We start from the raw sequence: 132167 nt of genomic DNA, 5'->3' as shown, positions 1-132167 counted from the left end.
TGGCAACACATTGTTATAATTTACAGAATATGTTTTTATATATTGTTCATACATTGTATTTTATATATTGTATTTTTAAAAGGTGTAACCATAAAATAGATATCCTATACTGTTGTTACATGTTTGATAAAAGGTGCAAATGTGGTATGTTGAGATTGTTGATGCTATGCATAAATCTCATGCTGCAACTCTATTGTAGAAAATTAGCAAAATAAAGACAGCACTATATGTGGTATCTCACTGACAATGATATTGTAGTAATTTTTTGACATTAAACTGTTAAGTGCAGAATGAAATAATTGAAATTTTGGGGGGACAAAAAAAACATTCAAAATTTCAAAGAATAATTTCTGTTGCAGTATCAAATTCATGTTTAGCCTTATTCCAGGAAACTGGCACAACAGTAATTATTCCTTGCATTGTTTTGCTCATTGTACACTAAGAAAACATTTTCTATTTCAAAGATTATATAAAGGATGGCTTTAAATGTAGCCTACACTGGCCTGTTGTATGAATTGGTATTGCAATAAAGTTACAGCATGGTCAAACTGCAGCAGCTGTAAAGTACAGGTGATATGCAGAATGATGGGTAAAGCAGCAATAGTAGATATGTACGTAGGTGTCCTCCACCTGCTACATCACATGCACCATCAAAATTTAAAACAGCCATGTTTGTTGACACATCTTTAATGGTTTGGTGCTAGTTTTGGTCATGACTTGCTTTGTATCAGCCATTACTAAGTGATTTTCCTGAATACATTTCATTTTTATTATGTTTATTACTAAGTTTCTGTGTCTTGTTCTTCGCAGTGCAGTGCAGGGTCAGACCAGGCAGCATGGGGTATAATGCTACTGCCACATTTAGGCATAGTGTGCAATTCTGACCACATCAATGTCAAAACATCAAACCTTGTCAGATTGATTTTATACTGACAGAATGACATCTCCTTTTTTTTTTCTTTTTTTACTAATCTGGCATTCAGGTGTGAGGCGCATTTTACTATTTGAGGCTTTTGAAGTTACTAAAGAGAGGTGCATGTTTATCAGTGGTTACCCAGTTTTGTGAAATATGTCTAAGAGTCTACAGCAGCAGACATTAAAGGATATTACATTTGTAATGTAATATTAATGTACCATTTAGATTATTTTTAGAGTAGTCATGAGAACAACATGAAACTGCGATCCATGGCTCAGTTCTCCCAGGACATAATAACGTCTCTTAAATTTTTTTTCTGCTTAATGGGTCACAGAGAAAACTTGCAAAATCATCCTTGTTTAGCACTACAGTTGTTGAGTTAATCATCCAAACAATAAACTTTCAATAAAATCATACGTAATTCTTCACAACTTTGCCCAAAATTACAAAAAAAAACATATCCACAGATGTAAACATCTTCACATGCTCCCTAAACTGACAGATGTCAGCCAATAGAAAACCACCAAGCCATGTATTCCAGTTTCATCTGTTACTTGATACTCTTTAGCTGCACAACTATCTGGATGTCACATAAAAATACAGGAATTATCATTTAACAGGCTTGTGGATCCAGATTTCAAAGTTGAGAATTTCATTCTTTGTTTATGCGATCTCTTACTGACTCATTGTTGTTGAGAGGTGGCGATTGCTTGCTCCGCATGCTCCTGCCGTCCGTGGCGGCCCGCGAAGTCTCTGTCACAAAAAGCCGAGTCACCCAAACAGAGGTGACAATGCGTTTGTACTCGTTCCTAAAATTCCTGTTGAGTAAGCCATAGATGATGGCGTTCAGACAACTGTTGAAATAGGCCATGAAGTAGCTGACCACAAAAAGCCACTCGGGGATACGGGGAGCCACGCGGGACGGATCTATGGCTACCGCCAAGCCAATCAGGTTAAGAGGAGCCCAGCAGATGGCAAACAGCACAAAGACCACAAACATGGTGATAAAATTCCGCAAGTCGCTGGGTCTGAGGCGAGGGCTCTCCTCAGTCTTCACTTTACGACGCACCTAGACATGACGAAACCACATAAGATAGAAAATTAGACTTTTTGTCCCTTTCCGCCTCTCTATTTCACAAACAGACAGAAACCCACACATGCATTGACACCCACACATTACACAGAAACACACCCATATATTCACATGCACAACTATTCCAGGGATCTGGTCCATCTACCTGCCTGTCAAACATGGTGTCTCAGCTGAAATCACAGGCACTGACTTTGCCAAATCTTTGCAGTTTTTAAAAAAAAAAAAAAATCCACACTTACTAGTAGTTAAAGATCAAAATGCTCAACTCAAATGTTGTATGTCAGGAAGTATTTAAATTGTTTGATGATGTATTTTGTCAGTATTCTGACATTTAAAGAAATTACACTGACTCTTCCAGTAAAGGGCCAATAATTAAAGGTCAAAACTTCTAAAGTCAGAGAGACCATATTTTCTGCATTACAGGTCCATTTTGGATGGCTCCTGGAGGACTGATGAATCTTGTTATTGTTTGGCCCATTGGGTGCCTGCATTATTTACAGCTAATGGCATATTTATAGGTTTATTTGCTTTGGCCTTTTTATACCTTTTGTGTGCCAGTAAAGACATAAATAACCACGTAGAGAATTAGAAGCCTGACCTGAATCACAAGTACCCAAATCCGTAGATAACAGAAGGTAACCACTGCGATGGGAACCAGGAAGTGAACCACCACTACAGCCACCGTGTAGGAACTACTGACATTCTGGGCGAAGGTACAGGAGTAGACCCGTGGGTCGTAGCGCAGGGAACCGACGAAGAAATTCGGAACAATGGCAACTACTGTGAGCAGCCAAATTAAGGCAACAAAGATCAGAGTGTTGCGATAGCTGTACAGCCGACTGTAGGAGAACGAATGACAGATGTAGCAGTATCTGTTTACTGCAATCCCAGTGATGTTGAAAATGGAGCCGATGACACTCAGCCCCATGAGGAAACCACTGACCTGAACAGATAAAAAAAGAGAATGCAAGTGTTTGTGTCAGACTGTGTTGGGTGTGAGGTTACTGGTAGTACACTGGTAGTAAACTGAAACATACTGTAGCTGATGTCGTCTTACCATGCATTGTGTGTTTCCTAGTGCCCATCCATCATGGAAAAGAGCATACAGAACCAGCGGGTAGGGGTAGAACGCTACCACAAGGTCAGCAAATGCCAAACTCACCACAAACACATTACCTGGAGAAGGAGACAAAAAGAGACAGCCTTAGTTTTCTTAAATGTATTTACATTAACTTGCTCTCTCTATAATGTGAGATGTTGTATTATGCCAATACCCTTATTATGCCGTTCCATTTAGATTCATCCTGTAATGTGGCTCTGATGGTTTGACCCATCATTTTCTCACCTCGGCATAATGCAATTTGCCTGCGTGAGCCCAGCCAATCAGAATAAACACATCCAACCCTGATGGCTCACGAGTAGTGTACATCCACTTTTGATGATGTTACATTTAAAGTGCTCATGTGTTTTGATCAATGCTTTCATTTTCCATTGTATGTGCTCTTTGAGGCTGACATTATGTTACAACGTCAGAGCTTGTCATCTTGCTACAGTACAGTGTTATAGTTGTGCACATTTTTGTAAATTGCATCAACAATTGCCACTAAAATTGGATTGCTACACATCTCTTACTTGGAAAATGACCTTATGTGAGTAAAGAAAATGCAGTTTACATTACATTATGTCTTATAATCACTTTAATTGAGTAAAATACTGGATTACTGCAATTTCTAATATGCTGGGATTCTATTTCAGCAATTCCAGTTTAGCAAGACTGTTGACAGAGAGGGCTGAAATTACATACCAAAGGTTTCTAGCCTCTGCCCCACAGTAGGTTGCCTCATTCCCGATAAAGTTTTATCAGAAATGACAGATTCGCTGTGTTTTGACAGAGTAGCAGGACAAGCGTGTGGACAGCTTCAGTGACACTGGGGCATGCAGGTGCTTTTTCATCTAGCAGACCCCCAGCCACATCTAAAGAGTGGTCTGTGGTTCACACTATCCAGTTGGTGCGTTGCATGGATCAGCTGCCTCACATTGGTTTGGACACCAGCTAATATCCAATTGTATTCATATAGGTGTACAGAGTAGCCATTATATACTGACACTTCTCACTCTGCTGATACACTCAATGCCAAACCCTGAACTGTCTATGTATATTTGTTGGGGGGGATTAGTTCTCCCAGCAGAACCCTTATTCCTCCTCAGATTTTTTGAATGCTCCCTAAAAGAGCAGAGCACTTTCCCCCAAATCTAACAATATAACTATTTGCTAAAAATAATCCGTTCCACCACATTTCAGGTCCAGGTTTCCAGATATAATAGTGCAGAGCATTGGCAGTGTCTAGCACCGTCTATTCATAAGGAAGGACATGAAGTACTGTAGGGGCCCCAGGTCTTGGTGGAGGAAAAGGTTGAGGAGGGAAAATTGCCTGTGTGTCATATTTCCAGCCATCTCTTAAAGGGATTGGGGGTACTTGTCATGTCTTGTATAATCCATCTGCTCAAACCATGTCAAAAATGCGTGGTGCAAAGTGCACCTGAGCTTTATAGTTATACCAAGCATGAGCAGCTTACTCACATTTCTTTTTGTAACTACAGTATGTGCAAATGTGGCTTTGGTGTGTGGCTGTCAACCTAGAACTGTCACTGTGCACCATGATGCATAAAGCCAGCAATTCTTCACCTCCTGTACAAGGACAACAGTTTTCTCTTGGTTTGGTGGTTTGGTGGGGAAATCACTTTCTTGACTCTTCCATCATTTAAGTGTCAGAGTGCTATGACACAAATGGTCTGCTTATGATAGCAAGGAATAGAGTAGATCTGACTGGTCATGACTGAACTCAGTATATCATTGTATCAGTCACAACCAACAAACATATATGCTGATAAGAAGAAAAAGGCTGGACAATTACTTAATGTGCAGGTTAAAGCAAATTCAGTATGGCAACTTCAATTATAGACTGATAAGACTTCATACTCCAATGCTGTTCATTCTTTCTGGAGTATTTGAATATAAATTGGATCTGTGCCGCGAAGAAAAAGACCATACTGTTCACTGACAAGAGGGATGACGTTCTGTATCTTTTTAAAAACCTAAGCGTGGGTCTTTTCATTAAAGGGCTCTTCAAAAATGATAAAGCAGAAATTATCTTTTCAGACTGGATAGATTAATGGTCATTACTAACTGCTTTGAGTGTGTGTGGGCATGCATGTTCCACCTCAATAAATAAATTAGGCAGTGAAGAAAGACATGTAAAGCATGGAACAAACACAGAGGTACACATAAACCTGAGCACACAGAAGTGTACAATAAACAGACAGAAGGCAAAAAAGAAAAAAAAAACAAAAAAACATCAGCCTGCTTGTCATATGATCTCACCTTGAGGCTACAGCAGTCTTCACAGGGACGACTTTTCAGACTCAAACTCAAACTTTAACTCACTTTAATTCTGTTCTGTAATACTGTTATTTTCATGTTAATGATCATCCAAAACATAGTGTTTCTTGTAATTGTCTTACTTATCTTCGAGCAGCATAAATTTTTGCTTGCTTTCACAAGCTTTTTTCCATGCAAATATGCCTTCATGCACTGTTAAGGCAATGTCAGTTTGAGCAAGCACCTGGGCAATAGAGCTTGTTAATAATTACTGCTCAAATTTTGGATCCTTAACCATTACATTTTTATATGAGCTTCCTAAAATGAATGCTCCAACAACTGTGCTTGCTAATATATGGCTTTTTTGAATAATGCTGTGCAATGAGCAGCCTGCTCATTGCACAGAGAATGAGATCAATTTTATTTGTGGTCATTGCGGCATTTAGTTGAAATTAGACAGTAAAACTTTTAAAACGGTTCTCTTAAGTTTATGAGTCGACAAGAAAGAATCTGCAATTATGTAGTCAAAATTAATGTACAAAGGCAGGCACAGAACAAAAAAAATTCTAGAAATGTTGGTGAAAGTTTCTTTTGTGTTGATTTCTGATCAGTTCACAGCTCATAACTTGAAACATTTTTCTCCACAAAACAAAAAAGATTTCTGCACATTCACAAAGTACTGTGAACAAAGGTTTTCTGATAATTATGGGAATTTCACTTTCCATTTAAATTTTGAACCGGGTCACCTCCAACACAACAAAGAGTGCCGCATATTTGGAAATGTGATAGTGTACTAAAGTTTTTAAGTATTCACACAATTATCATACAGCTGTCAAAGTCATGTTTTCTTTTAAAAAGGTCACCACCACAACATCTAAACTGTGTAATGTCTGAAATAAAATGACCATAAAATGACCCACTGTTCCATTGCACTAGGATGGCATCACACTACGTGTGAAATAACAAGCATTACATAAACCCCTGTATAGCTGTACAGCTGTTATGAAGCTCTTGCTCAGGCATAAGTGTGCATTAAACCAGATTTGATGCAGTTATGCCAGTTAAAATGTTTGTTACATTGTGTATGTTGAGTATTGTTTCACCGAGAAATATACTGAAGTGTGTTAATGTTTATTCATGAATGTGTGAGTAAAGTGGTTTAGTTTGTTTGAGAGGTAATGAGCAGAAAAGTAGTTATACATGATGTTACATTTGTACAACTGAGGGAATATTATGAGATGTGATGGTGTAACAGACTGTTAAATAGGAAAAGAAATGATATATGATTTTTTTTTTCTTTTATTCAAACAAAGAACTAATGGACACATTATCGTTCTGCTATAAAGTAGAAAAAACAAAGCAGATGGTGATGCAATTATCAACAAAAATGAGAAGGGGAATCCTTTTTTGTGATAGATTCTGTAGCTGTTTATGACTTCTCTAACCAATCAATGTTGTTAATGCATGAGGACTGCATAAACCTGCCACCGCTACACATGCGCTGCTTTGGCGTGGACCCAGGAAATCTGGGTCTGTACGTGAGAGCAGTGTAGCCGGCTGCTTCATTTTTAAGCCACCAGCCTGACAGGGAGCGTTCGGCAAAGCAGCAAACAAGTGCCTCACATGTGGTGGAGCAAACACAGATGCACAGTGACACACCTGTGAGATTTTTTTTTGAACCATCTGTTCACTAAGCTGTGGATTATGATGATGACCACATTTCATAATTATTCATAAATGAGAGTCTAAGCTTAAATGTGGTAATCTTGTTTCAGGGTTTTGACCTACACGGAGCAATGTAAACTACACTGCAACTTTATTTACCTGCAAACCCCTGGGAATGGGGTGTAATTTGAACAACCAACTGCTCGGAGACCTTGAATTTTTTTGACTTTCGAGATGAAAGCATACACAAATTTTGAAGTGTTGCAACCTATTTAGCTGCAGCAATCGAAGGGGAAATGAACAAACAAAATGCACAGTATTTTTAGTAGTAGTTTAGTAGTATTTTTTGCACTGCTGCTTGTTTTTTTATTTTTTCCTTTTATGTCTAATGGGCGGATTGGATGTTCTCAAGACTGCAGTTTGGACAGCTCTTCACGGGGGTATTCACATATACATAATTGCATAATGGAAATGTTGACTGAGACATAATCTTCTTTGTCAAAGCAATGCGTGAATGATTACCGTAATATACAATATTAGAACCAAAAGTGATTTTGTGCATTTTCCCTCCACGTTTGTAAGCGATGCCCAAGGGGAAGAGATTGCAATGATTTTCCTCTCATTTGCTTTTTTTTAATGTCTTTCCTGTGGGAGGACATGCTAGGCAGATTTTCCTTGTTTGCATTTAAATGTGTTTTTTTAGTGAGGGAACAAGGGCAAAAAGTAGACGGTAAGGGAATGATGACAGGAATGGGGACAGAATCCAGAAGGGAATGATGTGGAGGGAAAAGTGGTCAGGAGTGATAAAAGCTGCACTTTCATGTGGAAACGCTACATTAAAAGAGGGCAGCCAATCTCTTTTAAGGAGGGTAAGTAATACAATCCCCAAAGGATTTTGTAATTATGTTGTCACCTCTGGTCACTGCTTCAATCCGTTAAATATATGAACATGACACAAAGACAAAAAGAAGGCAATGCCTGACTCAATCTGCAGAGGTGAATGAACAAAGCTGTCAACAGGAAATGGAAAATTAGGAAGATGGCGGAAAAATAAAAGGAGATTAAAGGTCAGCAGAAGATGGGATTGTTAGCGACGGAGGAAGAGGAGAGAGAATAAGCCGATGACAGAACACAAGATAAAAGAGTAATCATTTTCTCATAGTTTTGTGGGCAAGGCAATAGACACTCTTGTCATCACCGCTATACATCAGAGCCCTCTCCATGGCACACAGAGAAATGTCTGTCTGTGTTTGAGGTTCTCATGCCAGCAGCTTCCTCACTCCACTGCCCTGCCAACTGCTTGGTCATATATGTCAATCTCAGTTTGGCCCTGCTGACAGCACAAGGGAAAGAAAAGATCTTTTAGTCTACCACTTCTTCCACCATCCATCTATTCTTCATTTTGTCTATTCATTTAGCTGCCCTTCATAATTCTCAACCAAGGAAGTCTGTTTTGAAAGATGACCCTCCCTCCTCCCCTCCCACCATCTCACCCCTCCCTCCCTCCTAATAATCCTGCTTTTGTAACATCTGCCGCCTTATTTACAGAGGCTGAATGTGTTTCTCTGAGAAGAAAAGAGACAAAGCACACGCAGAGACTGATCAGGCCATATTGCCAATCTGAAATGGATTGAATGGACAAAATGAAGAAGATAACACTTAAACTGAACTGTATAAATTGCTGACTCTCCATATTAAAAAAAAAAGCATTCACAGAAGAAGCAAAAAAACGGCATCTAAACTTTAAGTCTGTTCTTATACAGAGTTCAGAATATGTACGCCATAACTAAATAACAGCTATAACCTCAGGCAAATACTGTAAGTTAAACTGTACACTCTTATAAGCTTTTACAGGAGCAAGGACAAACATAATCTACAGTGCATCCAGATCTGCTTCTGGTGTCAGTGTCACTAAAGCTGTAGCAGGCAACGTTGGGATTTGGCATGCTTAGATGACAGCTACAGGTAAGTATTAAAAAAGTGTGACTTCAAAAGCCAGACATGCCTTGTTTGTAAGGTTAATCAGTTTGGCAGGGGCCCTATCTTTGCCAGAAATGTAGAAGTCTGGGAGATGAAAGTGAAAAAAAAAAAAAAAAATCAGAATTAATGATGGTAAATGTCAAGACAATTCCTATCTGCAAACACTTTATCCACGTTTTACCAAGTATTCTGTTACAACATATTTGGCTTGATGAACAATTTATCTGACCCTCCAGTAAATTCTGTCTGAAGTGCAGGGAGGAAAAGTCATTCAGGTTGATTTAATTAGTATAAAAAAACCCCCCAAGGTTACATTTTAATTAGGGATGAGTAGCAATGTGTCCACTGAAATATGTGAGAAGTCCATTCGATCTGCCCGTCTTAATTTACCTGCAAGTTAGTGCTTGCCTCTAACCAGCTCAAATACATCAAATGAAGATATGAGCAGACATTTTCAGAAGCAGATCAATAAAAAAAAGGTCAATGCAGATTCTCTTTAGATTATAAAACTAGATTACAAAAAAAACAATAGGCTATAGTTTGAAATGTGTAAGTACCACAAAGAACTTTAATTAAAAATTTAGAGTTGTTGTATTTTTCATATCCGCCCTAACTGTCTTGTTTAATGTTTCTTACCGTCAAAAAGTCTCCATGGAATGCCCTCCCCCAGAAGACTGTCTTATAGTCAAAGTCATCTTATATTAGGACCAATATAGCATTTTCTGATTTGTAACCTCTGTTTATGTCAAGTTTAGGCTATTAAAACTACTTGGCTAAGGTTAGGAAATGATAGTGGTCATGGTAACAGGAAACCAATATTGACTGTCAATGAAAACAGGATGCAAAGCACAGTCACCGGCGTCAAAGTCAGACACAGCCAGCTTCCCACCCAAGAAGTTATGTGGTGCTATTAAAGTGTCATTCTACCTCCACTGTCTGAGCTTCTGAGTAAGAACAGTCATTATTCGCATGAGGTTGCTTGTATTGAATTTGTAAACAGGTCATGTTAAACATTTGAGCAAATGACTGATGCTTTCATTTTTCTGCTGAGGACAAATCACATGCTTACCTCCAACTCTAAAGGGCAACTTAGAGGGGATATATTATGCACATTAATAGGTCTATATTTTTAATCTGGGGCTCTACTGGAGTATTGTTGCATGATTTACAATTCAAAACACTTCTTATTTATTTCATACCCTTTACAAAGCCCCTCAGTCCAGCCTCTGTCTAAAACAGGCCATTTTATTTCCTGTCTTTTTAAGCCCCCCCTACTGATAAGCCCACTCTGTTCTGAATGGCCAGCTCTTTGAAGCTGCCCCTTGGCAGATATCCGCCAGCTGCAGAGGCTATCTCAACAAACCATAAAACAAACTATAGTAGTAGGATTTCACTACTTTTTCTCGTTCTTAACTTCTCAAATACATCTGTACATGTTCAAGCCAAAATCTGATCCAAAATATGAGAGTGGACAATGCAAACAACACATAGAAAACCCTTGGCAACAACCTTAGCAACCAAGGCCATGCAACGGCCGGCTGTTCATGTGCATGTGCTACGAGTCGACGCCAGCTTGTTGGTAAGATAGAAATAAATGTCTCAAACGAAGCATTCAGGGTAGGCTGTTTAACAAATTGCCTTTATGTAAAACAAACAGAGGGAAGTTTGATTTTATTCCAGAGGCCATTAGACTTGTGGACAGCCACAGTAAAAGGACTGGTCACTTTTATGCATTAGCACTTAGACTCTTTTGTGCCTTGTGGTGTTAGACACTGCTGGCCAGCTATAGATTGGTAACGACCATCAATCCCAAGTGTGTTTAAACTCTTTCTGACATTGTCATATTTGTATTTTTTAGATTTCTTTTAAATGTGTGTCAATGAATAGCATATGTGTTCTTGTTTGCAAACGTGCTTGCCTCAAATTGCCCTTTAAGAGACAAGTATTTTGAATTCAATTGAAGATATCCAACATCATAACAGTATATAAATAACCAGAAAAAAGCATTATGTGTCCCTTTAAACACCAAGTTGGAAGGCAGTTTCACTGACATCTTCTGGTTGAAAGTGTCAACTCTTATCCACCTTTGATCACCTCTATATTACTGCAACACTCCAACAACTGGAGAACAGAAAGATTTTTTAAACTGGTGTTAAGTTACTCTTACACAACAGCTACAGAGTCAAAAACACTTTGATTGGAGCAAAGAGAGTAAGAACCAGCTGCTGAATATTTCAGCGAGGTGATTCAGCTGTTGGTTGGCTGCTACTTTGAAAACAGGTTTGCAAAGAGGCTCTTCTTTTAGCTGCCCCCCTCAGGTCACCCTCTTTCTCTGCCTCTGTTGCCTCCCTTTAAAAGGTCACAGATTGTTTACAGTGTTAACAATGTGCAACACCCAATACAAAGCTTCATTTATAAATTACATTAATCTTCAGTAAGCACAATCAATGATTATTGTGCTACAGTGCTAAGCAACTAGCCCGAAGATATCTAATGCAACACAATGAAATCACTAATAGAGTTTTCACAGTGGGAGCATTAATAATTAATTTTCAATAAATTACATTAAAAACACTAAAAATAGCAAAATCTTAATATACATCACAAGAATAATAAGAGTATAAGTATTTTTGCTTATATAGTGTTTTAAATCTTTAATCCCATATTTTTCTACACAGTACATTTTAAGCATTTTTTATTCCTGGAAAAAGCCATTTGATGTGCTGTCATATCACGTTACTATTAAGGAGTTCAAGTCTAACACAAAACCCTGACCACAAAAATAAACATAACCCTCATGCTGTGTGCTCTACACGCTAATTAACAGAGAATCAATTACGGAGCTGCCATGAAGTATAACCTTAGTTTCAGGCAAATGTGCAAACCTACCGTAACTGCTGAGTAAATCACGTCCATTATGATAAGGAACAACTTAAATAATGTTCTGTCAGGCACAAAGAAAGAAGGTGTGGAAGGAAAAAGTGGAGCTCTCTCATCATTACTGTATAAACAGCAGGAACAACAATGGGACTGGTAATGTTACTGAGTTTACTAATGTTAATTTATCAGGTTAAAAAATTTGTTCAGCTAAAGTTGAGACACTTAGGTAAAGAGACGCTTGTTTTAATGCTGTTCACATAGTGATCTAATCTGTACACATTATGTTTCATGTAAATAAATCATCTGTTTGGCCTCTGTGTACAGACAATTTGCATATTAAATTACAGTCAATTGTTGTGTTCGGTGGATGGGACAAAGGGTCACTTTTCTGCCCTTTATGCTGCTATGCACAGAGAGATTGGCCATACTGAAACAAATTTATCAAAGTCATTCATCTTCTGGTTTGTGTAAGCATCAGCATGTGCCGCTTGTGTTCATTCATGTTCATCTGAATACCAGTTTATGCTAAACATGCTGTGGCAGCATATGCATGCATGTGTGCATTTGTGCAGCTGGGATAAATTGCTTGTGTATGCGCAAATTATTCTTCTAAAATGTGGCTCCACATATATTAAATTATTCAAAATGTTATCTGTTATGTGTGAGATGGGAAAAGAATACTTTTTTTCATTTGTCATTTATTTTAGATGACAATCCTCTGGGATATTTCTTGACATAAGTCTGCACAAAATTGATTTTCACCATGCAGCCACTTCATTAAAAATGGGAATAACTGACTTTTTAACTGACTAATTATTATGCCACATTACAAAAATATATCATAGTATGGTACAAAATACTTACACAACTTATGAACAAGAGAGATGACATCAGGAAAGAAAAAAAGCATGGGCAGTACATGATGTGAACATCAAACTAGGAGACACACTGAGCAGACAGATGGTTCTGTATCATGTGATGACCGGAAAAGTGACTTCATTACCATATACATGAGGGCAAGCAGAGTTGGAGTTACATCAGAGAAAAGGTCCAAAAGTAAAATCTTTCCAATACTGAGGTCTGCACTTTATCACCTTTATCAAAACAAAATATCTCTTTTTGTTACCGCAGTTAGGGTAGATTGCTCCCTTGTCTGAAAGCTGCTTGGTTTCAAAACATAATGCGGAGAGACAATGATTGTCTTCCAAATAGTGTCTGACAATTGCATAATAAATGCTGCCAGTATGTATGGCTGTTTTGTCTTCAGGCATGTGCTTTGGGGCTTGTCTTGGTTTGGCTAACACAGACCTCCCGCTGAAAGAGAAAGCATATTGACAACATTGGTGGAATCACAATACAGCAATGTGATAAAAAGCTTGCCAGGTGAAGGGATGGAGTGAAGGATTTACAGCTGGTGGTTTTAATCCACACACAGAAACCCCAAACCCTCAGGAACTGTCTTGCAAAGTGTTTATCTGTGTCATGGCCATGCTCCATGATACTGAATAGGTTTCTAGCACACAAACCATTTAACTCAGTCTGTTTTTATCCTTTTTTAAAATATATATATATTACTGGAGATAGAGGAACATAAATTCACAAATGTATGCAGAGTAAGCCCTTTTCCCCCTTTTTTCATAAGCACCATACAGTATGTGTGTAAATCTGAAATCAAAGGATTGTGGCAAAGCAGCAGCACTGACACAGCCACAAATAAGCAAAGTATAACTAGACTGAGAGAGAGAACCATGTTTTTAAAAACAGATAGGTTGCTACACAGCAAAAACAATCAGGCTGCAATCAGGATAGAAACATAATGTATTTAACTTCAGGCAAAAGTGTCACATGCAATTTAGTGTATATCTTAACATCTCCGCTCAGTAAAATGATAGACTGCTGTGTCACAAATGACATAAAAAGGAGAGCTGGAATAATAACATTTCAGTGTTCCTGAATGTGCACTGCGGGTGCGCTATGAGCCAGAATCCATGTGAAAATCTCTCAGAAACAGGTACTGCCAAAGGCTTTCTTATGATTTGACAAATTGGAAGAAATTGGCTTGATAAGAAAGCACCATCTTACAAGTGCAGCATCTTGCATAACAGCACTGTAACTAAACCAGTGACAATAAATGCCAGAATAAATCATTAGAATTTAACAGAGCTTAAAGCCAAATAATTTTAGAAAACAGAGATTGGAGAGAAAAGCAGCACTGGACAGGTGTCTCTCTCTACAGGCTCACTAATGGAGGTGCAACGCATTAAATGCAGTTCATTTAAAAAATGGAAATAATTTTTAAAAATGAGGTATGCTCATTTCTGTACAGTAACTACTTAGGGATCAGGTTTTTTGGAAACACATTACAAAAAAAACATTATCCACATTGGACCAGTTATGCAAAAAGTGCAGTACATACTTTGTTAAGGTGTCAGTTTAACAAAGTTACAAAAACATCTCACATCGCTGTGAACCATTTTTATTGAAAAACTCAGTTTTACTAAAGAAATAGTCTTTGTGAAAACTGTTGACAGTGTGTTCTGTGGGTTATCCAGAGAAACCGGGACACTGTTTGTGGAACGAGATGTAGCTGTTGAATTTTTTAAAATGTTATTTTTCAATACCACGACGACCACAACAACAAAAAAATCTTTTACATCCATTGTATTTGGGGTTGCAGCAGACATTGTGGAGGTGGATATTTAAAAAATAAGGGGAAATAAAACAAAGTTACATCACACCACAAAAACTGAGAACTCATCCTGCTTTGTGGTAATACTACTGTGCACCAGGTCCCTGGTATACTGATGACAAGCTGAGGATAAACATCTGTGTGCTTGCAGATGCATATTGTTGAACTGACTGGGGAGACTATTAAAGCAGGAGTGAAAAATCCAGAGAGAACTCAAGATAACTAGAAAGAATCCAGCAAATGTGAAATCCAGCAGTTAAGAGGATGCAGTGAAGTTAAAGTGTGGTATCGATCAGAGCAATCGCTGAAGAAACATCAAAAGTTTCAAGGACTTGGCATTGGAAAATTCAAGTTCATCCAACACACGAGTCACGCACACCAACTTGCACAGGCCAGACAGGAAGCTTCAGCTTTTCTCTTAACATCTCTGCACCGCTCCTACCTCAGTGATGGAGGATTGTGCTGAGATATTAACAAAGAACCAGAGATTACAACAGGTCTTTGGGGATCAGCAGTCAGATGAAATGAGCAGCCGGTGATACAATGACTGCATCATATTTAATGTTAATAGGTAGAGTGAAAAAGTTATTCTCATCAGCATATGGGTAATCTGACAAAAAATTTAGGTAATGAAAACTACTTTGTTAAGGTTGCAGGAAGATCTGGTGATGCATAAGGTTAGGAGAACAATGATGAACAAGGGTCTCCCATGTCAAAGTCACTTGCCAACCACTCCAACCCCTTCTGTGAGATGTTTAATGATAGCATAACAATGTCATGCTACAGTACTTTCCAGACTTCACGACTGTAAGAGGTCTCTGGATTCTAGAGGGTGCAGACCTATCCAGTCGCCCCTCTGTTAGCTCTGCAAAATCTATGCAAATTTATCCTCTTTGCATTTATTTTTGCAATATTAGTTGTACTTTCTGTGAATGATATTGGACAATGATAACATGTGACTACGTGTCACTCATCAGGATAGGAAAATGGTCAACTCATAACTTTGTAACTTCTCCTACTGACTCTGCTTCCTGACTTGACAAGGATTTAAAAGGGGAAACATAGAGCAAAAGGTAGAGGGATAAACATCAAACAACCACAAAGACAAGCAAGACCATCTCTGCATCCATCTCAACACTGGAGGAAACACTGAGGTAAACGTCGAGGGATTGAACACCGGCTGCAATCCCAACTGCATGGATGTTCTCTGCCAATCATCCTGCTAGCCAATGTACAGGTGTTGGATAATAAACTGGATGACCTCTGTGCCCACATCAGTTTACAATGAGATATCGGGAAGTGTAATGTCCTTTGTTTCCCCGAAACTTGGCTAAATCCTGGAATACCTGACAGCGCCATTCGACCAGATGACTCTTTTTCTGTGTACCGATCTGACAGAACAGAGGACTCTGGCAAGAAAAAAGGAGGAGTCGTCTGCTTTATGGTGAATAAGAATTAATGTGACGGTGGAAATATAAAAATTAAATAAAATGCAAACAGGGACTACAGGAAGAAAGTGGAACTATAATTCCAGGAGGGCAATCACAGAAGCATGTGGCAAGGTCTAAGAACTATGACAGATTACAAGCACCACCCCCCTGTCAAGTGCTGATGCATCTCTAGCATGTGAGCTAAACAACTTTTATGCTCGTTTTTAGGCCATCAGCAACCAGCAAGCAAAAACAGCTGAAGCAGAGGTTATGGGTGGGTGCACCTTTCACACCAAACAACCTTTCTGAGCATGATGTCAGGAGGGCATTCAAGTGTGTGAACACCAAAGCAGCAAGACCAGATGGTATCAGTGGGCAGGTCCTCAAACTATGTGCTGACCAACTAGCGCTGGTATTCATAATGATATTCAACCCTGGCCCAGCCTGTCATACCAGGCTGGGCCAGCTTCAGCTTCGAGAAGTCCACCATCAGTCCTGTTCTCAAGAAACCTGAATGACTACCGCCCAGTGGCACTTACCTCTGTAGTGATGAAGTGCTTTGAACAGCTGGTCCTGTACACTGGACCCACTACAGTTTGCCTACCGTCCCAACCAATCAACAGAAGAGGCCATAGCACACATCCTCCACACCACCCTATCTCACCTGGACAAGAAAGGGAGCTATGTGAGATAACCGTTCATTGACTACAGTTCAGTGTTTAACACCATAGTTCCCTCCAGACTTGTCACAAAGCTCAAGGCCCTTGGATTGCCTCACTGTGCATGTGGATCCTTGACTTCCTGATGGGCAGAACCCAGGTGGTGAGGACAGGTGGACACATCTCTTCTGCCTCATCCTTAAAACCGGAGCACCCCAGAGCTGTGTTCTAAGCCCCTTGCTGTACTCTCTGTACACACACTTTCGACTCCAATAGTGTCAAATTTGTCAAGTTTAGTGACAACACAGCTGTGGTGGGCCTAATCACAGATAACAATGAAAAGGCCTACCTGAAGGAAATAAAGGACCTGACACACTAGTGTCAGGACAACAAACTACTCTTGATTGTCAGCAAGACTAAGGTGCTGATAGTGGACTTTGGGAAGAAGCAGGGAAGGAATTATGCCCCCCCTTAATATCAACGGGTCCTCAGTGGAGAGGGTGGACAGCTTCAGGTACCTTGGTGTCCACATCACCAAGGGTCTGACCTCTGACCTGGGTGCTGCATACTGACTAGTGGTGAGAAAGGCAAGGCCCATACTTCTTTACCTCAGATGCTTGAGGAAATTCCAGTTATCCCCTCAAATACTGAGGAATTTCTACTCCTGCACCATTGAGAGTGTCCTGACGGGGAACATCACTGTCTGGTATGGAAACAGCACTGAACAGGACTGCAAGACTCTGCAAAGAGTGGTTTATTTAGCTGAACATACAATAGCTGGGGCTCTACCCTAAAGGATATTTACACCAGGCACTGCAAGAATAAGGCTAGGAGAATAATTAAGGATCCAAACCACTAGGACAATGGCATTTTTCCGCTGCTGTGGTCAGGAAGATGGTGCTGGATACAGCAGGCCAGCACTGAGAGGCTCAGGAAGAGCTTCTTCAACCACAGACTGCGGTACTGTTAGGTTTGGCCTCTCTGCCTCTCTTTGTTGTATTTTTTTTAACAGGCGACTCATAGAAAGTCTCTTTGACTCTGACCACATAAAATGTGAAGTCATCTCCAGTAAGTGTGAACAGACTGAACTGTGCCTGTTGTTCTTCTTCTGCCATTTACTGAATGACCGACTGAATAGAATACATTATGTCACTGGATAATTAAATTAAAAGTGGGATGTTACAGCTGATTAAATAAAAAAAAGTACACGGATAAGTGTTATACAGTAAATGGGACAAGTCCAAGATTTTGAGGAGGCCCTATGAAAATGTTGTACTAAAAGTAAAAGACCAGTGAAAAAAGACAAGTCAAGTTCAGTTTGTTTTTCCCTCAGAAAACAATTGGTTAACAGTTTCAAAATCAAATTCGCAATATGCAAATGTACAGAAGGACCACATTTTAAAAACCCAAAAGAAAGAAAATAAATGAACCTGGTGAATTTTTTTGGACATTTTTCTTTAATTTGATAGTGATTCTTAACCCCATTTCTTCCATACTATTTCCTCCTTGTGATAAAAGCAAAAAAGGTGTAAGAAAAGTGAAAAAGAGATCATATGACTTAAATGAATACTTAATTATGATAGTACGATAGATAGAAAGTTAATAGAGTGACCCAAAGCAGCATTATATTTGTAATAGCTGCAGCAAAAAAAATAATATTGTTATAAATTACAAAGCATATTGAAACTGAATATATTCTTTGGAGAATAGCTGGCAAAACAGTTGAAAACTTTATAACTTTATAACTTGTAAACTTTATAAACATGTCACCAGTTTGACTAATACATGGAAACAGAGTGGAATTGATTAAAGGTTTAAGAAAACATGTTTCTTTAAAACATGCTACTGAATCACAATGTTAATGTAAGCTCTGATGAATGCTGTATTCTCTTGCCCTGAAAGGTGTAATGTTTTCCACTATGTGTAACTGAAAGTATTATCATCAATGAACTCATCTGCTAATCAAATCCACATTTCTTTTCCTTGCCGCTCAAACTTCTTCAAGCATCAAATTTTTAATAGGCACTGTGAATGGTTCATGTTATTCTTTCCACTCCATTGTAAGTGAATTTCAGTTTGTATCTTTAATGCATGCCACATTAGAGATGCTACTCTGGCATGGGTTTTCTAGCCTGACCTTAGGTGTGAGTGCACAAAAATAATGCTCAGGTCTGTCGATATGTTTTAGTGCCGGATTTCTAGGTACAAATTTGTTTTTTTCATCAGGTGTGATTACACTTTCTGTCTCCCTGACATGCAGAGGTGACAAATATAGCATGTGTGTGCCTTGCAGCGGCTGAATTCCTGTTGTTGCATTAAAGTGTTTTCAAACAACACAGCTGACTCGTGAGATGAAGCTTACTTTCAGTGTAGGGAGGTGGATGTTTGTTTGAAGAATCACCAGACTTCCTCATCCGAGGTGGTTAGTGTGAAATGTTCAATCTGAGTCGACAACAACTGCTTTTAACTTAGAACACATAGCATTTTGAATGGGACAATGTGCACTTCCCACTGGATTGATGGGAGAATTAGCTATGCTTATAGACACAAGTACTAACACTGACAAATATATATATATATATATATATATATATATATATATATATATAGAGAGAGAGAGAGAGAGAGAGAGAGAGAGAGAGAGATGGATATATGAAAAAAATACTGTACAGTCTTTGATTTGTATTTATAAAGTTGAGGGCAAACTGAGCTTGAATCAGTCCGCTTCAGTCTCTCCCTATGGGGGTCTAATGATAACCCCAGCCCCCCAGTAACAGTCACCTCCGATGAGGTGTGCTCCCAGCTGAGGAGGCTCAGGGCAAGTATGGCACCTGGCCCAGATGGGGCCTTGCCACTTGCCCTTAAGGTGTGTGCAGACCAACTCAGTGATGCACTCCAGTTCTTTTTCTCTCTCTCCCAGTCCAAGATCCCTCTGAGATGGAAAACTTCATGCATTATGCCTGTGCCCCCCAAAAAACAAACAAATGCTTGGGGACTTAAAGACCTCAGACCTATAGTTCTCACCTCTCAGCTTCTGACATGCTTCTAAAGAGTTGTACTTGGGCATTTCAGTGGGCAGGTCTCTGCATACCAAGATCCACTCCAGTTTGTATATAGGAAGGGCGTTCAAGTGGATTATGCTCTACTCTAGATGCTTGGCAGAGTCTATAGTCACTTACAGTCAGCTGTGCATCTGCAAGAATCTTGTTTTTTGATTTCTCTAATGCTTTCAACACAATTCAGCCACACATTTTAGCCAATAAGTGTAATTATTTTAATATAAAAAACACCATGGGTTGTATGAGTTATGGACTACCTCATATCTAGACCCCAGTATGTGAGGCTTGGAGGTGAGGTATCTGATACCATTATTACCAACACAGGCGTGCCCCAAGGTACTGTTTTGTCCCCATTTTTATTCACTTTATATACCTCTGACTGCAGGCTGAGTCTGGCATCTGGCTTCCACCTGCAAAAAATTTCTGATGATTCCCCATTCGTTGGCTATATTCTCAAAGACAACCACCTAGCTTACCAACAAGAAGTAGATGGCTTTGTCAAATGGTGTAATGAAAACCACTTAATTTTAACTATAAATAAGACAAAGGAGCTTAACATTGATTTTAGAAAGAAAAAAGGCTGCAGTGACCCCTGTCCTGATTAAAGATGAGGCCATTGAGGTGGTTTCTTCTTATAAGTACTTTGGTGTCCTTGTGGATAATAGGCTGGACTGGAAAGAGAACACCAGTGCCATCTTTAAAAGGCCCCAATCCAGGCAACATTGTCATTGACTGTCGCTGTTGATGATGACGATAATGATCTAATGTTGATGACTAAGATAATGGTTGTACTGAGGATTGTGGTAATGTTGGTGTCCATGAACATGTTGATGTCATATATAATCACTAACATAAACTAGTGCAGTGCTCTCCCCTAATTTTGTACTGCCTTGAGATGTGCCTTTTTCCTCTTGTCCTACCAGCTGTCTGTCCTATATGTATGGCGGTACTCAGTTTCCCCTCTGGGGGATTAATAAAGTATTTCGTATCATATTGTACTCACAATGTTATTTGTTATGCCGATTTCTTTCTCTTGAGGGAAATAGGCTGACAGCATGTGAAGAGCTTTTTCTTACTTGTAAAATTGGCCTCATGGGTAGAGTTCTTTTCAATACCCATCGCTGTCTGAATATGGGAAAGTAATGTTGACATTATTTGTAAAATAATAAAGTCATCCCCCAGTGAGCATTATAAGAATATTGTGAGGCTATTGTTGATTATTCACAGATATGTGACTGCAGGGAGTTTCAATAAATGTAACTGGCTATTAGTTTCCTCTAGAGAATTGTATGGGACTGGAAAACTTCTGCTTATTTGTTAAGTAAGTGAAGCAAGATATTGGTCAGATTTTTCAAAAGCTACAAGGGAATTAATCCATCTTAAACTGCCTCTCAAGGCAAATGAAATCTTCCTAAATATCTCGTACAGTGAATAATATATGAGAAACTTGTTTGTGTGTGTCAAAAGGCTACATGATGCATGTATTCTATTTTATTTATTTATATTTATATCATTCTATGTTATTATATTTGTTTGAGCGTGGAGATGGACTCAGGTCAGGACAATTCCCATTCAAAATGCAGTTTGTGGACGATTTGTCTCAGGCAAGCCGAATCCTCTGTACTCCACATTAAGAATGCGCAACACTAGGTCTCATCCATTTTCCCCTAAAAGGCTGTGAGGTTTAACAGCAGCAGACAGACCACAGTCTGTCTCTAAACTCACAGAATATTTGAAGTAGCTCAAAGTCGAGTTAGGAAATCTAAGACACAAGCTGGCACAAAGTACATATTCTGTTCAACTTTTAAGGCATTGTGAAATAGTACCTATAGTGCAAACTCTCCAACCTATGCCGGATAAAAGAGGTTATTCTTCTCTCTGCACAGTAGATTCTTAGTAATATATCACATTATATTTGTGATTTGGTAAATTTACACATTGGACCCAAATGATCCTGTGATTCTGAGGCTTACTGGCTTTTCCACTGAGTACAGCAGGCAGACATTAAGTCTGGTTAGTCCGAGCAGATTGACCTTTGAAGTGCACACTGAACTGTAAAGCAAAGCAGATGATTAAATCAGAAAGCTGTCTTAGCTCATCATTATAACAGTGAACATTGGGAAAATAAAAGTCTAGATTAAAGCTGTACTGCACTAAGGTAGAAATGACTATTGACATTATCGATTATGAAACCACTGAAATCTGTCTTTTGGGTGCAATCTCTTTCATTATGTAAAGTGTTTGGCCTGCCTTTTGACTTCATAACTTACAGAGTTACTTCCAGTTGATGAACTGCAGCCTTTGAAGGGATTTAATTTCTCTGGGCATTCTGTGTTTGATCAAAAAACTTGGCATTTTGGATGCACAGCATTTGAGTACTCAAACTGTCTTTCCCGACTGCCAAGTTAAACCAGGGATGCAAACATGCTCTGATGGAGGTTGTGAAACAGATGAACAGAAACCAAAGGACATGTAAACCCCCAGGAGAGAAAAATGACTTCAATTTTTTGTTGTTCCTTGCTTCTATTCACAAATAACCCTCCTGTCGATTTACCTGTGGCCTGTGTGTTATTTTTAGTGAATTAATATGTCCTGAGAGCTGTTTCAAATACATTTCAAAATAGTTTAACTTGGGGACATAATTTGTTTTGTGTGATTTTGTGTGAATGCCATTTATATAGTGTTATAATGTCAGAAGTCAAAGACAGTCAAAGTTCCAAAGTTTGAGGTGAGCGTATGTAAAAATGCTCCCTAAAAGTCAAAAGCTTAGGCTTCAGCCTGATCTGAATGCTCTGTTTGCAAAGTTACCTCTACTTCCCCATCAAACTGACATCAGTTTGTTTGCCCATGCCCACAAATGGCCGTCTGCTTCACAGATGTTGTTGCTACGGTTGTTCAGTGAGTTGCTCACATTGTCCACTCGCATATTTCAGATCGGATTTCGGCTCAAACATGTGTCTACAGATATATTTAAGATGCTGACATTTTGAGTAAAGAATAAGTAAATAAGGGAAATCCTACTACTGCTGTTTCTTTACGTAGCTTCCCAAGCTGGCATAAGTCTGCCAAGAGGCAGCTTCCGGAATTTAACCAATCAGAACAAAGTGGCCTCATTGGGAGGGGGGACTTAAAGAGACAGAAGCTAAAGTAGCCTGTTTCAGACAGAGGCTGAACTGAGGGGCTGCATTAAGGGCCAGTATGAGATTAATAAGGAGTTGTTTTTTGTTTTTTTTGTTTTTTTTACTGCAAATCATGCAAATTTGTTCCACTACAGCCCCAGAATATAAATATAGACATGGAAATGTGCATGATACGTCCCCTTAAATGGACATTTTAGAATAACCATTCTAAATGGGCCTCATTCAGAAACACTGCATACACACAAATCTGTGCTTAAACCATGCGTATGAACGTTTCAAGCACAAATGCAGGATTCATAATATATTCTTACCTGAATTTGTTCTTATTCTGCAAACAAATTTAGAACTGCCTTAGACCATGCATATGCACAAATCATAAACGTCCCATGGTCTTAAAAAATGATAGTCAATATTTATTCAATGTAAACAGTATATTAGAAACGCAATTATTTTAAAAATGATTGGGCCTAAATGTATAATATTTTAAAGTGTGAAATTGTTAATAATGCACTATTTTCTAGTCATTAAATTAATAGCTAAGACGTTGTAATCCATAAATCATCATCATAAATGTAATGAAGTTATTAATATATTAAAATTGTCTTGTTCCCACTTTTAGATGACAATAGCTTATATATCGGAGTTTCCATATTGGAATGTGACATTGATTAATTTCCCCCATCAAATTTGGCCGTGATATATGCAACTGGTTAACCAGCAGCCTGTTCAGTGTCCTCACAGCCTGTAAGTTCAGTAGTGGCAAAGGGAGGGGAGGTGTGCTTTCAGTACATCATGGTCTGTTGTGGACAGAGTTGAAACACGTTGCACACCTGGCGCAGTAGTAGAGATTTATTTAGATCACATCCACAGATTTACACATTTACCAACTTTTTATTTTGTCATGGATGTACTGCGTGGTAGGGGTGCAAAAGGTATGCAGGCTGTATAAAGAATTCACAATCGGGCTCCAAACATTTATGCATAATGACATGTTTACCAGCCAAATCTGCCTTTTCTGGCTTCTACTTCTGAAACTATTACTTACATTTCACTAGCGGTAAAGTTTTTCTGCATTTTTACCATCACAGTCCTCTTTGCAATGAGTGACAGCTCTCTCCACTGCCGCACTGCTCCAACAGAGCTTTCCTTATGAAGAGAAATAGGGGTGTGGTAGTATGCTAATTATCGGTAGCAGGCACGCACCTGTCAATTTAGAATGATTCTGATTCAGTAACATTTGCACAGTAGTGAGAACAAAATTGGCCGGAGCGCACATGATTTTGTGTGAGCACTTATTTTGTGCGCAAAATAAGAACATTTCTACACACATATTAGTGAATGAATCCCAATGTCTCTTTTGCTCAGTCTTAAAATCAAAAGTATAAAAATAAAGTTTCAAGGGATAAAAATAAGGGTAAAAGTAGTAGAAGGTCATTTCCATTTTACCACCAGTCTCAGATTCTTTGAGCCTCAACTAAATTTTGAAGGACTAGACTATGCATGAGCCAAATCAACAACTGCACGCAGTGTCATTAACACCACTGTTTTGACCTGGCTCAGGTAGCCACAACAAAAGGGAGACATACCAGTGTTAAGTTTTAACAAAAATATATTGTATTAAACCAAAATGAACCAAATTAAGGAATTAACTAAATGTGTGTGTGTGTGTGTGTGTGTGTGTGTGTGTGTGTGTGTGTGTGTGTGTGTGTGTGTGTGTGTGTGTGTGTGGCGTGCGTGCGTGCGTGTGTTGGAGGGTGCATGAAAGCAAAAGAAATAACTAAGGCAGCATAACTAAATCAAAATAAGATGGGTGCATGAAGGGAGAAGCGGAGAGCTGCAAACAACAGCAGCAGCAACAAGCATTCAGAGCTGCGGCCAGGCTTTATCACCTGGGAACACTGGCACCAGTTGTTCCCAGGTGGGCTAACAAGCCACCTGCAGAGCAGAGCAGACAGACAGGTGAATAAACAGCAAACCAAAGATGACAGGGGTCATCCCGTTGAGACCCTTTAAGACGAGGTCCCAACGGGATCACCGAAAAACCAACCTAGACTAAATCACTTAACTTACTTAGAAAGTAATAAAGAAAAGAAAAGCACAGTAAAAAAGTACACACACACAACCTTCATCCTGCCCTCGAACTGCTACTTGCCTCACCCCTTAGCAACCCTGGTCCCTGAGAGGCAAATGAAGAAATCAGGTGAGGCAAGAGCAATCCAAAAAAGCAGGATGAAATGGCAAACTAAATTAAAACCCAAACAAATTACAAAACAAAACAGAAACAGTACAAATAAAAACACCACAATCCCTCACTTAATCCACTGAGGCCAACTACCCAACTCCAGCTAGAACGAAGGTTACCTTTGCTATTGTAACCCTAGTTCTATCAGCATAGGCGGAGCCCTCCACTGGACTCTATGGGTACTACTCTCCTCCTATCACGTGCATGTGTTCGCCCACTAAGCTCTCCATAAACATAGCCAGCCAATCAGGACATGCCTACCAGAATACAGTATATAAGGCAGCGTGCTTTCTGTCCAACATCCCACAACCTCTTCAACAAGCGGTGTGAGAGTGGCAGGTCTCATAGGTGGAGGGCTCCAGCTGTGCTCATAGAACTATGGTTACAATATTGTAACCTTAATTCTATCTCACACAGGCTCCCCCCCTCCGCTGGACCCTGTGGGTACAGTTGGTGGAGCCCGATGAATGAATCTGACCCAGCCCCACTGATCCTGACCAGCTAAAGGTTAATCGCAGTAGCCCACCTACTTCTTACAGCCTAGGCCACCACAGTGGAGAAGTAGGGGGCCCCAGCCAACCCAGATAGTATACCACTGAACTGGGTGAGGCCATGGCCTAATCTCACAGGGGTCTACTGTCACACAACAGACCCTCTGCACACTTCATTCCTCGGGTCATCAAGGATCACAGGAAAAATGCGGATGTATCATGTCCAGAAGGGGGTCAGATGAAACACAGCTGAAGCACACACCCACTTTTTTCACCAGTCTTGGGTTGATCCAGTGAGCAAAGACTGTGAAAGGGAGCCCGACATGTCCAAGAGATAGAACTATATGAATGGACAGCGTGTAGACCAAGACACTGTCATGCATATGTCTTCGACACTCATCCCACTAAACAAGGCCGCCAACACTGCCATGCTGCATGTAGAGTGTGGGGGGACTCCAGTGGGAGGGTCTCTTCTTACCTGCCTATGGGCTTGGGAGATGTACTCACAAAGCCACCTAGCAAGGCGTTTCTTGGATAGGGCTTTTCCAGCTACACAATCCCCGTACCACATGAACAGTTGCTTTGTGCATCTGATGGGGGCTGTGCATTCAACATAACATGCTAACAGGTGAACTGGGCAAAGCAGATGCAATTTTACCTCCCTGTCACCCATATGGGGTGGAGGGCAAAATACATCCAGCTGAATAACCCTTGACCTGAAAGAACTCTGTATGTTCTTAGGAACAAAGGAAGGATATGATCTGAGAGTAGCTCCACTGTGGTCACTCTGAAGCAGCATGCAGCTGGGTTGAACTAACAGGGCGCTTAGCTCACGCACTCTCTTAGCTGCAAGCAGCAAATCTGTCTTGAGTGACAACGCCTTCAGAGAGTAGCACTCCAGAGGCTTGTAAGGGTCCTTCACTAGAGCCTCAAGCCCCAGAGGCAGTTCCCATTGCGGGGTAGAGGCATGCATCACCAGGTGTTTTCTCCAGACCCCCTGCAAGAACTGTTTCTCAAAAGGGTGGCTAAAGACTGGTCTGTCACCAAAACCCTTGTGACAGGAAGAGACTGCTACTGCATACACTTTAATAGTGGTATGAGACAGCCCTCTATCCAGCAAACACTGCAAAAAGGAGAGAATAGAACCAACTGCACATCAGGGGATCTGGGCGGCTGTCAGCAGTCTACACAGGGTAGTGGTTACTGAACACCTCTCTCCACGCTGTCTCAATCGAGGCACTCAATCAGAACTCATGATGGTGTGTGCCAGCTATGAAGCTGGATTGATGAACTCTGAGTCTACTGTCTTCCAGCCACTGCAGTGTGGCATCCAGGTTCATCAAATGCTCTTTCTCTGTCTTCCTGGTGATAAGTATGTCGTCAAAATAGCATCGGACTCCAGATAATCGACTCAGTATCTGATCAATTGCACGCTGGAAGAGAGCTGGAGCCGATTATTCCAAATGGTAATCTACAGTACTGTAGAGGCCCTTGTGAGTGACTATCGTTAGCAGCTCTCTTGACTTCTCATTGACATGCATCTGGAGGTATGCTTGGTTGAAATCAATTTTGCTGTTTTTTTTTCCTCCAGTCAAACCAGTGAACAGATTATCAATATGAGACAGTGGGTATTGCTCAGCCTCCAGTACGGGGTTTATGGTGATTTTGAAATCCCAACAGACCCTCACAAAGTCATTTTCTTTTATGACCGGTACAATCGGAGTGGCCCAGTCACCTTGGCTGACAGGTTCCAGCACCCCGCTCTTGATCCTAGGCTGATTCAGGGCTCTGCTTCAACTTTCAGTTTTAAATACAGGCCAGTCTGGTATGATTTCCTCAAGCCACAAGCAGCTTAGCAGAGATGGAAAGTTTCCTTTAACCACATACAGTGGTAGCTTAGCTGTTAGACTGTTCACCAAGACCGTGACATCGATGAACCCTTTTGTTGGCACTGGCTCACCAGTTTAGGTTTTCAGGATGAAACTGGATGGTTGTAATGGAAGGTGCTGCAAGTTTTTTTTTAAACAGCATCAGACACAAGGGAGATTGCCAAACCTGTGTCAATTTCCATGTGCACTGGTTGCCCATCCAGCAGTGGAGAAACCCAGTATCCCTCTGGACCTCCAGTAACTGACAATACATACACTGCTGCCTCGTCTGATGTGCTGCTGCACACACCCGTAGAGTGGCTTTGATGCACACTATGTACAGACTGTCTCTTTTTGGCTTTTTTTTGTGTTATTTTTTGTGCTGTGTTTTGAGTTGTTGTCTCCCTTACTTTTGCAAGCATGTCACATGGACAACATTTGCTCTGAGTTCCCATTTCTTCCATGGAGCCATTGTGCAGTTTTCCGCTTGTACTGAGCGGACAGCGTGTCCATGGCAGCTAATTCCATAGGTATGCTAATTTCAAGGGATTTTTCTAAGGTAAGTGCACTTTTGCGTTTCTGTGCAGCTTCGCTCCGCAGCCCACATCATGAAATTCACATGTTCTGCCAGCTTCTTCAGTGCAGCTTCAAACACTGTTACAGACTCCCCTTCTTCTTATTTCCTCTTATGGAAATGAAAATGCTCAGCAATTACCAAGGGCTTTGGTGAGAAGTGGGCAGCTAAGGTAGCCACTATGCTGTCATAGCTTTTGGGCCTGGGCTTTTCTGGCTGAACAAAGCAACGCAGCAAATTGAAAGTCTTTGGTCCCATTGCACTTAAAAATGTCAGCACAAGCTTTGTTCTTTCAATACCGTTTGCTTGCACAAAATAATTGAAATGCTCTGTATAGGAGCTCCATTGCTCTGTATTTTCATCATAGGGGCCAATGCTACTGAACATCCCTGTCATTGGTCAGTGTTCCTAGCCTTGTTAGCAAGTTTCTGTCTGTTACAAAAGCTCCGGTTAGCTCCAGTTACCAGCCAGGTTGTTGTCCAATCCAGCCACAATCCAGCACAATATAGTGATGTGGCACAGGAATTAAGCCCAGCTCCATACCCTTCATCAGTATAAAATCCCCCTATTACTATACCGGGTGAAAAAGGCAGCACCAACTCCACAATAAATGACTGTTTAGCACCTGTGTCACACAGCAGCTTTGTCGGAACACACTTTTCACCACCAACCAAGGACACAACAGTGTCAAAGATGGATGGCTCAAAACCAGAACCAGTTTTGGGACTCAGGCCCGAGCCCAGACTTAATTTCACACGTAACGGTCTCTGCTCCAAAACTTTAGAGCATAGCATAGCTTGAGCAAACAATGGCGAATGACACAGAGGCGATGGTGAATGACACTTTAACTCTTGACTTTAACAGTGGACACTTGTCCTTCTAATGACCCTCCCCATGGCAGTATGATTACACACTCTGGCACCCTCAGGCTGCCCCCTAAATGAAGGCGTACGCAAGGAACCAGGAGAAATATTTGCACCACCACAGGAGTTACCACACTTGTCATCCCCATTTTTCCAATCACCCCAAAAACACGTCTCTGAAAAACTACCCTTATGCATCAACACAAAATCATCAGCCAAGTCAGCTGCTTTAAGTGCAGGACAGGGCTACTGTTCATTTACATAAGTGGCAATGCATTGAGGGATGGCACTTTTGTTCCAACAAATCAATTCACAAAGATTGTCAAAAGTATCAACTTTCACAGCTGAGCACCAACACTGAAAATGGGACACCAAATCACAATCACCCTTTACCCAATTCCTGAATTTCTGGCAATAGGCTTCAGGGACCAACTCGTATGCTCTTAATATAGCCAACTTCACTGTGTCCAAAGCATCCTCATCAGCTGAATAAGCCTCATAAACTCTCCCAGTGAGGACAAACTGAAGCATAAGTACTCTGTCCGAATCTGGTCAATTTTTTGCATCTGTAACATGTTCAAAAAGAGTGAGAAAAATGTCAGGGTCACACTCATTAAACGTCAGCATCAAACACAAATTTACCACAAAATCAATACCACCCGCTGCAGAGACAGCAAAAGCAGAATCCTCTGTACCAGACCCCCCCAGAGAAAGCTTGCCCTTGCGGATTAGCTGCAATTTGTACAGCTCTAACTCCATTTTCATTTTTTCAGTGCTCTGCCAAGTTTTCTCCATCTCAACTTGCTTTTGCAACCTCTCCAACTCAAGCTGCTTCTCCATGTCCTTCTCCAACTGCCAAAGTTTCTCTATCTCAAGCTGCTTCTCCATGTCCACTTGTATTCATAACTTCTCTTGCTCACACTGCATGGCTAACAGCTGCTGCTCAAAAGTCAAACCAGCTGTCTGCACAACTGCTAGTGCAGACACTGGCACAACCAATTTTTCTGTAACACACCTCGTTCAAACAAAAATGCCAAAACCTCATTTCTAATCCCATCCTGAAGTTTTTTCTCTATAACAATAATGCCATAATGGTCAGCTATTTGCACTAACTGCTTCTTTTTACAGCCATTTACAAATGCCACCATAGACACCTAAAAAAACCCCGACAAAGAAGCCATAATAACAAATTTACTGATACAGACAATAATGTGTTCACTATCGGACACACACTTGAGGCACAAGTTAACCCTGACAGAGAATTTCCCCCTCACTGTCTAAACAAAGCTTACTACCAACTCACCTCTTTTCTTGTGGCTTGCAGCAGGTATTTACGCTCTGAAAACCAGCGGACTTGTTAAGAGAACCCACAAAATCATGTGGATGTGCCCCCAAGACAGTTGTCCGAAAACAACTGACACTAACCACATCGCAACAACACTACAAAAAACAAACAAACAAAAAAAACAAAAAAACAGACAGAACCCAAAGGGGAAATGCCACTACAGCCTAAGAAGAAAATCTCTGTATACAGCATATCAGTAACACCTACCTTCTGTTCAGCACCTGGCAATCCAACACTGGGTCAGAAACAAACACTTCCAAAGAACACATGGTGTATCTCCCAAAACCAGAAACCCGAGCTAAACCAGAGCTGTTCTGGCAAACAAAGCACACAGCACTGACCTGGCTGAAGCGGCAACAACAAAAGGAAGACACACCAGTGTTAAGTTTTAACAAAAAGATATTTTATTAAACCAAAATTAAACCAAATTAAACCAAATTAAAGAATTAACTAAATGTGCAAAGTATGGGGTGTGGAAGTCAGTGGGATCAGTGGTGTATGTGATGTATGGGTGGTGTGGCTTTATGATGTTATCAGTTGTGCTGCGAAATCCACTGGTTGCAATCTGAACACAAATTCCTGTATAAATTAAATATAAAATCACTTTCCAGATGCATTTAAAATCTGTATCATACTCTTCACCTTTGGCTCCTAAACAGTCTTCATCTACATCTCCGTGCAGTTACTTCCAGGAGTAGATTAGAAAGTGGCTTCCATCCTGCTTCACTGTCTCTAACTGCAAACATTCTGTTTGTCTTGTTTGTGAATTCGTTTGCATGAATAGAGCTCTGTACATCCCTGCGACACCTCCCTCCCTGCTTTTTCTATTCTCATTTTCTCAACCTAGATTGCCCTTGATTTCGCATGTCTTCTCTATATCACCTCCCTCCTTTCATTCTCTTTCTCCTCCTTCTCTTGCAGCAAATCCCTTGCTTCTTCCACCTCTTCACCCACTGCTGCCTGAGGGTTTTGAGAAACTGTTACATAATGCACTTCAAATTATCACAATGCATGTATTATGGATATGGGGAGATACAGCGGGCATTACGGGATTTGATAAGAATAGAGGAATGAAATTACCGATCACTTGCTTTGCAGATTAAATGGGTCAATCTATCATGTTCATGGTTATTGAGATTAAAGAAAATTGTTCTGTCAGCTGCTGTGTGTGTGCATGCATATGTGCAAACTTGTGCTACTGAATCATCCCCCATCTCAGCACTAAAGTACTGATAACAACTGGGTGATTCTGATGACACATGACAGTAGTTCTTACATTGTCTCTGCTGTGCGCCTCTTCCTTTCATAAAACAGCATCACTCTCCTCCTTTTCAAAGCAAAGGATTTCAGCCCTTTTCTTCTCTTATCTAAATATTGGGCTGTCTTCCTCCATTTTATAGCCTGTGTCCTTGTCACTTTTCTCTTTTTGAGCTCTTCCAAAACCATTGCTTCCGCATCTCTCTCTAGCCTTGCTTCTCTCCTTCTTAGCTCTTCCTCTTTCCTTCATCCAGCTGTCTGTGTTCAAGGGAATTACAGAAGTCATGCTTCACCCAAAAGATGCAGGACAGTGTCTGGGCATCGCTCAGGCTGAAGAAGAAGCTGCCGAAAACATCCCCAGCAGTCATGTCCAACCTTCACTTCTGCCTAAATACTCACTGAGTAAGACAATAAAACAGTAAAACCAGATGATGAAAGAATTATATGGCAAAGCCTCAACACATACAGAAAATCCCCCAAAGCCCTGCAGACACTCTCCTCCCATGCATTATAGATCAGTGGCAACTCAGCTCCCCTATGGATTCTACACAAAACTACATGATGAAACTAGACTGAGTGGCTGATATTTGTCACAATGGGATGTATAATGGGATGTCAAATGCAATTTTCATGCAAGATTCCAAATGATTCAATATCAAGTAAATGGATTAATTCAAATCAAACTAGCAACAGAGCCCCTGTGTCTAATCTCTTCCCCCTTTCTTTTTAAGCTACAGCTTAACACTCCTCTATTTCCATTTCGCCCGCTCTGTGATCTCTCCCCCTCCCTGCCTTCGTTTTCTCCATCTCCTCTGTTACGCACATGAAAAGGTTCCAATAGGGTCATTGCTTGGATGGTATGAGCCTGCTTTCAGCTGTCTGGTTTGGAGAACCCTTTTTTAACTGCGCATCAGAAGGATGAGAAAGCTCCTCAGGATTAGAGAAAATCTGATTGATCTTAGAACCTGTTCAGATGGCTGATCTTCTGTTTTGATTTTAATGAATTAAAATCAAACATGCAAGTGCCCCCATGGCAAAAAAACCCTTGGTTGGGATCATAAATTATAGTAGAACCAGAAAGGATCTGAGGATGCCTACTGGGTCATAGTGGAAATGAAGGGCATAACTATGTTTTGAAAGTGATGAGTAGAATATTAAAATCCATTCTAAACCTAAGAACAGAGAAGAGATGCTCCCAAGCTAAAATCTTAGTTTCTGCATTCTGTAGGCTTACTTGCTTGGGATTTTAGTGATGCAAGAATAAGAAGAGATACACTAGTATAGAAAGAAAGTAAACCTACACTGTTTGAAACCTTAAAACAAGGGTTGCAAAGTGCTTCATGTCAAAAAGATCAACTTTTTTATCAAAGGAACTTCCTACTATAGTGCACCCTTTGTGCCTCACACTCTTTTTTTATCTGTTGTGGATTTTTTTCCATCATATTTGATATGGATTGGATGTGTTTCTGGTTTGCTCCTTGTAATTTGTAGCAGTCTAAGACTCACCAAGACTAAAATCTGAACATGATCCTGGAAACAGCAAATGGATTATTGCTCAAAGAAGAGTAAATACACAATGAACTGGAAGAGAAATTATATTTACCAACAACATTACCCACCCATGTAGATAACTTATGATTCCTATTTCTGCATGCTGAACTCTTACTAAGTTGTTTCTCATTAATGTCACTTTGAAACACATTTCAAGTGTTAAGCAAAGCAATTTATAACTATAATAAAAATCAAACTATTGCAAGGCAATTATGTTAAGTTGTACTTTTATGTAGAAATGAATCGGAGAGAAGTTTTTCAGTAGTTGGTAATATCACATTTTGAACCAGCACAATATTCACTGATATATTAGGACTATGATATAATGATGTGACATATCTCAGCTAGGCTTATCTCTTGCAGACACTTATCAAATGAATCCCTTGTGAGCATGTAACAGAAAGAAAATCACTGTGCGTCATTGTCTTTAATGACCTATTACTCAGATTGACAGTTAATGTACATTATAACTATAGAAAGGGCAGCAAGATGGTGTTCGTGTTCAGAGAGGTCCCTTGCAATAGTCTGCCAACAGCCACCTGTCTTGTCAAAAATGTCTTTGAGCGAGACACAGAAATCCCCTATACTTATTCAGTTGGGAAACATTCTGGATTAATGTGTCAGCTGAATGCCTAAAATGTAAAGATGTGAAGTGTAGACTTAAGAACTGTCCAATAAACTAAAAATCTAAAATTGTCCATTAGAAACTCAACACACCAGTTCTCTGACTTTATCACTTCTCTCACATTACTTCAGTCACACATGCGCACATGTTTGCAAACTTTTGAGGATAATGTTTTGACTTGCATTCATTTACTGAGGGCGAACACTTACAGTAACTCTAACATAACCCTTACATACCCTGTGTACAGTAACTCTTAACCCATTTGTAACCAAGTCCAAAATGTTAACCATGAAAAATCAGCCTTTTAACATGTCAGGACCAGCATAAAAGTACTCATGTCCTCAACCAAATTGCCATCAGAAGTGCCTGGATTTTAAAAAGTTGCTTGTCACAAGTATAATTAAACCAAACAGACCATAGACATACACATGTACATGCTCTGTCTCTTTCTGTGGTATTAATATTTTAATCACTTTTTCATGTTTTATCAATGTAAGGAAAACATAAAACGAACTAGAATTAACATGTTTCAGCACCATGGAGAGAGTGAGATGAAGAGACTGGGTTTGAGTGTTTCAGCACCATGGAGAGAGTCTAACGAAGGGACAGGTTTAAGTGTTTCAGCACCATAGAGAGACACACATGAGGTGAATGAGTTTGAGTGTTTCAGCACCGTGGAGAGAGTCAGACAGACTGGGGTTTCAGTGTTTCTTCACTGGGGAGAGAGACAGTGATGAGACTGAGTTTAAGCGTTTCAGCACCATGAAAAAAGACAGTGAAGAGACTGGGTTTGAGTGTATCAGCATCTTGGAGAAACAGACAAAGAGACTGGGTTTGAGTGTTTCAGCACCAAGGAGAGAGACCAACAAAGAGAATGGGTTTAAGTGTTTCAGCACCAAGGAGAGACAGACAAAGAGACTGGATTTGAGTGTTTCAGCACCATGGAGAGAGACCAACAAAGAGAATGGGTTTGAGTGTTTCAGCACCAAGGAGAGAGACCAACAAAGGGACTGGGTTTGAGTGTTTCAGAACCATGGAGAGAAAGACGAAGAGACTGAGTTTGAGTGTTTCAGAACCATGGAAAGAGGCAGGAGGAGAAAGACTGGGTGTGAAACACTGCACTGAGTAGGAAGTGTAATTTCAAGCCTCACACCTGGGACACACTGCCTACCTCGCCCTGAACAGTGCTTGTGCGTCACTGAACTGCTGTGGCTCCCACACATGTGGTGTCCACTCAGACAGTGTTGCTGGTGTGGCACTGTGACTGCAAGCCCTACATTTCTACATAGACTTTGACTTTCATAATGGCCATAATAGAATGTTTCATATCATTTCATTATAAATTTCATTTATATTTATTTAAGACAGAAAAGGGTTAAGAAGTGTGTGCTCAATTATGAAAAATGAATAATAATATGTAAGGCGAAAGCGCCTTTCTTTCTGATGGGCATGGTGGGGTCTGGTTGGGGTTATTTCTGTGTCAGCCACATACACTCCTCACACAGGACAGCTTTTTTTTATTGACTTTATATTGATTATTCTGCCAGTTAAACCCCCACTGTCATGGCTACAAATGGATAAAAGCCCTCCATAATGACTGACTAAGTCCTGACTAACTGTCAGGAGGGAAACTGATAACAAATAAGAAATTAGCAACACAGAAAGTGAGCAGGAGTTGAGAAAGACGCTCCGTGTGTCACTAAGTGCGCTGGAGTTCCCCTCCAGAGAGGCTCCCTGCCCCAGTGTGCACTGCACAGGGGCAGGGAGGCATATTCTACAGATACAGACATTGAAACTATAGTGAAAGGTGTAATGTTGCTGGTATGATGTCAATATGACTATCAACAGACCATTTTCACTGCCTTTTTTGCTGAGAACCACGCAGGTCATGTGGAAAAAAATAGTTTTTGTAGAGATTATTATTAATATCATATTATTGGATGGTATTGCATTTTTGAAGAGCTTGAGATGTTCAAAATATCACGAAAATTTGCACATGTCAGAACTGGCGAATATAGCAAAGTTCTGTAGTAATTGGGCTCGTGCCTGGCCAGCAGGTTCCATACCACCCCCTATGTTGGGATAAAATTGCTTGGATGTTCATGAAATTCGGTGGGACAATTGTTCTCATAAAACTTTGCACTCATGTTCGGTCTAGTAAGTATTTTGATTTGATATCACATTTGATATTATGGCACATTGGCTCTATAGCACCCCCTAATTACTTTCAGAGGTGGCGTAACCAAGCAGGTAACTCCCGGTCTGAGAAGTGAAGCCAATGCAGAAGTGCCGTAAACCTGCATTCTTTCTAATGGCCATCAGGAGGCGACTCCACTGGCTGCAAAAAAAAAAGTCTGATTGCATAGAAGTCTATGAGAAAATGACTCTACTTCTCACTTGATTTATTACCTCAGTAAACACTTTCCTAATGCGTTTATGGTCTCAATTGCTAGTTTCAAGTCTTCTTCAATACATCATGATGTTCATTTTGTAAATTATGGCCCCATTTAGAGTGAAATAGACAATAAAGCAGTGTATGCTTTAGGGCATGGCCATGTTGTGATGTCATGCTACCATGGCAACAACGTTGCTAGCGAAAAACAGGCATTATCCCTGTTAACCATAGATTGTAAATGCACCATGCTAACCAAGCTAGCAGCTAGCGCTATGGTCAGCTCCACCCGTCCAAATATGGTCACTTCTGGCTCCAAAAATTAAACATGATGATAGTCAAATCCAAGATGGTGATGGTCAAATCACTACACTCGAGGTCTCAAAACGGCAGTTCATAAACCAATGGGTGACGTCACAGTGACCAAGTCCATATTTTTTTTACAGTCTATGGGTGTAACTTATGTCGTGGCGTAACCGATATGTGATATGGGTCTTGGGTTTGGTCGCAGCAAAATGGCTCAAGGGCGGCCCCTAGAAAATTTCAAAATCAAAGCCCCACCTTTGAATTTGACATAAATGTACAAAATTTGGAAGGCAGATGTACCATCTTCAGACTTTTTTTTAAAAAAAGCCTCTTGGAGCCATACCCTAAGTCTGACTTGTGACTTCAAATTTGGTATATGACACCTGAAGACCTTTGTGTTGCTAAATTAGGAACCTTTTGAGTTTTAGTGGAACGCCCTTGTCCTGGTATGCCAGACAGTTTTGGCCAAAAAATGAAATAGGAAGTTGTTGTAACTCGACTTTACATTGTCCAATCGACCCCAAATTTTGATTTGAATTGACTGGAGTCCAGGCACGACCACACAGAAATGTCAATATTGAGTCACAGTCATAGCGCCACCTACTGACAATATGTAGTCAGCCTTATGTGACAAACATCATCTGATTTACATGAAATTTACATGGTGTAGTCTACACATGATAGACTACACCATGTAGTACACATGACGTATAATTATTGTGTGTTCTCAAGCGCCATGTAGTGGACACAGGAAGAGGTATTTATCTCCTTTGTGCAACATCATGAAAATGTATATGCATGTCAGGCAACCTCCACCAAATGTATTGCTGCATTAATGATCCACTTGTGTAACACTGCCTACTGGAAACAGGAAGTCAGCCTTATGTGAAAAACATCATCCTATTTACATGAAATTTACATGGTGTGGTATACACATGATATACAGCAACATGACACATAATTAGTGGGTGTTCTCTAGCACCACATAGTGGACACAGAAAGTGACAGCTAACTCCTTGCAATGTCCAATAAGAGTCCAAGCCTGAAAACATCTACATGCCTGCAATAAAAGCCCTTCAACTGTGGCGCACCTCAACATGCACGAAGGTGCGAGGGCCCAATCATCGCTGCTTGCAGCTTTAATTTAAGCATTACTCTCTGTAGCGGCAGAGAGCTTTAGAGAAAAAGTAACTGGAGAGGGAATGAGAGGGAGGGGGAGAGATATGATGTAAATAAAGTCTCTTTGAAGAGAGTCTCTGTAATGTGTGACCCTGTCTAACTCGCTTTGAAGGTTTGCAACACCTAAGCTCCTTCAAAGACAAATCTCAGGGGACAAAAACCTCTGCCCCACACAAGTGTACAAGGCACTTTTAACATACTAACACACACACCATTCATACAGGAAAGCACAACATCACAATAAGATGTGTATGACTTTTACTGTACTTTATTATCCCCTTTATATCCCTGAATACGCTCTATGTGTTTCTACGTGAAGGCCTCATCTGTAAGAGTGCTTGTATGTGAGTCAAAGCTTTCCTTTAAAAAAGACAAATTTCAGGGGACAAGTGGTTCTAATGGATCATGAATGCATTCATGTTTGCGACTGAACGTCTGCAGCACGGGCTTGCCAGTATATACAGTACAATAGCATATAATGAGAGAGAAAGCTCTTTAAATGAAACATTGTGGAGTTTGAAAAGACAAAAGGGAAAAAAGTGAAAGGGCAGAAAGGTATTGTGCAATCCCTCTACAATTAGCTACATGGCCGACATGCACTAAACTTTTGATTTGTGTGAATTACAGATATCTTGATGTCAATTCAGTGTAATAATAACAATGAGTCTGTACTGTAATATTTACTATTATTATGTATATATCACTATTGTGTGTGGGTGAGACTAAAGCAGAATTAGTCATCACCCACCAGCCTAGCATCTGACGAAATATTGCAGTCAAACACTCAGCGGTCAGTTTGTTCTCTGTTCCGCAGGACGACACCTCAGGGACTTATGCAAAGCTATGACCACTGTAGTGGCTAATCATGTGTTACCCTCTGCTCCTGTTGTTATTGTTTTAGGTACTGTTGTTAAGTTAAGTATTTTCCCATCTAAACTGTTGAGTGGGTTGTTTCAGTCTACAGTATTCATCCTTCGGGTTCATGACTGTGGGTTCAGCTCATTTTCTGAAATGCTGAGTGGACTGTTTGAGTTGAGAGAGATCAAGGCAGAGATGCACCATGTGAGTGGCAAAATGAAACACAATCTAACTATAGAGGAAACAAGAGGAAACCAAGAAATGGATTTTAAAAAAGGATAAGACACATTTTCCAAGAATATCTTGAAATTAAGCAGGCAAGCTGTAAACTTTTTTTTTTTTGTATTATTATACACAGTAGTCTTATCTGGTCTACTAGATAGTCTCAATGGGGCAAACTGTAGACATGATTTAACAGAAGATATGTCGGGTGTCCCTGTGCAGGCAATTGTTCTTAAGATGAAAAGTTATAATGTGTCCGATAAACGTGTTTTGCCAAAGGGCAAACGTGATCACAGTACAGAGCATGATCTTATCCAATATGCTGATTTTTATGGAAGGGTTACCATCGTATGTGCTGTGTGAAATTTACGTGGGACAAAAACTACCTGAATTTTTCTTTGATTCTCGCTGGGGTCACGTGACTGTATAAAGTCACTGTATCACCTCATATATAAAAAGGTTCAAGCAAAGTAGTGCAGGAGTGAAGCGATAAAGATGTTAAACATGCTCACTGGTAACAAAGACCAACTCTCCATTGAATAAGTCATAATCTCTGTTTTATTCACCCAAGAGGTGAGAAGAATTCTGTTTGATTACATTCAGTTCTATGAATGTAGCTATCTTAAGTCTGTCACTGTGCATAACATTTAATAAGATAATGATTAATAAGATGCTTTTATGTTATGCTATACACATGCAATCACTCTTGACATATTGATCCTGATTTACAAATGTGTTTCTTAATTCTTAACTTTTTGAGTTCCACTTCTTTTTAACAGCGGCAATAAATGAAAAACCTTGATTCGAGGTGATTCAGCACTATGAATAAGCTGAACTTTACCTAGACCTTAAAAAATCCATGCTTAAGTGCAGAATGTGGGGTGAGTCTTTCTCTGAAGAGAGCATTGCATTCAAACAATCCAGTGATCACTGTGTCTATCTGACTGAAAAAATAAATTAAGTTTTCCCATGTGAATCAATACAAGGAGAGGTTCATAATGTCCTTAAATGAAAGGATGTAGTTGTTTTGGTTAATCCTCCAGGTATTTTGCCCATCGTTTAATAAGGAAAAAAGATTCCTGGTTACATCCTGCTGGCTGAAAAAATAGTTGCTGATGCAGCTATGCAATATGCAAATAAATGCATATTTCCTGCCCTAACTGTTGCATGATAAAGTACAAAATAGATGGTCAGCAAAGTGAGTCAGACTTCACTGCAAAAAATATCCATCTTGAAGTTTTTAGTCTCACATTTATTCTTAAAACAATTTCTTTAGCAAATTTTAAAGATCTGCCATTAGAATGAAATATAGGGTAATTTGTTTCACGAATTTCTAGTTTAAAAAAAGTGTCAGCAGATTATACTGAGGAGATGAAAATAAACAAACCAAAGCCAAACATAAGAAACGTGATTCATGCGTGATTCATGAGGTTGATTACCACGACTACATTTTTTTTTTTTTTAGCTGCAGCAAGAGTTCAGTGAAAGTACCCTTCCATGCTTTATGATTCGGCATTATGTTTGACTGTAGCTGCATGAGGTCTCCTGGGTAATTTCACACATTCACATCAGAAAAGGTTCATCAAGACCATTATAGTCAGCTTTTCATAAGGACTCAACTGTGCTTATTAACCAGCTCTTACACAGCAAGTGTGAATCAGATTACCTTTGAACTTACTGGGGAAGAGTGCAAGAGTGAGGAAAGAAAGAGACGGTAACGGTACTATAGTGCAAAGAATCAATCCAGTTCTCACTATAGCAGCGTTATATAAAGTTGTGAAGACATAACTGGCCAGAAATAAGTCTTCCACACACTATCCTTCAACTGGAAATGTATAGGTTATCTCCCTGTACCAGACATCACTCTGTCCATATCCTGTTCAGATGCCCTTCAGCAATAAATAAAGCTTACACTATATGGTGGTCTGGATAATGCTGTCAGCTATGTAGCCAATGCATTTAGGTTGCGTGCAGGCTGACAGAAGTAGGTTCACACCCAATCCAAAAGTATGAATTCAGCTGAGATTGTGTGTTGTAATTTCACTTGCATTCCTACTTTTTTTTAATCTTTAAATTGACTAAATTTCACAAAGTTAGTTTGGCATAATTTCTGTCACTGAGGACACTGGTGACAGTGATATGGGCCAAAGTGCGTTCAAAGGTCTATGGGTCATGAAAGTATGAAATGCGCACAAGCAGATTAGAGAAAGAGGTGGCGGATTAACGCAAACTATAATGAATCTACCCACGATTCATACCATTTTCAAACACGGGAATAGACGAATTATTATGGAAATTCATAATATCATAGTAATGAAATTTAAAAGAGCAAAAATGAGATGTGTACCTCAAAATATGAGTTATTATTAGTGGTTGTGATCACTAATTATCGGGTTTACCGACCTCTGTAGTTATATAAAATTAGGCTACATCATTGCATGGGACGAATCTTACCCGCGTTCCTCAGTTTGCGGTTCCTGAGCACCGAGATGATCACCAGCAGATTCCCCAGCACATCCACCACCGTGGTGAAGATCAACACACTTGCCAAGATTGCTATGACCCAGGCGGGGCGGGCGCTCCCCTCCGTGGCCAGTGTGCGCTCTAGCTGCCCCAGCCGTGGCTCTGTCCGGTTCTTTATGAGTGAGAATGTGTCCGGCATTACTGGCCCACAGCCCAACGCTGCTTCCAAGTCCCAACTGTGTCTTATGTCCCGCAGGTACCGCCGGTACCGGTGTGTCCTAAATGAAACATGGAGCGCACCTGGGTGCCTCCCCGAGTTCCACAAGAACGCACGTCGAGTCTGCTACTCACAGTAGCCTATAAAGACAATATGAGTTACTTAATATTACGGGGTGATCACGTGTGACCTATATAAAGTTACAAGGACTCTTGTCTTTCTTTATCTTCGCATAAAAGTCATCCCTTCACGTGCCACCAAAAGCTCAGACACGGCGCGGTTCCACACCTCCTCTCTGGTGAGGAAATATAAATTATTTGTCGTTTAGACAATATCTCATAAAGGAAGGTCCAGACCACTCATATTTTAAGTGCTCATCCTTTTCAAGTGTCCCTGGCTTGCTGGTTGGCATTTCTAACTCCCATCCGTTTACACGTGCCTACGTTGAAAAAAAGAAGGCTATTCCTCTCTAAAATGTCAAACCATTGCACCGCCTCGGGAATCCCTCTGATTTAATTTGCTGTTCCCTGAAAAAAACGGAGGAACGAATGATCTTCTCTAACCATTTGAGATGTCCTTGCCATGCGCTGAACTACGACGCAACCGGCGCTGTGCGTTGCGAGGCGGCACTGTGGTAAATATCACGGAGAAGCCCTCAGTCAGGCACACAGCAGGACGTGGAGAAATCCACGGAGTGAAGACGGAGAGAGACACGGCTTCACAATCAACATTTTTACCTCCGATTTGGCTGTATGTGTTTATCCCTTTCCCTCTCCTCTTACTGTCTTTGACTTTCTCACCCCATCCCCTACTACCATACCGAGGTATGCGTGCAAACAAAGGCTTCCCTCCATTTCCCCTACCTATTCCCAGCGTGACTTCCCAGAATCTGTCTTTGATCTCTGCACAATGCTCGGAGGTGCTCTAAGTGTGCACACAGCGGTGGGTCGGCATGGGAAGTCCAATCCGCACACTGTGACTTATGTGGAGCATTGGTCATACAGATGAGTGAGAGAATATTTTCAAAGTACAGTAATTAAAGATCAAAATCCAAATCGGACTGTCATGTATGTAAATAATTATAAGGTTTATTAAAGCCAGTGGCAATGCGTTAACATTTTCACACAAAAAACAAGATGAAAATAATAATGAAAACAGTAAGAGCTATTTAGAGTCTCTAAATTGCAAACACAATATATTATTGATTGAACCAATATCCCTCAGCAGTGTGTTCAAGCCTCCACCAGGGTGCCATTTTTGGAATCTGGACTAAAATTCCCCTTTGTGCACAGTGCAGTCAGAGCAAGTGGAGGTGGCAGTCTAATCCCATGCCGTCCGGAACGTGGACATCTGATGGCAACGGTGCAGTCAAACTCTCCATCAGATCCAGTGGATTCATATGTCATCGATACTGTCAGGTCCGGTGGTGACACATTGAGGCCAGCGCCATTCACTTGTTTAACTTTTCACTGCTGTGTACGGCTGCACCGGATGCCCTCAAGCACAGCAGCAGGAACAGATTAGAGCGGCCCGTGTCAACCTCTGAGCAGGGTGATTTGCTCCACAGGCCTGATGTGATGACCAGGAGACAGACAGTTCTGGCTCTGAGGTCAGCCAGATAGGCAGACACATATATACACTTTGAATATGGAAACAAATCTAAAAGCATGGGACACTGCCCAGTGCCTGGACCTGAGTGAATGCATAACAATATCACACATCAGGAAAACCGATGGCCTTGATGGTGCAAAACACAAAACATTAATCTACTAACTGAAAACTGGCAAGTCCTGATAATGCTGTTCTGGCTGTGATAGACATGCTCCATAAACTTCTGAATCTATAGTCAATGCGATTGCCTGCTCTGAGAGAACTCTCATATTATCTAAAGCATTCGCATATGGCAGAGAAACAAGCAGTTTTGTTATGGGAATAAAAGCAGCAATGGCAAACTGGCCACAGCAACTGGGTATCAACACTGTCCTCTACAAGAACCAGTCATGTAAATGCTCCATATGGCCATTTTCTTCATCCTGTACTCTACGGGACAATATGGGTTTATCAGTATTGATGATACAGTCTTCAACGGCCAGCTCTCTCAGAACCGTTGTTCCGCAAAGAATTTTTTCGAAATCACCAGATGGTGCCACCAAAAGAAATGTTTGAGAAATTGGGTGTAAAGTAAACAAGAGAAAACTGGCCTGGCAATAGGTACTGTAGATATTTCCCTGTTGCCAGTGCCTTTGGAAATAATGTAACAAATGTATTTGTACTGCATTCAAGAATACAAAAAAGACATGTAATCTTTTAGTAGCACAGCTAATGAGATGACAAACAGGTTTGGAGGAAGAAGATGAGTAGCATGCAGAGTGGATACAGAGAACATGCTTTTGATATTGTAGTAGCTCATTATAACACAAGTGAAATGCTGTGATTATTAAAATATGCATATTAAAGGTTTTGAGATGTATGAACTGATAACCATGTGGGTCAATCATTGTCATAAATAATTAATTGTGTATTTTAGATGAGGGGATCAAATGATATTGTAGTGTTTCATATGATAATAACTCAGAAAACTGCACTATTTTGTTAATGTTCTTGGAGCATGTGTTCTCTGTAATGCTTTGAAGTTCTTTCAAGGTGTAATGTATAATATATAACCGTGTAAGAGGCATTGTTCTTGGGCAATGTCGGTCAGTCGATCCGCCACTTAGGTCCAGACTGAAATTTCTCAACTGTTTGAATGGGTTGGCATGAAATTTGGTACGGACGTTCATGTTCCTCTCAGGATGAATTGTGATAACTTTGTTGATTCACTGACTTTTCATCAATCACCATTATCTAGTCAAAGCCTAATGGACTAAATTCTTAGAAAACTAATGACATTCCCATCAGCTTGTGTGTTAATGTTAATAAATACTTAATACTCAGTTAGTAAAGTGTAATTAACAATTCTAAGGTTGTCTGGTGTTTACCCTCCTCCAACATTACACTTGCTTTGTCTTTTCAAGTAATTCATAAAGAAAAACCACTCTAATGGACCATTTGACCACTTACCTTTTAAAAAAAAGGGGGCTGCAGAGCATCTGGACCAAAATCAATTTATTAACAATTTAATGACATTTGTGACACTGCAGATTTGATCAACTGTTGTGAGTTCTTTTTTAATAACTTCAAAACATTTATAATTGCACATGAGTGAGATGACTCTTTTGTAACTGCAGGAAAAATTGATTATTAGAACGTTAGCAAAACCCTTAATAAAGGGAGCATGATTAAAAAGTGGTACCATAATTTAGGATGCACTTGCAGTATTGGTACTGTTGTGCTTGGTTATTGTTTTGAATGCTCTTTAGGAATCACATTCATTATATGATCATTTGTTTGTCTGTTAGCTGGTAAATTTTGGTGGAAAATCTCAAAATTTTACAAAAACTGCATGAAATTTGGTGGAAAATGGGCCCCAAACCAAGGAACGTTTAACAAGATTATGGTATGATCTGGATTTGGAGTATCTGCCATTACATGATTATCATTTTTAGCCACAACGAGGAAACTGATAGAGATAAAGACTTAGAGGTCAGAGGTAAAGATGGTAATCCCAAGGGTATGTCTGCAGTGTCAAATAATTTTATTTTTTTATTTATTTATAATGTTCATGGCAATGATAGGAATAGTTTCTTTAGTTGTTTTTAGCACTAATGGAGGTTTGTGCTCTCCAGTTGGCTTCAAAGTGTGTTCATCACACAGTCTCATGCATTATGACTGTTCTAACATTAGACTTTACAGTCCATCTTACATCAGATGGACTGTAAAGGTTACTACCAAAGGCATTTCACGCTTGCACAGTTCATCAAGAGCCCAATAAAAACCTTACAGTTGTGGCAACATCAGCAAATCTAGTTGCTTATTCTGGTGGCGATCATGAAACCCCCCTGATGATCAAAGCACAATATAAAGCAGACCTCCTTCTTCTTCAAAATCAGATCTCAGCAGTCTCAAGCATGACAGTGTACCAATTCCTCTGAGCTGAAGCAAATAACAACCTGAGCTCTCAGGCCCATGATGCATTCATTCTGTTTCACCTCTGTTTAAGGCAGCATTTCTTTATAAGATCAGAAAAAAACTGGGGTACATTGTAATAAAGTCCAACAGCGTAACACTGAAGGCTCCTGTCAAATCAGCCTAGCAGAGCTCAAGCCAAGGCTTATGGAGGTTAAAATAAACATATCCCAGATAATGGGATTCAGCTTTTTCTGTGCTCATTACATAGTTTGCAGAAAGTTGCCATCTTTTCCATCCAAAGAAATGTGACAAAAGTTTGAGACAATTACTGCCTTTTAATGCCACACAAATGTGATAACGTTCAGTAACAGTCGAGTCGTGGAATAATCCAATGACATTTATGCACTTAAATCACATAAGAAAATCCAAAATCCAATAAAGGACATGAAGAGTAGTTAACTTCCCCGTCTCATACATAGCAGTTTTGCAGGCATATGCCAGAGGATTGCCTTAGTAATAATCTGTTAAAACAGCAGGGGGAGGGGGAATGATGGGGTAGGGCTGGTACACAGCTTCCACCACTCAGTCACACACAGCTGAGGGCATCTTTCTGATGTAAATTCACATCCTCATATGTGTATGTGGACGTGACCCCTTTCCATTCAATCCCTCCCCCCCTTTTTTTATCAGCAGTGTAGGCATATTGTTTCTGATTATGCTCATAAGATTAAAGTATTCGTGAATAATACATGTGATGAGATTGCTTGAGACACTGAATGCATTTGTAACCATTACGGTCATGTGAGTGTTTACGTGTGTGCATGCATGTGTGCCTGCGTGTTTATGTTTATGTGCGTGCATGTGTCCATGTCATCAGAGGCAGATGTTAGGCACATACAGTAGATTAGGTCTGGCTGGGTGTGTAATCCTGGTGTTACTGAGAACAGCGTGGATTTATAATCACCCACACAGCTACCCCTCAATAAGCAGGAACAGGGGAATGGTAATCTCTCTTACTTTTCCCACTTCTCTACTCATCTCTCGCCTTCCTTACATGATCTATCCTTCATTTCCCTCCTCCTCTATGTAACACCCCTTCATCCTTCTGTCCATCCCTTCCCTTCCCTGCTGCGTCCAGCCAGATCTAGAGGAACGTCATTGTGAAAAATGGAGCATAAACGAAGAAGAAGGAAAAAGGGGGAGGGGGGGGGGGCTTTGTGGGGGAAGAGAGAGGTTTTAAGTGGCTTAGCTGATTCTGTGGTGTAAATGCCAGATGGTCCAATGAAAAGCCAGCAGAGCTAAAGGGACTGGCAGGTCCTCATCAGTTTTCTCTGATGCATGATGAATAAACACAACAGTCACTTTGTTTATGGCTCTCTCTCTCTGTCTCTTGTTTCTCTCACACGCCATCCCATTTGCCTTTGGTTTGACCCTGTGCCTGTCACTAGGATAGCCAGCATACTTAGAATGCGTTAAATAAGAAAGACGGTCATCAAAACAGTGTGCCATAGAGAGTATGTAAATTATTGGGACATGTTACATAATCCTTGTCAGAATAACTGAATAAAGTGTGAATCTGGATGAATAAATTGCTTGTAGTTTTTTTCCTCTCACAGACCAGACAGCAGGACTTTTTCTACCTATGCTGTGTTGTTTACATTTCTGCTGTTTATTCTGTTTGCCACACATACGGCTGGAGGCAGAGGTAGTGTTACGTAATGTTTTGCCTGTAAGGATGCATGTCCTGTAGGTAATGACTCTTCTTTGGCAGGATCACAACAGAAAAGAAAAAAAAGAGAAAGAAATGAATTGCAAGATTCAGAGAAAGCTGACATGCCACCTGCACTTTTTGGAGAAGTCTGGCTGTTATCACTTGAGACATCTTTAGCATATTATGCTAATTGATCAAAATCCCATTTTCTGTGTTGCCTTGTTGTGACAGGCAGGGGTAATAGAGGAAACATAAATGCAGCTGTTGTGATCACAATGAGAAACAAAAACAAGCCTTTTTATTTTTAGGCTGCAAAGTTGGTAATCGAAGTTTTGGAATCTCTCCTGCAGTGACAAGTTTCATCAAGTTTTATGTGCATTTTACACAGTAATGCATGGGTTTTTTTTTTCCTGGGCTGAGGAAAATAGAGATTCATCTCCCTCGAGTTCTGCTTTGTACCTGTTTGAGCCTTTTGTGGTTCATGGTTCCTGCAGGGAGAAAGAATAGAACTGGAACAAGACAGCCAGCATTTGACTATGAGCTATTTCCATCTATTTCACTGACACAAACTGGCATGCACTAAAAGATATATGAAGCATTTCACTAAAATAATGATATCCACTGTTCAAAAATGGACCACTTACTCTGACAAAATTACTGCTGTCATGAAAATACAGTTATTGCAGCAGCTGTTGGCTATAGTAAAATGTACACTTACCAAATAGTAATTTTGGAGGATTTAGTGACAGATTTTGGAAATGTTTATAAATAATTTTAAGGTACCTCCCAAACCTCGCAGACACTCAGGCATGCATGCTACTGCTGAATCCCAACTTATCTCAGGGCATGCATGCACAATGCTCATTATTACATGTTTAGGAGTGGGCGAGTCCTTATTTTTGTGTAAAACAACTCTGCTCTACGCCCGTGTAGCACTGCATCAAAGAAACATTGCAGCATTTTGGGAGCAGGCATGTTGAGCAGTATGCAGATACAAACGTCATGCACGCAACACAAACACATGGACACACACGCGCACAGCACACATACAGTCCTCATCAAACCCTAATTGGCCAACATGTGTTGTATGTGACAGGGAAAATGAAATGCAAATATGATCAGAGGAATGTCTGGTTGCCATGGGAATGTTTTCTGGCAGAAGGTCAGCCTTGTGGTGTTTATACATGGAGGGTTGGATGATAAAAAGGACAAAGTTTGTGTGTCAGCTCCGCAGGGGGGAGGAGTGAGGAAATGCCCCAAACTCACAAAGGTTCCTCAGTGCATTTCCTTGTTAGTTCCAGACAGAGTGAGTGCAGCGCGAAGACATGGAGCACACCCGACCATCTCCTGCTCACAACCTTTTGTCACCAATCAAAAATTAATGACTGGTCACCTTTTGAGGATGTAGATACAGCGATTAAGAAATGCCACCTTACTTGCCGGTAGCAGACTTGTAACATCCAGTAATTAAAGTTGCTCTAATTTTGATTATGTGCAGAGGTGTATGTTGTATTAATCAAAATATACTGAGGCTGTGGAATGTGGTGTTCATTTTCTCATGCGTGGCTGATGGCTGGCATACAAGACCCACAACAAAATTCTGCGCAGACAGCAAAAGTATTATCTAAGATACTTTTAGAGATGCACAGTCTGCATAATTTGATCATTGCACTGGGTCAGTATGGAAATAAACTCAAACTCACAGGAACAAAGAGACGAACACAATAAGCCGGCGATATCTATTCAAGTCAGCAGAGAAACCAGCTTCTTTCCACCAGCCAAAGCAATCATGATTGTAACACCCCCCTTTTCAAATAATCTCAAATGATTTCAAAATAATATTTATTCTATGACTGATCATACAGTTTATGCACTTAACATTCCAGGAGATGTTGTTACACCTTCATGTCTTCCCAGGACATCAGTGACTTTAAGCTCTGCTAAATGAATCTTCCAAATTCCAGTCGGAAGGAAAAGACAAACATATAAGAGGCGTGACAAGACTGATTTGATAGGATTAAATATTTTGGGGGATTATTTATCTCATGTAGTCTGCAAGATATAGCTCACCTGCTACAGCACACCAGGTACATATTTACCCTTAAGACAAATACCTTTTTCTCTCCAATAAATAAGTATGAGCACATTCTTCAAGTCCTTGTAATGTGCAGCCACTCCAACATCCAGACTGGTACATAAACACTGTGCTTCAGTATGTCAGCGAGATGAAATTACTTTTAAATCCAGTAGACGTGAAAGATATTTTGCAAGATGATTCAGCTGTAATGGAAGGCAATAAAGTATTAATACATGACAGCAAAGGTGTCTCGCTTGTTTGCAGTCTTTATTCACAGCACTGACATTCTGGGTTTTGAGTTTCAACCTTTGGAAGCTGCTGTTCTGTGTTGTTTGCACGTGCTCACAGTATTCCTGTGGGTTTCCTTTGGGTGACCCTGTTTCCCTTCACAGTCCACAGACATGCAGGCCAGGTGAACTGGAAACTGTAAAGTGCCCACAGGTGTGAATGTGTTTGTCCATGTGTTAGTCTGACCTGTCGGGGATGTTTCTCTGTCTGTTGCCCGATGCGAGCTGGGACATGCTTCAGAAACCCACTTTCAGTGCAGACCTGAATAGGAATGGCTATTGAGCATGAATGGATGGGTGGACACCACACTGTGAGACATGGATACATTAGATGACACTAAGCCTGATCATGACCTTGTTAAGACCTGTCAGTTGGTATGTGGTTACAGGTGTTGGGGAAGTTCCAAAAAATACATCAGAATAGTACCTTTCAGTACAATAATTTCTACAGTTATTTTGTTAAAAAAAACAAAAACAAAAAAAAACATTCTTGCATCAACTCTTGAACAATTTTTCAATTTCATGTGCATAACAAAAGCTATTCAAAATATAAAATAGCTTTTTAATGGCATTTTTGTAAGATTTCTTAGGAATCCATGTGAATCATATAAGAGCACACACTTGAATTTTCTCACTGTGTTAAGTGCCATCTTTCATAAAAGGCCTTCACAGTGTTACATCTTCAGTATGTACAGCAGATCCTGTACCATCTGACGAAGGTGATTTGCACTTACCTGCTCTGTTCGTCAAGAGTCCAATACACAAAGTGCTATGTAAATTGTTTACTGTTTACATCCTTCAGTAAGATGTGGATGTTTTCCCCCCACACCGCATGGAGACTGTTTTGTCGAATGCGTCGTCTCCTTTTCAAATCAAATACAAAGTCACATTTTTCAGTAAGTGTATGTGTGATGAAGGAAGGTAAGTGCACCTGTTGCCATTACTAACTCTAAATTTGTCCGACCAAACTGACAGCAAACATCTGGTCTTGCTTGTTCCCAAAAGTCCTGAAATGCCATTTTGAATGTGTTAATCCGTAAATACTCCTAGTTACCTACCACCTGTTTGTTTTTCCTGTGTTTCAGAGTTGTTTAACATGGAGTTTAATTCCATTTACATTCCCCTTTGCTATGTGTGAGCTGGGAACAGAAAAGCATTTACCGCTATCAGTGAGGCAAAACCAACCATGTGTACATGTTTTGGGTGAGTTATTCTGTACTTCACGGCTGCATCTCCACATAATTCTCTAAGCCTTTCAGCACATAGTGTCTGGAAATTCATATTGTATGTTAATACCAGGCATAAAGTGGGTTTAATTTTATCTGAAGCACTGTGTAAATATTCAGCTTTTGTAATATATACAAAGTACATAATGTATATTGGGAGCAATATCATAATCTGTATTGATAAGCGAATCCTCAAATCCCCTGATACTGGCCCTCATAACTGCTCAACAGGTATTATGAGTTAAAATGAGAGGCCAAACATACTGTTGAGCATCACCTGAAGTGCTGTATTTAATTACAGTCATACAAGCCAGATCCCCCGGATGCTTGTGTTTATGAACAGGCAACAAGCAACCAAACAAATGAATGGTATAATAATAAAAAAAAAATCATTATGGAATGATTAAATGATTAAATAAAGATCCCCTGGTATCAATTTATGGTAATCTTAACAGCATCTCTGAGGCTATGTCTGGGATGTGGGCGAATAGTTTCTCCTCTCCAAAACAACCCCGGGCATGCATCAATAAAAATAAGAAACGCAAAAAGTATTACATGGTTGAGCTAACAAATGATTATGTGTGTTTTGGTCTGTAGGTGTGTGATCCAACAGAATGATGCATGAAATACATGATAGCATACTGTATGCGCATACATCTGCATGATCTAATCCAGGAACATACTGGATCCTTTCTTAATTTGATGTTAATAAATGCTGTGCCACAGTGACACCATAAATAATAAATGTAATAGCATTGATTCATAGCCAAACTCTCATGCAGTACAGGTAGAGTCAGGAGAACGCACATATTTCCTCTTATTCCTCTAGCCTTTAAATGAGCTGGGGGATTGGTGGTAGATTTGTGTTTGCTTACAGCGGGATAATAATGCGGAATAATCAAAGTGTATATGGTAATATTATCCTTTAATTAATTTTAGGTGGTGGACCAGCGGTGTGGTATTATAAATGTCAAGTATAATCAGAGGGAGTCGCTGCCTCTCTTTAATTTATAAAGGTATATTAAATCTATTCCTCTGAAACAGTCTCATCTGCTCATTTAAATCCATCCCAGCCTGCTGTAGGTTCAGATCCGGTGGAGGCTCTGTTTATTCGTGTGGCTCTCCTGGCTCTGAGCGACACCAGGTTCAGCAGTCTCTCTAGCTCATCCCCGGAACCTGCCAGACTGCTGGCACTGAGCTCTTCACGATCCTCCTGCGAACCCCTCCACTCCCCTGTCTGTAAGTCCCACGCTCGTAGGGGAGGCAGAAGTTGAGCCGGGTGCAGGTTGAGGCCTGGGGGGCTTGACGGGTATCCCTCGTAGGCTCGTCGGGTCGGGGGTAGAGTATCATAAAGGCTCTCTGTGTCTTGATTTTGCTCCGGATCAAGGCTGGATTCTCTGTATTCCTCATACACAGGTGAGGAGCTGTCTTCACAGCTATCATGACCGTGTGAGTGATGGCGGTCTCTGTGGTCTTGGCATGCCCCCATGTCTCTGCTCCTGTTGCCTGTGTTCTTTCCCTCCCTGTCGTGCCGTCCCTTTTCTTCTCTGTCCAGGACGCGTTTCCTTTCCCACTCACCCGACTGATTCCTCTCCCACTGGAAGGTTCTCTTGCTGGTCTCCCGTCCGCGCTCTCGGCTTGTGTCACTGCTGTTGCCCATCACTCTGTAGTCCAGCTGGAGAGAGCGCGTGCTGCCGCCTCGTCTGATGTTCTGCTGGGTGTCACTGAGGTCGTAATGGGATCCAACCTCTGGTGGACGCAGACGTGATGGCGACACCCAGCTTGAAGTCTGGCTGGAAGACTCCCAGTGGTACGCTGAGAAGAAAAGGACACAGACAATCTTTTATTTTAAGAGAGGGATTCACATTAGCATAGTGTTTTAGGAGCCTGATGCTTTATTCCCTGGACAAACTACTGCTGCCAAATCGCTTCAAGTACGTAGTTCTAAATTCTAAGTGCGTGTTATGGTACAAACAGCCTTTCTGCACTGCACAGTGCAAGCGGGGAATCAGATTATCTATCTAACAGGATCAGCCAGCGACAGGTGCCACATCAATCACTTCTAAAACAACAGTATCATCGCAATCTTATCTATTGGAGGTAAGTGAGGTGACACCAGTGAATATGCTTTTGAGTATCAGTTACTGGAGGGAATGATCTGAAGATGTTCACAATTACTGATGGGATCTCTGTCCTCCTAAAGCCTGAACACCTGACTCTTGAGTGTAACATCACGAAAACAAGGTGCCAGGATGTGAAATTGACTGCCTCCTAATAAGCAACCTCCTTCGCTTAAAAGAAAAAATGGCATCCATTTTTCTGTTACATTAATAATTGGCCATTGTATATACTTTGGCTTGTTGTGTTTGTTTCTATTTTTTCTCCTCTTTAGTTTTCCCTCTCATTATTATCTTCTCCCTTGATCTCTTTTTATTTTTGCAGAAATGTGTTGCTCGTTACTTGTGTGCATAAGAATTTGACTGCGCATATTTGAGTGTATGCAAGTGTGGTTGTTTGCTCCTCTGATGCAGCAAGAAGCTTGTGAATGGCTTTGTTTCTTACTGTGTCACTATGGGGTTTACCGTGGCTTCTGTGGGACTTCTCCTGCATGTTTATGTGTATAATTGCTCCATTTCTCATTTAACATTAATTAATGTGCAAATAAAACCAGTCAACAAAACTCTTTTTTTTTTCTCCCACATGTGAGTTCATGCTGACAAACGGACTGACACAGAACTTCACACTAATCCACTACTTCCTACAAATTACAGCATGCAGGTTGCATAATTCATGGTTAGGTTAATGAGCTGTGAGTGAAAAAATATCATATTGATGAAGAGAGAGGAGCCAGAGAGGTCACACTCTATGTGGGATGGAGAGTACACTTCATTAGCAGTGCCAGCTTCTTGTATATAATGCATGATGTGTGGACAGAGAAATCTAATAGACTGGCCATGCCAACACGCCACAAAACATGTGGGAGGTCTTACTGCATGCCATGCTGCTGGAATGTCTCTATTTCTGGATGAAGTATGCTCAAATGAAAGATTAAGGGTGGGAGGGAGGGGGGGACATAAATGAATGTTCTTACAATCCACAATGTACTCTTTGATGAACTCTACACAAATCTCATCTTTGCTCTGCAGGTGGCGACTTGCTGTCACTGAAGTGGAAAACAAAACAAATATCTCATGGGACAGGAAGCCTTTGATGATGAAATGCTTTTCTCATAGAAACAACTGAATGCAGAAGAACATGATGAATTATGACATGGAAGAAAACACATTACATGACGGGAAGGGGAGCCTGGCAGAGAGCCATTTAGCACATTGGCGATACATGTAAACAGACAAAAACACACTGTAATTGGACACACAAAACCATAATGCAATCTCATGCAACTTGCATTAATGATATGCCAATGCAGCAAAAAAAAATAAAAATTCAGTTCCCATCTCCAGAATGCCAAACATGAATCCTCTTCGCCTGAGTATGTATCAGTTAGTCTGTTTTTTTCTTATTATGTTGATATCTTAATCTTTTTTTTTTTTACACTGTTGTTTCTGTAGCACACTAGTTTCTTTTAAATCACTTGACTTGAGCGCAAAAACATGAGAAAACATATAAAATAAGAAAATACATGTTTGTCCATGTGTTCCAGTAACACATATGGGTTAACAAGCGTTATGTGGAACAACCTACTGAACGAAAATGTCATTCACCGTTTAAGTCTCTGAAATAAAGCTTCTTGTGGCTCAGAAGGCTGGCAGTGACAGAGGCATAAACACAGTCTCGCTCTGGGTAAGTAATGAAATATTTTGTAGACCTAGTAAATAACACGCAACTGAGAACAAACAGACTTGGTAACTATGATCCAATTAATATTGTTTTTAAAGACTGCAGCGGATTCTGACGAGAACAAAGGGATCTTATGGGATAGGTGCAGCTGGATCATGACTGCTATGGTCTTTGCATAAGCAAAACCATGCATTCAGTAAGAGGAGAAAGTGTTCAGCCTGTACATGGTGCCCCCATTTAGTGTGAAAAAGAAAGCGTTTGAAGCTGCCTTCTCCTCTGCCATTCTGTGTGGATGTGAGGCTTGGCTCAAAGTGCCCCTATAATCCACTGAGACACTCAACATGGTCGGGGTGAAAGCTCTTCTTTGCTTAGAGTGAAGACCGCTACACCCAAGTGGACTGAGCTTTTCAATCTTAACATAATTCAAATTATCTCAGTTAACTATTTATACTGTAGACACTTGTATATGTTGCATAGAGAATTGGGTTATACTTTTACAGAATATTTCATAGTATAAATACATTTAACATCTGTTTTATTTGATGATAAAAAGGTGTGTTATATATTGATAATATGTTGAAAATAGGTTGAGGTCTGAGAGCATTTTATTGAACCTGAATTCATTATAGGATCCGCTTATCAAATCCAAATCTTTTCGCATCCCTTATTGAATTGATTTTGGATTAGCTTTCAGCATTTGTAAGTACTTACAGTTATAAATAACTAGAACTGTGAGATTCAGCTGAGATCTTTATTAGCTGTTGTTGGTGAAGAAAGCTGAAACACTACTGTTTTGCTTAATTAGTAATTAACAGTATTCATAATCAGACACAACCTATTGCTACAATTTGAAAATGAGATGAAATGTTGAATAACCATATATCTGGCATATATAACAAGTGTAGCTGACTTACTTTTGCACTGATTTGTACTAAGCTACTTCCTCCAAATACTGGGGGAACTATTATGTTAATCAGCTCAAATATTAATATGATATTCATGCATGTTAAATTGGAGGTTCTGAATACTAAAACTGATGAATTATTAGAGAGGACTTGCCACTCTTTTGGTCTTGTTAAAATGCAAAAACACAATCATAGAGAGGTGTTTAAAAGTGGGGTTTCTTTTTATAACACCAGACAGTTTCACTGTAGCCTTTGATCAAATTACTTATGGAAGAGCCTGATTGAGGATTTTCAAGATTTTTCAATTTCGATAGGTATTTACTGGTATTTTCTCTCTGGCAATATTCATTTTCTGACATTAAACATTACATAAACATATATTCTAAAATCTAAAAATCGTAAACAAGATATGTAATGTGCAGGACATTTTCCTGTTAAAAAATAAACTTCTCTTGTCACTTATTGGCCGACATATCCACCAATAAAATGTTTCTGTAATAAGCAAAAATCAGCCAGGATTTATCGTTCATGCTCTAGAATTCATGTTAATTAGCTTTAACCAATATAATCTGCAGCCAGCAAAGTTTTATTTTAACTCATAAAAATACAGTTATAACAATTTGCTAGATCCAAAAAAGGAACCCCCTATGAAAAACCAACCTTAGTTGCAAGACAGTAAGCATAAAAACTGGGAGCCTGCATTTACATTCAGTGTCTGAGTAGCAAAGATTTGGCATGAACACAAATGGTAATCTGTGCTGTTGTATGGGATGTGATAAAGGTATTCAGAGGAAATAATACAAAAGAATACAAAAGGTTGAGCTTTGGGATCACAGCTTGAGTAATAAAGCCAAAGGGATGGCAAGTTAATACGATGTTTTTCAGTTGCTTTGCATCTCACTCACCAGGGCTGTTCCGCCGCTGTTCTTTATCCATGTTTGACACTACAAAGGGAGAGAGAAAGAGAAAGTGAGAGACAGACTGAGACAAACAACACAGAAACCAAAGGAGGGAAATTGAAACACAGAAAGATCCAGTGTCATAAACTGACAAAAAAATATCAGAAATCTAAGCAGCATGTTTTATTCTGTATAAGACAGGGGGATAGAACAGCAAAGCCTTGGCTGCATTCACTACATTATATCATAGTGCTACACCACCAGAACAAACACTTTGGCAGACACAAAAAAGATAGAGGAGTCAACAGAAGATATTCTTTCATACCTTCACTTTCAATATTATCAACAGCATCATTGACTAGACGTATGACTGTCACTATGGAGGCTGGGAAGAATACAGAAAGAGAAAAGAAGAAGAACAGAAACAATGTCAGTACATTTATGAATAGCATAAGGTTTCATGTGCTGGGTGTGACCGAAATGAGATGGAAGAATGTGTGTGAGCATGTATGTGCACACGTGTTGAGAACAGAGGAGACATGTAAGTCTTGCCAACATGTTTGAATGCATGTGGTACGTGGGTGTTTGTGTGTCTGTCCTATAAGGTAGTGGGAAAGACTCCTGCTTTCGCTGTAGCTCCAGTAATTAGACAGGAAACAAAGCATTGACATCGACCCTTCCCAGAAAACACACACCCACACACACACATGATCATTAGGGTGTTTGGAAGGGAAGATCAATGGTATTGAGTTATCTGAGAAAAAGACACCCTATAGAAGCCAAGAAAAAGAATAAGAGGACTTTTCTCCCACCAGCGACCTGCATTGACCTCCGATGCATTTGTATGTATGCATTTAATTGCATTAAGGTACTTTTCATGAAACATTTCCACTGGTCTATAATCTGCTTACGTTCCAATATGTTAATACAGTTAATGCACTACAGTAAAAGTGCAAAGTGGACTGATCCTACATTGAGTGAATTCCATCTAAAGTAGTGGTTCCCAGCATTTTTTTGTCAATGTCTAAATGTCTACTTAGGACCCCTCTTCACAGGGTCTATCTGTGAAGAGTGATATTCCCTTCTCTTTCTTTTGAATAACTTTTACTGGAGTGAGGTGGTAAAAGTATATAGTGTTTCACAAGAAAAAAAAAAAAGCAAGACTAGGGAATGCAAATTAGGTTGGGTCATTTCAGTGTTAGAGTCTTACCGTTATCATCGAAGGACTCAGACGTGTAGGAACTGAGGGAGTGCTCCTCAGAGGTGGAGTCTGAGAAACATGCCACCTCGTCTACCAGCTCTGACAAGTCTACTGTACAAACAAACACAAACACAGGTATATTTTCATTTCCAAACCATTTTTGTCGCATATCAATATATATCACACAAATTTAAAGTCAAATTTAAAGAAATCATGATTGTTAAGCCAGTATAAATTCAAAATTTTATAGGGCAGGATCAGATTTTTTTTAAATACAATATACTTAATACTCACAAGTCCATATGGGTATGTATGACAGTTACTGAATGCTGTAATCATTCCTTCTGTCCATCCTGGCCATGAAGAGATCACATTCTGGCATTAATTTAATCTAATATGAGGCCTCCATAGTCTCAGGTTAGCCAAATCAGGTGGGTATTTTAAGTTACAGTGTTTTTAGTACCCTCTTGATGAAAATATGCTCTTTATTTGCAAGTCAACCTGCAGACGTCCCATACTGTATTAGCTTTGGCTGGACTTTGAAGTGCATTTCCCCATGGATGAACAGAGGGAATTATTTCAGCGATCAATAACTCTCTCACTGTACATATGGGAATGTGAGTATTGTATAAAGATAGACTTGAACAAAATCTGAATGAATCATTTCCCATCCATCCATTTTCTTTTTGGCTAGCTATGTTAGGTACAGAGAAAGCCAAAATGGGTCACCCGTCCGTTGCAGGGTTACACACATAACAAAACATTCACATCTAAAGATAGTTCAAGTTGCAGTATACTGAATGAAATTTGGTCTGTTCTCAAAGACTGCCTGCTTCAGAGTACAGCACTTTCAACAAATCCTAGTACACCCACTGCAACTCCTTTTCTGCTCATTAAATGCTCTCTGTGCCAGCTGGAGGAGTCATGGAGGCCACAGAGTTACTTATTCTAGTGTAGTTCAGTGGAACAGATGTGAAAAAAAACCCTCCTCAAAACTACAGGTCCACTGGAAAAACGCAACCAAACGTAAAACAAATCACATGACAAAGTTGACAATATTTATCAGGTGCAGACAAGGGCAGAGAGTTGGGTAATGAACAAGGCTGCATGAAATTCTAACCTGTCCAGCCAACTCACACTATAGCAATGAAAGCTATTATTTCCAGTCACAAACCGCACATTTTGTCTGCGAGAACAAGTCGGATTAAATTCCATTTGGACAATGCTGGCAGCCACAGTGTCTCCAGTAAGCCTTAACCTGCATGTCTTTAGAGGCAAATGTTATAAATCAGTATTATCCCTGCCATTCTTTCCTTTTGCTGAGCTGTTATTTGATGGGTTGTATTCTTTCAGTCACTCAGTGCTGCATCTGAGTAATTGTTTGTCAAATAACTGCTAGAGGGACAGAGCAGGTACTTACATATCACAATTACTTCTGATGGAGGCATGTTGGCCTATAAGACTGTCTGCTAAGCTGAAAGACAAGTACCTTGCCCTACCATGCGCTTTAATCCAAAAGCAATAAAACGCCTGATTTCACATTAGTGTTCAAACTGAGAAGGAGATGCACAAGACCGACAGAGCGGAGATCATTGATATGGACTCTAAAAAAAAAATTTCTACTTGGAAAATAAAGCTGGTTGAACTGGCAGCTTTGCTGATGTGATTAAAAGTAACTTTTGTCAAAACCAAACAGCCTTCTGACATATTTTGTTAAATGGAAAAAAAAAGTCGTAAAAAAAAACATTTTTCTGTTCCTTAAACTTATGCACTCAAAAAAAGTATAAGTTTGGTATCAGTACCAAAACTCAGTCATCGTGTCTAAAAATCCAATGCTATGCAGTGCTATATGATGCTACATCCAATGCTAATCTGATGTTATTTCCAGATCTTTCAACTCCTCCTATAAACATAACCATTAGTAACTAGCTTTCCCTGTTTTGCAAAGTAATAAACAATGTGTTAGTGTATCTTGGTAACATGGATTATTTTCTCATAACTGGACACAGCGTGTCCTTGTCTCTCGCACCTTGTCATATCTTCTAGAATTTCCTTGATGGTTTCAAAATTGGGCTTCAAACTTGACATTCAGTAAGCAAGGAGTCACGCCTTGGGCCATCTTATAACCAAAACTGCACTCTGTCGACGAGGGTCAGGTTGTCTGGACATCAACTTTAGCTTTTTAAGCCCAAGCTAGCTGGCTACGGTCCAATGCATATGAAACAAGTACAACACTCCTGTGGGAATGTGAGCAGTAAGGCAGTGCCATCAGTCAAACTAGGTAAGAAAGGCAGCAAAACAGCCACCGATCTTATTCAGCATGCAGGCGAGGGGACACTTCAACATAATCAGGTGAGAAAAAGTCAACTTTATAAAAATTTCTTTCTTTCTTTCCCATTTATTTTCTCTCCTCACACACTCATTCATTGTTGTGCCAGTGCCTACGCTGCCATGTGCCAATGCTGGCAGACATGCCTGAGGTTGCGGTCCCAACCCCTGCTGTAATCCTACCACTAACACTCAGCCAAACCATATTCTCATCCCGGTCCCCAACTTTTTAAATCCCCTACACTTTTCCAATTGTGAGTGCCATCAAAGAAATCATCATGCGTCATTCTGGCATCCACCATGCAATTCTGACAAAATCCGCCTTTTCTTGAAAATGTAAAACTTCACATTTTAGGTAATTAATTAATGTTTAATTAAGTTGAATTAAGTTTGACTATAGATTCATTGATTAGCACAAGGTCTGGTTTGGCTCTTCACAAATTGCTCTCTGTAATTTGTCCTGCAATTCGCAGAGTAATAACTGGAAAGCCTCCACTATGAGGGTTTACTCCATTTGCATTATTAAAGGAACTAGTGTAATGATGTGACTCTTCCCGTGACGACAAGTTGTCAAACTCATTCAATCATGAACCTTTTATTCAACTACATTTCTTTGCTAAACATCATAAGGATCAATATTCTTTCTCTGGGACACCCTACAATGTTTTTGAGATCAAAATTGCCAAAAACTGAGCAATATGGGACCTGATTTGTTCACAAGTGTTTTCAAAGTATTTAATTATTCATTCAGTTTTATTTATTCATGAGGCAGCAGGTAGTGACAGAAAAACAACCAATATGTTCCCTTGTTAGTTAGTATCTCACATATTGACTTGTGTCCATGTACTGCAATGTTCATTATCACTTGTTTGTGGTTACTGAGGTGTTAATACATAAATACACACTTTCAAATTGTTTAATTAAACTTGCAGTTAACTCTGGAGTCATAAATGCAATAATAAGGATATTTGTTAACTAATGTCTCAATCACGTATTAATTAATGGGCTGTGATGTAACCGTGACCCCTAGGGGCACATGCTTCTCTCTCTTTTGTGCACACACTCAGCAGGGGAGCAAAAAAATAAAATAGCCTATTTTCCATTCAGGAAGGAATCAATAATTAACAGGCAGGAAGTTCCCACTGCAGGCTGTATAATTCAAACAACAGGTTGGACAGAGAATCGAAGTACATGACGTCTACCTAAGCGCTGAGATGCAACATAGTTATTTCATGAACAGGGAGCAAACTATTAAGTGTGTTTTTGTTGTTGACAGTCTTTGGCAGCTAAATATCAGACTGTGGTTGAATTATCTGACAGCTACGTCTTACCGCTGTCCCTCAGGTTGTTGTCTTCTCAGTTGATGAAGGTATATACCATGCAAACTTGGATCAAAAATTGTAGAAAAGTTGGCAGAACAGTTGACTTTAAGTGGAAGTGTTCCAACTACTTGGATTTTGACTTAACTTTTTTGAGCAAAAGTAGGACAAGAACAGAAGACATCAGTTCTGGCTGATTACCCTGACCATTCACACAGAAGTGCACGAGAGATGTCTGAGAGTTAACCTGATATAAGAGGACATAATTGCCAATTTCAGCAGCGTAACAGAAACGTTAGTTAAATTACCAGTTATTGCTCCCATGAAATACAGTAAATACTAAAACTAAAATGAAATGATAGCAAAATAAAGAATATTACTTCTTAACCACTCTTGCTTACTCTGGGCCATTTTCTTTGATGTGTGTGATCAAAAGGCATAGATCACTGTGAAATAAGCTCTGTCAGTGGAGATAATGGTATGGTTGTAACACAATGAGTTCACGGCTTGTGTGCTCCATGGCTTGTGCCTTTATGATCAGAGGTTAGAGACTGTGTGTGCATTTGTGTGTGTGTGTGCGCATGGATGTGCGTGCATGTGGTAGCAGTCTTACCCTGTGGACTGTTATCTCTCTGTGTTCTCTCCAACTCAAAAGCTCTCTGCCCCCATTCCTCCTCTCTCTCATCTCTCGCTCTCTCCAGCCCTTCCTCCCTCGTTTCCTCGCCCTCCCAGGACACTTTGTGGGCCGGACTGTGCTCTGAGCGACAGGCCGATGCCGAAGGGAGATTGGGTGCCACGCTGCACACTGCGATGCCCCTCCTATTGGCCACGCCTCGGATATTAGACATGTCTGAGAGGAAGCTGCTCATCTGTAGAGATGGAAGAAAACAGCAATGCAAAAAAATGCAAAAGCTGGTGATATTCTATATTCCTATTTTTGTTTTAAAAAATCAATTGAAAGAACAAAAGCAACAATTAATTGATCCAACTAACAAGTATTGCCTGTGCAGCCAAAGCTGTAATACAGTAGCTTCTTTCTCTCCGGCATAGACATCAGTTTCTATCCAAACGCTATTAAAACCACATCAATGAGCAGCACAGTTGCACTAGGACCTTTCATTTTAATGATCATGGGCACTGTAGTACATTTTCTGTCCACCCAAAATACATTGTTCTGCTGCTGTAAAAATTCTGCAGCTGAAAATATTTCCCAACAAATGTGCTATTTTCTGTTATATACAACAACTCAACTTGCTTTGCATTTTTCAATGTTGCTAAGCTCTATCAAATTATTTTCTTGTTATTTTAGCTGACATTGTTATGACAGTTCTGTAAGGTGCGGGTCATGTTATAATACAGGAGACAAGTAAATAAACTGTAATCATTACTACATGCCAAAGCACACTTTTGCATACCTGACTGCCCTCACTGGAAGTGGTCTTGTCACCATCCCTGCTCCTCATGCCCTGGTTGCTGAGTCCTCCTGGTAGAGGGGAGTGGGCAGTCGGACGTACCATGACCTGAGGAGGGCCCACAGTGCTGCCTCCCACCTCACCGTAGGTGCTTGTGGCCCCTGGTGAACCTGACACACGCACTGCTTTAAACTCAATCCCTTCTGCCCCCATGCCAGTCTTGTGCAGCATATAGCTGGTTTCTGTGGAAATAGCTGAGACTCCCATCACAGCCTGAGTCCCTGAGCCCGGGACTGAGTCTTTCCTGAATTTGATCTTTTTCCTAAAGGCAATGAAGAGTATGAGGAGGAGAATGATGACAAAGACAAGGACCCCAATTCCAATGATCTCTCCTGGTCCGACGTAAGACAGGGGCTCCGCCTGTGGCAAATATGGAGAAAGATCATAAAAACTGTTTTTTTTTTCAATTCCAAATGAAAATAATGCATACACCATCATTGCCTGGTGGGAGCAAAGCAATTTTCATATTTAGTATTCATTTCCATTCACTCAAAGAACAATAACACACTTGTTGAGAAAACTCTGCATATGTTGCTGAATAATAAAAATGTAGATTATCCCTAAAAAGAACAAATGTCAAGGGACAAATCAGGCTTTTTCTTGTGAATACAGATCATTTTAAATTATCCAGGGAGCCATGTGAGAACTGTAGTAAATATACAGTACATATGCGATGGCACACATACAGTGCAGTTGATTGTTCATCACCAAGACGTACTCTGTAAGGACATCAATGCAAATGAACAGATCACACATTGCAAAGGCCATCAGCATTACAAATGTTTTATGACAGAAATCATCTTTTGTTTAATTAACTTTTTTCCCAGTGTAAAAATAAGATTATGTGAGACTTCATTATATCATACACTGAGCACTGCAAAGGATTAGAACAATTACATTTCTGGTCTTGCAGTTTGGAGGAAATGATAATGATAATTCCACAGATTTGTGTTGTGATAGAATATGTAGCGAGTCATCTCCACTTTTATTGAGTTTTATTTCTAGCAATAGACAACCCTCAAATGTCCTTTAAAACAACAAACAAAGCTAACGTATCCATTGGTTGTGAAAGCAGCCTGATAGGTTTTATCAACTATGGTTACTTTTCTGCTAATTACAGTCTTCTAGGGAATAATGAAAGCACCTTCATTCTCACAATATGCAACATTAATTGGGCTTGCACTACATATATAAGGTATACAGGGTGAAAAGAAAAGTCAAGACTGTGACAACTTCAAATAGAAACTATGATTTACCCATTACCACACTTTTATTCATCTACTGCAGAGACAAAGATACCAAGCTGGTGTATAAACCTTCTGGGAGGCCACGGCACACTCAAAATTCTCAACAGTTTCACTGAGTTGTCCAATTAGAAGCAAACTGACTATACCTGCGTGTCATCCCCCAGATCACCAGGCGTCTGATCATCACAAAACTGACCCTCGTACCCTTCTGAGCAGTTACAGTAGAACGACCCGAATGTGTTGACACATTCTCCTCCATTCCCGCACTCATCCTGGTCACACTCATCTACATCCTCATCACATCTGCAGAGAGGCAAAGACAAATAAATTGTTATGCATGAGAGCGGTAAAGATGATTTGTATCAAATTGAAAGAGGAGAATAAAAGATGAAAGTGTTACAGTTAAAAAGGGTGAAAGAAAACACTTTGGAGAGATCATCTTTTCATAGGGCCTTTCTTTTGCTAAAAGAAGGGATTATCTTCATGGATGCCCTATTATCCTCATTTATATAGCTCTGGTTTAAAGAAACAGACACACATAGGTACTCATACTCTTAGATAAAGATGTTAAATTCTGAAAGAAAAATCAAAAACGTCATTTTACTTCACACACATGCACGCTCATCTTAAGCTTGTCATTTCAAACATGGTGCCCTGCTGTGATAGAAATAGAAAAAATACATGTATTTCTCTTTTCAATTACTTCTTCTTGATGGGATTTTCAAAACACTGTAGAAGAGTTGGCCTTGGATGTAAGAAGAAAAATCATTTTCTGAGTATTGCAGAAAGCTTCCTTTTATAACTGTTGAAAGTTTTGTTTTAAATGATAAAAGTAGAGGAAGTCATTAAGCATATGCAGTTTCATTTAACAAGGCCCGGATATATCAGCCATTGATATCCGCTCATGAATATTTTAGAAAATGAATACTGTACATCCTAATTAACGCACTTCATGAATTCAGCATGTTGTGTTCTACTTTGGTTGTATTTCTAAGGTTTAGCTTTGAAAATGGATTTTATAGTATTTCCAATTTAATATACTTTATTTTATTGTTATTTACATGCACATATTTCAGTCTAATATTATTATTTATCAATCAGCAGGAAATAAAACAATTTCAAAGCCAATTACACTCAACAGCTTGTGGCTCTGTGTGTTTGTGGCAGAATATAGTATTTGCTGTAGCGATGGTTGCCAGCTGTGTTTACCATTAACTGATAATGATTTGAACAACCTGCTGCCTGATAAAGAAAAAAACAGTTTCATTTTCATATTTGGTATTATTAAGCCAAATATGATTTACTCCAACTACATCAAATACATTTTCACATTTTTGTCAAAAGCATTAAAAAAAAAAAAAAAAAAGCAAAATTGTCTTCTCCTTTGAGGGAGAAGTGCTCCCTAGTGGTGGTTCCACTGAACAACCAAAGCACAACATGAGCAGAGGTTATTTCAAAGGCAATTACTGAGCTGTAATTAAGAAGGCAGCTTGAGAATGATCACAGGGTTTTCAACTGAAATTATGCTGAATTAAATTAGAAACACTAATTATCTCACACTGTAACAACTAAAACAACACAGTGGGTTCTGGGGTGCTAATGCAAGCTAATGAGTGTGTGTGTTTTTGCCGAGTCCTACACATGTTCTGTGCGTGAGTGTGTATGAGAAGGGAGATGCAGATTTTTAATGTGTCGAAATCATCACCCCCCTGACTGTCATTGAATACATACTCTGCATACTCTTCATTTGTCAACACTGCTTTTACAATTAGTAATTAAGGTGTGTGTGTATGTGTGTGTGAGATTGCAGGTTATTTTATATTACATAAGTCCCCCGAGTCCTCTAGGACAGCCACAGAAGAATGCGCTGCCTACAGGCTTGCAGTCTCCACCGTTCTGGCATGGGTTTGGCATGCAGGATGTCAATTCAATTTCACAGCGCCCCCCAGTGAAGCCAGCACTGCAACTGCACATGAAGCCTATAGGAGAGATTCAAAATGTGTCAAATAATAATGTGCATAATTATGAATGTTAATAAATTATATTAAATCCTGTTGATAACATATGTTTTCATTTATGAGTATTTAAGCACAATACAGACTATATATATATATATATATACAAGCTGATAGTCTCTACTGCATCAAACTAAAATTATGCAAAAAAATGATAATGCTGTAACAGACTGAATTTGCATGCAGTGCTATTTGTTTATACAACAACACGACACCCACACACATTCACACTGTTATCTACACAGACCTCCAGAGGGCAGGCTGCTACAGATGGCTCCATTGAGGCAGGGTTGGCTGACGCATGGATCTGGATAAAGCACGCAGCCCAACTTGACCTCACTCAGCCCGGCTATCTCAGCGTATCGGCTTCTCTTATTCTGGAGTGGTAGCTCGTTACCGTTCAGCATCAGTGAGCCTAGGCAGCCCTGGAAACCGTCCTGGGCTCTCGGTGGGTCCCTTGCCCCACGGTCACCGAGTCCTGGCCCTCCCTGGTTTCTCCTTGGCCCTGGGCTTGGCCTCTCACCTTGCCCATTTGGTGGCCTCACTTGGGCCCCAAAGAAGAAGGAGGAATCTGCGGCCAGAGGCCAAAGGCGAACAGGTGCTCTGGCTGCTCGGCGGCGCTCCACGTAGCTGTCATCTAATGAAAGGAGGGTGTAGTTCCTAGTCAGCTCCAAGGCTACAGCGTGCCAGAGGCCATCATTTATTGGTCTACCAGAGATACCCATAATGCCAAGGGTGTTGTCACAGTCCAGCTGGAACCATAGTCGACCCCCTTCAATCTGTGAACAAAAAGAGAAAATAATTGTATCTTTTAAAATGATGCAATTACTGAAATAAAGAACACCATTTCCTGGGTGGATTTGGCATTGAGAAACAATACAGTAAAGTGTAGCAATTAAATGTAAATGTGTTTACCTTGAGCATGGTACAGGGGTTAACGCGAGTGAACATAATTACTCCTCTTCTCTGAAGTGTTCTGATTCTCAGGCCGAGCCTCATCTCTCCGCTCTGGCCGCTGTCTGTCACTCTGTACTTGATGTAACTATTTCCAGAGAAACTCAGAGAGGTTTGGCCTACAGATTCACAAAACATAGAGGCACAGGATTAAAATAAGAGGCCTTCAATTTAGAGACAGACAAGACAAATACAGACACATAATCAAACCATATACAGCAGTGGTCCAGATTTCAAGCATAAATAAGGATGAAATCATACCTGCACACTCATCTAGCCTGTCAGGCTGACACTGGCAGACAGATGGCGCTGTAGGACCGGAGCGAACACACTGCATGTCTGCTGGACAGGACTGACCTTCACAAAGCTCGACAGGGGTTTGGCATGTCCTTCCTGTTTGGAAAGGTGTAGATACAGGAAAATGAGAAAATAATACATTAATGGAGTTAGAATATGTCTGCAAAATAAACAATCCTTTAAATTTATTGTATTATTTAATGTATGTAAAGATATTTGTATCTATCTATAGTGTCTGTCTTTCTCTCTGTTGATTTATCTTCTGTTGGTTGTTTATCTTTGCTGTTGGTTTGTCTATCTCTCAGTGTGTTTATTTATCTGATTTATCTTTTTATAAACAGTATTGTGTACAGTATGTACAGTATGTGAGTAACATTTCAAATACAAGTGTGAATTCAGTGCTCACCAGGGCAGGTGCAGGTCTCTGTACGGCTGAACCTTGGTGACACCATGCTGACCCTCTCTGTGCTGTAGGTGACCAGTGAGCCACCCTCCATCACCAGTGTCTGTTCACACACCCTGTCCCCACAATCCAGCTCCCCAGAGCAAGCACTGCTCACCGCCATTGCCCCAGCTAGGACACCCCGAATCTGGCCCCGCGCTGCTGCTTCCTCCAGCTTTCCGGCCATTTCTTGCTGAGAGTAGAAGCCACCCATCCGTCCAGAGCTCGATGTCTCTGGCCTCTCCATGGCCAGAAGTAAGTCGACGTCAGATGTCCCCATCACTGGCTGTACAGTAAGTATGTGGAGGGGATCTTGTTGTCCCGGTGACCATTTCCAGCCAGCTAGTCCCCGTAACATTAGTTTGATCTGGCTGAGGTAGCGACCAAGCAAGTCTTCCGGGGACAGGGAGCTGAAACGTAAGGTCAGGGCACTACGCAGCAGCACGTCTGTCACCTGCTCGACCTGGACTGACACATCAGCTATCACAGCGAAACGTCCATCACTCACTGTAGCATTCATCTGGTATCTGATGACAGAGAGGACAGGCACATGTGAACTCTGTGATGCACCAAAATGTATTTTAAAAGAAAATGTTCCATATGAGTATATATATAAGTACCTGCCAGGTTCCAGGCCTGGCAGAGCCACAATGCTGCCATCCTGTCTGCTGATCTTAAACATGCTCTTGGGCTGAAGCCTCTGGGTAAATGACAACACATCATTGGGGTCACGGTCCGTTGCATAGATCCGACCTATTGGGCCTCCCTGGAAGGTATCTGTTACCATGACAATGAAGATTTCCAGGGGAGAGACGGCTGGTTTGTACTGACTGTTCCCAATGACCCTCAGAAATACCCAGGAAGAAGAGGTAAGACGTGGTTTACCAGAGTCCCTTGCCTAAGAGACCGAGACAAAATTAAGGTTACATTTTCAATAACGCAAATCAAAGAAACAAAAGTAAAGTTCTGCTGAAATATTAAGAAAACCATTTAAGGTTAAAAACTTTAAATTTTAATTTATTACTGCTGGTTGCATATGAACACAATTTCTTACTGGGGAAGATGATGAAAGATTGTTATAGAACACTAAAGAAGGTCATATGATAAGATTGTTTTATGGTCTTTTGATGTTCAGACTCTCATTCTCATGGCATTTCCATGACGAAATATTAAAAACACACAGAAACAAAAAATATAGACATCCCTGTGGTTAGAACTTGAAAAAAGCATATTGATTTAAAGCAGTCAATATTTTAGGATCCTACTTTTATGCCATCACATTAGTGGTGTTAATAGCTTCTCCATTACAGAAATAAATTTGTAAAAGGCTGCTCTATAAACCCCAGACTCTAATAGCCTGATTTAGCAGTTAACAGTGAGAGAGTTTATAAGTAATGGGCGGCTCCCAGTGGTGACTGTGTGTAACTGACAAAGTGTATTTGTTAGTCAACTTTTCCTGATGAAATAGTGGTTTAAGAACAAACATCTGTCCCTTACCTGGATTTCAAGGGTGAACTCTCTGGGGGCTTCAGGGCCAAACACACGGTTGGACCTCAGAGTTCCAGTTTGGTCCAGGGAGAGGAAACTTCCCTCATTTCCAGAAACAATGCGAAACTCAAAGGGAGGGCCATTTCTAGAGGAGTCTTTATCACTGACTGACAGCTTCAGCAAGGTGGTGCCAGCAGCTTGGTTTAGCTGGAATTATGGACAGAGGGAAGTTGAGATGATGCTAGCAAAAGAAAAAAAACACATACATAAGCAAACACTCACAGACTGTTACCTGTATGACAGCTGTGGAGTTGGGCGGGGTGAAGACAGGAGGGTTGTCGTTAACGTCGGAGATGTCGATGTTAATGGTGACAGTGGAGGACATGGCAGGAGAGCCACTGTCAAACGCCTGCACTGACAAAGAGTACCTGGATATCTAGACGAAACAGGGGGGAATGTGAATGCCATAGCATCTGTATGTATTAGGCAATATGGCACGCACTATTATCCTTGCATAATATGAGACTTTATTGGATGTTCACATTGAGTGGACCTGGAATTTTCTGTCTTGGCTGTGCTCATGAACCATAAAATTACTATTGATTGTTTATGAGATATTGTACTTAAAAATGCATCCTTACTAGTTCTCTGTCAAGCCGTTTATTGACTTTGAGGAGTCCTGTCACAGGGTCAATCCAGAAGTGGTTACTACGGTCACCTTTCAGAATAGAGTACGTGATTCGCCCATTCACTTGGCTATCCAGGTCCTCTGCCAATACCTAAAAAAAAACACATGCAGAGAGAAAATGAAACTTAACAAAAACAAAGTGTTGAGAGGAAAAGATAAGGGTGGACAACAAATTAAGACCAAATGTTACCCTTGTAATTGTCTGCCCAACAGATGCATCCTCGCTGACTAGAACATTGTAGATGTCCTGACTGAAGGCAGGAGCGTTGTCATTAACATCCATGAGTTCAATGGTTACCATGGTAGCGGTGCTCAGAGGAGGGTCCCCGCTGTCCCAGGCCTCAATGGTAAGGTAGTAGTCCTTACACACCTCAAAGTCCAAATCATCAGCCACAGAAATAGAGCCTAAAACATACAAATAGTGTTATGCAATATATGCATGTGCATGGACAAACACTCAGACATGTTACAAGGTATTCATAATATATTACTCACAAACACACACTATTCATACTAATCTTTTAATTTTGTAGTAAAGGAAAACAAAGATGACTTTCTATTCAATATTGATGGGCCTCTACTTACCCAAGTTTCTGTTTATGGTGAACTTTTTTAACTCATTGCCTGACCGGATGTTGTAAGTGATCTCAGCATTCGGTCCGATGTCAGCACTAGTCGCCAACACTCGTAGCACCTCAGTTCCCACGGCAACATCCTCAGGCACAGTAACAGCGTAGTCCCTCCTCTGGAAGACTGGAGCATTGTCATTCACATCCAGGACCAAAATGGTCAAATCGACCTAACGGAGACACAAAAGACTGTAACAGGACTCCCTATCAATTCATGTTTCTGAAGAGCTCCCTGCCTGGAAGCTCAGTTTCAGCACCATGGACAGCGGGCCCACAAACATAAATTCGAACAAAGACACTAAAGGAAGGAATCAATCGAAATGACCACCAAAACCTGAGAGAGCATGTTTTGGCCAAAAGATCTGTGGAATTACAGAGTTACATAAATGCTGTTTTTGCTTAATGGATTCCGAGTAAAAGGTTCACTTTTTCATGGTGTTTTCTGCTTTTGGAGGGAACTTCTAAACACAGGCTTTAAAATAAAGCTGTGGTGTCACAGAAACACTTATATTGCCAACCTTATTATTTTGTCAGAGAAAGTGTTTATCCTTAAAGCTGCTGGGGTGGATTCCCTGAATATTAATAAATCTAGAATGCTTCTTAATGCTATTTTATTTTGGAACAACATATTGCAAACACTAATAGAAATACTAAAAAACATATTGAAAAAATGAAGATGTTTTTGTTGCTGACGGATGTTATGAATGCACTTTGTGAATCTCGTGTACTGTATGTTGCATGAATTTGATCATTTGCCTTGAGTAATCATCCTGCAAGGTTGTTTACCAGTTTTGTACATAATAATGCCATTATTTTGGATATGAGAATTAGGACTCTGTATTCCTTTTTTATTTCTTTTTAGGTCTGGTGATCCACGTTATAAGTCTGTTCATATGAGGATGGATTTTGTGTTTTTTGTGTGATGTTTGTTGCTTTTTGTTTAAGATATGTGTCTTTTGATTTCTGATTATGTTCTGTTCTTTTGATTTTTATTTCTATTGTACTTTGTCTCTTAATAAAAAAATATATACTCATTCTAGCAGCTCAGTCATCATATTTCCCCATTGCATGCATGTGCAAAAACTGTCATATGTCCAAAACATTTTTTGAAGAGTGGCTATGTTTAGGCATCTCTTTAAAGCTGTTTATAGTTTATTGGTTTAGAGATTAGGATTAAGTATAAGGTTAAAAATGGAAACATCTTGGTATTAGAAATATAAATAGGCTGGTATAGAGGATGGATGGATGAACAGGTGTACAAATTGTTACATTTGGGACTAGTGTCGGTTTGGTGGGGTTGAGGTTGTTCACAAGCTGCTCACCAGCTATCCCACTAGTCTTTGGGGGCAAGCAGCATAATGATACTGGGTCACTGATCAGACACACATGATCCCAGTTCCACTAAATGCAAGTGGGATGCCACTAGTGCTAAGAGTATTGCTACCTGTACTGCTGTTATATTACTGTGCTTACTACAAATACTGCTACAACTCTTGGTACCACTACTGTTACTGCCACTGCATTTGCTTCTATTACAGCTCCAACTACTTCTGCTTGTATTACAGTAGCAGTGATAATGATACTACTGAGCTACTGCTAAAAATAATAATACCCAGCAGCATCAGCACCATGGACAGTGAACTTCTAAACATAAACAGCAAGATTTTCATCCAAGAGTCCAAACAAGCAACACCTGCTACACTTTTGCCCGGGGTTTATTTTCAGGTTGTATTTATGGCTTCTTCTGGCAGCCTTTAAAAGGATCTAAAAAAAGAGAGTGTGTGTGTGTGAGAGTGCCAACACTGTTTCAGCCAATCTTATGGTCTATTCCTCCTCTTTTCTGCGCTGCCTCTGAAACTGTCACCTTCCCTATCTTTCCTATTCCACCCCGATGCACAATTTGATGGGTATTTATCTTAATTAAAATCTACTGGGGTCTTTATCTGATCTCTTCAGTAAACAACATGTTTTTATTCATTGGCTTTTCTTTATTCAGGCGTATGGACAGAAATACAGAGCAGATTACCAGGTAGATGACTCCATGGCTGACTAATCTGCAATTTAATATGTAGTGTATGAATTCTAATTACATTATTGTGTTTAAATGATTTAATTAAAAATAATATCTAATTTGAGTTTTAGAAATTATTAGTCATTGATCTTAAATACCCAGAAGCTGAGTTAATTACTCTCTATCTGATTTAATTATTCAGAAAACCCTGATTATATCACCTAAAATATAAATGTCTTCCTAAGCTTTGTCTTCATTGTGAATTTCAATAATATTCATAAGTGCATTTTATTTTTTTCCACATTTATTAATGAATGTGTGGGGAATAGCTTTTACTATAGTTAGATTTACTGGATAGCACGGAAAAAATACAAATTCGATTGAATGAAGTCACTTGGACTTCCCACCAACCTGTGAGGACAGTGCCCCCTGTTGCCCAGCTTGGTCAGTGGCCTGGACACGAACCCGATATGAGTCTCGGCTCTCTCTGTCCAGAGATTTCTCCAGTATTACCATCCCAGATACTGGGTCGATGGAAAAGAACCCATTGACTGAATCCACCAAAGAATAGACCACTGTACGGTTTAGACCTAGAGGACACATTCATGCACACACAAGACTTAATATGCCAAAATGTTCTTCTTCGTGTTCATAGAAATCATCTTTCTGAACAAAGAGTAATGGTAGATTACGCACAAATTGTATGTGATGCATACACAATATAATAATGCTCATGGTCTTTCTCATGTACAATTTAGAAAACCCTCTGCTCTCATCATTGGCTTTGCTTGATGTGTTACATCATACCACCTTACCTTCATCGGGGTCACTGGCTTGTAGTCGGGTAAGCAAAGCATTGGGGGCGGCATTCTCATATACACTAGCCAGGTAATGAGTAGAGGAGAAAGAGGGTGCATTGTCATTCACATCCAACACCCTGAGAGAAATGTCAGAGCGGCAGAACAACCCTCCTCCATCAGTTGCCTGGGCAATGAGTTTGTAGGTGGATGTCATTTCTCGGTCCATGACAGTGGCTGTACGCAACTCACCTTAGGTACAAATGGAGAGGTAGCACAAGAGTTAGAAAAATAAATTAAGCTGTGTGTTTAATTTATGGTGTGTTGTACTGTTTGATCAGACAAAACCTAAAGACAAATATTAATTGAATGTACCAGTGTTTGCATCCATGTAGAAATCTTCGACCCCGATGCCAAATAGTGAATATTGGATCTCAGCACTGGAGCCTGAGTCAGCATCTGTTGCGCCCACTGTCAGAATGCCCTTGTTAGTGGGAATGTCCTCAGGAAAAGAGGCGCTATACACCGCCTGGCACAACAAACCAACACATATATATAAGCGCACAGTGAAAAAACAAAACAGAACAAAACAAAAAAAACCCATCTATCCAATACATCAAAAAACACAAACTGTTCTGCACTGCATCCATTATCTCTGCTGATAGAACGAGCACAGCAGAGTTAAGTGCTCTTTTCTTCCCCTAGCTGCCACTATTGCTGGTGGCGACTGTCTCTAGAAAGGAACTTGGTGACCTCACTCTTTCACCAATACACAATACCAATGCACTATAGTAAATCTACTGTAGTATGTCCAAGCACAATGCATCATACCCCACCCTGCTGTTTGTACTCTGTCACATCAGAGTTATCCTGTACATGATTATAAACAATTTAGAGCTGAGACTATTAGTCTATTTATCGAGCAAATTAATCTACAATTATTTTGATAACTGTTTAATCATCTAAGTAGATTTGCTGCTTTTCAATGTTTTAAATCTTTGTAAAGTGAATATTGTTGTCTTTTACACTGCTCCACTGACTAAACAAGTGATTTTAAGACGTCACCTTGGGCTATAGGAAATTATGATTGTGAAAAATTGTGATTTTTACACTATTTTCTACCATTTTATAGATAAAACTGTTAAATCATTAATTGAAAATAACAGTTTGTTGCATCCCTAAAAGTATTCAAATATTGGTCATCAAACAATTATCACTGCGTTTCCTGATAATACTGATTACACTAGCATACCTGACATGGCTCTAATGCTAGAAGTATTGCTACTACACAGCTTCTATCAATACTACTGCTACACATAAAACAACTCCTATCACTAGTCTAACACCACAGGTTTTACTAGCACTACCCAGCTACAGCTACCTCTACTACTCCTATTACCACGGTAATTATCACTAATGCTTCCTGTGCAGCTTCTAACATGACTATACTACGTCTAGTAGCAGAAGTGGCACTAGTCCATGAACTGTTACTGCCATTACTGTCATTTCTACAACTGACTGTACCACTACTACTGGCACAATAAGCTAAAGCTTCTAGTTTCTATCACTGATTCATATAATTTATAAGCAAACTGACATTTTTGTAAGAACCCATCACCTTTTAACTGTGAGTATAATGCAATTATCAAAGCTAGTTTATAGGTTACAGTACATCCCCTGAAGTAGACTGTAGTACAGAGACTATTTGTTCAAATGAATGAGAATCAATATTTGAACTGAATAAATCCTGTTTTACTACTGCAGCTCCAGATTTTAATTTCCTTACAAAGTCATGAATATGCTAATTTTAACATTATTCAATACAATAATTTTCTGAGCTAAGCCACCCTTAAAATTACCCAAGATTAAGTTCATCTTTGTGGGAATTGGAGCCTCCACTCATTCTTGAAACTTTGTCAAATACAAAATCAACACTGTATGATACTGTATATTGTCTCCACAATGATAATGTTTGGAAGCACTTTGAAGTTTTAAAATTACATTTTTTTGTGGAATGTTATTGGAGGTTTTCATTTGATTAATATTTAAATTAGTAAGTAATCACATATGGGACTAGTCATCATACTGCTATGACTTATAGTAAATATAGTAATAATTTAAAAAATTAACAAATGAATGAATTATTCATTCCTTCATGATGCATGTGTTTAGTTTTGAAAAATAACCTAAACAAAAGCCCCTTTCACACAGGCAATCTATCCCTGAAATGTTCAGGAACATTTCCTGCATGGAGTCAAGTGTAAATGGGAGGGGATGGATATTCCCACCTCAAGACCTAACATTTCAGGGAAAATGCCGGTACGGCTGTGTTGTGAATGAGAGCAGTAACATTGCAAGAGCAAGCATGTAAAGGGTTATGTCCGTCTGATGAAAGATGTTTTCATATGGACCGAGCAAACCAATCACAAGACTTCATGTGTGGGTGATGTGCTGCGAGTTGGGTGGTGTTTGGTTTTGGTTCGTCTGCTTTCAACACGGTGGCTGCGTCACAAATTTTGTCATCTTACGGCTCAACAGTACACTAAAATGTGTTTCTGAAAAAATTTGAGGCGAGAAATAGGCAATGCAGTAACATCATTTTGATTAATATTTGATCAGGACTGCCTAGTTTAAAAGTTTGATTTGAGTTTCGTGAGTTTCACCCTCTTCTTCTGTTGAGTTTTATGGGAGTTGGCATCCGTAAGTGTTGCGTTACCTCCATCTGCTGGACTGTCCCTTGCCCATCTATTCCGGCATTGCCATAGCAGGTGTGAAAAGGCGCAAGATGGAAATGTTAATGAATGTAGCTGCATGTGTGAACAGTGAATATCACTAGTGGTGCCTGAAAGGTTATCCTAGTAATTTAGTAGTATCCCAGGAACTATGTGTGAAAGAGGCAAAAGAGTTCAATTTACTGGGCTTCACAATAACACTGAAATGATTCATTTTACATAAATAATAAATGACTGACTTACTTTTCAACCATTTTAACAAAGTCTACTTTTTTCACTATCCCAGTACTTACCCATTATTATATTATCAAAAGGAATGTATTATTTCTGTATTATTTTTCCAATACAACATCAACTGGAATGTAGTTAGCTTGGAGACAAAAAGCAAATTACTGAGAAAGACAATTACTTCATAATGAGACATAAAAAGGCAATCATAGTACTTTACTGCCCTTCTGTTAGCATTTTGAAAATGTGATCATAAAATAGTAAACTGACATAGCAGTTCATCCTGCTACATTCCCCAGTCTCCTCTGTGTTTGTTTGCTTTGCAGGTTTTAATTTTGCCCATTTCCATTTGTCTTTATCCCTGACCTGGTTGCAGATGGGGCTGTTGTCATTGGCATCCATGACGGTAACTTCCACTGCAGTGCGGGCGACATATAGGCCATCGCTGGCTGTGATGTTGAGCAGGTACCAGTCCTGCTGCTCACGATCCAGTAGACCACTCACATAAACCTTCCACTCCCCTTGCACGAGGGCCAAGCCAAACACGCCCCGCGGGTTTCCGCCTGGAGATTACAAAGATGAGGATTAGAATGCTGACAGCAAAGAAAGATGAGAAGATGTATTGTGACAAACGTGTGAAAATGGAAGACTTATTCATTCACAAGATGAATGAACATAAGCTCCCCGCCCATCCACACACACACACACACACACACACACACACATACACACACAAAAATGATGCAGGTACCCTTTGGCGCAATCAACAAACATCTATCATCATAGTGTAAACCAAACCAGTGATGTAGCAGTTATGGCCTTTCAGAGTTTCAAAATTTGACCTTTTATTACATGGCTTCCATTAGGCCAATCAGTATTTTTAAATGCCACAACACAAGGGCAATTTATATCATCCTTAGTCATTATCAGATAGAGTTATGTGAATAGAAAACAGCAAGCTCAGTGTCAAGGTGAGAGTTTTACTGGAGAGGCCTCACATGTTATTTTATTACTCCCGTAAAAACGGAGGGCATGCAAAGTCATGCATGGGTCTGTGAAAGACTGCTACAGCTACATTGCAATTGTTTCTGTTGAAAATTTTACATTGTTTTTCAGGAATCACTTTAAAGTTCCTTGCAAATGTGGTGTTCTATGTATGGAGGCCTTAACTTTAGGTACAGCAGACTGTAAAGACTCCCTTTTTATTCAGATATTTGTGTGTTACAAGTAGGAACGACCTCACCAATTAAACTTAAAGTCCAAAACACCATGAATTAATGAAACCCTCATGGGTTGGTTGGTTCTATTCAAAACTATATAATGCAAACTTTATTTTCTACCCATTTTTGTATCACCTATTTTGTATGTTATTGAAGTAATGGTTTCTCAACCTTGCTTGAAATGTTGTGTTGTAAAATACATACCATATAATGTTAAAATTACAATGGAATATTAAAAAAAGGAAAGGTTAGTCATGTTTGACATTTGAGTTCAAATTAATTTAAAACTTGACCTTTAATAATAGAAACCCCATTAGGCCAATGAATATTTTTTTATGCAACCCAACCTCAGCTCACTGCATGAGGATATTACTGCAGCTACACTATGTTGGTGTTCTCATAGTTTCCTCACCAGTGATGTAAAAGCTGACTAGGCGGTTTTGGTCAGCGCCATCCCGATCTTTAGTTTTCAGAACTGCCACGACTTCACCAAGGGGATCACTCTCTTTTACTGCACCCCGGTAGAGCTCTCTCTCAAACCGCGGCGGGTTGTCGTTAACGTCCGACACAGTGATGGTAACCACTGTGGTGGAGGAGAGAGACTGTAACTCCCCCAGATCAGAGGCCACTACTTCAAAGCTGTAGCTGGAGCAGGCCTCATGGTCCATCTGACTCACTGTGGTGATCCAGCCTGTTTTACTGTCAATGGCAAAGAAAGAATTCGTAGAGAAAGAGGCACTGAAGGAGCGAGCATCTTTTGTTAGGTCCAAGTTGTAGGTGAGCAGAGACCCGAGGCTGTAGGTTACCTGCAATAAAATCAAGATACATAGATTTTCAAAGCAATTGCAACACTTTTGTAGCAAAAAGAACAAAGTGCTTTGTGTCAGTTGAACTTGACTGTTACCCACCTGTCCGTTGGACCCCCAATCTGGATCGAGTGCACGCACTTGGACCACTCTTGTCCCTATTGGCATCCCCTCCATCACTGTTGCTACATAGGTGTTAGTCTCAAACACAGGCATGTTGTCATTCACGTCTAGAATCTGCAAAATGAGTTCAATGATTCAGCTCAACAAAGAATAAATTAGACTGAAAAAATAATGCAACATGCAATTATAGTTCCCTCATTATCTAATTTAACACTTGAAAAAACAGCATTTAAACAATAGTACACAAAAGGCTAAGGGGCTCTATGTTTAATTGAGTCACCAACCTTAACCTCCACGTCCACAGTGGAGACAGACTCGATCAGGTCTCTTCTTGTTGTTGCTGCGACCTTGAAGCGAAAGATGCTGACCTGTTCGTAGTCCAGAGGCTTGACCAAACGGATCAGACCAGTTTCCCTCTCCACCAGGAAGGTCCCTCCTTGGTTGCTGTCGAGCGTCTCTCCTCCGACTGCAGAGAAGAACCCGGTCTGTCCAGGGCCCATGTACACAGACCCCAGGGCTGTTCCTACTGCTGTGTCTTCTGGAATGGTGAAGGAGTACTGAGGCTGGCTGAAGGAGGGAACAAACGCGTCTGGGGGGACAACGTGGATGAAGGCTGACACCAGGGAGTGTTTGGCTGGCAAACCGCAGTCTGTGGCTTTGACAAAGAAGGACAGCACAGTCCCCTGGAGGTGGTCCACAGTGCTCTTAGTCATCATCCAGCCACTGTCTGGCTCCACCTGGGTACCGGCAAAATCACAATTTAATTTCAATTAAGTTTAGAGACAATAGTCTTCACTTTTTTGAATATTTGTAATGGAACTTAAATCTTAAGAGTCGTAGTTGACAATATCTCTCAATGGCAAATCAGGGTTATAGCCTAACATTGAGTTTTAATAATGTTGACCCTCATTAAATAAAATCTGTTGAGGGTTGGATCTGGTTAAAAGATAATCCATGCTGGTTTCAGTACAGTTAGTTAGAGTAAAATGCACTGACCTCCAGCACATCAACCAGTGATAGGCGTGCCTCGCTGTAAAGGGAATAGGTTATCCGTCCATTAGACCCAGCATCAGGGTCAGTGGCCTGGATTTGTGTGACCAGAGAACCTTTGGCAACATTTGCTTTGATGCTCATACGGTACTCCACTGCCCTAAATTGAGGGGCGTTGTCATTCTCATCTGCGAGAACCACTCGTACTGTGCAGAACGATGCACGTCCTGGAAAAATAAAAGGGTATAAATGTATGGATTTATCAGATGTACTTTAATACAGTACAGTGTATAGTATGAATACTAGAGGAAATTGAGCTTATTCTACTGCTGCACTAACTGTTAGTGATTCTGCACAAGTCCTTTCACTCAATGCAGTGCAAATGTAATGTGAATATGCTCAAATATTCATACATTTTCAGGAGTGTGAGATCTTATTATATGAAAACTATCATCTTAAAGGCAACACCTACAGTATAGTACAGTGCATTTACCTAAAACAGCAATGTTAGCTGAATGTTAGCTGAGTGTTAGCTGCCAGATTACCAGGTAAGACTTCTTTTGTATTTTTAGTGTCTTATATTGGCTGATTTGAAGATGGCTTTTGTCATTTAATCAGTTTCAGTGCTCAAAATAATACCTCCACCATCCAGAGCCATAACAGTCAGCACCATGTCCTTGTTAAGAGGATTCTCTCTGTCTAACTTCAGGGCAGTGGATATGACTCCATCTGCATCAATGGTGAATTGAGTTTTCCCAAGGTCATTGATGAAGGAGTAGGTGATCTGACCAAAAAGCCCGGAGTCCTCGTCTGTTGCTCGAACCTGAAGGTCCAGTACAGAGATTTGAGAAATGATGACAGATTGAATTGGTCACTACAAGATTCTACAACATCATTATTAATGTAGAAAGTTTCCTGTGAGTAGTGAAAAGGTGAACTCACCTGAATGACCTTTGACCCTGGGGGGGCATTTTCTTGGACCTCAGCCAGGTAGAACCTCTGGCTGAACACAGGGCTGTACAGGTTTGCTCCGAGGACTCGTACAATCACCTAGAAATCACCAACATTATCATTATAATCAGCATCTAATCATCTTAATCCTCATTGTCTGCTGACATTTTGTTGATGCCTTCACAGTAATCATCACTGGGTGATTTGTGGAATACAATCACATCAAGATGGCATGCAAACCAGCAGTAAGAGAATCAGACTTGTTATCAAAAGGTGTGTGATATGAAACTAAAGCTGCTCTGGAGGTATGCTGTGTTTACTTTATGTTAGAAGAAGAAGTGACATGTTATTGCTACAAGATGCAAGCATTAAAGTTTAATATGAAGAGATTTCTTATTTCAGAGCCAAAAATATCCCAAACATCCCACTTATTATTACCACTAAGAGACAGATGTGAACATTTTTTTCCAGTTGGCAGCTCATCCTCATAGTAATTCTGATATGACATCAACACACGTTAACTTCCAACTTCACCAGCTTAGCTGCTCAGCAGAAAAGTGCAGCCGAACTAGACAGCTATGAATATCTGATATATCTGAAGCGAGGGGTTGCTAAGTTCACTCAGCTTGCTGTGTGTAAACACTGCAAAGGTTAAGAAAAGAACAAATCATTTGACAGAACTAAATTATAAGTGCTGAGAAGTTGTTTCACCTGAGCAGTGTTGGTGAAGACTCCATCTGACACAGACACATTGAGCTGATATGAGAGTTTCATGCCTTGTCTCCTCTTATTAGACAGACTAAGCACACCTGTATCGGGGTCCATCATGAAAGTCATTCTCTCATTCCCAGAGAGAATGCTGTACCTGCAGACAAATAAAAGAGAGAGTACAATTGTATAAAATGTCATTCTGCTGGAAACACTAGTTTCCACATTTCTTTAGGAGTGCTGAATCAAAATCGCTAGTGAAAAAGACAAATAAATGTTGGAATGAAAATGATATTTTTCTAACCCAAACACAAAAGCAAAATTACCTGGTGAGCACTGTTTTCTATAATCTAAGTTTATAAAGACATTCAACTTCAATGGGGAGCCATGTAATCAATTCTAATCATCACTTGTACAAAACATAACAAACACCCAGTCAAGAACCTTTTAAAACTTTTCTTTTTCTTACCTCAGCCTATGTGCATCACAGATGTCAGCATCCGACGCTTGAACACAGGTCACAAAGTGTCCTCGGGGAGCCAGCTCGCTGACAAAGGCTTCGTATAGCGCTTGGCTGAAATTAGGTGGGTTGTCATTTGTGTCAGTAACAGTTACAGTGACACTAACATCGCTGCTGAGGGCAGGGTCTCCACTGTCCGTCGCTCTGACAATGAAGTTGTAGCGCTGGATGAGCTCATAGTCAAGCAAGCGTGCCGTGAATACCAGTCCGCTGTTACTGTCAATGTTGAAGTAGTCGGTGCTGTTGTAGATGTCAGACAGGATTTGATAACTCACCACGGCGTTCTTTTCAGAGTCTTGGTCCTGGGCAAACACCTACAGAGAGAGTAACATTAAACTTTGCATTACCTCATGCATTATTCATGATATGGTCTGGTTTGCTCCCCCTGACATACTCCATAGCTACAGTACCCGAGTCCTGATTAAAATATGAAATAAAGTTTCAGGTTTCTCTGAGATACTGTCAGGGCACAATTGCATCTAAAACTATAATCAAAAACTCGGTTGAGTATCTGGCAGGATCCTTTTTGTTGAGGCACAATACTTGAAATACAAAAGTAGAGCATTATACTGTACATTCATCAATAACAGAAACATGAAAAAATGTTAATAATTTCAATATTGTAATTTTCATGTTGAGGCAGAGGAAGGAAAACTTCCTCTGATCAACTGTTTTGAATTGCAATATCAAAAAGAATTGCTACGAATAAACAAATGTTCCTCTTTTTAATATAGTCAAAAAGCTACTGTTACATGTAGAGGACAAAAAAACCCTGTATTTAGTGTTAAGTTTATCAATGATTTAAGTCAATTACTGAATGATAATACCCCAGTGGCCCACAATGTCCAAGATGCATGATCTATATAGTGAACAATACTACAATGCCACTAAGCAAGCCCAGGTTTAATTTCATGCATAATGAATAGTTATTTATCCAATATTCTTACATTGGCTTCCTGATTCTTGACAAATTCAATAACATAGTCAAATAAGGCCAGTGACCTATTTTGATGACTGGCTCACCTCCAAGAATAGTTTGCAGAAATCAATGAATTCAAATATGTGTTATGTTAGAATTGTCTTGTGCAAACATGTTCCTCAGTGCAACAGCACTGGTCTATTGTTCGCTAAAGGTCAAGAACTTCCACTGGGAAATTTCTAGGGAAATATCACACTATCTACTTATAAATAAATAATTTGGCATTTAATATTCATCCATAATACTGCTGGAGTGGGCCTTAAGTCCAAACAATCATTCAGTATGTGTACACACTGGACCAACTCAGTAAATAAAGCCATACACACACACCTGTAACACGGTCGTTCCAATCATGGAGTTCTCAGCAAGCACAGCGGAGTATGACGTGTTCTGAAACAATGGCGGGTTGTCGTTCATGTCCAGCACGACAATGTCCACGTCGACCTCAGACTTGGCCCCTGTCAGTGTATCTGTGGCTTTCACTGTTAACCGGTAGTACTGCATGGTCTCATAGTCTAACGGGTAAATCACATTGATGATTCCTGTGTCGAAGCCAATGTCAAACTGGAGGGAAAGGTCTCCATCCGTGATGGTAAAGATGACATTCTGGCCTTCAGGACTGGTGGCATTGATACACAGGACAGAGGTGGAGATGGCCACATCCTCTCTGACAGTGACACCATAGAAGGGTTTGTCAAACACTGGCATGGCTTTATTTACGACAGTAACAGGCAGCTCCACCTCGCTGGACAGAGGGGGGAAGCCACTGTCAGTGGCCACGATGACCACCTTGTACTCTGCGTTAGATAAGTCTGCCTCGAAGGACCTCTTTAGGGTCAGCTCTCCTGTTACAGGATTAACCTACATGGCATATATAAACACAATTTTGGAACATGAGGAGCAAAAAAATAAAGAACTCCTAACTTCACTTAAGAGCAAGAAAGATATAGCTCCCACCTGAAAGTTCCTGTGTTGCTCTTTCAGGCTGTAAGTCACCTCTCCATTCAGACCATTGTCTTGGTCAGTGGATGAAACCCTGAAAATAGATGATCCTGGTTCTGCTTCCACCTGCACTGCAGCGTAGTAGGGGAGGTTCACAAACTCTGGGGCATTGTCGTTCACATCCTCCACCTAGAGAAAGGACAGTTATTTTTGGAAAATCAAACTGGGTCATTGTAAAGAATTTAAAGAAAAAGACTGGTGGCAACTGAAGGTTTAAAGACTCAGTCCTTAACATTTGGTAATAGGATCAGTAATCACTGTTGGTGTTGGCAACAATCAGTCACACTACATAACCACACTACATGACAAATATACATTAACTGTAAAGTGTAGACTCTCACTAAAATCTTCACTTTTATTTTCCCACAAAATAAAAGCGTAGCTTACAGCATACAATTCTCTATCTGCATGTTCAGTCATTTCATTGAATCCACTGCACATCGTAGATACTGAAAAATTCAAAACCAGTGCATCATGTTTATTAGAGGTGCACCTTACATAAAATCAAGCATCAAACGAAAAACAGAACATCAAACAAAAACTTCTGCGTGGCATATTAAGGATGTGGAGAACTTTGGGACTTGGCAAGAATTAATCATTAAGTTCTGAACAATGCTGCAACTGTAGAAGGGTTTAAATGAGTTAATAAGCTGTTTCATAAAGAAAGCATTATGTGTGATACAAAACTACACTGAAAGACTGAACAAAAAGTAAGACTCATTAAGGTGTCCATGCAACTTGGGAATAAGATATAGTACAAAAAAAATAGTATTCCTGCACACACACTCTTACATGCAGATTTCCACACTCACCTGCACTTGTACGGTGACTCTGGCCACCCTCAGTATCTCATCTTCTCTGCTGACCTCCACTACCAGCTCATAATTCTCTTTCTCCTCTCGGTCAAAAGGCACACCGGTGGTGAGCACCACTCCGCAGGTCGGCCGAATTGTGAAGCGTCCACCAGGGTTCAGCAGAGTGTACTTCAGTGGCTCATTAAGGAGGTGGCCGACTGTGTTGACAACAGTCACTACAGTCACATTGGGTATATTCTCCGGGATGGAGGCGGAGTAAACCGGGAAGGTGAAGAGAAAGCCACTGTCTATAGCTTCTCGGACAAGCACTGTGACCAACGTCATGCTGGAGAAACGTCCATCCCATACCTTAAAACAAAGAAAAACAGAACGATCCTCAGCGCAGAATGAGGTGTCATTTGTATATATTTGACAGCTGACTCATAATCAGTTAATGCAGAGAATGTATTTAAAAAGACTTAGCATGCATGGCTTTCTCTGTCCTGGCAAAAATAACAAAACAACTAATTAACAGCCAATTAACTTACCTTCACATTGAAGCGGTAGCGGTCTTTACTGAGGTTCTGATTAATGACAGTCACAACCCCAGTGTAGCGCCCCACAGAGAAGTGCTCCAGGTTGCTGTCCACCAGAGAGTAGACTAGCAGGGGGGTGGTGGACTTGTCAGGGTTAAGGCTGACGTCAGAGATCATATCGGGGTCAAAAGCTTCGACCCTCAGGACCTCGACTCCCATGTAGGTTGGCAGGAGGAGGACTGCCTCGTACATGTCCTGAGAGAACCTTGGAGGTGAGTCATTGATGTTGATCACCTAAGACAGAGTGAAAATCCAACATAGGAATCAAAGTGAGTCAACAATGGTTTGTGAGGCAGTGAAAGCTGACTCATATGTCATTTACTTACCTTTATAAAGACCTCTGCTGGGCTCTCAGCACTCCTAGGAGGCTGACCACTGTCTCTAACATGAACCTTGAAGAGGAACTCAGAGAAGGTCTCATAGTCCAGGCTGGCAATCGTTCTAAAATATAAGAAACATTCAATAATTATTTGCCCCAGAAATTATGAGATAAATCAGTTTCTAAGCAGGTGAATTGACATCCTCAATAATGATGCAATTGATTTGTTTTCCACTTGTCACCCACCGAATCGATCCAGTCCCTGAGTCCACACTGAAAAACATGCGAGCGGTCTCGTCTATGATCTGGAACACTAGCAGGGCGTTGTGATTGCGGTCACTATCGGTCGCCTGGATGACTAGAGGGTTACCATCTTCTCCCAGAACCACACTGTTGACTGGAGCAGCCTCACTGATTGCACCGACGTACCTGTTAAGGTAAAAAGAGGACACTGCTATAAAAGAGGAAAGCTACACTTACTCACCCCAGAAAATTACATGCTGTCAGGAGTCATCACGGCTCAGCAGCATAGGAGCATGTCAGTGCCAAATCTATACTCCTCAGTAGGTCAACCGCCACTAATACCTGATCTGTTGAAAGACTGGTGGGCTATCATTGACGTCCCCCACCTGGACGATGACAGTGGTGCTGGCCTCCACTCCAGCCATGCTCAAGGCATGCACCACCAGAAAGTAGGATGTTGTTTGCTGCCAAAACAAAGAAATACAATGTGTAAAAGTGCTTTTTTAAACCTCTATGTGCATATATTAGTAACTCCTAAAAGAATCATGACAACACTGAGTGTTCACGGATTAAAACGCAGGTATCAACAAACCTCAAAGTCAAGCAGTCTGCGTGTGCTGATTACACCAGTATGATGGTTAATAAAGAAGCAGTAGTCCTCGTTGCCCCTGGTGATACCATAAGTAAGCGCTGAGCGACTGAGAGCGCTAACGGTGGTCACGTATGTTCCAATGGTGCTGTTCTCCATTATCTGTATACACACACAGACATCAGCGATTTTAACCAATTTTCTATTTTATGTGCACAGTTTCTTTGATGAAATTTACCTGCTGTATGGCTGTCTACACATTTACCATCTACCCCTCACTACCATTTTCCCAACCTTCCTTTATTACATCAATCTCTCCCTTCCCAGCCCTCTTATCCATGCAACGACCCACCCCAGCGAACCCATCTATCCCTTTACCTCAGCCTGATACTCCTTCTGAGAGAATTTGGGTTTGGAGAAGTCAGAGAGTATCAAGGAGATGCGAACTGAAGCCGTGGCCATTAATGGAGGAAATCCACTGTCAGTGACACGCACAGTGAGGGTGTAAAAGCCCACAGAGGTGAGGTCCAGGTCCCTGGCAATGGAGATAAGGCCAGTGGCATTATCTATGCCAAACACACCGCCGGTGTTACCTGAAAGTAACGAAAAGGTTAAAAACATCATTTACCGGTTAATACAAAAAACTCAATTTTCAATTCCAATTTGTTCTCCTGTGACAAAGCATTAAATACCACTCACAGAGGTGAAAGAAAAGAGAGAAAAGACAGGCATAAAAACAAGATACTGTCAGATAGCACCACACCTGCTTCCATAGTATAGGTGAGTTGCCCATTAATCCCATTGTCTTTGTCAAGGGCAGTCACTTGCACTACAGAAGTGCCTATGGGAGAAGACTCGTAGGCCACAGCATCATATACGGTGCTTGTGAAGTAGGGGATGTTATCATTGGAGTCCTCCACTGCCACCAGGATACGAGCCAGGTCACGATTAAATGGAAACTCCTGATCCTTGACCTGGAGCAGCATCAGGCGACATGAGAGATTAATATGGATAGTGTTGTAGGAGGCGATAAATGAAAGAAATCAGCTAAAATTAAGTAAGGCAGGCGTAGTTGCCAAGAGGAGGATCATTTGGAAGGGAACACAGGGACACACACACACACACACACACACACACACACACACACACACACACACACAGGCTCACAGTAAGAGCCAACCAAGTACACAAACACATATTTCTTCCATGTCTCCCTTCTCACCATAATAGTGAGGATGTGCTGTGTTCTGGCCTCATAGTCCAGCCTGTCTGCAGTGTAGACAACCCCCGTACCAGGATTGACCCTGAACAGTCTCATACTGGCCGGGTCTACACTGCCATAGATGGAGAAGCTCAAACGGGCACGCTCGTCCATGTCCGATGCCCTGACCCGCAGCAGCTCCATGTCCACTGGTACGTCCTCAGAGACACTGACATCATAGGCAGGCTGTGAGAAGACTGGAGGGTTGTCATTGCTGTCTTGTACCCGGATGAACACCTGAGTGACAAAGAGACAGAAGGAGAGTTTGAAAGGTCAGCACAGAACATAGAGAGTAGAATTGTGCTCAGTATATTATCCACAGAGATAAGAGCCCTGGAGTTAGCTTTGGAAACTGATAATACCTAATGCAGTTCTCGGGTAGTGTTCCGCTCTTAGTTTTTTCATTTGCAAGGTGGAGGTACCAATGAACATTACAAACACTTGACCTTTATTTGCACAGGCTAATCTCATTAATCCACTAATATCAAGGATTTCACTCATAGGACTTAGTAGGCCAGCCAAGAGAGAAGAAGCAAAGGAAATGTCAAAGACAAAGCGACAAAAAGCACATTTCATAGTCAGCCAGAGATAATTTCCAAAAAAAGGGAGTGCAAGCAAAGGAAAGAGCAAAGCTGAGTGTAAACAGCTCCCCTAGGAAGAGGTAACAATAATTTAATTTGATGTGGATCTGAAGTGTGCATGAAACGGTGCCAGTGCATAACAAATCAAAAGTGTGTGTACCTGTGCGGTGGCGAAGTTGGTCCCATCTGTCACCTGTATAGTCATGTTGTACACAGACTGCACCTCTGCATCCAACGGCTTGGCTACAACTAGAGTCCCCACCCCCACTTGAAGGTCAAACTGCATGTCAAAGCTCCCTGGAATCATACACACACACACACACACAGACACACACACACAGTGTTTCAGTCATTAAGGATTCACTTTGCGTGCTAAACTCAGGTGCTCTAAGTTATTACTGTGTAATTGTTTTGGCCAGGTGCCTGCGCCTGGAGCTGGAGGGTCTGTGAAATAAAATGAAGTGAAATGCAATGCAATGTAGCACCAAACCCACTTGCCAGCTTGAGAGTTGTTAACAGCCACACAAACATCTGTCTTATCAGTCCAAAACACAACCCATCTCAGAGATCAAAAACCTGCAGCGGGGTCTTTTCCACAGGCGGTGAGTGCACAGTTTAAAGGCTTAATGTTTGATTAGAGTGAGGGAGAGGATTGATATGTGTTAGGTATTCAGCACTATCCTTCGTCTCATTCCAGCTTCTCTCCCGACATATCTGGGAGCTTGAGCTCTTCTCAGCATATGAATACTGATTGGGCATTTTTCACAGAACCACTGATGCGTGTTGAGTCTGAGCAAACCACAGGGATTCGCCTTTTTTTTGTTTTGTTTTTTTCTGGAGGAGAGGTTGGTCAATATTACACTAAGAGGGAACAATTTCACAGAATTAAGAAAACAGAAATCCCAGTCTGCAGTCTCCAAATAAAAAGAAGTATCCTGTTCCTTTCCTGTCTGTTAGAGGTGCCTCTGGGGGTCTGATCATGTTTCACAGTTAGTTTTAGCATTTTCTGTAGCATCGGAGATGCAAAATCTGAACAGATAAATACAGTATATGTGTAGGAGTAGTCAATGAACTGTGACTTAGTTTGCGTATGTACATAAATCATTTCATTAGTAATAGGTTAAACATACAATAATTTATGTATCACACTTGACATTTTTTAAATTAGTGACCCAGTTTTTATCTTATTAACAGATAACTGACAGTAGTTTTTTGATTACTAGTGGTGCTGTAAAGCAATTTTTGAGTGGGTCCATGTATTGTTTATCTTAAATATTCTACCAGAGCACGTATAAACAATATGATACACATGAACATTGATCCAAAAAATCAAGACATCTAGTGACATTAATCTGAGGGAGAATATTGCTGTAACCTCAGTGACACAGAGAATGGTGCTGTAATACTTCTCTCCTGTAACAAAACATACGCTGGGTTTGTTAAAGTTGTATCACTATCTTATGACAGTACAACCATATGCCGACTGTGTCACCACCTCCCCACATTTACTTTCCAAAGTAGCATCATAGTAACTGAACTAATGATATAAACTTGTCCTACTGGAGCAGAGGTAACAAACCAGTGCTGGAGTTGTGTGTGAATCCTTTTTCAAACTCAGATCACTCATGCTGCATTTTCAGAATTTTTCTGAATTTCTCAAGACCTGAGGCATTTGAGGCAGAGTTGTGGCAAAGTTAGTTTTGACCAGACCTGTGTCAAGTGAGCAGTTTCTTCCACACGCATTCTGCGGAATGTAGAACATTTCTCTGGCGAGCCGTCCTCCTTAGCGGTGAGAAAGAGAAGAGAAAGAGATTATTAATATTTAGGTAGCAAAGGATATTCTTCTGATCAAAGGTATGCAACATCTCCACACAGCACTCTGCAAAAAAGACCTCTTGACGTTTTTACATTTATCTGTGCTCTTAAGAAATGTAAGTGGATTTTTAATCGGAATACTTCAGCACAGTGTGGGAAATTCTTTTCATTCAGATTCATTTATGGATGGTATCTGAGTCAAGCTGAAGTTTGAGAGAAAAGATGGCCTAATCATCACAATGGAAATGTGCACTTCCTGCACAATTTCTGCACTGATATTAACATTAAGGGCCGTATTTTCATGCAAGCACAAGGTGCTGTGCCAAACACAGTCTTTATGCAATTTTCCCCAGGCGCGGGTCTATTTTTTGTGTTTCTGCCTGTTTGGTAATTTCCTGGTGCCAAACAAGTGTGCTTACGCCAAAGTGGGAGGAAAGGCACAGCTGAGGCTGTGTTTATACAGATGAGGCGACACTGCAATTTTGGTGCTTGTTTTGGCACAAAATTGCATCTGTGATAAAACCTGCTCAGACCACCTCTCATTGTAGACACAGACACAGGACAATTTTTGTGGCTTCAGTTGGCAGAGGCGCATGCACACAGGTGTCTCCAAAATCACAGAACATCTTTCATCTATGTTAGGTTTTTCCCCTTTCAGTTGGGTTGGATGAGTGAGTTTCACACAACAACTTGTAGAATGTCAGATCTTGATGCTTTAGATGTTTATTAAACAGCTGTAGTCATTACACAGCAGCAGGAATGATACGTGTATTTCAATGACAATCTCTGATTTGTGAGAGAGGCTGGGCATCATTTTATGCACGGATGGCACAACAGAGGTAACTTCATTAATTATTTAAATCTTCAGACACTGCAACAGGATCAGTCAGGATCTATGGTAATTAATGTTCTGCATTCTCTAAAGATCAGACTGGAAAGCTGTTTCTAACAGATTACAAGTTTAACAATGAAATAGTCTGAAGCAACACAGTTGTTCTCAGGATGCGTCCTGAGCTCTATCAAATCTGTCTGGACATTTTTATTAAATAAGAGTTCAAAAATGTCACCAGGATGTTGAGTGAGTTTTCAGTTTTGCCACTTGCAGTCAAGTCTCAAAATACTTGCAGTAGTCAGTTCAGTTCACACTCAGTAGTAAGTGTGTAAAATACCCTCTGAAAACCAGAGGGCCTGTGCTGCATGCATTCCTTCCTAAACAGAGTAGTCCTACCAACATCCTATATGCCATGAACAAATACAATATGTTCGTGAAAACATTTCAAAAGAGGTTTAAACACAATCCTGCTTACTTAACGCACAGCCGGCCCAGCGTGGATACCTTCATTCATTTAAATATTTTGACAAAACAGTAATAGAACTTGCACAGTAACCAGCAAGGAGTACTGAACTGAGCACCGAACTGCACAGAGTTCAGAGAGAACAGAGTTTAAATGTATTAATTATCTCATATTAATTGTTTGCACAAAATGAGCAGCAGCACTGGTTTGCCAGCAGCTCCAGCAGAGAACCCATCAGCTTCATTTTCATTCATTGTCAGCATATTTGGATTCATGTATATTAATATTTGGGGTGTCCAGAATGTATATTTTGGAAAACTTCAGCTGCTTCACAGAGGTGAACTCTTTTCTCTCTCTCACTCAGCATCTCTCTCCCATTTCACCTGTTGCTGCATTTAAAGGGGATGAGAGGAGCTCATGTGATTGATCAACACTGAAGCTCACCACGACTCCACCTGATGATTCTGTATTCCTCCAACTAATAATGTATTCACTCTCTCCTCCATGTTGTGCCTGAGTCCAGAGTGCACCAGTGCTGATGGTCAGGATAATTGCGAAAATTTATTGGTCACACCCACATGCACCATGCGCTAAGAAGAAAGACTTGAATCTGCACCTGCACCCTATTTCAGGAAAATAGGGCGCTAAGAATGGAACTGGAAAAAACAATCACATGTGCATTTTCTAAATCTTTGACAAGTGTAACTTATCAACTTATAACAATTTTTCATATTAGCATCTAAATAAGGGTCTCTTTTTTTGGAACTGTTGAGTAGCAATCCATAATGAACTATTTGCTGATTATTTTTTCTAAAACCTTGAATCAAGGGGCAAGATAGAGCTCCCAAGTTTTAAACAAACAGGTTTTGAGCCAGTATGTGCCTGAGAAGATAAAGTGTTTTTAACCAGAGCCAGAGTAGCAGTGGAAGCTATTATTTTACTGTCCTTTGTTTGCCAGCTTGTTTTTGGCCAACTGAACCATAAAAAATGCAATTTTTAATTTTTTTTTATGGACACTTCATTTTTGCCTGTGTACAATTAATCTTAATTAATGTGTCATTGGCCTTTTGGTTCTAACATGCTAATTTTGAACAGAAATCAATTGAAATTAAATCCAAGCTACAGCAAAGATCTTCTAGAGGATTGTGAGAAACCCTGCAATCTAAATTTTGCAAAATTGCATGGTGTGTACAGTGTGAAATGCATTACTTATAGTGATCCAGGGCAGGTCCAATCCAAAAAAACAAACAGGAACTCTCAATAGCAGAATGTGGAGATCATTTCCCCAGTAGATGTGCCATTTTTTATGTTTTATGACACTAATTGATTTACTAAACTGGTATATATATATATATATATATATATATATATATATATATATATATATATATATATATATATATATAGAGAGAGAGAGAGAGAGAGAGAGAGAGAGAGAGAGAGAGAGAGTATATGCCAGTTTGCAGTACAATTGAACATTTAGTTTTGCTGGTATAGCCACACTTTACCACATAATTATTAAAAAACCAAAATTAAATACATTTGAATTAACCTGACTGCACAAGAAAATTCTCTAAACAAACATAATTCTGTGTCTTGTTAGTTTTGTATTATATGTGAGTTTTCTTACCGATGATATTGAACCAAACAGGTGTGCTCGACTGGCTCACAGCAACAACTCCCACAGGCTGAGCTATAGCAGCTGTCTCAGATATTGAGAAATTGTAGAACTTCTGTGTCAACATTAGAGGCAGCAGCGATGGGACAGGTTTGCGAATCCACTCCACATGGAGTTTGACAGTAGACCATAATGGGGGATCACCGCTGTCCTCTGCTTTTATCTAAGAGAAGGAAGAATACTGAGAAACCTCAGGACATTCAACTGACACATCCAGGAGCCAACAAATCTAATGTTTGAGAATTTAACTAAAATACTGGAATAAAGATGAACCAGACTGTAAAAGAGTGAACAGGTAAAAGAAGTAGATTTTAGTTGGATTTATTATTATACTAAATCTGATGTTAGTATCCCTTGATTTCAGGGAAAGCAAACACTGAGAAAGTATAAATGTATGCACGTCCGTACACCGCAGCAACAACATCCCATCATAAACAATATTTTTGCTGACCTCTAAATTGATCTCAGCAATTACTTTCTAATGGGATGGTTGTCCCTGCTGGCTCAAATAACTTGCGCTTCCTTACATACACCAAATAGGAATATCATTAACCAAAATGAATCAAATTAATTGGTGGAGAAACCTATATGAGAGGCAACTGTAAAATATGGAGTTTTAAGTGTTGCTCACTGAAGACCAGAACCTGTGAGCCAAATACATTATTTGAGTGATTATTTGCTGAGAGAACGGTATTACCATGAATATAAAAAAAAAAAACACGATTAAGGGGGAGAAGATTGATGTGTTTTTCCATTTCACTGTAGCATGCTCCTTCCACAATTAAACTATGAGTTTACTTCCACTCAAACTGCACACAAGCGCAAGCACAAACTCCAAGCTCACATGGTTGTGACAAACTAATCAGAGAATCAGACGCATAAAGAAAAAATCTGGTGTCTGCAGTGCAGTAATTTCAAAGGAGCTGGAGCAAGATAATTACATAGTTAGTATGAGGAATATGGTACACAAATAAAGTCACAAAAATTGCTTTGTGCTTGTGTTTGGAATATGATTGAGTCTGCGCAAACAGAAACACAAGTACCATTTTATGCCAGAGAATCAAAACACACAAAGTCAGATGTGCCACTCTGCACACACAGGCTAAAAAATGGGCTCATGCCAGATGAAAAATGGCATTGTGACAATAACCTAATAAAACCCCAACTGGTTATGAATTTTGCTGTAACAACAGCAGGAATTGTAAGAACAGCAGTGAGGAGGAGGAGAGGGAGAAGCACCATGCATGAAAGAGGTCAGGGGTCTAACCCCAAATCTGTAATTCAGACTAGATTTATATTTTTTAGTTTTTAGCTAAAAAACACAACTTCACCAAGCCAGAATTAGACCAGACAGCACCTTAAATAAAAAGCAGAACCCTTAAGATAAATAAACTTGGTATATGAAACTCACAGTGAGGATATCATAGTTGCCTGCCGTCACCATCTTCTTTGATGACACCATAGCAGTCCTGGGGTCAATTGTGAACTTTTCATCCTCATTACCATCAATAATGCTGTAGGTGATGTTGCCGTTGGCTCCCAAGTCACGGTCATAAGCAAAGACACGGTAGACCGGTTCACCCCGTTTGTTGCGGTCTCGTTCGGGCAAGCTGATGCGGTAGGTGACCTCCGGGAAGGTGGGCGGGTTGTCGTTCTCATCCTCGATGTGAACTATGACCCACACAGTAGACTGGCGGGTGGTCACTGGGCCATCTATGACTGTTACCTGAGAGAAACACACAAGTATACACAAACACATGCAGGCAGATACATATCAGGCAACAACATATGTCATTGTCTCTTTAATGTGTTTTACAATATTTTTATATTTACTTGTGATTCCATACATTATGCAGCTGCTTCTGTAGTGAGCGGGGGTCACGTGGACCTGAGCTCACGGGAAATCTCTTTGTATTATTGATCCCCTGCAGGCAGAGGCAGAGGTCTGATCACTGATCAATTGGATCAGATCAGGGTGAACACCATTGCTGCCAGCCTGCCTGCTCACTAGACTATTAATTACAGACAGGGAGCATAGACTGGCAGGCGGAGCAGTGGGTGGCATGCATGGAGTGGCATTCCTATTGAAATCGCAGGACATGACAGGACAGGATGATGTAACAACAGAAACCTCTCTGCCCCCAATTTTAAACTCCTTCTAGAAGTGTATGATACTGTTAGGTACAAGCTGTCTTCTACAACTTTTTCTGCTTCTACTATTTTCATTTTGTCATGTGTTGTCACAAGCTGGGTTCATATTAAGTACTGGAGCAGAACAAAGCTGCTCACAGAGTTACTGAGTCTAGACAAGTCAATTGGCAATACAGAAACAAAACACCAAGCTGCATTGCTGTGGGTCAACTGTGGGTTATTTCATTCTATTCTGTAAAAGGGCAAAGTGCTCGTAGATACAGCAGCATTTAATAAGTTGTAAGAAAAGTCTGGGGGACGTATAAAGTTTGCTCATGTCTCTGAAGTCAAGAATCTCTGATTATCAGGTTCATCAGCATGCAGAGCAGCAGGAGCACCAGAAATGGTAATCACAGAGCTATCTGTATGCCCAGTGCCTGCGCTTATCAAATGCTGGGCAGACCAACTCCTCTCTTCCCTGTTCCCGTCCTGAGTAGAGAAGATAACCGATGATGAATGATCACATTTAGAAAATCCTAAACCTGGGGCCCAAAACTACAGCCATTTATCACAGTTTATGGAGCCTTGAGGGCCTGCCAGCGTTGTCCTCCACCCTGTCTTTGTTAATAGTGGGCTGTGGCAGGTGGCAGGGCCAGATAAATAATAATACTATAAACCCACGAATACTGTTAAGGTTTTACTGTACCTCTAAGAAGTGCTCTGCCTGTTGTTCTCTGTCCAGTTTCCTCGCGGTTGTTGTGATCAGCCCTAAAATCCGCAAAAGAGCAACTTTAGATTACACAAATACCGATTTGCAGATAGTTAGCAAAGACGTTACAGCTGGTGTCTCTTTATCATTGAGTGTGACCAAAATTTTCATAACATATTCATCATTTCTCTTCACAAGTTTTCAAATATTGCTACATTTTTAAAGCCAAAATAATTTCCAGGTAGTCTTCCATTTTAAAAATGAGCGGATGCATGCATGTGTACACTATACTCACATGCACACATATTCCATGTTCCAAAAGCTATAGCCTGCAGCCCTGGCAGAGATTATGGCATTTGGCACATGTTCATATGGCACTATATAGCTGTGGGTCACTCAGTTTTCCAGCATGCCAGCAGGACAGTAGGAAAAGAATTAGGCTATTGATAATAGCTTTGATCGATCCAGATTATTCAGATGACGGTTAGACAGTTTGACAAATGCTAGCAGGCTGCACTGGAGATCACAGACAGAGACAGCTCCATTTTCCCTTGACATTTTCCTCTTTTTTTTAATTCAGAATTTCTTATTTTGTCGTTTGCTTAGTACTTCACCGTCATTGAGCAATTACACAGACACATATAAACACAAACACAGACGCAAAGTTCGTGTTAATCAATAATTGCTAAGTTTGGTCAGTAAAAACATTTGTGTTAAACAAATCAAAAGCTCCTCAGGCATTATTCTGGGGGGAAAAGGGGGAAACATTGCAGCACTGGTGCCAGGATAGGGAGGACTTTTTGTCCCCCCAATTTCAGGTATTATGGTAATAAAGTGGTAATATCTAAAGCCAGGTATTACGGTAAGCCGACTCTAAGATGTTGGACCTGATGACCTGAACATGAACAAAGTGTTAATTAGCTTTTGCTTTGAGGAGTGATAGGTGCACTCAGTACTGGAAAATAAGCCTAGGGGAATAAATCTCGCTCTGCTGCAGTGCTTTCTATTTGTATGTTCGAGGCATACTGGATTTAAAGACTCTGTTTTAATAGGACATGAATTTTGATTCTCTTTTGAACCTTTTAAAAAAAAAAATCAACTGGTTGGTTGGTTGATTGGTTACAGTGTAACAGTTCTCAGAGTGTAAAACATAAGGATCTGTATGAACAGGGTTCAAGACGCTTCTTTTGAGTCAAACCTTTTTAGCCACTTGTTGGCGGACCACAAAGCTGCTACCACTTTGATCTGGATGTACCCTGATGAGAAGAGGGAATGCATTTCTTAAAATATTTTAGATGTACTACAAAAACAGTAGGCTAGGCTGAGACTGAAAGGAAGTTGACGTGAAAAAGTTCACTAGCCTATTATGTCATCCAAAGCTGATGTCCCCCCCGCTTCAAAACTCATTCCAATGCCGCTGCATTGCAGGCATTAATCCACGGGCAGATTCAGCCCATTATATGACAGTTTTACAATATTATAAGCCGACTTTTGTTTCCCTGAGGGAATGAAGTTGTAGGTCACAGCCCTTGCCTAATAATCATCATCTCATGAAAACATCCAGACACAATGAAATGGGCACATTTGTCTCAGCCCGAATGTTTTGTCCTAACACACAAATACAAATGGACTGATGTAAGAACTGAATTACTATTAATTTGTTTTTGTTTAAAAAAAGAACACATCTGTCTGTTGTAGCATTATTATTTTCATTCACAGTTTCAAAGTATTCTACACAGGATCATAGAGTTATATGTTCCAATAAAAACAAACACACATGGGTACATGCACAAAAAAACATTATGCATACATATTTGACTGTGGATTTTTGTGTAGCACAATTACACTGAATGTGCTTGAATGGTGATAATGTGTCTGTTTCCGTGTAATGAAGCGTTGCGGTGAAATAGGATTATTTTGGATGCTTAAAATATCTGTACAGTCAACACTCAATGGATAAACTGAAACCAAGCACGCACAGACAAACACAAATACACACACACACACACACACACACACACACACAAACACACACACACACACACACACACACACACACACACACATACTTACACATATCACAGTGTCACCTTGAACTTGCTATGCAGGCTAACTTCAATTAAGCAAATTAGGAGTAAATCTAGAGCAGCGGTCACAAGCGGCAGGAGAGAGACAAGAGGGGGAGGTGGGGCTTGTTCACCAGAACACAGCATGAGTAACAACTGATAAAAATCAATGATCTACAGCTCACAGCACATCTGCAGTTAGACAATCCTCCATTTTAAGTGGACATGAGGAAAATAATTTAGAAACCCCCACCCACACCTTGACACACACACACAAAATTTATGTGATGGTCCAGTGGTCTGTTCAAATCTTTAGACTTCTCCTCCCTATAAAGTGCTGTCAGTAACTCAATTCATAGCCTAGTTCTTCACCACGTAAGGGGAATAGCTCTCATGCATTTTCGAACAGGAGCAACATTAAAAATACAAAGTTAAGATTTCAAAATCAAATTCAGGCTTTTTGTTAATGTTGATTATGAATGATGACTCAAACATGCACAATTGATTTGTTAATATCCCGGCACAACAAAACCAATACAATCCAATAGAGGCTTGTAAAAAAAAAAGGTCACACAGCCAACACCATGACTCTATGACAGCACTCTGCAAACATGCATGCTTTTACAAGAAGCACTACATCTAACGCCCTGTGTCATCTGTTCTCTTTTCATCCCCAAAGGAATTAGGCTTCACTCACACACTCAAAAAACAAACATACAGCACTGTAAGCTGTCACAGCACATTTACACACTTTGCACTCATTCAAAGTTCTGCTTCAATACATTTTGAGAATTGTTGCAGTATCTCAAACCCGTCAAATTGACACTTTCAGTGTGAATTTGAAAAATGTATTAATTTGAACCACCCCAAACTTAGTTTTGAAAAACAATTGGAAAACTTGAAGGCTTTTTAGTGGTTCGGGTCATAGTATATTGTGGCTGGAAGCCGCTTCATGAAAGCAAATCAGTCAACTCGGTTTTGTTTATTCATCTATCCGATGAAATCACTATGGTACATGGAAAGTTTTTGACTGGGTAAACAGTGAGGGATGATTCATACTGAATGCGTCCTTCACTCATGCATGTCTCATTACCAAACTAATAGACTCCTGTCAGTCACATTATTGTGAAAATTATGATAATGATGTATGCAAATTCACACCTTGCAATTGTGACCTACTAAAACTGTGTAATATAGTAGATCCACAATGAAAAAAAAACATTTTAGTTCATTTATTGCGCTTCAATAAGCTTCACTTCAATAAGAAATGTGGCCTCTGAGAAGGAAAAATTGCTGGAAAATTAAAAACCAGTTGCTCAGTATTGCAGTAAAAGTTCATTTATCACAGTATGAACAAGATCACCAATATGAGTTCTCTGCTTTAGTATTAATGAGTAACAGATAACAACATACTGTGGATCTTTAACAGAGACAGACAGCAGGGCTCAGATGGCTAAAAACTCTCCCCTAGGACACACGCACAACACAGACACGCAACACACATGCAAATGCACTCTCATAAACACAGAGGCAAATTATTTTTATACAGCTGTTACACAGAGATGTATGAACATGTGGATACACACACATGTGAGTTTCATACTTTATGATATGGCTTCATCTTCATTGACTAATTGCAACAGAGCTGTCCTCTCTGCAGCACTGCTTGATCCAATTAATTGATTAAATTGACACACAAACTATCTCTCTCTCTCTCTCTCTCTCTCTCTCTCTCTCTCTCTCTCTCTCCCTCTCTCTCTCTCACACACACACACACATAAATAATTTACACACAGCTGCTAGATATATGAACAGTACTTCTAATCTGCAGAATAACAAATCAGCTCGATAAGATTTTGCAACTGTATTAATGACGTTCACATCTGACAGATGCATCAACACATGCACACTAACTCATTATTACACCTATGAGATATATGACCGGCATCATATTTTACTCTCAAGGATTCTAAAGGTTCAAGAGTGTGAGATTGTGAGAGTGGTGGATACAATTTACATATTAATGAGTGTGTGAGGACCACTATGTCTCTATGGAATCAATATTAGCCTTTACACTCTTGTTCAGCCCAGTCCGCTTCCCTATATATTGTCAATATTATATCCATGATGCTGTAACGCACAATAGGGGTTGGGAATAGAGGAAGGGAAATGGTAATACACCCTTTAATCTATAAACAGAGTGAACATGTATCAGCACACCATAAGGGGAATAACTTCTACTACACGTTTGATGACTGCAAGCCATCAGTTTTTGATCATTACATTGACACTTCTTTGAATCAGAATACAGATCCCTGTAACAGCTGAAATGTGCATATTTGCCTTTTGTTGTTTACTGAAACATAATAACTTAATCTAGGGCAGAGGCAGCAAGACTTCACAATCACTTTTTTTCCTCAGGATTTGAATAAAACATTTCACCTCTTCAATAATTCTTTAATGGGAGCTTCAAGCAAAGCTTGTACTGAGAATGCATGGGGACGTCCCTAAGCTTCAAACTTGGCAGCCCAAACCAAAACACATTTAACCTATTTGCTTAAATAATGTTTGGATGTTGTACAGATATAATTATAATTCTTCTAATTCTTAAGCATGGAGATTTTGTCAATAAATCAGAATTACAGAATTAAATCGTTTGTAAGTACATCCAATACTGTGAAAAGCATGGGATCAAGACTTGACAAGGCTCTGACGGGGACACTGTCTTTCATAACATGATGTTCAGACATAATGTTGTGAGACAATATTCACAGACTGCTGTAGTTGTAAATCACCTTTTCTGAGCCTGTTAAAAAAATCTGTTTGAGAAATTTGTGTTTGTAAATGTTTAAAAGATGATTTTGCAAACACATAAAATTCACAAATGCATAGACAAGATTTGTTCTTCTGGAAACATTTTGAGAATGTATGAATAAAACGTATGCACAAATGATCTCAACAGTGAGCTTAGGCTGCACAAAAAAAAAATCTGAAAAAAGAAAACTTATTGAGAATACTTCTTAAAAGTGGGAAACTGTGTGTAAAATGAAAACAAAGATACCCAGGGGCCGAGCACCCATTAGGATGTCTTACCTGATGTAATTTCCCCCGAAAATCTGAGGGGAAACCAATCATTGCTGGTTGATGTAAAACTTATCACTTCCAGTGCGCCAGAATGTCATACCATACACTAGATACAAAAATCTACATACTGTGAAATGCAGAGAGATTTATCTGGCAGTGATAGGCTTAATCAGCATTGTGTGAACTTGTTTGGCAAGGGCTTGAATGTTACAGACATTTATTCAAAAGTCCCGAACTCCAGCTTTAAATTTATTTGTTTGCACAAATGCTATTTTACACATTCACAGGCTTTGATTTCTCATTAGTTTTCCACAGGCTTACAAAAGGCAATTTACAAACTGAACATCATTTCACAAGCTCAAACTCTTTAAGACCCTGTCTTGATCTCATGCTTAGTAGAGGGGTCTTGTGGTGAACCCCTATGGTGGTTTGCAGTATTTTCTGAATAAAAACATTCCAAATCCAAGCTAATACTCCTGAAACCTTTTGCCAACTTCAACTTTGGTTTGTCTTTTAGACTTTTTTGTTTAACTTAACTTTAACTGGGGAAGGCATGTTTTTTTCATGCTACTTTAAATGCATAATAATACACTATTTTCGCCCCCACTTCAGGGAACAAAAGTAATGGAAAATAAATTTGCTTCCACTAATGTAAACTCCCTCATGATTAAAAGATAGACACCCACACACTGGCTTAATAAAGCTACATTAAACTACATTTCCTCAAATACATTGCAAAGAGCTTACACCCCTAAAGAAGACTCGAAGCAATATTCAGTTCTGAGTGCAGCGAAGATTGTCTGGGAGGCTCATCAGTGTCCTAGATGTTTTGACTGTGTGGGCACAAAAGTCTCTTTAATTTGTTGTGTGGGTACTAAAGCCTTTTACTGAATGAACGTGGAGTAGGCGATGCATGAGGAAAGAAAATTTCAGTCATTTCAGAGACATGTAAACGTGTACGCAAAAGAACGGTGTCATTACTTGATGTTCAAAAGGATATATTACCGATTATGCCATTATCATATGTAAGAGTCTACCACATTATAATGCCAATTATGTTACCCAGATAATTTAATTATTTAAAATCATGTGTCTGTTTGTGAGTCTCACCTGTTTTTGGGTTGATAGAGAAGAAATTTTGTGGGTTGCCAGCAGTGATACGATAACTGAGACGACTAGGCGTAGCAGTGAGGTCAGGGTCCTGTGCTTGGATACGAATGACTGAAACATCCTTTGGAGAGTTCTCCATGACGACTGGGTGGTAGATAGGATCCGAGGTGAGGGGAGCATTGTCATTGACATCCTCTACCTGAGAGAGATAGAGGAGGGAAGACAGAGAGAAAGATAGAGGGGGGGGCTCTATTGATTTTTATAGTTTTTAGTATCAGAGTTGAATTTGAACTGGCAGTAGTGTTGATTAAACATGACTGGAAGTATTGTGCTGGGGAAAATCTAGATGCAGATTTTAGTATATTTGTTAATCAACAACTGCTGAATGGACTGGGTCTGATTTGATCTGTTATCAATCACAAAATGGAAATTTATTTACCAGAAAATGTCACAGATGTCACACTTTAAATGCATTGCAAATTAATTTCCCTTCTACAGTATAGATCTGGAATATTTATGGCAAACAGAGCGTTGATTGAGTGTTTGCTGGGAGGCACAGAGAGCCAAGACGGTTCAGCCGCTGAATGAGGAGCACCTGTGCCTGATTAATCTCCCTATTTTTGTCTGTGATGAAGAGGATGGGAATAAAGCGCCTGATCACGCCGCCACACCTGAATATCCTGAAGCCAGAAAAGAGCTGTTTGGTTTTTTTTTTTATACACTGTTGAACCCTTCCCCAAAGGGTGAACAGTGTTGTAGCAATGATGTGCTTATCTGAGTGTTTATACAGTGGATTACTTAGTGCCAAATAAAATAGAAGCTGAACCAGAGAATTCCCTCCAGTGCGTATCTCTTGCTTACAGACAGAGCATTGCTATAGTTATCCACCGCACTGAGCACCAATGGCGTTTTAGAGAGAGTGACACACTAGCTCTGTATTGTTACTTTGGATGTAACACTCCACAATGATATACAGTGAATGCATTAAAAAATGCATAACATAACAGTAAAAACCATGTGACCAAGAGGACATAAAACTGAATCCTTTCCTAGGAATATGTGGTTGAATGCGGTGGAAATTAATGACATGAGGCAAGGAATACTCCATATCCCCCAAAGACTTGAAAGGAGGCTTTATAAAGCTATACTCCTTTGTGGAGTGCTGTGGCTGAGAGGCGACTATACACAGCATTCAGTATGACTTGGTGTGCAAAGGCCAGTTAGTAATTCAATAGATTCTGGCTTTTTTCTATCTAGCTACAACTAGTTGTTTTTTTATATATATTAAGTTCTGGGCTCATTGCTGACTCATTTTGGACAAATTCCCTGCCTGTAATTTTGCCAAAAGAAACAATACCAAAGAAAGGTACATCACCTTGTCTTGCACTATACAGTAGATGTCGTACATTGTAGCAATAAGTTAGTTCAAAATCAAAATCCTATGTATAAGGCCTCTTTGGCATGCATAGTATAATGTGAATATCGGCAGTGTGTGGATACCTGAATGAAGACTTCAATAGAAGCTGACAGAGGTGTAACCCCTCTGTCTGTGGCATAGACTGTAAGCCAGTAGGAGTCTTTGGTCTCACAGTCCAGGATCCCAGCAGTGTAAATCACCCCTATTGAAGCAGAGAGAAAGATTAATGCAGTTGTTACTTGAGCTTGAGAATACATATCTATTAGGTGTGGGTGTGTTTGTGTGTGAATGTGTGTGTGTAGGGTAAGTGTGGGTGTCATCATTAGAATACATCCCTACAAGATCTCACAGTAGTCGTTAACTACTAAGTTTCCTGAGGCAAAGACACAAATTTAGAGTAAACTTTGTGTCCTGGGTTCAGTGACATTCACAGGCATTAGTGGCGCCGCTGTAGTCACCTTCAATGCTTCAGCTTCTCTACAGCTAATCACAGCTGACCAAACTGCTCCCGCTGCTATTCGCTCAGTGCCAAGCATACCCTGAACTGCCCTGCACCAATAAAGTCTCATACAGAGCAAAGCGCAGACACCCCAGCACACACGCACACTGACTGGCGTGTGTTTAGTGGCCTTAAGGAAGACGAGTAGCTGACAGCTTTGGTGACCTCTTGAGGGACAAAGCGAACACTCACAATGGGTGACACATGGGTCTTTTTTTTTGCAAATCAGTCAGCAAGACTGTCCGTGTAAATGCTCAAAAATGACAAACTCGTGCGTGAGTTCACACTTAAAGTTTTAGAGTTCATTTGTTCCAAGTCTACACATTGCCAAGAGTACTGAAATACAATGGTGCAAGGTTGTGAGTGTCACACAGTTTTAATGTCAGGATCATAAACAACACACATATTTAATTGGATCATTTCTATAAACATAAAATAACACCAGTCAGCTAGGAATAAATAGACTTGACTACTTATATGGGTAAAGTGAGCAGTTGATGCATTTCTGCTCAGTGCACACAAGCTTTCATCAAATCTCCACTTGTCCTGTTAAATCACAGCACTTATGGCCCACCATTCCCAGGAACATAGGAGTCTATAACTTCAACTAAGTGAAAGTAACTCAGTGAGAGCTAAGCTGTATTTGTTTGTCAATGCTTGCAGAGTCTGTGCATGCATCTATGCTTCAGTACACAAACAATTAGCCTCCACAAGATGAGAGTGCACATATGAGCAAGTGTATGTTTACTGTGGCTATATGCCACTTTTTCACCACTTACCTAAACATTGCTATCACAATCTTTATAATTAAAGATTGTTGTTGAGGCATGAGTTTATGATCTTTTGCATGCAGTTTTTGACTATATAAAGACTTAAAAACAGTGTTAGTGTTACCATGAGAACTAGAATTAGTATTATTATCATTAGCTGTAGTATTTGGTGTTGGGTGGGTGTCCTTAAAGTCCTTGCAGAGGAGTGTATTCTCTTGCCATATTCATACTACTGAACATAAATTTTACATTTGCTTTTATTTGGACCTTAACCACATTCTTTTGTTAGACTGTTTAGTAAGCATCAGTGTCTAGGTATTTTACAAGTTCAAGCATCAAGACAGCAATGACTTTGAGAAGAAAATTTGAGAGAAAACAAAATCAAAGGGTATCCTTATTTTAAATCCTTTAATTTGACCAAACTAAACCAAGGTGATGGTCTATGTCCATGACTAAACGGAGGCAGAATGAGCTAAGACAGTTCAGCCCAGACTCCACACCTCTGAGATAAATATGCTCAGTGCCACTCTTGCTTGATTCCCTGCCCAACCTTGAATATGTTGTTTAGAAAGACGGAAAAAACAGAGAACCTGACCAGAAGTACCACATCAAAAAGCTTTTCTGGATAGATTATTAAAAAGATAAAAGTTGATCCTTTCTTAAATATGTTAATTTGCTTATGGTTTCAGAAAATGTACTTCTGTCATACAGTAGTTGTCTGTTTTTCCCTTACTTAGCCTTCCACTAAGCCACAAACTGCACAGGTGACAGTCATATAAGCATACAATTCAGTGACTATAAAGGGTTACTTTGTGGCCTTTTTGTGTAGCCTCCTTAGCTGCATGGCCAAGGTGTTACCTTATCACCAGAAAGTGTTTATGTGTGCGTATGTCTGATTATGACTAAGCAGCTGCCCAGGGCACGCACAATGCATAGTAAAAGTGTTTGCCGAAACACATCCTTGCTCTGTCGTCCTTGACCATGTCCTTTTCAAACCACATCTCATCTCTGTCAGATAGCTCGACACAGAGAGAGACGAGGAAAACAGAGCAGGCTGTTTCAAAAGCTCTTTGAACTTAAAGACCGACAGGCACTATTCAGTCAATTCAATATAAATCTGACTTGACAGCATCCATTCTCACCATAAATAACACACTTCAAAGAGTGAACAAAAAATTGAAGGGTCATGACATATTTTCCAATCTAGAAGTTCTCAGTACGCTTGAGTTTACATCCATCTGTCATGTCTATTCAACTTCCCCATTCTTGAGAAACAGATTTTGTGGTTCCACTATCTAATTAATGCCACCATATCAAATAATCAATCCTGTGATTGATGAGAAAATACTGTGTGTTTCTCTGTGCCGTGAGACACTACTACTCTGTCTGTGGCAGAAAAGGGGACATAAAAATTATAGCCTGTTAATTTTTAACAAACGTTGAATAGATTACACTAAAAGTCTGTTTGCTTGTAACTTATAGAATGCTTTATCCTGACTGTGACAAATCCAGGAGCTTGCAAACACTAATAGAGGAGCAGTGGCTTCTGACAGCTACCCAATGAGAAATTGCAGGGCTTGCTTTCCCTCTAACCAATGACAAGAATACCAATTTTTGTTCAAAGTGCAGGAGTGCTAAGGGTTTAAGCCAGAGAAGATCCTACTTCTTTTCAGATAGATAGCCTGTGCTTTCCACCCACATAGGGAGTGAGCCATCTTAAACATCTAAATATCAAATGTGAGAAAAGATTCATAAACTGCAGATATGACAGACAATGAAGGTGTCATGGGCCACATGTGATGTATCATAGAGCCAATTTGCAAACTACTCAGGGGAAATGTTAAGACAGGCTAAACAAAATGGATTTCTTACACTTTCTCTCATTCTCGCTGTCCCTTTCACTCTTTCTCACTGTCTGTCTCTCTCTCTCTTCACACACTTAGCTTTGGCACTAAGAGCAACAGATTGACAAGCAGTCAGAGATGAGCCACTCAACATGGCAGCTAAATGCATGGTAAGACGACAAAGCAGTTCTACTCAGTCCATGCTTGACAACAGCTGACTTCTACACTATGAGATAAAATGAAAAACTTTACGAGGGAAAACTTGGCATGTACTTTCTGTATCTTTTCATCTGTTACCAAAAGGGCAGTGGTCAGAGTCTTGCTTCAGAAATTAGGGTAAAAAATAAAAACAAAAAAATTAAAAAAAGGCCTGGGAGGAAGAAAGCAGTATTTTCTTCTGACACTTTTTATGTACTCCAGACTCCCACATCCTCTTCCTTCCTCTCTTCGCTTCACTTCCACTCCCCTCTCCCTTCACTTTCTGCTCTAACAAGCACTCTGATTTCCCCTGGAAAATCTGCACTCAATAAACCTTCTCAGTGGCTGTGATGCTCCTTACTGAGTTTTTCATACTAAAACGAATAACAGCACCAAACACTATTACAGAAGAATGTAGGAACCTGTCTGTCTATGTACTGATACACTGTTTTGTGTGAGTACAGTATATATAGTATACTGTACATTTGTAAATATGCATATATAGTTATGTATATATGAAGAGAGAGACAGAGAGAACGAGGGCAAGAAAGAATCTCTCTATCTGTCTATTTATTACTTTCTCACTTCTCTCAACTACAGTCAATACTAATTAGCCTGGTTGAAGGTCAATACAGGCCTCCAGTGCAAGTCATGTACAGTAGAGACCAGTGTGACGAGTTGAAGAGAAGAGCCCAGATGAGGAACACTGTCATTTGTTCCCTGAAATAAGTACTAAAATAAACTCTAGTGGCTAAAATCAACCAGTACTGCTATTGCCACTGATCACTACACTGCAAATTACTAGTGACAATTGATTTTACTAAGTGCTGTACTATGGATTATTGTGGTAATTATATTAATACTTGTGACAAATTTAGGTTTAAATACTAATTTTTCACTTTTCTTATCTTACGATAAATTCTACTGAGTTTGGTTTCATTTGTGCTAGTAACTTTTAAGTGCTTACTAATAAAAATTTGCAGTGTTTTAGTTGATTCTACAGGGCTGTAGATTTTGAGTGAAGCTTTTAATGACTAGTCACTAGAAAGTCTCTATTATCCACCTATTAGTTATAATGCATTGGTTAATAATAACATTATCACCAGTTCCGACTGTAAGTCTTGTTACTATTCTGCTCTTTCTAGGTAGGGATTGGTAGAATTTAAGGTTTTATTAATGATTTTATTTATCTTTTTATAGATTTTATTTAACAAAATTAATTTTGTCAAATTCTAGCAATATTGACTATAAGAAATTAGGTTTTACTGGTTAAAATGACAATGAAGATGGTGTCAAATACAATAAAAACAGAGATTACTGGAAAAGCTATTCATTCATTTTAAGCAGCAACTTGTGACATGAAAGAGTATGAAGAGTAGAACAGCAAATAGTCTTTAAAAAGTACTTTTCTTGTAACTAATTAAGAAAAATTAGTGAAACTGGATTAGAGATGTGGTAATTTAATTAGGGACTGATGAGTGGGAGAAATATGAATACAAGAGCTGCTATAGTGTTATATTTTAACTAGTACTAAATAAGTCATAACTAGTTTGCATTACATTGCTGTAATGTATTTTAGTGGGGTAAATTTCAGTAGAGACTGTTAGCTGGCAGAACAGTGACATTCTAGAGACTACTTTTATGCACTATGTAGTGCCTAAGGAATTCTCACAGTTCTCACCTCTGCTTGCTTGTATGCAACACAAGACCTGTCAGTGGTAACTTATGATAGATGGTAATTGTGAAGTGCTACTATAGAGCACCCTATCATGCAATGAGAAGACAATGAATGAATTAGAGACTGATTTCGGAGCTTGAGTTGTTTCAGCACCATGGAGAGTGACACATAGAGAGATATATTAGGTTTAAAAGCTTCAGCACCATGGATAGAGACAGAGACTGCAACAAGCCTTGATGGGAAAGTAGGAATTCTCACACCAACTTTCGTTCCCATGGAAATTTCAAATATGCAGACTTTGCTTGCTTGGTATTTGCAGGGCTGTCAATGGGAGGTCTCAGACTCAAGTTAATATCTCTGAGCCCACATTCATTTTTCTCTGATGGAAATATAGCAAATGTCAAGATCTTATCCAGCTGTTGATGTTATCATATTGCATGAACACTTTAAAATTAATGAAACTTAACTTTGTTGAGGTGGCCTGCATGTTATGTGCATTTGCTTACAACAATACAAGCTTTATGAGATTACTTATGAGATTTCTTATTATGTTCAGTGTCAGTTCTGCTGTGATTTTGTCACAGCTAAGTTACATACACGGTATATTAATGACAATGCTTCAGCATAGCATATCTGTACATGAGCCAATATGAACTAATATGAACTGTCCTATTTTCATACTGAGTATTTGATTCATTTTATCCCTGGGTGAGTGAGTCACGGCTTGTTTGGATCAACATGTTTTCAGCTGCGGTTTGACACTGTAGGACAGTTGGAGACAACTACATTGCTTTTTTTTGGGTCAAGCCTCCTTAAATAAGTCACAGTCATTCCACAATACTTGGAAAGGATGAGGGTGCTGTGAAGGAATGCCTTCATCAATGTTATCCACACAGCACTGAATTGGTTGTACTGTGGGGCCTGAGGCCCCACCAGTGTAGCTGCCATGCTGCCCTCATTACAGTAATGATCTCCCAGTACACAGCTCCCACGTGAGACCCCACCAACACACTGACTCTGACTGTACCTCACACTCTCCTCACCTCTCTCCCTCTAATACATACATACACTCTACATACTCTACATACACTTGACTGGTGGATTGCAAAACCACAATAGGACAGAGGCATGTTTAAAACAAAACTGAGTCAAGCAACATCTAAACATGAATAGAAATACATTTCATATAATATGCAATGATTAGCAATAAACAGAGATGTTGATATTCAAAGCATGGCACTGTAAGTTATTGGATTTTCAATTTACATAAATAGGCTTCAAAATTGATTTTGTGTCACACCTGTGTCTTCGTCAATGGTAAAAGTGCCCAGTCCGCTGCCTCCTCTGACAGAGTACCTCAAGACGCCATCTCGTCCCTTGTCGTCATCCTTAGCGCTGACTGTCAGGACGCTTGTGCCTGCACGAGAGTTCTCCTTCACTGAGCCTCTCACAGTGAAGTCAGAGAAGTAGGGTGCATACAAATTCTCATTGACATCCACCACCTGAAGAAATGCAATGATTTATTTCATTTTTGACTGACAAATTCTGTTAAGATATCATACAGTATGAAGATTAGAACAGAAAAGCATAAGACTATTATACCAGTATTGCCTTTAATTATATTACGGATATCAGAAATTCACATCCACTGACAACATGAGTAAGTCTTTCATGGCCAGTAATTGTTTTGGTATATTGATTATTTACTCTGTCAATGTAACCTAAAGGGTCCCTGAAGCTGAACTGAATTGAATTGAATTGAATTGAATTCGTGTGTGTATACATTCGCGTGTGGCTGTGTTACGCACCTCCACCTCCACAAATGTCTGACTGCTGAGGCTGGGTACTCCCCTGTCTTCAGCAATCAAGGTCAGGTTGAAAAACTGTTGTTTCTCAAAGTCCAGCTCCTTTCTTATCCTCAACACCCCACTCACAGCATCAATCTGTGCAAAGCATTACAATCCCATTCATCATAGACTGTCAATAAAACGAGGATTAACATATGCAACAGTATACACAATAAAATAGCAACATCACCTACCTCAAAAGTTCGATTGAAGTCATTGAACAAGGAGTATTGGACCTGTCCACCAGGGCCAATGTCTGGGTCCTTAGCCTGCACCCAGGTAATCACAGCCCCTAGTGGGAGGTCCTCCAGTACTCGAGCACTATAGCTGCTAGGGATGAAAGCTGGGGCACAATCATTGACATCCTCCACTATTATATTTAGAGTAGTCACTGATGACCTTCGGGTACCTCTTTCAGCCTTGTCTCTCACCTCAATCTTCAATGTGAACGTTGGGAAGGTTTCCCTATCCAAGTGGCTAGCAACAAATACACTTCCAGTTTCACTGTCAATACCAAACTGGGGGACACTAGTCTGTAAAATGTAGGACAGCTGTCCATTTTGACCCATATCTTTGTCGAATGCAGTGATGGTGATGACTTCCGTACCAATGGCAGAGTTCTCTGAAACAAGAACAGAAAAACTGTCCTGATAGAACTGGGGGTCATTGTCATTAGCATCCTCAATGATCACAGTCAGCAATCTCCAATTGGACATCTGAGGGACGCCCTGATCGTAGATGGTGATATTGAGGAAGTAACGATCCGATCGCTCACGGTCAAGTGGCTGCAATACAGTTATCAACCCAGTCTCCATGTTGATATTGAAGCAATTTTCTTTATTGCCATCAGATATGGAAAAGAGGACACGGCCATTGAAGCCTGTATCACCATCTCGTGCTTTCACCTGAAATACACTTGCACCAGCAGCAAGGTCCTCTCTCACTAGAATACTAGTAGGCAATGCCTCAAACTGTGGAGCCTCTTTGTTCATGGAGAAAAGGTCTGTATATCTCTCAATTGGTCTTGGTCTAGCCATGGAAGATGCTTTTGAGAGCATTTTTTCTGCCAACAACTGGGCTACCCTGGTCTCCTTGCAGTTGAACCCCTTGGGTGGCATCCTGCCCCTAACCACAGATACATTCACAAACATCGGATCAGAGAACATCTCTCCATCTGTTGCAACTATTTTCAAGTTGAATATCCCACTTTTTAAATTAGCCACTGCTAACGATCTTTTTAATGACAAAGCCCCAGAATCTGGATTTAAGTTAAAATAGTCTAATTCGTTCCCAGACAGTATCTTGTACTTTACCATTCCAAGCTCATCCATGTCTATAGCTGACATGGTGACAATAGTCTGACTGACAGGGAAATCCCGGCTTATCATGCCCCGGCAAGAGACCCTCTCAAAAAGAGGCTGGTTGTCATTGATATTTATAAGACGGATAGAGACATTAACCTCATTCTCTCTTCTGTAAGGTGAACCCCAATCCGAGGCCCGCACTGTAAAAGTGTAGATATCATCTGATGACTCAAAGTCCAGGTCTCTTGTGATTCTCACCTCCCCTGAGTCCTGGTCTATGGTAAATGGTAGAGACTGCTCACCACTGATTGTGTGGGTTACGTACCCATTCTCTCCTTTATCATCATCCACAGCAGACACTACAAGAACGACAGTGCCTACAAGTAAGCTCTCGTTGATTGCAATATCATAGAATGGCCTGCTGAATACTGGAGTGTTGTCATTAGCATCCTCTATGGTGATTTGGACCCTTGCTCGCTGCTGACTAATGCTATCAACCACCTCCATCTCCATGAAATCCTGCGATATCCTTGTCAGCTGCCTTGTGGTCATAATAACTCCAGTCAAAGGGTTTATATCAAAGTACATTGGATCCGAGAGGCTGCTGAAGCTGTAATTGACACTCAGAGGAGCCGGGGAGATTTTCACCACCTCTACAATAGTGCCTGGAGGAGCTATTTCGCTCAGATTGACTACATAAACATCTTTCTCAAAATTCGCCAACACTGGGTCTGGCTTTGTAACCAACAACTGAACAACTTGGATATTGGAAAACTTAGGAGGTACACCCCTGTCTTTAGCCTGGAAGGTTAAGTTGCAGCCATAAGGGAATTTATCCCATTCAACCAATTCTGATGTTTTAACCCTATACTCGTTCCCGACTGGCGATCGGTCAACTACAAACAGTTCAAAGGGGTCACCCTCAATGATGGACACCCACTCTATATCCCCCGATACCCCCTCATCTTTGTCCTCCACAGTCACTTTGGCGTAGACTGGGTCATTGTCCGCCCAGGATGGAATGACAGCAACTGCACTGAGAACAGGAGCAAATTCGTTAATCCTCTCCACAGTTAGGACAAGCCTAGCAGTGCTGCTGATGCCATTATTCCCGTAGAGTTTCATCCCTCTGTCAACCACCTGCACCTCCAGCTCAAATCGATCTTGTCTATCCATCCTGGGCCGGCCTGTTAGGGTGATAACCCCGCTGGTTGGGTGGACAGCAAAGAGTTCAACTCTGTTCTTGAAGAAGTAGTAAAACTCTCCGTTGGAGCCGACGTCAGCATCTGTGGCCGTTACACGTCCTATGCTGGCACCCAGAGGGGCACTCTCAGACACGACAAATGAATAGGAGGTTGGGGAGAAGAGAGGTCGGAGATCATTGGTATCCAATACCTTAATATAAACAGTGGTTAAGGCTTCTAAGCCTCCTTGGGCAGATGCCTTTACTGTCAATGTGTAATTGTCTTGTACTTCGCGATTCAATATGGCACCACTGCCTCCATTAGTGCGTATACGAAGGAAACAAAAGTCTCCCATTACAAAGTTCTCAGCCTGGAAGATTCCTTCATTGTCTCCAGACTGAATGGAGTATTTAATGTCTAAAGACCGAGGTGGCCTAAGAGTAATTCCCATTTTGACCTCACTTTTGGTATAAGTTCTTGCAGCAGAGTTCTCGAAGATGGAAGCATTATAAGCAGGTTGGGTGAAGAGCAGCAGGCCTTGTCCTGCCCTAGGTTCCGGCAGGAATTGGGCATGGATTGAGGGGAAACAGAGGATCAGGAAGAAGCAAATAAAATAGAAAAGATGAGAGAAGCTGGGCAGAGGAAGCATAATTCCCCACTGATTAGGTTTCATCACTATTCCATCACCCAGTCACCCTATATTTGGAAAGAATAACAAAGAAAAACAGATCTGGATTCAGTTGGTGAGTTGTTAGAGATATGCACTCTGCATGCTGAAAATTTGATAAAGACCTGTGAGACAAAAGTTACAAAGACATTTCAGGGGTACTGCTTATCACTAGGATATGATAGCATATTCAATGCTGCACTTGAACAGTTTGCATTCAAACACTGAATATTGCACCTGTAAAGCTCTTAATCAAAGAATGACATATCTTTAAACAAACCACATCAAAGCACAATGCACTTACACAGCCTCAGTGAAATATATCACCAAATAAAATAAGAAGAATCAGGAACAGTCACTGTTACTATAACAAATAGTGTCTTAAAAATACAGCAGGACATGTTATTCTTTGGCCAGTAACTGCAAAGGTTGTAATTCTTTTTCACAAGAGAAAATATAACTGGGACAGAAGATACCATGGTCTGAGAAACATCACTATGCACTCAAATTCATTAAAAAGTTGTTGCAGAGCAAAACCCATTAATAACTGACAGACAGGAGAGGAAAAGGAAAACGAGGTGGCCTATTTAAAAACATATTTTTTCTCTTTTTCTTTTGATGACAAATGCTTTTGAATATTGTATGGACTGTTTGTAGGCTATAGGCTACTGAATATTGTATGCATCGTCATATATTGTATAGGTTATTGTATGAGCATGATACAACTTCATCTGGAACTAAAATTAATAAATAATAATAACTGATGATGTTAAATTTGAGCCCACTTATATTTTAGGCTATGTCGTAGCCTACCTATCAGCATCAAATAGGCTATCAGAATTAGACGACTCAAATCAAGATTCCCCATAGAGAGACTGTCCCGGGATGCATATCGTCTCCCATGTTCATGCAGATCCGAAGGAGCTCGCCCGTGCAAAAAATCCTCATTAGTTTATTAAGCTACAGTCAGCAGTCTATAGCTTAATTAACTGTATTATAAACAGACTTCACTCACACATCTCAGCATGTCCTACCTTTAGGCGAAACAGCTGTAATCAGTAAAAGTAAATCCTTTCCCATCCTCTCTCGGACAGTAATGATAAAAAGAAAGAAAAGCAAAACGTGCAAAACAGTCGCTCAGAGGTCGGTGGTGATGCGCGAAATGGAAAATTCATGTGCTCATATACCGACAGGCAATTGTCTAGTGAGCTGCAGCCATCCCCGTAAAACTAAATAGCTATTGCCCCAGTTTCATGCACCTGACTACTGTCACCCTGAGTGCAGCGGACTATCCCGGCTTTATCTGCAATAGTTGACACAAAACTGACGTTAAAATAGTTAAGTGTTCTTTTGCTGTGAGGTTAAGGTCCGAGATAGCTGTGGTATGAAGAACACAACGCTTCACGCAAGTTTGAAAGCGGTCAGCATCAGTTGTCGCTTTTGTGGGACCACGGTGCGCTCGCAGGATGGAGCTGGCGGGCTGGGCGAGCTCCGATCTTTGCCGAGTGAAGCCGACAACATCCGGAAGTGACACTAGTGCAATGTGTGTATAGCAGTGTACGGCAGCGGCTCTGTAGCTCACGCACACACACTAGCTTTTAGCGGGTAGTAACAAACTGAGCCACAAACTAAACTTGTTTCACCCGCCGTCATGTCCGTTTTGTGTTACAATAAGGGATGTGGACAGCGATTTGATCCAGAAAATAACCCAGACGGTGAGTATGTCTTAGTTAGCTAACTCTGCTCTGCTCTGTGTCAGTCTGTTAGCAAGCTAACCTCTGATCATCTGGAAATTTCTACCGCGAGCAGGCCCAGTGGGCTCGTGTAATGTAGCTAACCTGGTGTTAGCTGACTGAACGCGACATAGTGGCAACTTCTTTCATGCTGTAGCCGATAACTCAGGTAGCTAAAAACTTGTGCGGTGACTTAATTAGCACGACATTGTTAGCATGTTGAGCTCCTGTGATTAGCAGGTTAAAGGGTAACGTTAGACTTTGCAGAGCAGCACAGAAAGCTGTTTTAAGTTTCAGAAACACATAATTCTACGTTTTTCTAACTAGTATACAATCTACAGCACGTTTCCAAATGTTATCCCGTAATTATAACTAACGTTAGGTTATGTTGTCACAAATGCTGTTGTTATAACAGCGATATAATATAAGGCAGAGAACATCGGTTTCCAGTCTGCAGTGCGTTTCAACTTTTAAGAGAAGTATGTCTGTTTTAATTCACTGAGTGAAGTTACAGACGTGTTCAAAGTCCACTGAGATGGTTCAATATCTATTCAGATGTCTTTTTTTTGTTATCAGAGGTCGCCACTTCCATATGAGTTGTCACGCCCAAGTTCAACATGAAATAACTTTAGATGCTTACAGAAAAAAAGTGATAGACGCTCCAAAACTATAACACTGACTTGATTAGAGCAGCGGAACCAGTAGGATAGATAGGCAGTTACACCGCAGCCTCCCATACAGAACAGTGTACACAAGAAGGTTCAGGAGCCTCATCTTTATGGTAGGTCTGCCCTTCAGAATACAAAGATGCTGCACTGGTGTGAGCACAAAATATGAGAAACACATAAGCAGCTAGATGTATTCATGAGGTAATCCTTTTACCTAAAACCAGAAGGGCTGACGCCTGAGGAAAGCCAAAGTGTATTTTGAACCTACTGCTGCCAGCATTCAAACATCAATCTGTGACAGTAAAAGCAGTCTCCCCAATAATAAGGTGGGTCTGTAGACTGTATAGATTGTATATGACTGTATATGTTTGCAGTCTCAAAAATAGTGGCCAAATTGGTGATTTAATGTAACAAGTAACATCTCTGGAGACAAAGTTAGACACTACTCCTCATCAAGAACAAAAAAAAAAGATGCTCATCTAATTGCTTTTTTCCCATGTTTGACACAACACGTCTTCCAGAATACAAAATTATTGGTTAAGTTGATGTCTGGCACACAGTTTATGGCATATGTCACTAAGAAACTCTCCTACATCCAGTCAACAGGCTGTGTAGGTATAAGGTCATTGTCATGATAATTCACTTCCTGATAGTGAGTTTCCTTATTTAAAGGACAAGTGTGTAGGATTTAGTGGCATCTAGTGGTGAGGTTGCAGATTTTAACCAACTGAATACCCCTCCTCTTCCAAGCGGGTAGGAGAACCTACAGTGTCAGCGAAATGCGTTAAAAATGCGAAAGGCCCTCCCTAGAGCCAGAGTTTGGTTTGTCCGTTCTGGGCTACCGTAGAAATATGGCGATGCAACATGGCGGTCGCTGTTTCCCACAAAAACACAATTCTTAGTTTCAGGTGATTATACACTAATGAAAACATATTTATGAATGTTTAATTGCATTTCTGCCAATAGATCCCTTTAAGTCCTACACACTGGTCCTTTAAGATAAGTTTGTTCATGAGACCATTGTTTGTATGAAGTCCCTGATCTAAATATAACTGAACTTTCAAGGTGTTAACATCCTGGAGCTCAACACAAATCCTCAGTGAGTCTCTATTTCCTTTCATTCGACATGTCTGCCTCTGTCTTCAAATCATATAACATTGTGTATTATCAGATACTCAGTGCAGGAGTCAAGTCTAATTTCCATTTTAATAGGATACTTCTTTTCATAACAATAGGGCACATTGGGGTATCTAAGAGGTGCATCTAAGGCAATAGTATGGAGGGGGGATAGTTACAGCTATGCTGTAAGGAAAATGATTGGATTTTTTATTCATTTTACAATGTTTTATCTTCTAGGGCAGTTTCCAAAAGATGGCAGTAAAAATTCTGCTGTATTTTTCATTTAAGGCAAATCTCCAATGAAGATTTCTGATGGTATCTCAAGTGAATCATAAAATTATAGTTTTATAACATTTTATTTCACTTTCAGATAGTCTTTTTGTTTGGCTTGTATGTTGCTCATGATTAAGTTTTGCCTCAGTTTGAAAATCTGTTCTTTGGATGAAGGGAGAGTTTAATAAATATTTCCAATTAATTTTCTAATCCCCAAATAAATAATAAAACCATGTATTTTTTGTGCTGCACTTCACAAGGACAAATGCAAATCATTTGCTAGATACATTTTATGTCGTAGTGACAATTATGTCTATTTTTTATCAAAATAAAAGTTAATTCTTTTTCATTGCAAAACATGAAACATAATTATTATGTACTGAAGCTTGAACTCTCTTTATCTTTGTTTGTTTGAGATTGGCGAATCTAAAGTCTAGTTGTTAGTTTTATACATGAATTATTCTGTTGGAATTGTGATCAGTTCTTGCTCAAGTGCTGCTCTGAACACCAAGGATGGTCGTACTCTATTACATAATTTAACATATTCCCAATTAACTATTGAATTGCCTTCAGAGAGATAGAATATAGGCATTTTTCACTATCATTTTCCTACAATCTACACACAATTTACATTTATTCATGTAAGCATGTCAAGCTTTAATTCTAACTTGAAGTCTTTAAGTTCTCTGCACTTGCCTTAGTACATTATGAATAAATACATAATGTTTAACATAATGTTATTTTCATTTTTTAAGGTAACATCCAACTACTGTGTTAGAGACCTTTCATTAGAGTTCTGAGTATAAGCAACTCATTCTGCAACAAGTCATTTTGACAGAGAACATGTGAGGGCAGCATCAGACACAGCTGACCCAAGTCCTTTGAGAGATGTACTACACATGAAAGGAAGAGCAAGTGCAGGCAAGACATCACTGATGTTGTAGTGCTTTATCAAGAAAGGGCTGGTGCCCTTCAAAGCAGTTGAAAGTCACTATAGATTTCTTAGTCTGTTGATTCTGCAGTCTGTTGAAGTGCCTTGCAGCAAAACATTCACCAACTACTCTGCAATTATACTCAGCATTCTGTAAAAGAAATGGCCTTTTTGTTACAGTAAGCCATTAAGGGTGTATTATTTCTCCTGAAAATTGAGTATTGTTTCTTTTATGAAACTATAATTCATTAAAAAATGTTTGAATGTTGTTGGATTCTGTTGAGGGACACACTGTTTCCCATAATACCACATATTTTTTCTCAAAGTTAATCAAAATTGCGTTTTGTCTCTATAGATGTCTGCACTTATCATCCAGGAGTCCCGGTATTCCACGATGCACTGAAGGTAAAATGCCTGAAAATGCACGGTTAGCTTGCATCATTTTATCTGGTCAAAGTTAATGTCTCTCTTAACTTTCTCCAGGGATGGTCCTGTTGCAAGAGAAGAACTACTGACTTCTCAGACTTCCTCAGCATTGCAGTAAGTTTTTGTTTCAGTTTGAATCCATGCTTTTAATGCCCTATGGTCAGGTCTCCATTGTCTATTGTTTTCATAGACACTGACTGCCACCTTTCCTGTAGCCATATTGGCCATACCACTTATTGTTTGTAAGTTCAGTGCAGTGACTTTCTCCCCCGCAGGGCTGTACAAAAGGTCCCCACAACAAAGAGAAGCCCCCTGAGCCGGTGAAACCAGATGTGACATCGTCAGGAGAAAAGAAAGACACAAATGAACAAAAACCAAAGTTTAATGAGTACATCATCTCCGCACCAAAGCCTCAGGAGGCGATACACAGACCAAGGTTGTACAGTTGCCTCCAAACTTTACATTCAAATCAATACCCTAAGAATACCAAATGCTTTTATTATGCCCCCTTATAAGTAAAGCAGAAATAATTTTGGAGATACAAAGATTCAGCATGTACTAAAAACATATCAAAACTTAAAAATAGCATTGTTTTCATAAATTTTGGTTGTTTTTACAGTCCTGATGAACCGATGGTGAGATTGCAGCATAAAGTCTCTGCTTCTCTGAAGCAGGCTCTGGAGAAACTGAAGCTGTCTGAAAATTCGGAAGAGAAAAAGGGTGAGAACAGAACTTTATCTCCTCTTCTTTCTCCTCTTTACTCTTCCATATTCCTGTTACTTTTGTCCTCTTTATCTTCAGCTATTTTGTCGCCAACCACTTCTTTTTATAGTTTGTGTGAAGGTCAGGTTGACAGTTGAAGTTAATGGATGGCCACTAGGGATTTGCCATCACCTGTGTCATTCACATCATGGCATTTGAGTAAAAGCTGACTGAGGCAGGTCGACAAATCATAACTGTCAATGCAATTCTTAAATGCTCTTCAAAGTTTGGGTGTCAATTCATTGTCATTCTCTTTCCGTCTCTCTAGAGGAAGATAGCGACGAGATCAAGATTGGAACATCCTGTAAAAATGGAGGATGCTCTAAAGTAGGTGAAAAAAATGTGTAAAAATGTCTCTTTATCCATACTTTCTACAGGGCTTTGACCTCAGCAGCTTAAATGTTTTAAGTGTTTAAATTCATGCTTAAATTGTGGAATTTGCCAAATAAGTTTCCACCTCCTGATTTCTAAGCCACATTTGATTCACGATCAATTTGATGTGAAAAATTCTTAAATATGCCCAGATGTCATTAAATGAACACAAAAACAAATCATAATGATTTAAGCTGATCCCCATAAATTGAGATGACATAGAAATTGTAACATCCCATCAGAGCTTACTGTTCTTGGTAAGGGGAAATGGATACAGCTCTTTACCACCTCCCTGCTTGTTCTTGAGACAAAACAACATTTTTTGCTCCAGCTAATCTGCTCTGTCAGAGCGGAAACCCCAAGTTTAGAGTATTAAATTGTGAAGAAAATTTGTACTGATGTGTCTTGTAGAAGCTTGGAGTCGGACTTTAATGATTTACATAATTGTTCTTTAACTGATTTGATTAAAAACCGTGAGATATTCTCTCAAGGGCTGCCTGCTTTTGGTTGATTAATCGGTTGGTGTCTTGACAGAGTCTAAATTTGTACTTTTTAATGTACTTTTAAATTTCGTCTGAAGGTCTTGATTAGGGAATGGGGTGCTATTGATTTTTCTACAGGCCTCCATTCATCCACGGAGAGATGACAAAACTCTTTCATTCAGTTCTCTCATTTGTTGTCATACATGTGCAATTTAGCCATGTCTGCTTCAGTCTTTTGAATCTCACATTGGTCATTGTCTTTAGAGTTTTAATGGACCTGCAAGCGATTCGGATGTGTGCTTATACCACTCTGGATTTCCTATCTTCCATGAAGGGTTAGTATTTGACCGATAAATCTATTTCTATATCATGAAGAATATTTTAAATTCAGCTCCATCTCTGTGTTTCACTATAGTGACATGAAAAGTATATATTTTCTAGAAACTGTAAAAGAAGAGCAACAGCAGTATTTTACTGTTAGTCTTCCTGTTTGTCTTGTTTACTGGTTCTCTTTGAGTGACAAGTTATTGACTGCTAAAAATCCAGCGGGTGTATGTTTTTTTCCTACATCTCAAGGATGAAATACTGGAGCTGCTGTAAGAGGAAAACCTCAGACTTTAACACCTTCCTCTCTCAAGAGGGCTGTACCAAGGGAACACATCTATGGAGGAAAAAAGATGAGGTAAGTGTGCCTGTCTGACAAGTGATGATTTATGTGTGCAAGTCTTCGTGAAGGAGCCTCAACTGTGACTCCATCTAGTGGTGTCTGGTGAGCACTTGCGCCACAGTGGAGAAAACGCTTTGTGCTAGAGAATGAATGGCTGAATTTATGGATCAGGTGATCTAACAATGATTTTAATGTCCATGCAGGGTAAGAAAGTGGTTCCATGTCGATTTGACTGGCATCAGACTGGGACACAGGTCATCATCTCTATCTACGCTAAGAATGCTGTCCCGGAGCTGAGCTACGTGGATGCAAACAGCACTACAGTGAGTGATACTATAGTTGTAACTGTCAGATATTTGCTCAGTATTTCTTTTCAACCTAATGCTTATTTATTCTTTCCTCTTCAGCTCAACATCCATGTTATATTTGAGGGAGAGAAGGAATTTGAGCAGAAAATCAGCTTGTGGGGAGTAAGTGCAGCAACACTTTCTTTTCAATGTGATGTAAAATGTTGTGTCCTTTGCCAAATGATGGTTTTATATTATTTGTACAGCATTTATGATACTACAATATAATTTTACTTTTATGAAGGATATGTCATATTATACTAGAGACCTTTTCCATGGTGACTCCATGGCAGCAATTGTACTGAGAAATTCCCTGAATACACGCCACTAGTTACAACCACAGTAAATTGCTCATCACTGTTAAGGACAAATTTTTCTGCCCCCAAGTTTTCATTCATAATTTTCTTTTGATGAAAAAGTGAACATAAATGACACTACAATTTGATTTGAGTAAACTGAGGGTAATGCTTCTATCCTTGCTGTAGGATTTCAGCTCACAAGACAGATGTATTTTCACAAAATAATCCAAAACAGCTTTAATTGATGAATTTTGTTTTTAATGTTATGATTTAAAATAAGCTATTATGATAAGCTGTTTTTTTTTAACCATCTGTTTTTTAAGCCTTTCTTTTATCACACCCTTCTTTCTCCATAGGTGATAGATGTGAGTAAGAGTATAGTGAACATGATGGCAGCCAAGATCGAAGTAGCCATGAAGAAGTCTGAATCTATGTCGTGGGCTCGCTTGGACCTTCCTCCCCCCGTCATCCCGCCCAAGGAGAACGAGAAGAAAAAAGAGGAGGCTGAGAGCGAGGAGGAAGATGAATGATGAATGAATTAAAACTAAAACATAAAGTGTGTATTTTTAGATGAATCCAAGGCCATGCAGTCCATTCTTTACCTCTTTAAAGAGTCGCCTCTTTCGCTGTCATGGAACTTTGGCCTTTACTCCTCAACATTACAGTGTTTCCTTATTGTTCTTACTAGTCACAGTACTCGATTTTTGCCTGTCTTTTCCATTTTTGGTCCTTTATTGGTCAACATGTAGGTTGGAATGCTTAAGAATCTCCAAGTATTTTTTACAACAGTTTTTCACTGAAGTACTCAACGATCATAGGAGCAACACTGACTTTTAGTAGACTTTGAGTGGAGGTCAGATGATGGCACATCTGTTCAATTGCACTGAAATCCTCTGGAAAATAACATCAGACACGATGTGAGTCCAGTGTGGCCCTGCTTAATTTCAGAACCTTAAAGCCTGTTATGTTTCTTTTCAAGTCATCATAATGGACCAGTTGTGACCATCTTCTATTGAACAATGTTTGGTAAAAGATGATTCCATCTGTACATTTCCATGTGTTTACTTCATATTTAGCACATTTGGATTTGCATACTTGTAATTGTTTCATTCCATCCTTTGGTTTCATAAATTGTGTAAATTATTACATTGTTCTGTCCACAAATATCACACCAGACTAAATGCTGTCTTTATAAATATACGTATGTATTTGTGTGATGATGAAGCTGCTTCATGTAGTTTAAGTAGGAAATTTGGATCTCTAAAATGTCCACACTTGTATAACATGGATTTTATTCTGAATAAACGGTGTTCTAAGAAATAAAATAGTTCCTCGGGACTCTTAAACTTAGAAGTGCTCCAACCATCCCACGTTTTTTCACAAATTGTAGATTTGCTACAAATGTATGTTTTTTTTTTTACATGATTATAACGTGTATTTTGTACAAGTTTTGCTTTCAAATGATCAATGCTGTATTTATCTCATTTATTGTCACAACAACAGTAATAATGAGAATGTACTGTAATATCTGAGAATGCCAACTGAATACAACGTATTTGAGCTAAGTACTGTATTATAAAAATGCTTTGCTAGACAGCATGTGTCAAGGCTGAGAATGTATGAATTAAATCTGGCTGAATGAGACCATGATGAAAGGGTAAAATTATTAGGGAACCAATTTATCTTACCAAAAATAAACTTTTGTGTTGAACTTTTAAAACTGGGGTGATGTGTGTGATTGTTTATATCTCATTATGAATATTTCTGATGCAGACATACAGAAAAATATCAGAGAATATAAGTTTTGTTAGGTTGGTATTAACACCAGAATCTTCCAACCGTTGGGACCTCATTTCTTATGAACTAAAGTAGATGTGACTTTTAAAGTAAAGAGTGAACCACATGCAACTTTTGGGATTGCAGTGACTTTTACAAATGTCAAAAAGTTTTTAAACTATTACATAACTCTAAGGTTAGAATATTGAACTGTGCCCTTACGCTGTGGAGATGTCTCAGACCTTTGCATCTATGCAGACGTTATCATTATTTTCTTTTTCCAAAAGTACGTTTCACACCACAAACATAAATCAATTTAAATGTTAATCAAAATGTGCTTCAGTCAACTCCCACGTGAAGATAATAAAAGAAAGTCCCTCAAGGCTACCGTGAATGTATTTCAAAGGTTTGTTTTTCTCACTCTGAAAAGCAGTTATGCATGTAAGTTATCATTTCTTCATAATGAATGTCTGACTGATGCAACAACTGCAGGATGGTAGTGTGTAATCAGCCTCTTAAAACCATGTTAATCTTATAAAATGATTCATGTCTGAAATGAACTAATGTGTAGGATTTTACATGTTACAAGTTGTGGGTGAACAGTCTCTTTCAAAATGTCCTTTGTTAATACCATTTAAATACATTGGTATTAAACAAAGATTATACAGACTGATTACAATAAGTCAATATAATGTAAAATTCACAGTGCTGTTTGTAGATACATATGAGATTTGCTGCACCATCACATAGTTGTTTGGTAGTTACGGTGCTTGGTTTCCCCTGTGTCACAGCTCAAGATAAGTGGCTGTCTTTCTGGGAGAGCAAACACATTTTTCCAACTCCCCACATGCAGCCAAGGTGACCCACGGTATCGCCGTTTTGCAGTTATGACCACAGCAGCTATGGCCATTGCTACAATTCCTCCGCAGAGCCCTGCAAGCAGCAGCCAGGGCCACACAATCTGCAGCTCCTCCAGGTAGGGACGCACGGATTCTGCTAGCCTCTGATCTGGAAAGAAAATAAAAGTGACCACAGGAAAGTGGGCAGAGCGTTTGAGTTAAAAGTGAAACAAGGATAGAAAGTCATCTAAATCTGGGTTGACCTTTTATAGCCAGGATATCTTTTTGATATATGATTTATGAATGAACTCTGGCTTAAAATTAAATAGATTCAGTGATTGGCTAAATAGATTCAATTTCTTAAAAGGCATTGGAAGAATGGAAAAAGAGATTGGCAGAGATAATGGAAAACAGTAAGTGATTTAAAATTGGAAATGAATAATGAGAACAGAAAAACTCCACTCAGATGAAAACTTACTAGCATCTAGCAGATAGGAGTATTCATATCCCAGGTCTTTGCTGGATATGAAGTATTCTCTGTTTCTGTGGAGGGGCAGGAAGGGAACCATGTGGTATTCGCTGTTGTGCCCTATAGGAGCATTAGACTCTGGGTATTGGGATGGAGATGGTCTGTGTCTTCTGAGCCACTGCTCATAGATGCTTTCATGGAAAAAGAAAATACAGCTGTTAAGTTCATTGTCAAATGTACACAAATTATTAAAGGATGGGTGCACAGTTGTTCAAGTCTGTCTTAAAACAACAGTCAGGTACCCAAATGAACAATGAAATAGGTTTTTTATGCCATAATCATTCCTCCTGTTCATACGGGCCATTAGAAGATCCCTTCATAATGCACATACAATTTAAGTGACGGGGGCCAAAATCCACAAGCCTCCTTTTGTGAACAATGTATTTGAAAGTTTATCTAAAGCTAATATGAAGCTTCAGCTGTCCAAATTAGTTAAATCAAATAGATATCTTTCAACGTTACAGTCTTTTTAGTGCCAAAGTCCTTCTTTTTGTAATTATACTTCCACTGCATCTCAACAAGGAAACACAAAGAGGGATTTTGATGCTAAAAAGACTGTAAATGTGGCAGATATCAACTTAATATGACTAACTCACACTGCTGAAGCCTCATATAAGCTTCAGATAAACTTTTAAATGCATTTTTGCACATAATAACTGTGTGGACACACTGTAGATTTTGGCCCCCATCACTTACATTGAAAGCACATTTGAATGGGGATCTTTAAATAGCCTGTAAGAACAGGAGGAATGATTACAGTGAAGAAAACCTCTTTCACTGTTCATATGGGCACCTGTTGTTTTAAGACAGATTTGAAAATGTATGATCCTATTCTTTAAGTGTGCGGGTGTCTCCATGTGCCATGTCTCACCTGTCAACAAAAGCATGATGGAGAAGGAATATGGGGTCATTTGCAGAACCCTGCACTGATGACATGGATCCATTCATGAACACATGGAGAGCAGCATGCATGCCCAAACGAGAACTGCTTCCTAACCCAGTCTGAGGATCCCCAAATCCTACAAGATGAGATGTATGTAATTAGTATTGACAGTGGCGCCAGCAACATAGTGGTTAGGGAAACAAAAGCTTTTTGCTTGCAAAATGAGACATTACTATCATTGAGACACAGAATCTAAACAAATTATGGCATTTTTAAAAGAGAAGTCTGGGTACAGTAAGTGTTTGATTGGATATATGAAAAAATAAGATAATTAACACTTCAGAAACACTGAATATTCAGTCATTTTTTTCACCCAAAAGGGATACAATACATAGAGCATTTTGGAATATAACCTCTCAAACAGATAAGCATGGTATCTTTACACAAGATGTGTATGGTAATGGCAATCTCTCTAAAGCTCTCCTACAGTGGATTATCTTCCTTTTTTATGAAATGTCAGATATGTGAATATGTTCAGATCTGATATATGTATCCTAGCAAACCATCACAACCCTCTCAAGCTGGAGATGACACTTTGGATAGTCCTGTGTTGATACAACCTGCTATCAATAGCAAATACATGCTCAGCAATGCGTTATTTAGCTTTCCTCTAGCTGGATTTGTGCAGAATGTGTGATCCTTGAACCATCCCAACACTGAGATGAATGCATAACTAGTGGTGGAAAAAGTACTCAGATCCTTTACTAGTACAAGTATCAATACCACAATGTAATAAATATTCCAATACATGTAGCCCAAAAGTCCTGCATTTAAAATCCTTAAAGTACAGAGGTATTATCAGCAAAATGTATTTTCAATAACTATTAAAAGTAAAATTACTTGTTGTGTTTGGCCCCTATGACTAATATATCAAATACATGTAATGCATAATTAATACTCATGAATCAATATGTAAGCAGCATTTTACTGTTGTAGCTGTGGAGGTATATACTACTTTATATACAGTGAAGTTGTTTAGTCCAGTGGTTTCCAGTCTGGGGCCAGATGCATAAACGATACATATGGACAAAAGCCATGCATACCATGCAACTATTTCCCGCACATAAACTGGTATTTATAAACACAAAATGTGCGCACCTCACATGTTCTTTAGACCAGGCGTACACATGTTTTTCCTAAGCGATCTGAAGGTGATGATGAGGTGGAGATGAAATATAAGGTGAGAGACGGAATCTTTTAGTAAAACATTGTTTGTTTAGGTTGATAACCAGCTGCACTGATTGTGTGATTTTATTTTTTTTATTTGTAAAATGCCAAGAAAAGGTGCATTTTAAGATAATTAATTACTTTTGTGTTTTATTTTATCATTCTTTTAATTTACATAGGAGTCAACATTTTATTTTGCTCTTAACATTCTTTTTATTTCATCCTTAGTTGTGTCACACCTTGTAAAGTCGGTTTAGATATGAGCGCTACAAACTAATCATTGATGGTTTACAGGTCCTTATGATAAATGAATTATATGGACGCTATAAAGAGGCGCATAGTCGCGCGTAATGGTCGCGCGTAATGACAGCTCTTCTGGCTGTTGGAGAACCTCGCCGATGCAACACAATCTGTGAAACTGCACTTCTTCTTTCCCGTCTGTTTCATTGACAGCCGTACAGACTGGTGGGCAGGTGGCGAATTGAATTCGGCTGGTTCAGGGTGTGTCTTCATCCATGTACGGTTAATTGTGGGAGTGGAAATGAATGAAAAGAATCCGTATGCATATTTCTGGCTTTGTGCGTACACACAGTTTTAGTCATGAATCTACACAGAGTTTTATGCATCTGGCCCCTCCAAAGAGTTGTAAAATAAATCTGAAAGGTTGTGAGATTATTAATGTGAGAGAAAAGAGGAAAAAACAAAGTACTTCTATATTAATTTGGATTCATTTTCAGACTTTCCTATCATTTTTGCTGTTTTTTTCACGGAAATACTGGATTTACCTCTTTGGGCCTCATACTGTCACTTAATCGAAACCATGTGAGAAGTTTAGAGGGGAAATCTGTCTCCGGTGGAACTGCTGACTCATAGACCTTTGAAACATGACAAGAAGCCACAACAAGACATTGCTGTTTTGTAAGGGGTCAGAAGCCAAAAAGTTTGGGAACTATGTTATTTTATGATATAGCTAATCTAAAATGTAAGAACAGCTCTCAGATAAACGCAGTAGAGTAAAAAATACTATATTTTGCTCTGAATTGTAGTGGAGTAGAAGTGTAAAGAAGCATTAAATGTGAATACGTGAGTAAAGTACCCTAAAATTGCATTTAAGTAGGCCTACAGTTCTTGAGTAAATGTATTTAATTCCACCATTATATTTAACAAGATATCAACCCCATACAGCATTTGCAAGAGTCACCTGAGACTCAGCAGACACTAGTGACCCACAGTGGACTACTGAATTGCAAGATAGTTCTTTTGATTATTTTTAACCCTTGATTTTGCTTAATTTCACTTTCACTGCATGGCTTTCAGTGTAAATTGTTATTTATGATGTTAATCATTTGCAAATGATTGATAAATGCCTCAGAAATTAGTAATAATACACATATTATGCTGACAAAGGACATAACAATATACCAAACATCCTTTACTTAAATATGGGCTCATAACCTAGACATGTTGTTGTTATTAATGCATTATAACAACTTCTGATGTTATGATTAATTATTAAATCCAACTGTCAGATTATGAGCCAATATAAATTCCCAGTGTAAATCAACCACATGTATGTCATGATGTGAGGCAATTTGAAAGCCACAAATTAAAGAGCAAATTATTAAAAACAAATACAGTTTACACATGCACATTCCAGGGACAAGACAGATTACCAGAGTTCCATATTTACACAGTGAGAGGGAAGAGTAGCAGTGCAGAGCTGTATATAATTTAATATGGAGCAGCCCAGAGAGTGATATCACTTGTTGAGCTGGACAGTCAGTGTGTGTCCGTGTGTGTGCATATGAGGACCAGCTTATCTGACCTTCCAGAGTGTTCCTGAAGCTCATGTTGGCACTTCGGTCCATGGCTCCGGTGTCATAGTTGGTCAGGCTGAGAGTGAACTCCACCTCTGCAGAAGTTGGTATTCGTTCAACCAAGTTGCGATTGTGGTTTCCAGGGTTACGTCGGAGCGGGCCTTCTCCCCTGGCATCGCATAGGACACCTCTGTTATTATAGGCCTCTGCTTGGGAGCACAGAACCTGTTGATGCAGAAACATATGCAGTACAGTGCAAGCTGCTATAGGGTTTCAGGACAATTATTGTCAAGGTAAGTCTCACTTTTTTGGCATCAAAGCAGTCTCAAACTACATGTAAAAGCTTTTTTTTTTCAAATCCTCTTGATCAACAGAAATAAAGGTGCACAAGTCCTTGTCATTTTTATTCATAAATTCATTTAAAGTTAGGTTATATGGTATAGGAGTGAGCATTGGTATGAATGTGTCTTATATTAAATGCTCTACATTTTTAAGATCTTTTAAGTAAAATGTGTAAAGGTCATAGGTCACTCCTCACAACTGTGAACTTTATGTTCATAACAATTCAAATACCCTATAAATATTATAGGTGATGAGAATAGTAAAACAAAACAAAAGGATGAGTGACTTAAGTGTATTTACCCTCCAAGAAGAGAAGACCGAGCCTGGACTGAGAAGACTGGGGTCTTGTGGGCTCCGGGCCCCCATCAGTTCGTCTGTGCACACGTCACAGCCCTGGGCATCCCTCCAGTCCCAGTACGGGATGGTGAAACTCATATCTCTGGTCAGCTTCCTAATCTCGTGCTCCCAGTGCAGCAGGTATAGGCGGTGCCACGGGAGAAACGCAGGGGCCCAGTGGGCAAAGTCTACATCGGTCCACACATTCCCCGGCCCGCCTAACAGCGCGTTCCGGGACACATAATAATGTATCCACACAAACACATCATACACAGACACGTCTGCGAACATCGGGTTGGAGCCGTTCTCCATCTCCTGGTAAGTCCCCGTAGCCACAACATAGTCCGGGCTGACTGTCTGCTTGGCCAAGTTCAGGTAAGACACAAGTCTGATCCTCTCGGACCTTGACAGGTGAAATATGTTTCTCCTGAGAGACTCTCTTCTCTCATTGCAGTTCACCCCAAAGTAGCCAAACTTACAGTCCGCACAGTTGAAACCCATGAAGTTCCCTACGCACTGGCACGTCCGGTTGTAAAAAACCATGGGCCACTTCTCCCTGTCGTCCAACCCAGAGAAGGGGTACTGCGGCCCGTCAGGAAGGTCCGGCACCTCCACATCCTGGCAGAAGCCCCGGCCGGAGCTGGCTCCGCAGGGCGAGCCATCCCCTTCCCAAGTCGGGCAGCACTCTTTGGTGAGCAAGGCTTCCCGGGTGGCACACAGACGAGGGAATTGCTGATAGCAGGGTACGAAACGCAGCATGAAACTGACGATTATCAATGTCCACATTGCAGTAAGTTTTTACCTTAAAGACGGCAAAGAAGCAAGAAATGAAAGAAATACACAAGGAAAGATGCTGTCTCAGGCTCAAATTCTTCAAGGTTTTCTACAGGGCCCCCCTCCTCTTTGTTGAGCCAGTCACATGCCGCTTAACCTCAGGGTGAAGCTTACTCTACAAGGGGGGCAATTAGCCCAATAGTACACATCCCAAGATTGCAGCCAAGCTGCTTCCAGAAAGAAAGTATTACTCTGACGAAAATTCATCAAAACATTTCTATAGGCCTAATGGGATTTGCAATAGGCCTATTTGTGGTGTTCAATGGTGGCTTAATAAAAAGTGTAATATTACATAGTAAAACTTATAAATATATAAAAAGCCCTAAGAGTATACTACACCTATTAAGGACCACATTGAAAGCCCATATTTTGTTGTTTCAGTGATTTTACAGTGATTTTCTGCTGGGAATGCTGTCTGTCCGAGTCAGATGAGCATAAAACAGGCGCATAACTCATGATTTCCCCCTCCCCACACACACAATAATGCGTTAAATAAAGTAAACTGTTATTCCTGGAATTATGGGATGATAATTACCATGACAGAGAGGATAAGGAGAGAAATCTAATACCCATATTTGGTTAGGTTCAAATGTGTATGAACAGGTTAAACTTTCATTTGTTTATTTTATTTTTATCTTATCTTGTAGATATCTTTTATTCAAATGCCAAAATGTGAAAGAGAAATCACCAGTGGCCATTCACAAATTAACTCCATAACCAAACATACTGCAGTCATTTATAAACTAATGAAAAATAAGCCCCTGTGTTACCATTCAAATAACTTTTAGTTGATTTAATTGAAATATATATTAATATATATTGGTTTTTATTATATATTTTTTATTATATTGGTTTATTAAACGTTCCTTTGCTCATGTCTCATTTCTGTAATTTGTCATATGACTCTACAGGATATTGCATGTCATCTCCCACGGTGTTAAATAACTTGAAACAAAGGATTTACTGAGGAGAAGCTGATGAACAAAGCACATAAGCAAGCTACTGCCTGAGGCAAGAGTTTGTGGTACAGTGCTTTCTTTTGAGCTTTCTCAGTACTGCTATCTCACATGGCTCTTTATATCTGAAACCTATACCCTGACCTTTAACCTTTAGTCTAATGGTCATGGAAGTATATTTGCATGTGGTATGTATGAGGCAATAACGTTCATTTCATGAAAGTAAATACATTCCCACCAGAGGGCGCCATGCAACTATTTCAAATATCATTCTGTCTATGAGAGTTCATCAAGACTGTCTTTTCTTTCTCTGTGTCCTCAGGCATCTAAGAAACCATGAAATGTTCCATTTCATTCACTTGGCTGATAGTAATGAATCCCCATGAAGAAACATCCTCAATCACACATTTGACCTCCATTTCATTAGACTTTCCAAAAAATCCTCTGAAAAGATTTTGTAATTGCCATTGCACATCTTAATCTACAATCACTCACATTATGCAGGGCTATAACTGTGTAACTGCACATTTGGAATGAAATTATATTGTTTGGAGCCTGCAGAAAGCCCTGGTGATCCCTGCATCTTACACTGGAAACCACAGTGTTCACCCACAAATTGTGGATGTGTTCACACCTCTGATGAAACTAAAATGTGAATGAATCATAGTGACTTCCAAGTCACTTATTGCCTCCTCTGTCATAGATGGATTAATTGAATAATGTGTTTGCTCTTGTTCCTTTAGGGGTTAGTTATGATCTAGCCTCAAAGTTAAAACAGGATGATATTTCTTTCCACAAGAAATGGTGACTGCATTTTATATAGCGCCTTTCTAGTCTTATCAGCCACTCAAAGCGCTTTACAATACATGACAACATTCAGCCATTCACACATTCACACACACATCCATACACTGATGGCAGAGGCTGTCATGCAAGGTGCCAACCTGCTCATCAGGGGTGATACAGCGCTTCCTATCCAAAGCACCCCACAATGTCTCTATGCTTACCCATTCACACACACATCACACACTGCAGCCATCAGGAGCAATTTGGGGTTAAGTATCTTGCCCAAGGACATTTTGGCATGTGGACTGGAGGAGCCAGGGATCAAACCACCGACCTTCTGATTGGAGGACGACCTGCTCTACCTCCAGAGCCACAGCCAGGAAATAATGCAAACATCACAAAACACATATTATGATTTCATTAGTAATGTTTTGGGTAAAACTGACCTTAACAGTTCACATACACACAAATGAAAATGTGAGCCCAATTTTTATCTGTGCTATTTATAATTTCCCTATTCATCAGATCACAATTCTCATCTGTGAAAGAAAACTACCTTTTGGTTTGCCTCACAACACTAAATTATTTTGATGTTTGACTGACTTTGATTAAAAAATTTGGTCTCATGACAATCTGGAAAGAAATACATTGAATCAGGAGATAAAATGGAATTTACATTATACA

General features: G+C 39.9%; 4 protein-coding genes across 4 annotated transcripts; 1 reads left to right on the top strand and 3 right to left on the bottom strand.

Moving 5' to 3' along the window:
- Window positions 1–1404: 1404 nt before the first annotated feature.
- On the bottom strand, window positions 1405–42460 carry mtnr1bb (melatonin receptor 1Bb). The gene is made up of 4 exons (XM_042431311.1): window positions 41118–42460; window positions 3067–3185; window positions 2608–2952; window positions 1405–1985 (listed from the first exon to the last, which is right to left on the bottom strand). The coding sequence occupies exons 1-4, from the start codon at window positions 41323–41325 to the stop codon at window positions 1569–1571; spliced, it is 1089 nt and encodes a 362-aa protein (XP_042287245.1). The 5' UTR covers window positions 41326–42460; the 3' UTR covers window positions 1405–1568.
- An 8453-nt stretch (window positions 42461–50913) lies between these two features.
- Window positions 50914–114490, bottom strand: LOC121909713 (protocadherin Fat 3). Its single transcript, XM_042430330.1, has 54 exons — window positions 114114–114490; window positions 110119–113108; window positions 109886–110020; window positions 109378–109579; window positions 103172–103290; window positions 101672–101870; window positions 95409–95470; window positions 93984–94298; window positions 92525–92735; window positions 89495–89566; window positions 87945–88081; window positions 87165–87440; window positions 86706–86916; window positions 86321–86535; window positions 85946–86104; window positions 85696–85817; window positions 85357–85539; window positions 85118–85232; window positions 84744–85025; window positions 84214–84564; window positions 83357–83530; window positions 82730–83260; window positions 81370–81734; window positions 80904–81057; window positions 80184–80291; window positions 79881–80064; window positions 79248–79468; window positions 78536–78988; window positions 78231–78365; window positions 77735–78128; window positions 76469–76665; window positions 73518–73671; window positions 73161–73394; window positions 72757–72935; window positions 70291–70504; window positions 69896–70110; window positions 69659–69796; window positions 69310–69453; window positions 69027–69224; window positions 68314–68427; window positions 68150–68229; window positions 67494–68056; window positions 67052–67183; window positions 66752–66909; window positions 66084–66615; window positions 65647–65800; window positions 63968–64124; window positions 62518–62934; window positions 61716–61971; window positions 57465–57566; window positions 56580–56639; window positions 56261–56299; window positions 53744–53815; window positions 50914–52467 (listed from the first exon to the last, which is right to left on the bottom strand). Exons 2-54 carry the CDS (start codon window positions 113083–113085, stop codon window positions 51707–51709), a joined length of 14322 nt encoding a protein of 4773 aa, XP_042286264.1. The 5' UTR covers window positions 113086–113108; window positions 114114–114490; the 3' UTR covers window positions 50914–51706.
- A 142-nt stretch (window positions 114491–114632) lies between these two features.
- chordc1b (cysteine and histidine-rich domain (CHORD) containing 1b) lies at window positions 114633–121733 on the top strand. The gene is made up of 11 exons (XM_042430332.1): window positions 114633–114794; window positions 118159–118208; window positions 118287–118343; window positions 118505–118665; window positions 118849–118949; window positions 119260–119318; window positions 120110–120180; window positions 120422–120527; window positions 120716–120835; window positions 120920–120982; window positions 121515–121733. The coding sequence occupies exons 1-11, from the start codon at window positions 114731–114733 to the stop codon at window positions 121686–121688; spliced, it is 1026 nt and encodes a 341-aa protein (XP_042286266.1). The 5' UTR covers window positions 114633–114730; the 3' UTR covers window positions 121689–121733.
- A 1245-nt stretch (window positions 121734–122978) lies between these two features.
- On the bottom strand, window positions 122979–130467 carry LOC121909715 (tyrosinase-like). The gene is made up of 5 exons (XM_042430331.1): window positions 128872–130467; window positions 128238–128454; window positions 125174–125321; window positions 124252–124433; window positions 122979–123942 (listed from the first exon to the last, which is right to left on the bottom strand). The coding sequence occupies exons 1-5, from the start codon at window positions 129691–129693 to the stop codon at window positions 123677–123679; spliced, it is 1635 nt and encodes a 544-aa protein (XP_042286265.1). The 5' UTR covers window positions 129694–130467; the 3' UTR covers window positions 122979–123676.
- Window positions 130468–132167: the final 1700 nt, after the last annotated feature.

Source organism: Thunnus maccoyii, chromosome 13 (assembly GCF_910596095.1).
Source record: "Thunnus maccoyii chromosome 13, fThuMac1.1, whole genome shotgun sequence".
Lineage (NCBI taxonomy): Eukaryota > Metazoa > Chordata > Actinopteri > Scombriformes > Scombridae > Thunnus > Thunnus maccoyii.
Note: the sequence above shows the minus strand (reverse complement) of the source record. Positions and strands in the feature narration are given on the sequence as shown.

What these genes read in the sequence shown, in the direction of transcription:
- mtnr1bb (XM_042431311.1), bottom strand. Translation starts at nt 41,325, where the DNA reads ATGCCGGACACATTCTCACTCATAAAGAACCGGACAGAGCCACGGCTG. An exon ending in CCGCAAACTGAGGAACGCGG is followed by an intron (nt 3,186 to 41,117) that starts GTAAGATTCGTC and finishes CTCCTTCTCCAG; the next exon opens with GTAATGTGTTTGTGGTGAGT. An exon ending in TTTGGGTACTTGTGATTCAG is followed by an intron (nt 1,986 to 2,607) that starts GTCAGGCTTCTA and finishes CGTCATGTCTAG; the next exon opens with GTGCGTCGTAAAGTGAAGAC.
- LOC121909713 (XM_042430330.1), bottom strand. Translation starts at nt 113,085, where the DNA reads ATGAAACCTAATCAGTGGGGAATTATGCTTCCTCTGCCCAGCTTCTCT. An exon ending in CTACATGGATGCAAACACTG is followed by an intron (nt 73,395 to 73,517) that starts GTACATTCAATT and finishes TTTGTACCTAAG; the next exon opens with GTGAGTTGCGTACAGCCACT. An exon ending in TGATAATATTGAAAGTGAAG is followed by an intron (nt 56,300 to 56,579) that starts GTATGAAAGAAT and finishes CTCCCTTTGTAG; the next exon opens with TGTCAAACATGGATAAAGAA.
- chordc1b (XM_042430332.1), top strand. Translation starts at nt 114,731, where the DNA reads ATGTCCGTTTTGTGTTACAATAAGGGATGTGGACAGCGATTTGATCCA. An exon ending in GAGGCGATACACAGACCAAG is followed by an intron (nt 118,666 to 118,848) that starts GTTGTACAGTTG and finishes TTGTTTTTACAG; the next exon opens with TCCTGATGAACCGATGGTGA. An exon ending in TGGATGCAAACAGCACTACA is followed by an intron (nt 120,836 to 120,919) that starts GTGAGTGATACT and finishes TTTCCTCTTCAG; the next exon opens with CTCAACATCCATGTTATATT.
- LOC121909715 (XM_042430331.1), bottom strand. Translation starts at nt 129,693, where the DNA reads ATGTGGACATTGATAATCGTCAGTTTCATGCTGCGTTTCGTACCCTGC. An exon ending in CTTCAGGAACACTCTGGAAG is followed by an intron (nt 125,322 to 128,237) that starts GTCAGATAAGCT and finishes CTCATCTTGTAG; the next exon opens with GATTTGGGGATCCTCAGACT. An exon ending in CTCCTATCTGCTAGATGCTA is followed by an intron (nt 123,943 to 124,251) that starts GTAAGTTTTCAT and finishes TTTTCTTTCCAG; the next exon opens with ATCAGAGGCTAGCAGAATCC.